Consider the following 107489-nt stretch of genomic DNA (forward strand, 5'->3'; position numbering starts at 1 on the left):
CAATGACATTAACATTTGGTTCCAATTGAACTTAGTTTTAAAGACACTGGAAATATCAGTACCAATAAAATGACGGTCCAACTCCACCCAAAAACTAACATTAGAAACAAACAGAACTGCTGAAATAAAATGATTTAAAAAGGCTCACCTAGATAGGCCATGTTTAACTAGAGCCAACAGTACAGTCCAAGGGTTCCAACAATCCCTCAAACCTTTGGCCTGACATAAATTAAAATGAAATAAGTCATGCCTGTCATAAACCTGATAAATTCAAACTAAGCATACGACACATCTGTGGAGAAGCGGAGGTTACCTTCAAAAAAAATACACGTCAAATTGGTCAGTGGATGTAGAGATCTAGACAGTTGAAGTTACATGCAAACTTTGACCTTTCCTGTAAAATTCTGATCTGGCTTGTCCAACCGCTCTATTTGTCCTTTAATGCAATGAGCAGCATTATGAATAGAGAAACAGCACGAGCTTTGCAAGCTTGGTTTTAACAGGGAAATTCAATATTTGCATTCAGTTGACTATGCCTCTGGATTTACTCCATATTTTGACTCTGCTTCATCATTTGTTCTTCATGTGTTCAGTCTGAATTACGAAGTTACAAGCTTACTTTAAGTAGATGTTTGTTAGATGTCAAATAACAAATGGTTTTTATTAAAGTAAAATGTTATGTTACAGTGCAAGGCACGTTGAAAAGGTCTATCAAATAAATACATTTATATTTACATTTTATTTTTGATGTGTTAGATAAAATATGGTGCTTTAAAACACTGCATATTACATTTAAAAATTAAAGACATTAACTGACGGATGAAAGTACATTAAACAATAAAACATGCTTGCTTCATCTGTAAACAGGTCATTTGTGTGAACTGTGTGCGTCCGTTCTGGAGACATTGGTCTTCGTGGATTATGTTGCAAAATCTCAGGGATCACCTTCAGATGAGACTGTTTTTATGCCTGAACATTTGAAGACACAACGCAGACCTGAGCAATATCATCATATTCATAAGTTCTCTTTAAAAATGTGTCAGTCAGTCTTAATCCAGAAACACTCTGGGGAAATAAACAACAAAAAATTACTTTAAATTTACAGAAACACTACGAAAGACTACTTGCTCGGCTTTGTTTAAATCCACCAGCCTATACTTTTTACTTTCGGTTAATGCTTTTCTTGAAATGCAAGTCATCCATAGGCAGAGGAGGGCAGTGCAGCGTACTTTTAAACACTTTATTAGAAAAGTTATTATACATTTCAAAATTCATCTGCAGTTTCTGTATAGGTTTATAAAAGTGCCACTGATTTTCCTCATAGTCTTGATGTGGAGCCAATGCAGTTTTTTTTTTCACGGTCTGAAGGAGCACCCAGTGCTCACATGTTGAGACACAAATGAAAGTCAGAACACTAGTCCTGTACTGCCACACAGTGTATATGCAGGGGTACAGTAATGAATAGGTCTCAATGGTCAACCTACTCTTTCCTTTCATTTTCTGAGATGCAGCAAGAAAAAGAGAAGTACACAACACAGTACATTCATTTTCTCAAATATCCATGTATGGTGCTTAGATGGCATACTGTCACCTAAGCGCCTGGTCAATATAATTCATTACATAGAGAGACAATAGGGCAGTACTCACCTGTAAGCCCTGCACAGATGACAGAAGCGTCAGAGTGAGGAAGAGCGAGGAACTAGGGTGCAATTTGCCGAGCTGTCTTCCCGATACTCCACACCAGTGAATAGAATTAGTGTTACACATTTCTAGAACTAGATCCATTGTTCTTTCACTGCTAGGGACCAAAGGAGACAAAGCATTACAATTCCAGACAGTACTATACAGAACTAAATGTCTGTCCCTGCACCACAGCACCTTAGAAACGAGATCTAGTGCTTTCAGCAAATACAGAAACCCCAGAAATTTGAAAAAGAAAAACAACCATCAAAAACCAGTGACAATTAATTAAATAGATAGTAGCCAGCATTGACATGTGTTCCCACACTTCAAAACTAAATAATAGTGCTACATTCTAGTTTTTATTTAAAAACCCACCGCAGTCTGCTGACATATTCATTCGGAAATCATTAAACACATTTGTTTAACTGATCTTATATTTAAAAGCAGCCATCTTTGTGTTAAAGGTACAGGGTCACTTGAAAATATGAAAGCCATTACTTGGAAGTGTAAATGTTAGTTTCTTGGCTGTCATGCTGATGCTTTTTACTTCAAGCACACAGAAGATATTCTGACACTCATGCATGTTTTGAATCTGTAACTCTAAAATATGCCAAACAGCCAAGCAACTAGCATATTAAAAATAGATTGTGCAATGACAGCCCAAGTAATACTTTTCTCAAGAAAGAATATAGAAAAAATGTGGCTGATGCAAGACCTCTCAAACCCACACCCAGCGCTAGTGGTCACTATGAAATATTCCGTAAAACAATTTATGTAAATAAATACACAATAAAATAACTAATAGCAGCTACTGTAAAGAAAATTGGCAATATAAAAAATGCAACAGAAACTGTATTCCTCTATACAGGATGAATCGCACTCAGCAGCGCTGTATACGCTCACACGTATCTTATAATAATAATAAAATGTCCATAATTAATGGTGAATCATAAGTAGTCCCTCTGATCACCAGTGGGTCTATTTTAATTGAGTGACATGGAGTCCGTGTCTATGGGTTCAGCAAACGGTGGTACTCCCAATATTAGATGAAATTAATGTGTCCTTCACCACACCTCCAGTGCACCCCTCAAAATGGACACTCACCAGATATAAAATGAATCAGAAGCCCTTGAAACATTTGCTTAATAGCAAGCTCCTCTTGATTCCTCTGGCTCTGTTGCTATGATCACTACAACCTGTGACTTCCTGTTTCCACTCAAGCCTCCCAGTTGCATGTGATCCAAATAGCTTGCCAAAGGATTCCTATTTCATTCCATCCAGTCATGAGATCTACTCAGTCCTGCTAGGCACCACAGCTAGCCTTGTGACCTGATTTATCTCTTCAACATTGAACAGTAGAAATATAAAAAAGAGGAAAGGAAAACCTCAACAGCCACTAAAGCCTGGACACCCAGTCTTGGGTGTCTATTAGCTAATAAATTGACAATATTTTAAAGCTCCTGTGGATAAGGTATTGCCCTTTTTCTCCCTCCCCATCGTCATTAGCTGAAGAGTTTTAGTTCCGAAAGCCTGGGCCACCAACATAAAAAGAAATAAATCACTGCCCCCTAGAGGTGTAAAAACACTAGGCAGAAAAAAAAAAAAAGTCTGGCTACGCCTAGAGGCAATCCCAGGGGGTATACTCCCCTCTCTACTATAGGTACTCAGTTTTGTTATAAGCAGTGTCAGAAGAATTACAACAGGTGATAGCCACCAAAAAGGCCACCTTCTGGGACAGCGTAAGCAGGGGAATCTCCCGAAGATTCTCTGGAGGACTGAGAGCACCAAATTGAGGTCCCAAGGTGGTAACGGAGACTGCACTGGAGGAGCAAAGTGCCAAACTCCCTAAAGAAAAGTATGCACCAGGGAGTGTGTGGCCAAGGGCCATTGAAAGAAGACCGCTAAGGCCGACACCTGGCCCTTGATAGTTATCAAGGCCAGTTTCTGCTCAACCCTCTGTTGAAGGAAGGTCAATAGCTGAGCCACCGAAAAAAAACAAGGATGAACCCCAAGAGACTCGCACCATGCAATCTACCTCTTCCACGTATGATGGTAGATCTTTCTAGAAGTAGATTTCCTAGCTTTAAACAGCATTGTAATCACAGACTCAGACAAACCTCTATCCATCAGCACCTGGCGTTCAACAGCCAAGCCTTCAAAGCCAGCAACTGTAAAAGCAGGATAGAAGATTGGTCCTTGGGACAACAGATCCTCCCTGAAAGGACATTTCCAAGGAATGTTGGCGACCAGCCGCACTAGATTGGCGTACCAAGCGCGGCGAGGCCAGTTCGGGGCCACCAAGATGACGGGAATCACTTCTACCTCGATCCTGCACAGAAGTCTTGGCAAAAGCTTGAGAGGGAAGGCATAAAATCAGACGATACTAACCCCACGGGGCCATCAGCGCGTCTGTGGCATCAGGCAGAGGATCCCGTGAGCGAGCCATAAACCTCTGCACCTTTCTGTTGAGCTGGGAAGCAAACAGATCCACCTCGGCAATGCCCCACACGAGACCCAACTGATGAAACACCCCTGGATGAAGGGACCACTCCCCTTGGTCCAACACCTGCCAACTGAGGTAATCAGCCTGCCAGTTTTTCACCCAGGGAACGTGTAAAGCGGAGGAGGCTGGAACGAACCATTCTGCCCACCTTAGAATGCCAGCTACCTCCGGAGCCGCCAGGACAGTTCTTGTGCCCCCCTGGTGATTGACATAAGCCACGGCCATAGCATTGTGCCATTGAATGCACACTGGACATCGCGGAAAGTTCCAAGACATTGATCGGTAGTCTGGACTCTTCCAGTGTACAGATCCCCTGAGCAGAATTTTTGCAGAGGACACCTCCCCAGATGGACAGGCTGGCACCTGTGGTGACCACTGTCCAATACAAGGGGAGGAAGGATTTGCACAGCCGAAGCGCCGGAGAACGAACCCACCATATCAGGGACTCTTTCCTTCCCCGGCTCAGCCAGATCTGATCGTCCAGAGACTGCAGATTCTTGTCCCATTTGGCCAGAATCTCCCTTTGCGGGGACCTCATATGGAACTGTGCAAACTAAACCACCTCGAACGTAGACACCATCAGGACCAGCACCCGTATGCAAGTCCGGAGGGATTACCATCTGCTGGACAGCAGGAGATGAATTACAGCCTGCAGTTTCTGAAGTTTGTCCAGAGGAAGGAGCACTCTGGCTAAGGCCGAGTCCAGAGTCAGACACAGATAATCCAGCTTTGTGGATGGAGCAACACCCTCAAGCTCGTATGGCGATTTCCAGGTTTTCCACCAGAGCAGTAGGAGACTCCGCTCGCAGAAGGAGGTCATCCAAATAGCATAATACCGCAATCTCCCCATTGGCGTAACAATGCTAGCACAGGAGCCAACACTTTTCGTGAAGACCCGAGGAGCAGAAGCGAGACCAAAGGGCAACGCCACAAACTGATAATGCTCCTTTCCCACGGCAAAGCGGAGGAAGAGCTGGAGACCAACACATGATGTTGATGCAGGGAAGCCACCACCGTGCGAACAGACTCCATTCTGAACTTCTGCACCCGCACAAAGCAACTCAGCGCGTTGAGGTCCAGAATTGGACGCACCTTGCCTTCCTTCCTGGGGACTGTAAAAAGGTTCGAGTTAAAACCCTGAAAACGTTCAGAAGTCAGAACTGGGACCATCACCCTTTAAAGTAAAAGGTCTTGCACCACCCCAAAAAGAGCCTGTAAGCGGACCAGGGACAGTCGCACATTCTTACCCGGAGAGTAAGAACTAAACGTGATCTTGTAGCCGGACCGAATGACCTCTTGGACCTACCTGACTTGTACCAGCGGAGTCCACGGGTCTGGGAACTAATGAAGATGTTCCCCAACCCCAGATACATGCGAGGGCGCACCTAAATGCTGAAGGGGTCCTTGTACGCAGGTCTGGAGAAGCCCGCTCTTGACTTGCCAGACCAAGTTCGCCTGGATTCTCCAGAGGAGGCCACAAAGAGCTTAGATCTCGTCAGTTGACCCTGAGGGATGAAAAAACTTCTTAAGAGCCGAGAAGGAGGGTCCTTGCCCTTAGTAGCCTGCGGAAGAAAGGTACTCTTCCCCCCCCCTGTGAGACCTTTAATGATGTCATCCAGCGTAGCACCAAACAGGCGATCTCCTTGAAAGGGAAGATCAGTCAAGGCCTTTTTAGAAGTCTGGTCCGCAGCCCAGCATTTGAGCCAAAAGACAAGCCAAAGGACCACTGCAAAAACAGAGCCGAGCTACATCCAAAGAGACATCACAGATAAACAGCAGCCCCTGGACCAGCTGGTCCGCCAGCTCAGCAAAGGCAGAGGGGAGTTACTCCCCCTCCAGGTCATGGCGCAAAAGCCTAGCCCATTCGGTCAGAATCTGCAATACCAGGGCAATGGTGAATATCGGCCCCAATGCTGAACCAGCCAGGGTGTACATATTAGGGGCCACAGCTTCTGCCTTCCTGTCAGCTGGGTCCTTAAAGAACAGGGACTCCTAAACAGGAATCATGGTTGCCTTGTTTAATCTGGAAACTAGAGGGTCCACTTCTTAACAAGGGACTCCTCACAGGGGTATCGCCTAGCAAAATTGCTTGGGGACCCCAAGGGAAGCTTTGATTGTCCCCACTAATTAGTGACAAATCTGTCAAAATAGGAGTGGAGAGGGAACACCTTTTTTTGCTCTGGATGGCTTGTGAATGCCAAAGGGAACCTGTGCCTGTGCCGCAGCTTCAGCTGCGTCCCATCTTTAAGGTCTTACACAAAGCTAAAACCAGTGTCCACCAGCGCCTTTTTGTACGCGGTTGCAAAAGTGGAGGAATCCTCCTCACTATCTGAGGATTTAGGGCTCGTGGTCGCAGAGAGGCCCACGTCCACGGCGGCCGAATCAGATTCAGGATCTGATGAGACAGATGAGGCAGAGGATGCTTTTTGCCAGCCGGTCACCCAAAAACCACCTCCACCCGGGATACCAAGGACTCCAGGACCGCCGTCAGTGCATTGATGAATGGATGGGACCTAAAGGGCCCCGCAGCCCCAGAGAGGGGATCAGGTGGGGAGATGTGCTGCAAAGACTCCATGAGTCACCAGGGGGACCCCACAAAAAAGTGTAAAACACTGCTAAGCGACAACACCCACCGCTCTGGCAGCCCACCCGGTTGTCAGCCACTGAGCACCAATCGATCCTCAGAGGGAGAGGACCCCACCAGCCTCACCATCCCACAGAAGCCAGGCACCACAGCTACCAGGAGAATCTGCACTGCACGAATGGTGATCAGGAAATGAAAAGATCCGAGGTCAGCACCAGGGGATGAGGAGGGGCTCCCACCCCTAAAATCGCTATCCAGAGGGCTCCACTGTCATGGCCGTCGCTATTTTCAATGGCAAACCACTGAAAATATGGCCACCGGACTACACAAACATGGCCACAGAGCACAGAGGCTACAAAAAAATGACGGCACCAAGAGGGATCCCTAGGTCTCAGAAAATAGCACAGGGAGGAAGGGGGGGCCCTGGCAGGAGCCCCCACCAGATACAGCCCCCCCTTACAGCCGATCGCCTGGTTGCCGGCGGTGCACCCCGCCTTAAAGCAAGCACAGCACCCTGCCTCCACCCTAGGCGGTGGACCAGGCCACCCCACAGCCCCAGTATAAGTGAAGAGGGGGGGGGGTGGTTGGTGGGGGGGGGGGTGAGATGGCCTACATGGACCACCAGACTGATGAGGGGGGTGCCTAACAGGAAGGAGGGGAACCCAGGGGTCCGACGTCCCATGGAGGGGCCCATGCCCACTCCAAAACCCTGCAGGGGGAGAGGGGGGACAGTTACTCACCATACCAGGAACCAGGCGGGCACCGCTCCAGACAGAACCTCCATCGAAATTGAGGGGCTGTTGGCCAGGAAGAAAGCTGCAACTTGGGCCAAGACACTGGTTGTGTGCGACCTCGCAAGGCTTTTAACTCGCAGGCCCGTCCAGTGGGACTATGTCGTGGCCGACCTAGCAGAGAGCTGAGGTCTGCGCGTGCTCACTGGCGAGACTGGGGTGACCATTGGATCTAGATTATCCAGCCTGTCGCCCAATCCAGCAGTTTATTGTAGATCTCACAGGAAAAAATCCAGGAGAAACAAACTATTTAAAAAGAAAAAATTGCCAGGACCAGAGATCCCAGCAAAGAAGTACCTATAGCAGAGAGAGGGAGTATACCACCCTGAGACTGCCCAAACTTTTTTTTCTGCCTAGTGACCTACTCCTATAGGAGGCAGTATAACCTAATGGTTAGGAAGATCAGGAGCTGTGTCCGTCAGTGAACGAAAGAGAAAAAAACTTTTTTTTTTTTTTTTTCATTTTTCACTATTTAATCCACAGACAACTGATGAAAGGAAAGAAAGTAGAGGAGCTTTAGAACCGCAGCCACACACCAGTTGTCCCCAGAAATGGCAAAGTGTGATATACATAACCAATATGCTGATGTGACACTTGTTCCTTTGCATAAACCATGGGGCACTTCTTTTTATGTAGTAACGCACAAAAGTCCTCATCATGCTTGTTTTTTTACAGTTCTTTGAAAAGCAGCAAATGACATGCTGTTCAGAGAAAACTCTGCATCCAAAAAAAAGGCAATCCCAGATTTCACTAATTAGTGGTGCTAGAAGGGACATGTCCATATGCAGCTTCAGGTAAAAGCCAGGGGGCTGCGGGAGGGAAAGTCCCTCAGTGTTCCCAGTGATCATATATTGACTCGGTCATGGGAAAAGGCTGCCATTGCTGGCCTACTTTTGAAAATGCTATCTGCTTGGGTCTGGCATGGATTGAGCATGCCAAATTGTCAGAATTTCTTACCTCTAGTCTTGTTCCAGGGTCAGAGACTCAAAGTTACATCAAACCCATAGTTCCAATTTTTTAACTAAATGGATGCATACATATTGTTAAAACATATCCTAAATCTCACTAAGAGCCACTTCACACTATGTGCAGATACTAGCGGCGTTTTAACTCATGTAAAAAAGCAGGCAACTGCAACGACACAGAGATTACAATAGTTTTCCTTGTGACATGTTCAGACTAGAATGCATGGTTTCACTGTTTTCCAGAGCTGTGTGATATTATGCAACACATTTGCATATCACACCATTCTGGATTGCCCTACATGTCACCACACTGCAAGTGCAGCCCACTGCGTTGCTGTGCAGTAACACGGCTCTGAGGCTCAAAATGCTGCTGCCCGCACACTGGTTTATTGTGCAGGCAGCAGTGTTTTGAGCTGTGGATTAGTCTGAATGGGCCCCAAAGGTCCATTTAGATCACTGTGCATGTAGCATGCCCTGGTGAGCTGCAGTGCCATTCATTGTGAATGGCAACTCTAACATACCTCCAAAATGCAATGTTAAGCAATGCAGCACAGCTAAATGGCCAGTGTCCTGTGCATTGGGCTGTGATAAAATGCAACCTACTCCCATTTCATTTGCATTGTGTGTTTTAGCCCATTCATTTTGAATGGGCTGCCTAATGCCCTACAACACAACTCAACACATGCCAATATATGTGTTGCAATACAGTGTGTTGCGGTGTGAATAGGTCCTTAACATTTCTATGCATTCCTAACTTTTTTTTGTACCACAGCTATCTTTGCTTCAAGTATTAGAATAGTTATATAGGTTTTTGTATGTTAGAAGAATGTATTCACTACACGGAAAAAGCAGCAAAACACCTAAAAAATACAAACTGTTCATGTCAGCAGATTAAAGACAAGTATCACAGAGGGCTTTTGCAATTTAGAAGCCATTTACTGTGGGTAATATGCTCCAACACCTGAAAATTGTGATGTTCACAGAGTTAGCAGATATTAGTTTGAAGCTCACCATACACATTTACATGCACAAATAAACAAATCTTCTGCACCAGCTATTGTATTCTGACAGCTAGCACCCCCCCCCCCCGCCCCCCCGGATGGCAAAATACCTGAATAATGCCTGTATGTGATGGTTCATTTAACAATTTCCCAATCTGTTCCTGCCATTTGTCAATGAAGAATGTCAGTTAGAGTGCAGCCAAAAGGGCCACCATTGGAGCAAGTTTCAGGAACCGTCCAATATTCGCTCTGTGTATGGCCAGCTTTAACTTCGGTTTAACTAGACCACTGATATGTATTACCCCATACATCAACTTGCTAAACACTAGAATACATATGGTACTTTCCTGCAGACCTATATGAAAAACAAGTTATGAGATTACCTGCAGTTAGTTATTTTACATGTGATATCAAATGGTTCCTCCAGGCTGACCGTATCTGGGATTGTCTCTAAAGAAAGCCTCACATCCCCATATCCTGGAGCCTGAAAAATAATAAAGCATTAGCAGATTTCTAGAAAAAAAAACTAAGTGCTTTTGAAATTATATATTTTACTTTTTGTGCATCAACAGCGTGCATTGCATAGTGGATTGCATTGCATAGTGGGTAAGGTGGTATGTGAAATGTTTAAAGAAGAATTCCAGGAATGGATAACTTATACATAGTTACACTGGTCTAGCTTGGAACAATGTTACTATGTATATACACCACTACAGTGATTTCCAGCTTCAAGAGCCATTGGCCAGGTATGGCATATGCATAGTTACACTGGGCCAAGCTGGACCAATGTAACTATGTATAAGATACCCATACCTAGAATTCTTCTTTAAGTATCACTTTAACTTCTGGGCTTGATCTTTTTCTTCAATCTGCGTTGCTGACCTTAGCTTAATATGGAACCATTCTCATTGCCTGTGAATAATGAAAGATTAAATAAAGACCCACATATACATAGAATAAATACCAGGTAATAGCAGAAATGCAGGCAGTGTATACTGTATATGTACAAGGTAAATGCATCAAACAACATATTTATCCAGGCCATATTATCAGATTTTATTTTCAAAAATACAGTTTTATCAGTATGAATCTCATTTTAACTGTATGGCAATTTGGTTGGTAGGGTGGGAGAATGAAAAGATGATCACACCACCTCTGTTGGCACATAAATGTTAGATAGTGGAAGGAAGCTGAAGCAGAGGCATTAGGGCTCTCTGCCTTGTCTGTACCATTCTCTGTAGCTGGCTGGTCTGTAGTCGGCCCCTTTCTCCCAGGTTGGTTTTCCATACAATGTCCAATTTGCCGATCACTGTGACCCCTTTGATGACACCGGCTTTTTCAGCAAATTCTGGCTTTGGCTTTAAGCAGTACAAGTACTGTCGTGTGTCCAGTGGCTGTAAGTAAGTCTTTGTTCCGAACGTAGACAACCTACAGGACAAAAGCTTTCAGTTAATGTAATTCCCATTACTGCAGACTTTAGAGAATTTTTTTTTTTTAAAGATATATTTATTAAGAGTTTTACAAAAAAATAACAGACAGACAATATTAGGTTGCAACCGCAACCAGGCTGTGCCTCCCAATTTACATAAAGAGTGAACATACCAAGGAAGAAAATACAATTTTACCAATCAAGCCATTCAGTCAGTAGATGAGTGACAATAACATTAACTCACATATACATTTTTAAGAGAAAATGTCTGCTAGTCTCCTGGGCTCGAGGACACTAAAGTAAGAGGGCTGGACACCCATCTGTTCCAAATTTATCAAAAAGGTGGGGTTGTTATCAGAGCTAAAACCTGAGTTTGTACAGAGGTAAGCTATTGTTGATCAATTGGAGCCAAGTGTTTATAGAGGGTTGGGAAGTCCCCTTCCAGTTCAGGAGAACAGTCTTTCTGGCGTAAAAGTACTGTATGCGTAATAAACTTTTAATACGTGTAGGGACTAACAGCTCATCAAAAATACCCAACAAACAGTTTTTAGGGTGTAAGATGCTAGGGATACCCAAGACAGTGGATAGGAATGAATCAATTTCTGACCAACATGAATAAAAATTGGGCAGGACCAAAAACATTGTATGAAAACGGCTATAATCCCACAACTTCCAAAACATTCAGGTGTATTGCTTAATTCCATCCTACACATTCGGGAAGGGGTAGGTGACTCGGATTAAATATTTTTATTTGTATAATTTTATCCCTCGATCCTATAAACAGAACTTTTATAAGCATCTATGAATTCAGTCCAGTCCCCCATCAGTAAGTTGAATATTTAATTCAGACCAGCGGGCCTGTGCAGCAACAAATCTAGGGTTAGAATCGACCATTAGGGTAAGGTAGTACTCCGAGATTAATTTGGTATTTTCTGGGTTTCCAAGTAGTTTTTCCAATGAGGCTATCCATAATGGGAGTGAGAGTGAGCCGAATAGTGTTCTCAGAGCACGCACAAGCTGAAGATAAAAAAAACAAAAAAACAAGGAAGAGGGAGGAAGAGCAAAATCCTCCCTCAGTTGGATAAAGGACTTGAAGCCTTGTTCAGTATATAAGTGACAAAAGAGATTTAACGGCTCTAGAAATCACATATTGTGGATTAGGGATTGTGTGAAATTCATTCAGCATAGGTTTGCACCAAAGTAGATTGTTAAGAGAGGTGGTCCAGGGATCCCTAGAGAAATGGGACACTATGGTGATAAAAGAGAGATAGTGTAGTATGTAGCATTGCCGTTTAGGAGCAGTTTGGTATCTGTCTTTGGTATATCATATTATGTAAAGTTTCTAAAGAGGAGCCTATAGCGGCTTCAGTAGTACTAAAGGCATTATGTGGAGAGGGGTGTAGCCAGTCATGTACCACAACCAGCTGAGAGGCTAAGTTATATAAGTAAAAATATGGAAATGCCAGTCCAGCCATATTAGATGGTTGTTTAAGAATTTCTAGGGCTATTTTGGGAGCATGACGATTCCAGAGGAAACCCGTGCATAGAGAAAAAATTTGTTTGAAAAAAAGAGATTTGGGGATCCTGCAAGGAGCATTAGCCAAAACATATAGAAGTTTTGGAAGGAAGATCATTTTTAATAGGTGAACTCTACCCATAAGGTCTAATGGAAGGTTTATCCACTGGCCTATGCGCTGTTGAAGCTGGGCAATAACTGGGCACACATTATTCACTATATACGAGGTCAAAAGGCAACTGTACCATCACTCCCAAATAACGAAAGGAATGAACTACTTGGAGTTGGGAACTCGGATGTATCACCTGTTCTGCCTCTGAATCTAATGGAAAGATGCTGGACTTAAACCAATTGATCCGGAAACCTGACAATCTACCAAAATCCTCCATCTCTTGCAATAGGGAACGGGAACACACAGATATAGAAGGGTCAGCCAAATATATGAGGGTGTCATCGGCATATGATGAAAGTCGCTCCTCTATGGTGCCAATAGTAAGACCTTGAATGGAAGAAGGAAGAGCGTATGCAGATAGCTAATGGTTCAATGGCCAATGCGACGAGGAGTGGAGACAAAAAGGACAGCCCTGTCGTGTTCCTCTCGAGATGGAGAAAGTTGGAGAGACAATATTATTAACTCGAATCCTAGCGACAGGATCAGTGTATAGGAGTCGTACAAGGGCCAAGTCCGTAGCGCTGTAATACTTTGAACAAGTAAGGACATTACACACTGTCAAATGCCTTACATGTGTATAGTGACACAATAACACGGGTAGAGGAATGGTTATGAGGGTATTACAGATTTTGGAAGAGCCTACATATGTGCATTCTTGTAGAGCGACCAGGGATGAAACCCCCCCTGATCATTCTGCACCAAAGAAGGAACTATTTTATTTAGACTATTAGCTATTAAATTCACCAGTAGTTTTATGTCACGTTTAGTAATTAAATAGGTCGGTAAGAGTTACAATCCAGTTGGTCCTTGCGTGGCTTAAGGATAAGGACAATCAAAGCCTCCTGCATGGAGGGAGGAAGTACTCCTAAGAGAAAATTTCCATTACTGCTTTCTTACAATAGCGAATTTGAGTTTTAACATTTATGACTATGAGCACCTTTTAGTCAGTCTTTTTCTCAGCCAGAAGAGGGGAGGAATTAAAAAGACAAAACCCTGTTGCCACTGATCTACGTCTCAAAGAAAAAAAAATAAAAAACCTCACAGGCCAAGATTATTGGGGACAGAGCTGCTCTCTATTTGCTACTAATGCTCATTATATCTTTGAATGGCAGCAAGTGACCCCTGAGTCCCAAGGTGAAGAATTAAATACAAAGTAAAAAGAGCTAGTTAGGAGAAACTTTGGTCCAGTCACAGTAAAGCTCCAGTTCATATACAGTATGTCCAGGGAATGTCTTGTGTGAATGACCTGCTTCAGATCATCACACCACAGCATTTCAATGAAGCTGGGATCAGGCCTCAATCGTTCGAACATAAAAAGTTTCTGTCAATAGCAAGCTATCCAGGAATTAAAAAATAATTCCAGCCTAACTAGTTAGTCTTCATGTCTTAAAGATGCTCCCTCCACCCTCCTAACACCTATACTAACTTGTGTAAAAAAAAAAAAAAAAAAAAAAAAAAAAAAAAAAAGGATGTATATACATTTCTCTATTTTCAGCCAACTTAGGTCAGGTCACATGATGCACCTCCTGTGTCAGCCAGTGGTGGCTGCAGAGAATAGGGACTACCAAAAATGGCTGCACCATAGAAACCTTTAGGTGACTTCATCGTTGCTAGCTGTCGTTGGACGCTCTCACCTCTCCCCTGCAGCAGTCACTGGCTGACATAGGGGATCACCTGACAGGACTGGAATGGGCTGAAATTAGGTAAGTATATACACATTTTTTACACAGGTTAGTTAGTAAGCATAAATATTAGAAGGGAAGAGCATTGTTAAGACTAGTTAGGCTTTAGCTGAAATTCTGCTTTGAGGTATTTGTCCAAAAAAAATATGACTTCAAATGCTGCATATCTGTTAATTAAATACAAACAGTCTTTATTCATTATGTCTTCAATAAAGATGAACATTTTAGGAACTATTCATGCAGATATCAGGTTAAAAATATTGCAAATTTATACAAGTTTTCTCATAACTGTACGATAAAGTAGATCTAAAATAATATTATAAATGAAAAACACAGCAGTTTTTCAAGGCAAAAAAAAATCACTTGGTGTAACCTCCAAGATAAAAGATGCAGGCTTTTCTTTTGTGCTAGATTTAGGCTGATCACCTAAATGTGAGGGACATGCAGCTTAGGGGACTTAAAATGTATGTAGGAGCAAAGTTAACATTATCTGCAATACATGCACATTTCCCTATGTTTTAATAACTTAAAGATGCTGTAAGTACAGATAAATAGCGATTGATCTGCCAGAAATGCACTCAACTCCTAAATCCTGTTGTGGGCTGACAACACAGCATTTTTGTTGACCGATTGGTGTCGGCCCTGCTCGGTGTCCGCCCTGCTCGGTTACCTCTTTCCAAACTACTCAGACCCACCCACTCTTATGCCCACACGTGCAGATTGTCTGCAGACTTACCAAAACCATATAATATGAGGTCAAATCTAAACACTTTCAATTTGTATGCAATCCGGCAGGCCCTTGCACTACATAGAAAAGGTAAGTCTGCAGACAAAAGTCTGCAGATAATCTGCACGTGTGTACGGGGCATTACATCTGCATTCTGTAGTCCAACGAAAAGGACTGGGGGGGCCAAATACTCTCCTTGAGATAACACAGGAAGTGTGCACTGGATACAGGACAGCTCTGAATTTCTGACACAATCAATGGTGTTTTTTTCACTTATTGAACAGATCTAATGATGCCTCCTTTTATCTGTATATTTAACAGACAAAATTGGAGTAAATAAGAGAAGTTAATTCTTAGAGTTTACATACATTCTGAAGAGCTTAGTGTCCTTACCCCTCACCATTGCTGATCACACTGTTCAGCTCTGTCACATTGTACATTATGGATGGTTCTAGTGACACCTTCTCCATGAACATGGGTGAAGTGGTGATATTTTGGATCTGGGCTTCAAGAAACACTTCGTCTGTCTGAAAATCCACACAGAGGATTAGGAGAACAAAGCTCTGACTACAACAGAGGAGGACAAAATGCATCTTACAGCATTATTACTACTGATGATTAGTGTCATGCCTGGAAATCAAAGTTACCACAATTAATGGATGTTCCAACCGGCATCCCAAACTTAAGAATCAGAAGCAAAGTTAGTCAAATGGCATACTGGAGCAAGCAATGGACATGGGATAGGTTCCAATTAATACAATATATCTGCAAGATGATCAGGCACCATTTAAAAAAGGGACAGTTCCTGAATTAACAAGCACCAAGGTCAATAGCTGCTGATGAAAAAGACTCCTGGGAAGGAGTAATACCAAAATTAGCAACAATAGTTTCTCAAAGCGCTTAGGGCCTGGCTAAGTGACCAGGTGGATGATTATAGCCATACAGTCTGGTGATACACAAGTCTCCACAGAGTTCAAGATAAAAATATACATTTATTGAACATATGAACCGTAAGTTGACCATATAGGAACAAAAACTAAAATGCTGTGCAATCCAGTTCTTCCAATTAGATGTAAAAATTACTGGCGGCTGAGTAACAGCCTACTTGCCAACAGATGGAGATGTCCGTGATGTATCCTCAGCTAGGGCAAACTCCAGTATTGCTGGATACACCAGGCAATCACTGAAGGCTTGTATGAAAGTGGGAGCTGGAGCTGTGGACCTTGGAGTATGGCACTGGATGGGTGTACAACCCAAGGAGCCTGTGGTGAATATTCCAGGAGGAACCCACATTTGGATAGTGGCGACTAGCGATGACATCAATCACCGCGCCGGATGGGCAGAGCTGAAGCCACTGGGGGGAAGATGTCGTGGCGATCAAGCATTCAATCGTGGTACTGTCACTATGACAACATAGTGGACGTTTGCTCTCCACGACATCTTCCTCCCAGCAGCTTCAACTCTGCCCATTCGGTGATTGACGTCATCACTAGTCGCCACCATACAGACGTGGGTTTCTCCTGGATTATTAACCGTAGGCTCCCTGGGTTGTACACCCATCCAGTGCTCCACGGTCCACAATTTCAGCTCCCACTTCAATATCAGCCTTCAGGGATAGCCTGTGTATCTACCAACACTGGAGTATGCCCTTTGAGAAGATAAATCAGGGACATCTCCATGTGTTGGAGATGTCACCAGTAATTTGTACATCTAATTGGAAGAACTGGATCGCAAAGCATTTTAATTTTTGTTCCTATATGATCAATTTACGGTTCATATGTTCAATAAATGTATATTTTTATCTTGAACTCTGTGGAGGCTTGTGTATCACCAGACTGTATGGCTATAATCATCCACCTGGTCACTTAGCCAGGTCCCAAGCGCTTTTAGAAAATATTGTCGCTAATTTCCAATTTATACATCAAGCTCAGGTACTTTTTTCTTGCTTCAATTCATTTTTTTTTTTTAAAGACACAAAGATAAACATACAAAGTTATATTAACCGACAAAAGGGCAGCTGGGCTTCAATTCTCTCCAAGGACACTGTGCAATAAGATTATACGTTGGTAGGTTAGTGAAGAGCGCCATAATCACAGGGTTATCTACAGTAGGTTCCGGAACTGTTTTAGCCACTTCTTCCTTTTCCCTATGCTTTTACACTACCAACATGTTACAAAGTTTAGGCATTAGGAGTTGGAGGGCAAAAATCAGATGAAAGATTTTGTTTAAGAGTTATGTTGTGATAAAAATAAGACCTGGTGCAATTATAACTAGGTGTTCAAGAATGGCAAGGTTTCTCCACATGTTCTGAGACTAATGACAAACTTCTATGACTACCAGTCTGCACAGGTAGCACAAAGAAAATTCACAAAGTATTTTAAATTAAATACAGTTTTATCAAAACGTTGATCTTTAGTTTTATTTGAAGCCAATCAACTACTTAGGAAATAAATTAAGAGCACATTTGTGAGGAAACAAATTAAGAGCACATTTGTGATATGATGCCCCTATCCCATTAGTCCATTGCTCTTTTTTACTGTACAATACATTTCTGCTTACTGGTAAATATCAATGAGGCAATTGTCAGCGGAAAGTGAAAGGCTTAGTGGAGCTTGAGAAGGTTATAAAATAAGCAACAAAATAGAAAAGCAAGTTCATCAACAAAATATTTAGGTGTGACCGGTTCTCGGTTGTCTGCCATGAGATAACTAGCCATTACATAGCTATTCTGGCTTATTCAGTAAAGCATACAGTTTTCAAACAGTCAGGTCTTCTGAATGGTTCAAATTGGATACTGCAGTTTGCTGTACTAACATAGCTCAGGCTGATTCAGGCCAGTGACCTCACAGCTGTATGCTCAGGGTCATTTTTAGACTAAACGAGGCCCTGGGCAGTTACAAAGTGGTTGCCCATATGAGCAGCATTCCAGTTACCACACCTAATGTCATTCTGCCAGCTGGGGCACTGGAGATTTCCATGCAATAAAAAGGGGCAGTGTTATGGCACATCTAATATTTCACACTCCATTCAATATTTTTAGAAGGCATGGCAAATGACACCACAAAAGTATCTTGTGCCACTTTAAAACAGAACTTTAATCTCCAAATTAACATGAACTATTTTTAATCATTATGCTACCAGCATTCGGAAATAGGCATGTTATATTTACTTGTTTTAAACTTCTTACATTTCTTCAGTTGTCTCCTGGTTTCTGCCCTAGGCCAAAATGATGTCATACACCCTAGGGAGTGTTCATGGGTATTTTTTTGGGGAGGAGAGGTTCAGCCAAGCACACTCTCCTGTCTGCATGCCAGATCTTGCAAAAGTGTACTGACAGCCTGTGTATATTGTACTGCAGGTGCACGAGATTTTGTAGGGCGCCATCACAGTAAGGGCAGATGGATTCCAGGAAGTAAAGGTTACATGAATCATGTGCCCTTACTCAAGATGACTGTGGTTAGAAATGCTGGGGGTGTATATCAAAAAGGGATATTTAATCAAAATAAAGCATGGAGACGTGGGATAGATGGGTGAGTTTGCTCTGAATATTAAAAATAAATTAAGTAGCGTTTTTGGTTTGTAGTGCTCAGATACAGGTAAATTCTGCTTTAAAGGTCACCCTTTACTAGTGGACTAAATAATAGGTCAGAGCATACAATGACCTTTGTGTGTATAGAAGGTACACTTTAATTGAAATTTCCCATTATCAAGTGTATGAATACTATGGTACCTTAATATCCTACATCAGTTGTTTTAGATACACTCCCCTATACCTCAATACTTGCAGCCTAAGCAGACAAGTAGTGTTACTGAAATTTCAAATTCTTGTCAAAAGTCAACATCTCCGTCATCCTCTGCATCTCCAACCACTCACTTCAGAAAGCAACGGCATTTTTACAGGAACGGCCAAAGGTGTTTTTGACATGAAGGATTTAAATGACAAACTGATAAGAGTAAGATGGCATTCATTGCCCAACAGATGAACGAGAGGGTCTAAGGGGATAGACCCAAATAGTGGCACAATTAGTTAGAAAAGGTTGGGACCTTCAAGCATGAATGTGTTGTATTTGGTAGGTAAGACCTTTGAACAAGCTGATGGCTAACTTGATCCCCAAACCCCCGTACCCTTTTCCTTTTCTCCTTCTACCTCCTGAGTTTATTCTGTATGTGGCAACAACATACTAACCTAGCTAAAGCTGAAGGTTAAGGCATACAAGAGGACACAGTGACAGTCCCCAGAGCATTGTACTCTAGTTTCCCCATTCTCTGCTGTAACATATGATTGGCAGTGACACTATATAGATCTTTCATGCCCCCCCAAAAAATTTATTTGGTAATGTTTTTCAATATAAATATTACATAGAAATAAGTCCAAACTTGTCAAATGCAAACACTCTCATAATGCATTATAGTTTCCTGAACTCTGACAAAAATATACATACAGAACCTACAGAACCCAAACACTGGGTTGTGATCATGCTTTTCTATTATGCTTTGATTTCGTAATGAAATTAACTGATTAACGGGCACAAATGCCAAAATTGAACAGTGCTTTAGAATTAAATAAAATGATGAAAAAATTACCACAGAACTGAGGTCACTCTAACGGGAAAAAAATAAAACAAAAAATTAGAGAAAGAAATGAGGGTTAAATGTTAAATAGGAACGCTAAAACAAAATACATGTATTAAATTGCTGTCTAATTTAGCATTAGTAAAAGCTACACACTCATGACATTTATACAATTAAATCCAAAAACGAATTGGCATTAAAGGAGTGTCCAGCCACAGCAAGTAACAGGCACATTATATGGCTTCATAGAGGATTCATTAGAGAATCTGTCCTAATGCAGAGGTTTCAGTTGGGAGTCGACACTAGGGGTTTGAGATATACCTGAGTTTTATACCTCAAAAAGGTTTGCACCTGTGAAATCTCCATAATCCACCATATAAACCAAGACAGACATTGGTTCTGTCAACCTTGGTTTTGTCAATTCTTTCTACACCGTAAAATAAAAAAAAATAAAAAGAATTCAATGGTTAGAGCGGGATCCTCTCTGCCACTAGAAAAATGTTAAAACAAGATTTCTCCAAGATTTCAAAGTGAAATGACAAGCCACCCAACAATAAAGGTGGTCAGGAGTCATTTAGTGCTATCAATGCTTGATTTCTTAAACATAGTTACTGGGAAGATATATACTTTTACATTTCTTGTGGAGCGGTGCTTCTCAAACGCTGGGCAGCAGCCTCCCTCCTGCTGACTTACCAGGTGCTTACACAGCCAGGGGTTATGGTTTAGGTGTGCGCCCACCTGCCTTGTATGTATGGTTGGGAGTGCTTTGCTGCCTGCCAGGCCACAGCCTAATAGCTACTGCTTTCACAATCATAATGGCTTGTTAATGACTTCGTTCTCCAGCTTTCTCAGGACTGAGCAGCCCTGAGCAGAACTGATCAAGCGCTACCTCTCCCACTGCTCCTCAGTTCTTCCCAGCACCTTATGCACAGCTCGTGGCTTCAGGTCAGTTTATGCTGGTGCAAACAGACAAGGAGGAGCCACTAAGAGGAGTGAAAGCTACAGTTGATAGGTGTAGGGAAGAGAGACTCCAGGAATTCACAATTAGCTGTCCTTTCCCTAAGGCCCCTTTTACACTTGTACAACCTGAAAGTCACCCAACTTGCTGCGACTTGAAGCAATGCCTGTGTAATCTTGAGGTCTATGGACCTCAAGTCCCATCAAAGTTGGACCATAGTAGTGCAGGGACTACGTTGAAGTCGCACAGATATGAATGGTACTCATTGGAAATCATGGGGTACAACTTGTTTTGCAACTTTGCATTCCCAAGTCGCAGGACAAGTGTGAAAGGGGCCTTAGTTGCCAGAACAAAGAGCCGTTAGCAGCTGCAGGTACTGACTGTCAGAGTTACTTTCTCGAGAGAGAACACTAAGCACTGCTCTCCTGGCTTTGAGAAATTACAAAGCTGGAGGTTCGATTATACAAGATTGCAGCCGGCACCCAGCTATAACAATGAATGCAGGTCAGGCTTTTAGGCACCCTTGACATCGGTTTCTAGCAGAGGCATAATGGTGCACTGACTAGAAGGAAGAGGAGGAAATCAGTAGGGGTGGTATTTCTTGCAGTTATCACTGTGTTAAGCTGCCGAACATTATAGAATTCCAAAGCCACTGCTGCTATAAGGTCTTTGCTCACTCCCTGGAAGGGCGTTGAACCTGGATTGGCAACATGTCTTGTGTCTGGCTTGGCTCTGTGCTACTTCTGCTCTTCACTTTCCCAGCCTGTCAGGACCTTCCTTGCTTTCTGTCCTGCATGCTACTCTGCATTGAGCTGGAGGGGATCGTAAAACCAAGAAAGTATTAGGAGGGGGGCAATATTAGCACAGCACTTTGTCTACCCATGAACCTGGGAGGTTATTTAGCATTTATTTAGAATAATGTATAAAAGGTGAAAAGATATGCGTTTCACAGATCATGGTATAGCAATAAGCTCATATCAGTTTATATTTAATGAAGTGCAGGTAGTCTTGGCATTAATGTGTAGTAGGAATATATATTTTTTTTACTGTTCTAGCACAGAGTGTTTTGGGGGACATTACACTGCCCTGGGCTCCCTAAGGTTGAGAACCACTGTTGTAGATATACACAGCTGCAGAGGATTTTTGTTGTGACTGGTGGACACCCACTTTAATTCAGAACAGTAATAAAGGAACAAAACCACAACTCGAAATGGATGACAGCTTTGACATATTAGTATTTCCCCAACCACCACACATAAAAACAAAGTGCATGTTACAAAAAGTGATTTAGTATTTTACATACCCCAGCTGCAAAAGAAGATGTGGCTACTCTATTAGTAAAAAGACAAGCATGCATTTGGCTTACTGTAGTATATGCAATATGTAGTGCACTATAGCATTCCAACAATCCACTTGTGCCCTGACAGCTAATATACTTTCACTACTTACCCATGTTAGCCGACATGGGAATAATGCATACATAGGACACCTAAGTATTTCCTAAAAAACTTGTTTGTATAACATTTATCTGCATATTTTTTAATTTATTTTAAAGCAAATCTCTGCTTTGCCCATTTAGGAAATAGCAATGTGTTTTCTTTAATTCCTGCTCCTTAGCAGCATCTACTTACCAGTCGCTCCTTTCATACCTGGTATTCATGGTTATGGGAAACATGTCACAGTATTGAGCTGATGAGTTAATTAGGAAGAAAATTTCTTTGCTGTGACAGATGGAGGCTATCCCTATAATAATGATAAAGAACAGGAATACATGGCATACGTGTCTAAATGTTAGGAAAGGGGCCCGATTCTTAAAGCTTTGATAGCACTAAAAGACACCTGTGCTGAAATAAATACACGTATAAAAATTTCCATTGCTGAGCTTTATGCATTAAAAAAATAAATAAAATAAAAAAAATTGATCCTGTTCCATTAAAGCATGAATAAAGCACAGTGCTTGTGCTGTGTAATTTGGCCTTCTCTATCATCTAAAATACCTGGCTGATCCTGCCTGGTGCTACCCTCCCTTTTGTAAACTGACCACATTTATCATGGCTACTAAGCCCATGATACCGTGGTCAGTTTACGTGCTTCCTTCATCCACTGTCTCTCCTCTTCTCCCTCCCCTTCCTGCCTGCCAGCTAGTGTCAGTACCTGCCCGCCCCTCCCCTTTGTGTGAAATTCAAAATAAATGGCACAGCAGCAGATGTAATGTGCGCTGAAATGCGTTACTGCAACACTGAACTGGGAACTTAAGGTGTGCTAAAGTGGACTCCCCAGCAATATTATGATATGGATAAAGGGGGGCCAACTGCATGCCTTAAAGCAAATCTGTAATCAGAGAAACATTGAGGACACCATGGCTGACATCCCTAGGAAACTGCTAATTGCCTGGCTCTTATTTTGAATCACTGGTTTTGATACTTTGGGGTCAATTTACTAAAACTGGAGTGTGCAAATTCTGTTGCAGCTGTGCATAGAAACCAATCAGCTTCCAGTTTTTTTTTGTTAAAGCCTAATTGAACAAGCTGAAGTTAAAAGCGGATAGGCTACGATGCACAGCTGCACCAGATTGTGCACTCTCCAGTTTTAGTAAATCAACCCCCTTGAGTCAGAGATCCAAAATATGTATGCAGCTTGGTAAAGGCAGAGAGAAGGCTTTTGCGTGCTCGCTCTGAATCAGTGACAAAGTACTGAAGCCAGTGGGTGAATATAACAGTCAGGCAAATAGCAAATTTAGGAGCAGAGGACAGCAATGGCAGGCTCTATGTTTTTTTTTCTGAGTGGTACTAAACCCAGGACCCTGCATTCAATATATCTGGCCTCCCCCAGCACACAGAACATGGAAATGCAATAGTTTTAGTAAATATAAACTGATAAATACCTTTTCTCATCAGCAGTTCGAGCAGTCTTGTGACTTCTATCAGTGTCTGGCTAAAGCTTGGAGGCGTTCTCATTCTCCCCTGATTGCAGGACCCCTGATCCGTACAGATGCACTCTCCCAAGAAAAAACCTCTCTAGCAATATATGCCAAACTGAGCATGTGCAGTTTGTCCCCTAGCCTCTGCACTATCCTCAAATGGTTTGGGGACAGGATCAAACAGCCTTTTTACACAATGCGGAGGATAACCCCCTTCGGTTCCTCAGTGAGTATAACCAGCATGCTTTACTGCATATACAGACTGATTTTACGGCAGTGGGTTTAGTAACACTTCAAATGCTATTAAAATTGTATGAATTAGGCCTAGAGTGCAGCTATGAATAGTCAATATTTTACACGTCTGGCCCCAAGTTCTTGTAGATGTAGTTCTTAATTTTTGGGAAAAGAAATAATAAAAGAAACCCTAGACTGCAGTTTTACCAGCAGATCTCCCGGTACACTACCTTAAGCCTGCGCAAATCCTGTTAATTTTGGTAAACTCTGTCACGAAGAACTAGTACTGAGGAAACTCAACTTATATCCATAGTAAGACAACAAAGCACGCTCCCCATAGGTATATTTCTACAAAAACTCTTCACTACTGCACATGTAAGGAACAATGACTCACCTCTGCATTATAAAATTTGGTCTTCACATCGAGAGGTTTGAGGACCTGCATTAAGACAGAAGGCATATTAAACAGGGAGCGGTTTGCCCGTTTTTCCATGTCAAGAAAGGACAGGGGTGTTGGTGTCAGAGGCGCAGTACCACACAAAAGCTCAGTCTATCCTGTTTTTATTCAGCTGCTGAGCACAGAGGCAACACTTAATGCATGTTTTCTTAGGACATTCCACAAGAGTGAGTGGAACACTGAACTCTGTTGCTATGTCTGTCCATCAGTGATTTCACAAACAAGATCATTCTGAACTCTAAATACTACTATGTTCCTACCCCAAAATATAAAAGATATATTCATATGCATTTTTTACGCCTTAAAAAAAAAAAAAAAAAAAGCAGGTGCCAGTTACTGCTGCAGGGATTGGCCCTGCTTGTCCCCATACCGATATCTTCCGTCAGTACTGAAAGGGCAGTGAGCATCTCACCAGCCCCACCAAGTTCCTGGTCCTCCATATCTACAGGATGGATATAAAAACAATGCTAGGCAGGAGTTTTACATTAAAGTCAATGCTCATTTGTGGGAACAAATGGGAAACACTTAATATGTACCAGCAACTTTGTAAAGGCTTGTAGTACGCATGTTAGTCTTTTTAAAAGTTGAATGCCAGCCAAATATAAAACCATATATGAAAAGAGGCCTATAACTCTACCTGTTTGCTGGAAAAAATAAATATGAAATATTAATATGCAACATTACAGTGTAAAAATTAAAACATTTTACATATTTTTTACATATTTTATATTTCTAAACCAAACACATTAGGAAAATATATACAAAACGTTATACATTGCTTTTAAGCAGAGATAAGCCAGCAGCAATCTACACTGCTAAAGAGGAGTAGCAAAGAGCTACTGCATAATGCTGATCAAGTGACAAGGCATCACTTTAGGGTTAAAACATTTAAAAATAGTCAGCTTACCGTAAGCATGGCCACTTCGGAACCAAATAAAATGCTGTCACAAATCTAAAACTGCTTACAGACAAAAGTGCCTTCACAAACCTTTCAGAAGTGTCCAATCCAAAATGACAAGCAGCTAATCAAACATTAAAATTTACTTTGTCCGTGATAAATATAAAATTATTTCAAACCTAAAAGAAAACACCTCTGGCTATGCATGCATGCATGGCTCTCTTGTGTATGGCTCACTTCTCAAACATTTCTGAAAGGAAATCCAAACTTAACCAAGGATGCCATTGTGAACTTTCTTTCTCAAAATAATAAATACCTGGATATTGTGCTGACCCAGTGGTTTTTGTACTTCACTGTCTCAGGGTAGATTCGCAGTTCATTCACTTTCTTGATCTGTATGGTTGTTAGGTAACTATCTATTGTATTGAAGTCTGGTGAGCCTGCATACTTACCATACCAGATCCTTAGCATCCCCTTGCTGAGGCCTACACTATTCTCCACACCCTGCCAGATCCAGAGACGGGATCCAGTCCTCTATCCCTGCCTGTGAAGCCCCCTGGAGAGGGCAGGCCTGCTGTACTGCATCAGGAGGCAGTTGGTTCAACCCACGTGACTGTATTCATTTCGACCTCCTAGGGAGTGCTCGAGGGGCCATCCATTCATCCACCTGTGGCTGCTCTCTCATTACAGAAGACTCCTTCCTTCCTTACAGAAGACTCCTTCCTTCCTTTCTAACTCAATCGCAAAAGGGCAAGTATTTCCTGGCAGACGTACGATTGCCGCTTTTGTCTGCTGGGGATAGGGAGGTACTTAACAAATCCCTATCACTCTTGGAGAATGAGGCTGCGATCCAATCTTTCCCCAAACCTAAATCCCCAGGGCCAGATAGTCTGCTGGGAGAGTGGTACAAAGCCCATATGGCTCTAGGTTACAAAAACTTTTTGCTCAGTGTTTGGAGGTTGGACAATTACCAAATGGTATGTATCAGGCACATATTGTGCCATTTGCCCAATTTGGGCAAAGATTTGATGCAATGGTCTTCCTATAGACCTATAGAACTTCTGAATTACGACCTAAAGATTCTCACTAAAGCCCTCGCCAACATGATAATGCACCTGTTACCATCAATTATCAGCATTGACCAAACTGGTTTTATGCCTGGCAAATCCACTGATGTTAATATCAGCAGGGTTTTTTTTTTTTTTTTTTACACATCTCCAACTTCAGCCTGAAGAGATTGCATCGAGAGTCTTTTTAGCCTTTGATATTGAAAAGGCTTTTGACAGAGTCTGATGGGGTTACTGGATGCAGGTGTTAGAGCTCTTTGGTTTTGGCCCGGTCTTTCAGAAGTGGATTGAGATATTATACAAAGTCCCTGTAGCTAGCATTAAGCTGAATGGCAAGTTGTCGTCTCCCTTTCCGATTCAGAAGGGGGTGAGGCAGGGGTGCCCTCTTTCCACTGCCTTGTTTGCGCTGGCCATGGAACCATTGGAGGAGGCATTGAGGACATCCGATAAGGTAGCTGGGATTCGTATGGGTTCCATTGTAGACAAGGTAGCGCTCTATGCAGATGATTTAATTCTCCTTCTAGGAGACCCTGGCCCTTCACTTTCAGAAGCACTATGGATCCTGGGCCGCTTTGCGGCCCTTTCGAGTCTACATACTAATTGGGGTAAATCCCTTGCATTACCGATTGATCAAGAGGCTAAAAGCTTTGTTGACCCCAATTCTCCTTTGCAATGGGCAACAACGTAAATATTTAGGGATCAAAATTTCGCCAAACCTTAAGGATTTTAGACATCTTAAATTTGTCCCCAGCTCTTCAGTGGTGTAAACAGAGATTGAAAGTCTGGTCACATCTCTCTTTATCCCTTATCAGGAGAATTGAATTAAAATTAAAATCCTTCGTTTTTTTTATACAGCCTTAAGCACGCCCCAGAGTGGCTGCCAAAATTATTTTTTAAACAATTAGATTCACTTATAGGCTCCTGCTTACGGCAATCCCAACCAGCTAGATTTAGCAGGAAAGTTTTATGCAAACCTTGGAGGCAAGGGGGCTTGGCTCGCCCTGGACTTTCATACCTACTATTAGGTGGCCATGCTTACCCCCGCTCATAACTGGCTTATCCTTGATGACACAAATGTCTCAGTAGTATTAAAAGCTGTGCATTCAGGATCCTATGAGACCCTCCGTAATCTCCTCTACAGGGTCTGAGAGTCTCTCACCTGCCCCTTACAGCAGTTATAAGGGCTGTTATTAAGGCCTGGCATGGTTTGGTTCAATCCCATGTTACCAGAATTCCATTCCTTACCAGACCCCAGTCTTTGGGCTGCTAAAGGAATCAGTTATCTTTCAGATATTTGTGATGGGAGTGCACTATTTATATTTGATAGGTTGAAAGATGTTTACACTGCCTAATGCACTCTTCTTAGTTAGTAGGGTGATGCGTACTCTCTTGTGTGTCTTATTATTTTATGCCAGGAAGGCAATAGTGCTCAAGTGGAAATCAGACCCAGCCCCTATTCTGCCCTTCTGGCAGCGTTTAATCAATAAGGTTGTACCCCTATACAAAGCTCCCCATTTGTCCTGGGGTTGCCCTAGGAAATTTGAGAGGGTGTGGCACTTGTGGGACAGATTCGGAGTGTCCAACGGATGATCAGGAGTCCACAGACTGAATTCATCCCCCCCCCCCCCCCCCCCGATAAGGTTTAGTTTCAGATATTAACAAAATGGATTCTTCTATAGGGACTCACATTACATTTGTTCAGGTAAGATTCTAAAAACACGAGTTACTAGTCTTCCGATACATTATTTTTATGGGTGAGACATTATTTTTATGGGTGAGAGGGAACAGGAATCTCCTTATAATTCATCAACCCTTGAAGTGATTTAAGAGCATTTCAGAGCGAGGTGTATTGAAGGTGTCTCTTTCCCCCTTTTTTTGGGGGATCTATAATAGGAGGTGTTAATAATAGTTCAACATTTTATGTATTAGCTGGGGAATCCCCAAGGGCTATGTTTTGTACCTATACATCTCAATTTTTCAATAAAAATACATTTTCAAAGAAATAAAAGTATATTTGTTCTATTAGGATTTAATTGTGTCTGCACATGGAGGCTGTCATATTTGTCCATTACATGTGAAGCTGGCTCGGCTTCTTGCCTAGTAGTACTGCACAGTGGTTGTGCTCTACTGTTCCTCTTCCCCAATGCAAATCTATAAGTTGGTGAACTGACAGAAAACAATGCACTCTCTCTGTGTGGCTAAAGCTGGGTACACAATATTTATTTTTATTTTTTTGTGTTTAACCCAGTGAGTTCAGTAATCTTCCCCGCTGAGCTTTTGTGTTCTGAGACATTCGGCCTGTGTGTACGGGGGGGCTTAAGGCTTATCTCAGCAGTTAAGTGAATTGATAGATAGCCAGTAGAGAGCAAATCTGCCAGTCGTCATACAATACATAATCGTACATGAAGACAGTTAGATAAAAATTATTAATACTAATATGTTTTAATGCAAGATCCCTTAAAATGTTCAACATATTGTAATTTGTAAACCTCACCTGGAATTTGAAGAACTTTCTGAAGTACATCTTCTCGCCTGTCTGAGTGGTGTAACTTACAGCACACACCAATCTGGAACGAAGAAATGTGTATTTTTATTAGCAGTGTTCTCAATACAAGAAAGGTACTCCTATTCCACTGTCTCTGTACTGGCCCAATCCACTAAATCTGAAAACACACTGCAAAACACACAAAAGGGAAATTTACCAAGACTGCAGTAGTCAGAATCTAGAGCAGCTGTGCATGGCAACCAACCTTACAATTTTAAAGCTTAAAGGAGAAGTACAGCCAAAGCTCGTTTGGCTGTACTTCTCCTGTGTATCACAGGAGTGCAGTGCATTCTGAACTCCTGGGACCCAATTTCAGCAGACAGCAGACTGAAGCCCGCTGTCGGCTGACATCACTGAGCTGGTCCAGGCTGGGGAAAGATTGCGGCCATATGGTCGGGATCCAACCAGATGCCTGGACCAAGCCACTGAGTCTCTGAGCCAACCACTCCTGCCCCTCCACAGCCAAGCGCTTCAGTAAGCGTGGGGGGCAGAGCAGAAAGCCGGTGACTGACAGTAACCAGCCCTCTGCTCACGGAGCACTGAGAACCGAGTGATCAACGGTGTTTGATCGCTCGATTTCCAGTCTTAGAGCCGGCGGGAGAAATCCACCTAGGCAAGTACGATTAAAAAAAAAAAAGACAGACCCTCAAATTCTCTTTTAAGGGCCCTTTCACACGGGCATGCATTCTGGATCTGTCTGTTTTTGATGGATTCAAAACGGAACCACAATGTATCTCTAAGGGCAGGCAGATGTAAACAGACTTACGTCTGTTTATATTCGCTCACATTCAAATAAGTTTATGCCCGCAGAAAAAAAATGTCAGCACGCCTTTCTGTTTTTGAGGACACCAATAAACGTAAACTGAATGAAGACATAATTTGCATAATGATGTAAACTGAACTAAAGATGGATGTGCAAACAAATGTAAAACTGAACACAACCACTTTGCACCACAGAGTGACACAGGAAATCATTTTTTTTTTCTGTGGCCATCAAATTATTCTCTGAGTGCTGGATGCAAGGATTTCATTTGGTTTATGTGACAGATAGAATATGAACCAAAAATACAGAAAAAACACATGATACAAATGTTATAAATTGAATTACAGTTTAGGGAGTAAAATAGGTATTTGATCCCGAAGCAAAACATGACTTAGTACTTAGTTAAGAAACCCTTTCTGGCAAGCACAGAGAGAAGATGTTTTTTTTTGTAGTTGGTTACTAGGTGTGCACACATCTCAGGAGGGATTTTGGTCCACTCTTCTTTACAGATCCTCTCTAAATCCTTAAGGTTTCTTGGCTGTTGCTTGGCAACTCAAAGTTTTGGCTCCCTCCATAAATGTTCTATACGATTAAGGTCTGGAGACTGACTAGGCAGCTCCATGACCATAATGTGCTTCTGCTTGAGCTACTCTTTTGTTGCCTTGGCAGTAGGTTTTGGGTCATTGTCATGGTGGAAGACCCATCCACGACCCATCTTTAAAGTTCTGGCTGAAGGTAAGAAGGTTCTCATCCAAGATTTTACAATACATGGCCCCATCCATTGACCCCTCAATGTGGCAAAGTCAGCCTGTACCTTTAACAGAGAAACAGCCCCAAAGAATAATGTTTCCACCCCCATGCTTGACTGTAGTAATGGTGTCCTTAGGGTCATAGTCAGCATTTTTCATCCTCCAAACATGGAGAGTGGAGTTAATGCTAAAAAGCGCGATTTTAGTCTCATCTGACCACAGCACTTGGTATTAATTGCAGTTATTGGTAATTTTATTGTTGTGTCTTATTGTGATTTTTGTGTTGTCTTTGCTGAATGTAATTGTATCATTGTAGTTTCCCTTTTGGATTCATAAAATATTCTGAATCTGAACAGAAGACAGACATACAAATTGATGTAAACAGCTGTAAGCTGAATAAGTATTCATAATTTCCTGGGGCATGTAATCTAGATCAGTCTGTCAGTTTCAGAATAAACCATAATGTACTGTAAGTCTGTTTACATTCGCCTACTCCAGGAGCTGCATGGAGCATGTGATCAGGTATTCCTGAAAAAAACTGACAGATGAACATGATCGGAAAACCCATGTGAAAAGGTCACAGAGAAGTCCAGGACAGACAAAATGTGTACCTTTTGAAATGGCTTATTCTGAAGTGTTTACAGCTAGCATGGTGAGGTTGGATAAAAAAAAAAAAAAAATCCTGGCATTTGAACCATAGTGAATCAGGAGTTTTACCAATTTGATCATTTTTGATTCACCTGAATATCCTGAATGTTTCTTTGCATATATTTTTTCCAGGAGTATCAAAAAGTTTAGCACTGAAATTACCTAGCTGAAACTATCTGAAATTGTATGTAAAGTCTGTCCGCCGGCCATACTCCTGGGTTTGTCTATCCTAAACGTCCCAACGCGTATCCTCACGGTCACGGGGAAGTCACGTGACTGACGATAGGCGTTGGGACGTTCAGGATAGGTGAACCCGGAAGTGCGGCCGACAGACTTTATATACAATTTTAAGCTTGTTTTACTTCACTGAAATGCGAGTTGTAGATTTTTATTTCAATAAATGAGCCGTTACCTACTACACTATATGGAGCCCTTGTTCTTCCATGTTACCCTGTCCGATCTTGGGATGATCTTGCATCTGTCAAAGAAGATTGATTATACAGAGGATTTCTCCATCGCTGCCAACCAGGGAATATTCCATAATCGCCAGTGGATTTGCTTTATGCTGTTGCCTTACAGCAGTCAGGTAAGGGTGTAGCGCACCCGGAGAAAGCCTCCTCTCCCTGCATCCCTTTTTTTCTTGCCTGGTGGTGGGATTAATTTACTTCACCCCCTTAAAGATCATCGGGTGTTCCATTGTTTATATCTCAGGATCTATTGGATCTGATTCACCTTCTGGATTGACAACCTATACATGCTATTGGATCTGATTCACCTTCTGGATTGACAACCTATACATGCTATTTGGAGACTTTATGATTTTACAGTTTGTTTCACATTTATTGGTTATGAGATTTTTCACATAATATTTAAGGGTCACTTATTGTCTTTCCTTCACCTGTTTGTCCATTTACCCTTTTAAGTCGTTCTTAAGGATACTCCTTTAATATCCTTTTTTAATTTTTATGTATCATTTCACCTAGTGCCAATCTATTTGTTTATACAAGTCACTTGTCATCATCACTCTTCGTTTGAAGTCCTCACACATCTACCTGATTAATATTGATTTCCACGTTTGGGTTATTCATTGGGGTACATCACTTACCAGATCCTATTATTTATTTAGTGCAGCACCTATCTTTTCTTTTTCATCTCATTTTTCTCAGACTAGGATAGGCCGACTGGTGGTTGCAGCTCTAACATTCCTTTCATCATTTGTTTACCTTTTTCAAGATAGCGCAGGGGTTATTCTCCTATATTTTAGTTGAAACAATATTTTTATTATTATTGCTTACATGTGTGTGCCGATCTCTTTAACTTCGTGATGAATGACATCATCTATACAGCTGTCCGGTCTCAATTCAGCCACCACAGCACTGGATGCAGACAGGTTGAGCCGCTGGGAACTTGTCTGCAGGTCTGCCTGTAGAAAGCATGCAATACATTCATGAGTACCATACACCGGTATTTGCACATTGAAATTTACCTCCCTCACACACTGGACAACATTAAAGGATGACCATTTTAATGCCATAGCACATAAAACATTATGTTACGTTATGAGTAGAAATGGCCTACCTTGACCTGTATGTCTTTGACTGTTTGATTGCTGTCATTGTGAACACTGATGTAGCTAGAGAACGTTTCACCTAGGAAGATGTTTCTTCATTACCATGTAAAATGAATGTAAAAGAAAGAAAAAAAAGTTATGCTTGCATTATAAGACTTACTCTTGGTTCTAAGAAAACAGACCATTTTAGGCCTACAAGGATAAATCACATAGGCCAATTTAAAGTGGCTGATCGTTTAAAACTGGGATTGTTGGAAACCTTTAAAGATTACCATGGAAATAAAGGCTGGGGGCTGGGCGGGTCTCCCTCTACTTCGGGACACAGTTTGTTCCTAGTGGGGTGACGGAAGGGGGTGGGGGTGGTATGACCTGGTCTAACCAGTACGGCTACTATCTTGAATGGTCCTACCAAACGAAAGACAAAAATGTTTAAATGTTTTGACAGTATGTACTATGCTAGATGTTCTAAAAGACATTTACTTTAACAGCCATTGAATGTTTTGTACATTTGTCTACCTTTTTGAAACCAATAAAAAAAAAATTGAAATATAAAGTGGCTGATCGGAATTGAGTGTACATTTTTCTTGCACAAGTAGTAAACCAACACTGATAGGAAAGCATCCCTAAGGGCAGGAGTGTGACCAATCCCAATTTTTAGTGTAATGTAACATTGCTAAATAGTCACTGCAACTGTAAAGAGAAGGGTCATACCCAAAATTCTGTGGTAATGTTAACATTTCTCCCAGCATTAATATTTCTGCTCCTTTCACCGTAGAAGGGTCATCTTTCATGAGGCTATTAAACAGGTCACCTATACACACAGAACAAAATAACTATTAAGGGACATTTTCTAAGTACAAAAACTGCATAATTTACATCATCAAACTGCTTCTCCACATACAAGGGGTCAAGTGCTGAAATTACATTAAGCACAATGCTTTCTGCTGTCTACAATGGTAAATTTCATTCAACAGGAAACAGCCCAGGCTGCTTGTCAATCAATAGGCATAGAGGCTTTATAGGTATCCTTTCCTAAGAAAATCACAGAGACCCTTGGTGCGGACCTCCTCTTGAACTTTTTTCTGGATGGTATGCTAAACCTCTTGCTTCAACACTTTGGAGTTAATTTACTAAAACTGAAGAGTGGAAAAATCTGGTGCAGCTGTGCTTGTCAGCTTCTAATTTCAGCTTGTTCAATTAACCACTTGACCTCCGGAAGATTTACCCTTCAAGACCAGGCCATTTTCTGTGATACGCCACTGCGTTAATTTAACTGACAAATGTGCGGTTGTGCAATTCTGTACCCAAGTAAAACGTAGATCCTTTTTTCCCCCACAAATACAGCTTTCTTTTGGTGGTACTTGGATCACCTCTCCATTTTTTATTTTTTGCAGTATAAATAAAAAGCAAAACCCAGCAAAGTCGGCGTCTCAGCGATTTGGACAGTTCCATTGTAAAAAAAACTGGTGCTACTTGTCATACGATTAGGACCTGTCTCATTTTTATGTGGACCTCCGCTAAAAATGCTAGGTTTAAAAAAAAAAAAAAAATTGAAATGCACCTTTTTGGATGTAAAAAAAAATGTGTATGGATTTTTTCCCCCTAGGAGCCTCCTAGCATTGCACCCGCAATCAGTGTATCGCGGAGCAATGTCAATTTCCTGCACAGTCTCCTCCAGCTTTTTGCCTGCACCTCTGTATGGACTTTCAGTTCCAAAGCTGGATAAAGACTGTATAAACTACAAGAGAGCTCATCAGTGCCCTTGCAATCCACTGAGCACTACGAGCTGTCTGCCTGGTGGCAGACAGGACTTGTAGCTTCTTCATTCACAGAGTCCTGTGAACGAAAGACGCAGCTGTGAGGGGATTGGTTTTTAAATGGTACAGTGGATGCAGGGAGAATAATCCCCACCCACTGTTCTAGGGAAGGGTGGGGTGGGGAAGCTGAACATGTTGCATCCTAAATAGGGGTGTAATATGTTATTAAAGGCAAACTTATCCTTTAAACTGCAAGTCTGGGCAAAATCAAAACCTATGCCTGAGTTCTCTGTTTCTGGATTATGTCAGAACATCCTTCTTTTTTATAACTAAGCACTTGTTCCCCCCCCCCGCGCTGCCTTTTGTTTCTCCCACTCGCCTGCTATTTTAGTGCAGCAGAGGCAGCATTGTTGGCTCAGTACAGGATGTTAGTAGCTCTCTGAATATCTGTCATGGTCACCAAGCATTTTGCTTTAGGTTAGGAATTTTTAAAAAGAGAAAACATAGCTAAAACGTGCATGTATTGCTGAGTTGTACTGAGTATGTTTTTCAGATTTTGCCCACTTTATAGCCCTGTGTTGGTGGTCTTTGGGCTTGTGTCAAAGGCATCAGTTTGAGATGTTTCAGAGATCATTTAGAATAAAATTTTCAGGTACATTTAACATCCTAACTTGCTTTAGGTACGTTCACACCAAACTCCAGTTTGAAATCGTGCAACTTCACCTGAACTCACACGATTTCAAACCCGCATTTCAGCGCGAGTTTGGGGGCGATTTGAAAGACATCTATGCAGGTTCATGCACAGATGTCTATTGAAATTCCCCCGAAGTCGCCAAAAGTACTGCAGGAAAGACTTTTGGAAATCGGTGTGGCGCTGCAAAGTCGGCGTCACACCGATTGGAAGAGTGTCATTGCCGGCAATAGGCTGCGATCTGGCATGCGATTCAACATGTCAAATCGCGCCGATGTGAATGGAGGTTCGAGCAGGTTTTGTACTCCTATAGACATGGAAATGTAAAACAATTGAAGTGAATAAAGGTCAGTTGACACAGGCTCTAAGGCGCATAAAACACTTGATATCTTGAACTCTCTCATTGATGTTTGTTCATTTTCAATTTAATGCAGAAAACATTTTACCTGGAAGGTCTCGTTCTTCACATGTTACTGGGATATTGGTAAATAAAGTTGGTTTTGTGAGGCGCATCACTGGAATGAGAAAAAGGGAAAAAAAACCTCAGTACTTTGCCATTGGAGAATTGCTTTTTCAGTCATTGTTTTTTCTTCTACTTACAAAGCGTAGCATTTCAAACAGCTCTTTACAGAATACACTGTACCATATATTCTTGTCAGTCCTCCCAAAGAAGAAGCCTATAATCTAAAGCGGTTTCCACACTCATACAATCAGAATGGGCACTGAACAGATATAGAAATAACCTACCTTGATGCATTAGATCAAAAGGCTCCACATTTTTCAAAGGGCCAGTTTACTGCCCATCAAACTTTACGAGGGCCGAACTGTGGCTAGTGGGAGTAAAAAAATAAAATGTAATCTCTGGTGCCAGTGGGAGGAACCGCGCCCCATCGCTGGTGCCAGTGGGAGGAACCGCGCCCCATCGCTGGTGCCAGTGGGAGGAACCGCGCCCCATCGCTGGTGCCAGTGGGAGGAACCGCGCCCCATCGCTGGTGCCAGAGGGAGGAACAGGCCAAAGACAGCAGCATTGGAAGTCAAGAGCCCTGTTGTAATACATGTTCCCAGCAGTGGTTTAAACCTTGCAGAATGCTTTAGTCCAAACGGACTGTCTTCCCCTCACATTTCATTTAGGCTAGCAAGTTTAGTCCACCTGTGATGAGCAAAGCCCTTAAAGAGGAATTAAATCTCAAATACATTGCTGCCAGATAGGCATCTTATGACACAAGAGACTATTATCCAATTATGTGTGAGCAAAAATGCTGTTTATTTTCCTTGCACGTAAATGGGTATTCTATAGGGTTGCATTGATATCGGCACCGATACTGAGTATTTTTACGAGCACTCATACTCATGAAAATGCTCCCATACCCCAAATCGATACCTTTGCGGTGCGATTTGAGCCCATACAAAATGATTGGGCTCAAATCGCACTGCAAAGAATGCCATGCGATTTGAACAGGAATGCGGTGCAATTCCTGTCCAAATCACATGCGGTTTCCATGTCCAGACTTGTCATAGGGACTTCAGCCTGGGTTTACACAGGAGCTGTACTCGTACTTGCCATAAATATCTGGTATTGATCCAACCCAAATTCTTGGAAAAGTGAAGATTCACCTAATTTACGAAGTTCTGGAGCAACTGCACTTGCAAAGTGTACATTCTATTTGCATTTATTACACCAACCCCTATTTGTCTCTTCTGGGATAAACCCTTCTCCCTGCCTGTCAGCGTTTCTGTACACTGAGTCTTGCATGTGCAGCTCCGAGTACATTTATGGCACGCTCTGTGCTGTGACAGCGTGTCTTCCATAAGCATGCTTGGGAGTGTGGTCATTGCGACCTGGCCAACCAAGTGGATCAGAAGAAAATGGCAGTTTTCGTGACTGACTGGACTGATCACAAGCCAGCAAGTCTGCCATAATGTGTCAATATGCTGTGCATACTAGCACATCAATGGCTAAAAGCTTCTAGGGCCCAAGTTAAAATGGTGCGCAGAAGCTAAAAATTGGCCTGGGCAAGAAGAGGGTGAAAGTGTCCAGTAGTAAAGTGGTTAAGCCACTGTCCTAGAACAAATATGCAGCCAGTGTTGCCATGTACTAAAGCCATTGATTGAATCAACAGGAAAGCCAGTCAAATAGAATTTCCTGCAATGGACAATGGGTTTCCTATATATGTATCCTAAATAGAAAAAATATATTTAAATAGATTTTTACTCCAAAAAGCATTTTACTAAAATAAATTTGATGAAAATCACTAAAAATCAGATAAAATTTTTTTTTTTAACTTTTTTTAAAACATCGATTTTTATCCACACTGGTGACAACATACAAAGAATTTAAAAAGGGATGTATTTTTCCTTTAGCTTTTCTTACGCTTTTTTTTTTTAGCGCAAAACAGCTTCAAAAACTGCTCAGTGTGCAAAAAAAAAAAAAAAAAATTTGAATTTCCTATTCTGCTACATATTTTTGTTAAAAAAAATCCTATTAAGTGTATATGGATTGGTTTTGCAAAAGTTAATTAGCCTAAAAACGATGGGATATGTACTGGAATTTTTTTTACACTAGTAATGGTGGCGATTAGCGACTTATAGCTCAAGTTGCATAATGTCGGGGATATCAGCTCAGGGGTGGCATTGCTGGAGCAGGCGCCCTCCCCTAGCTGCCAGGGGAGTGATTGCTCCAGTAAGGAGGGGGGAAACTCAATTATTAGGACAGAGAAGGCAATCTGTCACAAAGACCGTGGTCACCAAATGGTATGATGTTTACCGGGCACTCGGGCTTGGCATATTGCAGATCGGATGGACAGATTTTTGGGTGGGGCTGGGGAGGTCCCAGCTGTCATGGTATACGTTGGCACCAACGACAAAAGGGAGAGGAAGGTGGAGAGTCCTAAAAAAAATGGTTTCAGGGACTTTGGTAATAAATTGAAGAGAAGGACCTCCAAGGTGGTTTTCTCATAAATACTACCTGTACCTTGATTCACACCAGAGAGGCAGAAGGAGCCAAGGGAGCTGAACAAGTGGCTGAGGAACTGGTGTAGGAAGGAGGGATTCAGGTTTTCCGGAGGACTGTGCTAACTTCTTAGTTGGTTACCAGCTCTTTAGAAGGAACGGGCTGCACCTTAATGGGGAGGGTGCAGCTCTATTGGGAAGAAAGATGGCCACAAAGTTGGAGGGGCTTTTAAACTAGGTGTTGGGGAGGTTTCAGAGGAAGCGATAGCTGGCAGTGAGCAAAGGACAGAGGGTAATAATGGAGTCAGTAGTGATAAAACAACCATAACATCTAATCCTGGGGGTGAATGAGTTGCCAAATCAAAAAAGAAGCCTGAGAGCACACAAGAAAATATTATGCACCCGTACAATACTGAGAGCTAAGCAAAAAAGTGTTCCTTAAGAGCCGGTTCACATTAGAGCGATCCGACTTGCCAGGGCGACCTCACAAGTCGCGGTGCGCTGCTCGCACCACGACCTCGGAGCGGCCAGCACAGACTTCATAACATTGAAGTCTAGGCAGGTCGCCCCAAAGAAGCTCCGGACCCTTTTTCTAAGTCGGAGCGACTTGTGTCGCTACTATTAGAATGGGTCCGCAGCTTCTATATGGAAGGCGACCTACGGCGACCTGTCAGGTGACCAGGTCGCCTGACATGTCGCCCCAGTGTGAACCGGCTCTCACAGTCTCTGTGTTTAAGATTTCATACACAGAAACTAAAGTGGTCTTCATTTAAAAAAATGTAGTTAAATGTTCTAATTTACAGATCACATGCAAATCTATGTGCAGTAATGTAACTTTACAATATAAAATATACAAAAGGCAAACAATGAGAGTCATCCTTTTTATTAAAAGATAAATCAATCAATGTTCTAAATCATTAAAAAAATAATAATAATTATATGCGATATAATGTGGCATTACAAAAAGACAATATAAAATACTGTTTGGTTAAAGCCAGTCTTCACACCCCCACCAATACTTGGTGTCTGCCCCTTCAGATCCTGCCAATGACTGGTAGCTGCATGTATTCCAATAGCAATTGGTGCTCTTTGGTCTCTTTTGCTTACTAAAAATGCAAAATGGCAAAAAATGAATCCGTTCTAATGGCTACAAATAATAGGGGAAGTACAGAGGCTAAATATTTACATCCATTTGTGTAAACTTGGGCAAAAACAGTAAAATAAATTTTAAAATACTAAAAGAATATAAAAATTCATATACATTTTTTACAACAAAAAATTCATATTGCAAACAGGTGGTATTAGGCCCCGTTCACACTGGGGCGATCCGACTTCCCGGGGCGACCTCGGAGCGGCCGGTACGGACTTCATGACATTGAAGTCTATGACGGTCGCTCCGGATCGCCCCAAAGAAGCTCCAGACCCTTTTTCTAAGTCGGAGCGACTTGTGTCGCTCCTATTAGAACGGGTCCGCAGCTTCCCTATGGAAGGCGACCTACGGCGCCCCAGTGTGAACGGGGACTTAAACTACTCTCACACATAATAAACATATCTAATAAAAAACCAGAAAACAATCAGATTCAGGAGGAAAAAAAAAAAAAAGTCACAGTGTAAAACTATTCACGGCTTCAAAATTACTTCCAAGCTCTATTCCAGTGAATACCAATAAAATAATTACTCAAAAACTTTTTTTCAGAATGTGGTTTACCAAATTTTAGCCAATATGATACATTTAAAATAAAATAATAAAAAAGATTAAAACCATGTAAAAATATTGTATGCAATTTTAAAAAATACATCAATTTATATTATGGGGTTAATTTACCAAAACTGGAGAGTGCAAAATCTGATGCAGCTCTGCATAGAAACCAATCACCTTCCAGGTTTTATTGTCAAAGCATAATTGAACAAGCTGCGGTTAGAAGCTGATTGGCTACCATGCACAGCTACACCAGATTTTGCACTCTCCAGTTTTAGTAAATCAACCCCTATGCCAATGGCTCCTGCTGCTGCCAAAAGCCAATCAGGAGTGTGAGTCACCATAGAGGCTCTCGTGGACATTGCTGGATAGAGAGTGGGCTTAGGTAAGTCATAAGGGGGTCTGGGGCTCCTGTACACAGATGTTTTTTAACTAAATGCATAGAATGCATGGAGGTAAAAAAAAAAAAAAAAAAAAAAAAAAAACCTTGTACCTTTACAACCACTTTAAGACTACACAAATTATAATGTTTTACATTGCAAATAATAATCCTTAAACTGACCACACCCCCAATTACACATGTAATCCCTAGGATTTGCTTAGATTTATCTTATAACCAAGCAGACAGGCCCTTGCACTACATAGCTGTCAGCAAATCTCAAGTAATCCACATTCACAAAAAAGTAAGTTCACATTCACAAAAAAATAAAAATGCACATTTTTTGCATGTAAAAAAAATCTAAATTATTTTTTTTTTTAAATAAAATAGACCTGTAAAGCATAATACCTGTAAAGTAAAATACATGGGTGATATAAAATAGATTTGGCTAAAAAAGATCACTTAAGAGGAAGAAATCACTACAGAGGAATAAATAATTGAATAGATACACAATTGTACTTCACCAAAAACATACGGAAACAGGCGACATAAGGACCATGGTCAGTGTATATGTGCGTGAGGGAAGATAAAGTAAAAATGCAAAAAAAAAAAAAAAAAATGTAAATAAAAATAATAATATAGATGAAAGTAAATTTAAATAAAACTAAAAATAATATAAAAATTAAAATTAAACTAAAAAATGAATGATGAAAATAAAAATGGATATGAAAGTAAAATAAAACATAAAAAGTGAAAATAAAAAATAATAAAAAATAAAATAAAAATATTTATTCCTCTGTAGTGATTTCTTCCTCTTAAGTGAGCTTTTTTATCCAAATATATTTTATATCACCCATGTATTTAACTTTATATTATCCAATGCACATTCATTTTAGATGCCTTTAATCTGCTGTTATTGCTAGATATATAGGTACTTTTGCCTGATCCACATCATCTAAGGACTTTGTTACCGATCAGCTGTGTGTTTTTTCCTCTTTGCCAATCTGCATATCAATGACAGTCTGCTTCTACTTAAACCCCCTGAATACTACGGCTCACCAGCACCTGATGAAAAAGCGCGCATGTCCGATCGGGACCCTGCGAATGCTCAGAAACGCGTCGTGCATGCCATACATACTAAGCATTTCAGCTCCCTGGTGACGTGGCCGCATTTTTCTCTCCATCTCCACATCGTAGTTGCCTCCCCGGACACAGCCGGCACTCTTCCTCTATATGACGGACGGTTCCCAGTGCATACTACCTGAGTGTGGATAGATGGCACCACCTAGAGGAGCTTTTACTTTATGACCTGATGATTTTAAGCCTGAATACCGTGGCATCTTGTGAGTTGCTACAGCTGTGAAACACCAAGACTGAGATAATAGTGACCGTATCACCAAAATATCGCAATCACCCTGCGCTTTATGGAAAGAAATTAATAAAATATGTCAAAACTACAAATGGTGGCTTGACATATAGCTGCTGCTTTAAAATATTACAATAACCAAAAAACATGTGTATAATCCTCTATAAAGTCAATGCATAAGAAAATTCAACACATAAGCAGCGCTTGAGAACCCTGTACAAAAGTCCACATCAGTGAATGAGACAAAGTCCATAGGAGAGTGAATCCACGGATGAAGATATAGGAAAAAAAACTTCCACCACACCACGTGTCCCCCTCAGGTATTGCTCACTCACCAGATAATAGAGTAATACGAGCCATTAGATATCCTCCTGAATCACCAGATGCTTGTCACTCCACGATATTTTTGGCACAGAATCTCCCCAATCCGTATACCATATATCTAGCGATCCAACTCCAGTATATGTATCAGGCAGTGAATACACAAACAAGAAAGGGGCTCATAGGGCAGTATATCAATGCAGAATTTATTGTTAAAAACCCCCCTAATCCCTCAATCAGTGCACTCACAGAAAGCAAAAGTAAAACTCTCATATCACATTTGTCATTGGGCTGATCGAGACCTCACCGCTCAGTGTCACTCCCGCTGCTCTGTGCCTCTGTATCACAGACTTCAGCTCACAGCCGGCAGGGTGTGAAGATAAGTCTCATGCAGCCGATGGAAGATGATGTCGGGGTGTCCAGGTGCTCACGCCCTGACATGTTTCGCCAACAGACTGGCTTCTACCGAGGGATTAGGGGGGTTTTTAACAATAAATTCTGCATTCTCCTCTATGCTTCCCCATAGAGGAGAATGGGTGGCCCGATCGAGTCCTCCTGAAAAACAGACAGGGGGACATAATCAGTCCGATCGCGTGAAAGGGGCATACAAGGTCTAACCATTTACACCTATCATCCAGTGGGGGAGCCCTCCACGAATTCATAAAACACAAGTACTCCAACAACCAGGTTGATATGGGCTCAACCCCTACTATCATACTCAATTACCTATACTTATAAACCACTCTATTGAGAACCCTCTAGGGCAGGGGTGTCAAACTCAATTTAATCGCGGGCCACATCAGCATTATGGTTGGCCTCAAAGGGCCGGTTATATCTGTAGGATAAGATGTCCAGAGCACCCCACACCCCCTTACATGAGATGTCAAGAACCTCCACCCCCCCCCCACCATCAGAAGTCAAGAGTCACCCACCCTTCCTTACATCACAATGCACTCCCTTACCTTGTGCTGCTGCCCGGAAAAAGATGCGGGTGGATCTGGGAAGAAGTGCAGGGTCTGGAGAACCAGAGGAGGGCTGGAGTAGGCTTCCAGAGTCTGCTGAGACCAGGGAAAACAAAGGCAAGTTGGTGTTGCGGCTGCACAGAGAGGTGCAGGATCTGTAGGAGGAGTTCTTCCCTCCTCTCTGCTGAAAATTGCTGAGAAATGGGGGGAGGGAGGGCCTTTTTGCAGCTGCACAGAAGAGTGCAGGATCCGGCAAAGGAGTTCCGTCCTCTCTGCTGCCGGCTACAGAGACAAGGTGGCGACAGAGACAAGGGGGGTGTCGCAGCTTCAGGAGAGGTGCGAGGGCCACATGAAATGGCCTGGTGGGCCGTATTCGGCCCGTGGGCCTTGTGTTTGACACCTGTGCTCTAGGGTTAACAATTCTATTATCCCAGTGAGAGGAAGAGGTGGGGGGCTGTGGACAAAAATGTGCAACTATTCTATTCACATACAACACTTGATCTTTATTGTAAACAATAGAAAAACAATTATTCACATGAACAACATGTACCACAAGACACATTTAAAGACATCTCTTATCCAACCTTCTCCTGCTCTATACTTCACTTATTTCTTTATAAAACTCCAAATTTATGCAGAACTATATTTTAGTAATCTCATGACCCCTTAGGGGCATTTAGCTGCAGAAATAAGAGATATCAAAGCATAATTTCCACAGGGTCACTGCTTTGATAGGTCTCTTGTATTCATTGAACGGATGCCCCTGAGAGGGAGGGTGAAATATTTTGATGTGAGAGTAGATTACTTCCATATCTGACCTCCTCTAGACCGGGAGCATCATTAATATTAAAATATATGACCGGGACTGCACAACACCTGGTTTGCGTGAAACCCAGAACTGTGTCTTTATTGGGCTCGTGCACAAACACCACAGAGGGCACAACATATGCTAAATGCTGCACCACAGAGGGCACAACATATGCTAAATGCTGCACCACAGAGGGCACAACATATGCTAAATGCTGCACCACAGAAGGCACAACTAACGCTAAATGCTGCACCATTGCAAGGTCCGTGCATTGTGTCAAGAGCAACACAAATTTGAAACCTGTATTGCACAACATACATGTCTATGTGAGGGAGATGATGTACTATCTACCCCTATGGGGATGACTCATATCTTCAGGTCACCACTTACCTCCTCTGGACCACAGTTGATGGAATCGTTTTCAGCTTTTCCTTTCAAGAAGCTGTTTGAGCTCAAACCAACAGACCAATTCAATAATGAGTCAGATTTCAAATGTCATGTGTTTATAGATATTAAATTGATGCATTTCCTCGTGGTATAAAAACCAGCTAGGTGGCCACCCGTTACTTTTTACATACAAATGATATATACCTGAGGGGTCATAAGATTACTAAAATTTAGCTCTGCATAAATTTGGAGTTTGATAAAAGTATAAGTGAAGTATAGAGCAAGAGTAGGTTAGCTAGAAGGGGTTTTAAATAAGTCTTGTGGTACATGTTGTTCATGTGATGATCTTCATTGTAAACTATAATAAAGGTACAGTGTTGTATGTGAAGGAAAAAGTTGCATTTATGTCCACAGCGCTCTCTCCTCCTCCCCCCCCCCCTGATAATAGAATGTGTACTCAATAGAGTGGTTTATAAGTATAGGTAATTAAGTGTGATAGTAGGGGATGAGCTCATATCCAACCGGTTGTTGGAGTATTTGCATTTATTTCATTGGCCAGAATTTTAATTTATTCTGGCTATTGAAATAAACGCTGAAGTACTAAATGTGGCTAGAATTTATGCCCGTTTTTGAGCATTTATGGGCATTTTTCAGCGTTCAGTGGTTTTTCTGCTCAGAAGAACTGCTCTTGAACGCCATTCTGCTGATAAACTACTATAAAAGTCCATGTGTGCATGGACACATAGGATAACAGAGGGGAGTTTAAGGGCTGTTAAATAAAACGTTAAAACTCACAAAAATTTGAGTTTAACAGCAGCAGTGTGCATGAGGCCTTAGGAGGGAATAGTAACAGGTTTTCTGTGAAGGATAAATAAAACGTAACAGAAGGACTGAAGTGTATCTATTCTTTAGAAAATACTGCTTCAGGCTCCATGAATGGTAGGTTATATTGGCTTTTCCACTGCAAGTACCAGCTCGGCTCTACTCGGCCCTGCTTGGCCCGGTTTGCTTTTCCACTGCTGGTACCGCATGGTACAGTGTTGGAACGGTTCAGTACGGTACGGTATGGTTTGCTTTTCCACTAAAAGTAGTACTAAAGTTAAGTGGGTGGGATAACAATGGGGTGGGTGGGATTCTCAGACCAATCAGTGGCTAGTAGTGACTGCATACAAAGGATTGTGGGATATGGTACCTCTTGGAACCACAATCGAGGTGGTACTGCTTTTGAGAGCTGTACCGTTCGGTTCCATGCAGTGGAAAAGCGCCGCCGTACCTTACCGAACCGTTCCTACACTATACCATGCGGTACCAGCAGTGGAAAAGCACAAAAGCGAGCCGAACCATTCAGTTCCATGCAGTGGAAAAAGCGCCATAAGTGTGAAAGTCCCTTGGTCATATTTTACTGCTGCAGGGAAAGATCAGAGCTCCGACTGACTGATCCATTTTTCCAGCAGTAATCACGCAGCCTAGTGGCTTAGACACGTGGCTTTTACCTTTGCAGAAAGTGAACAATTTCTACTTGTACTTTTTTAAATCAATTCCAAAGTTTTGGGCATTACAAACTAAAAATTGTTCCATGTTTTCGTACAAACAAATCAATTTTACCAGAGAGCTTCAGTTCGGACCTAACCAAGGTGCCAATATGCTCACAGTAACGCAAGTCACAGAATATCCATATCTGGTTTATATCTCTTTGAATTGTGGCATTACTGCTGGGAAGAACCCTATCTCTTAGCAATCTGCTCAGTTTCCTCCAAACCTCTTCCAGCGTTCGAGTTCCACAGACCGATGGTAAAATTGTCCATCTTCCTCTGTGGAAAATATTCAGATTAAGTTTATCCAAGATGGCTTTTAGTTCTGCAGATGGTTGGATAATAGTGTCTCCTCTTCTGGCTCTCTGAGTACATATACTCCAAGTCCTGAACTGTGCACTCCCACCAGAAACATTTTCATCTACAGCCCGAGGACAGCAGGTGATGTCAATGTCTTCAGATGAAACAATTTGCTGGTTATTTTCTGCATAAACATTTGTTCTGAACTCTAACAAGCCAGGTGTGGGATCACAGTACAAAAAGGTCTTCACGTGGAGAGGATCGAAGGGACTATGGTTTATCTTTGAACAGAAATCACTTGGCACAGGAGGACATCTTTGTGGCTTTATAATAAAGCTTGTCATGTAATGTGGAAACCAAGGTGCAAACTTTGACAGGTGTCGGGCAGGAAATTCTTCCAATGAGCCAGCACATAATTTATGTAATTCCTCTGGTGTAGTTTCTGATGGGCGATAGTGCAATACAACTTCCATTTCATAGACCGCAAAAAACTCCACCATCCCACGACTCTTCCACCAGGCAGTCAATGCTTATCATGTAGGTTGTCTGCCACTGGGAGCACAGGTACTGCTGAAGTCATGTCTTGAGCTGCTCAGTCTGATCCACATTATGTCAATTTGTAGCGGATTCTTTGAAAACAAAATACAGCTTCAGTATTACTCTCCGCAGCCATTAACATAGTTGAAGCAACATATCTGATCTTCATGTCACAGGTTGCAGTAATTTCCAGAAGATTTTACTTCAAACAATTGTTACAGTGGAGTGGCCATCTCAGAGAAACGTAGAAGAATCGCTTTCAGTCTCCAACATTCTGAATTCCACATCACCCCATGTTATGTTGACCTAAAGTAGAAGTATTGTACATAACTGTTGGGATGATGAATATCTTAGTTATATATTACTAAGGTCACAAACCCACTGCCAGAACTCAACACACAATTAGTCCAGGTTCACATCTGTGCAGGTGGTGCACAAGCAGAGCAGCCCATTCACTTAAAACGGGCTGCTGTACCTGCTTTTCCCGAGAAGAAAAAGGTCCTGTCCTTTCCATGAAAACTTGAGCTTTGGTACCATGGGGTTTCACTCACTGCATTTTCTGATGCATGAGAATGCCATTAAAAATTAAATGGCATCCCGGGCATCTGCTAAAGAGTAGCGTGTTTTGGGCGTGGGAACGCATGCAATTTACACGCATTCCCGGACCCGCAATAGTGTGAACCTTCAGCCATCTTTCTATTTTTTTTTGTGTAAATACAATTCATGTGTTGCATAAGTATTCCTAATAACAAAAAAAAAAAAATGTATTTTTAATTTCTGAGAAAGTAAAAAGGTAGAAAGTAGCGTCAAGTCATCTATGGTGCGAGAGCAACTTTGAAAGGTTGAAAAAAAAAAAAAAAAATCCCCAATAATCCTCAATCCCCCCCCCAATTCCTCATCTTCTTTTGATAGACCAACCCCCCCCCCCCCATCACCTTCCACTTCTCTATCCCTTACCCCCCTCCTAGCTGGATGTACCACCTCCCTACCAGCTTTTCAAACATTACTATCCCCTTTATTGCCCCCCCCCCCCCTCCCAATAGGATACCATGCTTTCCTGAACAGCTTAACCTTAAGATGCAGAGCATCCTTTGCTGGGTTCACTTCCAGCCCATGAAGTGGTGCGATACAGTAAACCCCCCTACATTGCGGGGGGTTACGTTCCGGACCCAGCCGCGAAAAGTGAAAATCCGCGAAATAGAAAAACCCTATTAAAATGCATTGCAGGCATGTTTATTTACTGTCACTGTACGTGTAAAAGCATTTTAAAGGTCTTTAAACACACTTTTAAAACAATAGAAACTCATTTAAACACATAAAAGATACTGAGAGACATAGCAAGAGCTATGGAAAACACAAAAATATTTCATTTTTAATGATTTATATAGAAAAATAACATTGCAAAAAAAACGCAATATACCGGGACCGCAAAAACTGAACCGCGATGGAGCGGGGGTTTACTGTATACCAAATAAGAAAATGACTGTAAGCCATCCTCTACACAATAGAATGGAAGAAAGCTGCGTACAAAGAAAGATAACTGATAAGAAAGGCTGCCAGTACAATAGTGTATCAAACCATAAGCATATACAGTAAAACCTTGGTTTGAGAGTAACTTGGTTTAAGAGCGCTTTGCAAGACAAGCAAAATTTTCAAATAAATTTTGACTTGATATACAAGCGATGTCTTGATATACAAGTAGCGTCATGTCACAACTGGGTATAAAAGAAGAAGAGAGGCGCCTCCAAGTGTAGCAATATGGTTACATTTAATGAAGGTACAACATTTAGCAACTCACATGGTTGATGATTGGAACAGGCACATCTAAGGATTCAGGCATCAGGGGTAAAGTTGTCCACATAGACCATCCTCCGCACCGCCATCTACGTCATCCCTTCCATGCTGCCCCTCGCTTTCAGATCGCTTTACTGCAGGGTGGTCTTCCCGGTCAGGATTACAGACTGGCAGCCGGCGGTGCAGAAGATGGTCTATGTGGACAGCTTTACCCCGGATGCCTGCATACTTAGATGTGCCTGTTTTATTCATCAACCATGTGAGTTGCTAAATGTTGTACCTTCATTAAATGGAACCATATTGCTACACTTAGAGGCGCCTCTCTTCTCTTTGATACCCTGTAGCTCCTGCTGGATTTTGCTTCTAATCCCCTTGTGGAAGCGGCTATTTGTGGATGGACATTTTATGGTTACACAACCAATCACATTGCTATAATCTTTTTATATGGACTATAAACTGAAGGACTTATGAATAAATGGTTTTGGAACGGATCATCTGAGTTTCCATTATTTCTTATGGGGAAATTCGCTTTGATATAAGAGTGCTTTGGATTACAAGCATGATTCCGGAACGAATTATGCACGCAATCCAAGGTTTTACTGTAAATAAAGGTACAGCGCCACTAGATAAACTAACTAAACTTGCAGAGGAATATTAGAGTCCATAAAGTCCACATGGGAGGATTGGTTCAGATGCAGAAAATGTAGCCATAAATTCCAACATCAATCTTGCAAAGGGAGCTTCTGGCAATCATCACATAAAGGTAATAAAGGATGTACCCTTACCGGAAAGTTAGACCCCCTGTTAAGGAAGGTCGACCAAGCGTGCGATAAACCGATCACCAGGAACAAGCGATGCATCCAATTCTCCTCCAGTCACCCACAGGATATCCGGACAGGACCATGGATTCAGTAGACCTCATAAACCCCAGAAGTACACCAAGGATGTTCCTCCAAGAATACAAATGGGGACGCACATAGTGAAGTATGTACAAAATGTATTAAAGGAATAAAGGTAAAGCACTCACATGTTACTGCTTGATACAGGCATGTAAAAAACCAATTGGATGGCCGCGGCTCGAACAGCGTGTCTGCATGGGGGCTAGCTGTTAGGGCCCTAGCTAGCCCCCATGCAGACACGCTGTTCGAGCCGCGGCCATCCAATTGGTTTTTTACATGCCTGTATCAAGCAGTAACATGTGAGTGCTTTACCTTTATTCCTTTAATACATTTTGTACATACTTCACTATGTGCGTCCCCATTTGTATTCTTGGAAGAACATCCTTGGTGTACTTCTGGGGTTTATGAGGTCTACTGAATCCATGGTCCTGTCCGGATATCCTGTGGGTGACTGGAGGAGAATTGGATGCATCGCTTGTTCCTGGTGATCGGTTTATCGCACGCTTGGTCGACCTTCCTTAACAGGGGGTCTAACTTTCCGGTAAGGGTACATCCTTTATTACCTTTATGTGATGATTGCCAGAAGCTCCCTTTGCAAGATTGATGTTGGAATTTATGGCTACATTTTCTGCATCTGAACCAATCCTCCCATGTGGACTTTATGGACTCTAATATTCCTCTGCAAGTTTAGTTAGTTTATCTAGTGGCGCTGTACCTTTATTTACATCCTCTACACAAACCACGCCCATCTGTTTCATGGTATTATATTATTTGTGTGGGTTATACGGTTTCACTTTTCCATATTGTTTTGTTCAAGGTGAAACTGACTTGGAGATGCATATTTTAACTTTCCATTTACACTGTAGATTACAAACATTTGAATAAAAACAATAAAAAAAAAAAGAATAAGATTACTCTGAGGCTGGGAAGGGATAGGACAGGTTGAAGGACAGACATAGGCCTTACCACCTATATTGTTGGAAAGACTTCTTTCCTTTTGGAAAATCCCCCACGTGGAGATTAACTAGAAATGGCATAAACACAGATCTAAGAAATATTGGCAAGAGCATTTCCAAAAGAAGAAACCCAGCTCAGCACGTAACATAAGGGATCCAAACTTCTGCAGTTGCAGAGACATATTCTGGTACAATACAGGATACTAAGACACTAAAAGAACAAAAATCACAACACAGGAAGGGTTTACTTTTTTCTTAAAAGCCATGTTTACCTTTCTGAACAGATTACATCCATATTGAGGGTGTAACATGTAATATGTGCAGCATCCTTCCCCTCTCCCCCCGTCTGTGACAGTGGGCAGGGGATCCTATCTCTACACCCATTGTCACAATTTGAAAACAGCATGCCCGTGCATGGCTCCAGAGTTCTGTAAATGAATGAATGAGCTACAACTTCCAACTTGTAGTTTTCAATGAACTGCAAGGGCACTGATGATTACTCTCGTAGTTCATTGATTTTCCTGCATGCTGTATGGGCAGACAGCTGACTAGTGAGTCTTTATGATCCTGGCATTGCTCCACCAATCTGCTGATTGTGGGTGCAATGCCCAGTAGGCTCATCATTAGGAAATAACACATGGATGTTTATTTTTTATTTTTTTAAAAGTGAACTTATCCTTTAACCCCTTGGTGCCAGCTCCAGCCGGCCCTTTAATGGGTTTGGATTGGCAGAAGGCAGGGTGGGGATCATGGCCATGTGACCGCCATGATTAGCCATCACGGCGGTCACATGATCAGAAAACTCCCAATCGCAAGCAACAATCAGGAGCTCTCCGTCAGAAATGTATATAAAAATGTCTTGTACTGAATCGTATCCTCCACATATTGATTAAAAAAAAAAAATTCCCTTTTTTTACTTTTTACACTGTTAGGGCCCTTTCACACGGGCGTTCTGTATGTCCGTATTTCATCCTATTTTTTTGCGGATGATATACGGACATAATGTATGTCAATGGCATTGCGGATGTCAGCGGATGACCATCCGCTGACATCCGATTTTCATCCTTTCAGTTCTGTTCCGTTTTTTGGAACGGAACAGAACCCTATTTTTGTTCCGTTTAAAAAACGGAAAGGAAGGAAAATCGGATGTCAGCGGTGTCATCCGCTGACATCCGCAATGCCCATAGACTTACATTATGTCCGTATATCATCCGCAAACGGATGGGATGATATGCAGACATACGGAGCGGATGACACAAAAAAGAAAAAAAAAAGTGCCGGAGCGGATCGCAATACGGTCCGCTCCGTGTGAAAGAGCCATTCCTTTAAAAAAAAAAAAAACATTTCTGATCACTTTTATTGCTGTCACAAGGAATGTAAACATCCCGTGTGACAGTAATAGGCAGTGACAGGTACTCTTTATAAAGGGATCTGGGGTCCAAAAGACCCTAAACCCCTCCCCTGCACTTGAAAGTATTTAAAACGCTAAGATCAGCATTTTTTTAGTACTTTGGATTTTTTCAAACGGACACCGTTGGCTGCCAAGTAAACTGGAAGGGACTTTGTGGGGTTACTGAGACCCAATCAAAGCCGATCCAGGATTTGTTTGGGTCTCCGGCCAGTCAGCGGACGTGCCTGCTGGTAGCTTGTGTCTCCCAGTGGGACGGGAGACCCCGGGCGAGCCACAGAATGGGGCAGGGGGAGACTCCGCTCCTGCTGCTTGTATTTACAGCATAGCGGATGTTTAGTCGAATCGGTTCTTATTACAAGAATAACAAACATTGGCTCTAAAAAAATGGTACTGGGGCATCACCCCATTATAACCACTTGAGCAAAATGATGTGCAGGTACGTGATTTTGCAGCAAGTTGTTAAAGGCATGGTTCACCTTTACCAAAAAAACTGCGTGTACAGTCTAGTGGTTCTCGTGGATAAAACACTGTTCAGCTTTGACTAAATTTGAAGAATGCACTTGTACAGGTGTAGATCATTTACATAACTCTGGAGGCCTGACTGAAAAACTCCCAGCGATGGCCTCATCCCGTCCTGCCTTGTTGCTAGGACATTGCTAAGAGACTCCTATCTCCTGTCTGTTCTTCTCCACCATCACAGGAGGCGCTCTCAAACACTGAGCTCAGAGAGAGCAACCCCACAAGGGGGTTTGAATCAGAGAAAGAGCTTAGTTAATGAAGGCAGCCATACACTCAGACAACAAAGCCATCTTTCTCTTCTGAAGTATTCCAGTTCCATGGAAAGCTCAAAGCTTAAAAAAAAAAAAAAAAAAAAAAAAAAACCTTTTTCAGGTAAAGTGGTTTTAAAGTCAATAGATTTTGTTTTACCTTAAAGTGGTTGTAGGGCTCTGCTCACATATTGGCGTCCCGGATTGCGGGCAAGAAAGTACAAGAACGTCTTTTGGGTGACAGGTGTCCCACGATTCCGTTTGCGCAATTTTACCGCGATTCGTCAGGTGACAATCGCAGCAAAATCGCATTTGGGGTTCCATTGGAAGTGATGGGAATCGCATGGGCATCCTGCGATTTGCGGTGACTCGGATACACGGGCAGAATCACGTAGATTCTGCCTGCGATTCGGGACGCCAATATGTGAATGGAGCCTAAAGCTTAATTATTTTTTAAATAAAAACAACAACAATGCCTATACTTGCCTATAATGGTTTTGCACAGGGCAGCCCTGATTCTCCTCTTCTGGGGTCCCCCGCCGGCATTCCAGGCCCCTCTCCATTGGGTGCCCCCATGGACAGCTGCTTTCCCTGGGGGCACACATGCATGCTCTCTCCTGAGTCCCATTGACACAGCGGGACTCAGCCCAGCCCCCGTGTCACTGAATTTGACTGACAACAGCGGGAGCCAATCGCTCCTGCTGCTATAAATCTGTCCAATGAAGAGAGAGGCAGCAGCGGGAGTCACTGCGCTCGTGCACATAGCTGGCATAGCTGGATTGGATGGGCTCAGGTAAGGAAAGGGGGGGGGGGGCAGCTGCAGCACAGAAGGTTTTTCTCCTTAATGCATAAAATGCATTAAGGCAGGGATTCCCAAACTATGGCCCTGCAGCTGTTGCAGAACTACACATCGCATTGTAAAACTCTGACATTCACAGACATGACTAGGCATGATGGGAATTGTAGTCCCTGAACAACTGGAGGGCCGTAGTTTGGGAACCCCTGCATTAAGGCAAAAAACCTTAAGGCTTTAGAACAAGGATCTCCAAACGACAGTCCTCCAGCTGTTGCAGAACTACATGTCCCATGAGGCATTGTAACACACACAGACATGACTAGGCAAGATGGGAATTGTAGTTCCTGAACAACTGGAGGGCCATAGTTCGAGGACCCCTGCTTTAGAATCACTTTAATTCTAGTGACTAACATCTCCTAGAATAGAATTCTTTTATTTTCCCAGGCACAAAAATGTCACATACTAGCACAATGATTTATTAGGTGCAAATTTTCAGTAATAAAAAAAAAACAAAAAAACACTAAAGTTAATTTTAGGTCACACAAGCATATTACATTTTTTTTTGGGCAAAATACAAAAGGGACAGTTGCACCGAGTGGATAGATACTAAACATGTCAAGACTTAAAACTGCCCATGAAATGAAGATGAAAAACACCCCACTACCCTTTATTGTCCTAGCCTCCCCTGCCCTTAAAGAGGAAGTAAACCCTCCTCTGCAAGTTGTACCTATAGGTAAGCCTATGATAAGACTTACCTATAGGTACTGTAAATATCTCCTAAACATGCACCGTTTAGGAGATATTTACCTTACATGCAGCCAGTGACATCACTGGCGCATGCGCTCTGAAGGAACGGCCGCTGGTGCCGTTCCTTCAGAGCCCCAGGCCGTGACCGTCGGCTCCCGTGCGCAGGAGTGACGTCACCGCGGCTCCGGTCAATCAGATGGCCGGATGCCGTGATCCTGGAAGATGGGCGACTGAAAATGGTCGCCTGTCAGAGGTAAGCGGGAGGCACGGCGGGGGCTCGTTCTAAGGTAAGTATTTCATAATGAGCTAGTATGCGATGCATACTAGCTCATTATGTGTTTCTCTTTCAGGGTGAAAAAAAAAATCAGGTTTACAACCTCTTTAAAGGAAACGTTCACCTTTCTAAAAAAGATAAAATAATTTTGTGCAGGGGAAAAAATAAAAAAAAGTGGATTAATCATTCATTATTTTTTTTAGGAGCCTGTAAAGCATTGCACCCATGATCAGCAGATCGCTAGTGCAATCCCAGGCTCCTGCAGACTGCCTGTGTGAGCCATCTGCTCATATCTCCGATATGGGCAGCCAGTTACTGAATGTCAGGAAGGATTAATGAACTACTAGAGTGCTCAACAACACCCTAGTAGCTCATTAAAGCGGAGTTCCACTCAAAAGTGGAACTTCTGCTTAGCTGTCTCCTCCCCCCCTCCGGTTCCACATTTGGCACTTTTCAGGGGCGAGCAGGTACCTGTTTTTGACAGGTACCCTGTCCCCACTCCTGTCGGACCTCGCCGAAGCGAGGTACATAAGAAGTTCGCCCCCCTCCCTCCTCCACTTTTAGGCCAGTAAGAGAGCACAGCACACTTCGCAAATGGCTTCACTGCCGGGTTCCCTTACCGACAATAGCGCGGAAACATTGGCTGCGGTGCCGACATTGCTGGACTCCAGGACAGGTAAGTGTCCTAATAATAAAAGTCAGCAGCTACAGTATGTGTAACTGCTGACTTTTAATTTTTGGAGGGGGACAGAACTACGCTTTAAGAACTACAAGCCGCCAGCCGCAAAGGCTGTTGGTACTTGTAGTTCATGCATTCACAGAACTCTGTATACCCACCCCGCCATGCTCTTTTCAAATTGTGACAGCGGGTGCAGGGAGACGATCCCTGGCAGCTGTCAGGTCTAAAAAGGGGGATCTGGGAAAGGCTGCAGGGAACATATTACACATTCCATCCTAAAACTGGGTGGTCCATGTAACATATTCACAAAGGTGAACTTATCCTTTAAACACTTACCTGACTCCTGTCACCACTCCCCTCACTTCCTGGTCTCACAGGGAGCAGCGGAAGCCATAGGCTCCTACTGCTGCTGTCAGTCAAACTCCTGGGAAGAGGGAACAAGGGGCATGGGTTACCAATGCTGTGTGTGTCTATGGATGCGCACAGTGCATTGGGAGCAGAATAAGGCTTACCTATAGGTACTGTAAATGTCTCCTAAACCTGCACCGTTCAGATTTTTGCAGTATACTGTGCCGGTAACGTCATCAGCGTATGCGCTCTGAAGGAACGGCTGCCCGTGCCGTTTCCTCAGATCCCTGTGCCGTGACATGCGGCTCCGGTGCGCATGCGCGAGAATGACAACATGCAGCTTCAGCCAGTAGCACAGCCGGAGTTCACAGACCCGGAAGGAAGACGAGCAAAGAGGGATGCGGCCTCCAGCAGGGACGACGAGGGCTTTGTTTGGAGGTAAGTGTCACATAATGTGCTACCATGTGATGCATACTAGCACATTATGTCTTTACCTTCCAGGAAAGAAAGAAAAAAAATACAGACTTTACTTCCTCTTTAATAAGCCCCAATCTCCCCACCAGAAGTAGATAATCAGGCCTGGTACTGTGCAGACCTCTGGAGCAGAACTCCTATCACCCCAATCCTCCCCCTCAGCTCCTGCACAGGGGTCTGCTGTATTCCAGACAAGGGGGGGAGAGGTACAGGCTGCTGGTGCCTAGCTGAGGTGTCAGGGGCCAGGCTGTGAGCCATATCAGTGCTGGGTACAGGGGACACAGGCCTGCAACTACTAGAAGAACAGAGGAAGTGACTAAACCCCCCATTCTTCGGTACCTTTGAGGGCCAGTAGGTGTTCCTGCTTGGGCTGATTCACATCCATGGCGCCTGAACTGTCACAACCCGCACAGCAACCTCCCCGCACGGCTCCTACAGCAGGCAGAAGGGACCAAATCTCATCGTGTGTCAGCGCGTGCGCAGAATACACCGGAGGATCACGTGACAAACCAGCTACAGCTCACTGGGCGAATGAGGGGCGAATGAGGGGCGGGGGGTGGCGTGTGCTTATTGTGAGGAACACCGGGGGAGCAGGATATGTCTGTGGAACTACAACTCCCAGTGTGCACTGCCTCATAAACTAGTATATATCTGTGGAACCACAAGTCTCAGTGTTCGCTGCCTACTAAAGCATTACTATATGTCTCTAGAACTACAACTCCCAGTGTGCACTGCCAAATAAAGCATTACTATATGTCTCTAGAACTACAACTCCCAGTGTGCACTGCCAAATAAAGCATTACTATATGTCTCTGGAACTACAACTCCCAGTGTGCACTGCCAAATAAAGCATTACTATATGTCTCTGGAACTACAACTCCCAGTGTGCACTGCCTAATAAACTAGTATTATATATATGGAACTACAACTCCCAGTGTTTACTGCCTAATAAAGCATTACTATATGTCTCTAGAACTACAACTCCCAGCGTGCACTGTCTATATATCTGTGGAACTGCAACTCTCAGTGTGCACTTTCTAATAAAGCATTACTTTATGTCTCTAGAACTACAACTCCCAGTGTGCACTGCCAAATAAAGCATTACTATATGTCTCTGGAACTACAACTCCCAGTGTGCACTGCCTAATAAACTAGTATTATATATATGGAACTACAACTCCCAGTGTTTACTGCCTAATAAAGCATTACTATATGTCTCTAGAACTACAACTCCCAGCGTGCACTGTCTATATATCTGTGGAACTGCAACTCTCAGTGTGCACTTTCTAATAAAGCATTACTTTATGTCTCTAGAACTACAACTCCCAGTGTGCACTGCCTAATAAAGCATTACTATATGTCTCTGGAACTACAACTCCCAGTGTGCACTGTCTAAAAAACTAGTATATATCTGTGGAACTACAACTCTCAGTGTGCACTGTCAAATAAGCTAGTATATATCTGTGGAACTACAAGTCAAGGCTTCACACAGTGGCGGCCGGTGTGTTGGGGGCGCAGGGGCGCCGCCCCCCCCTATCCATGCATCTAGCCCCCTAATCTGCATGCGGGGCGCCGGACGCATGGAGTTCATTGGGGCTTTTTTTTTTTTAGTCACCTGATTAGAGCCAGAGGCTCTAATAGGCTTCAGAAAAGGGAGGACCCGGGGCGCAGAGCAGTGCACCGCGAGCCCACCCATTGTGTGACAATAGTGAATGAAAATTCGCTATTGTCACTCGGATCCTCCTCCTGACCAATCAGGAAGCTGGTCCGACACCCACTTCCTGATTGGCCGAAAGGCAAAAACCATGCCATTGGCTGAGGAGGAGGCAGGAGGACTCGAGGAGATGCCGGGGGACTGAGGAGAAGCCGCCGCTGCATCAGGTAAGTGCTGGTCTTGGGGGGGCATGCTACGCTGGTCACTCTACATTGAAGGGGGCACACTGATCTCTCTGCATTGAAAGGGGCACACTGATCTCTCTGCATTGAAGGGGGCACACTGATCTCCCTGCATTGAATGGGGGCACACTGATCTCTCTGCATTAAATGGGGGAACACTGATCTCTCTGCATTGAAAGGGGGCACGCTGGTCATTCTGCATTGAAAGGGGGCACACTAGTCACTCTGCATTGAAAGGGGGCACTCTGCATTGAAAGGGGGCACGCTGGTCATTCTGCATTGAAAGGGGGCACGCTGGTCACTCTGCATTGAAAGGGGGCACGTTGGACATTCTGCATTGAAAGGGGGCACGCTGGTCATTCTGCATTGAAAGGGGGCACGCTGGTCATTTTGCATTGAAAGGGGGCACGCTGGTCATTCTGCAATGAAAGGGGGCACGCTGGTCACTCTGCATTGAAAGGGGACACGCTGGTCTCTACGCATTGAAAGGGGGCACGCTGGTCACTCTGCATAGAAAGGGGGCACGCTGGTCACTCTGCATTGAAAGGGGACACGCTGGTCTCTCTGCATTGAAAGGGGGCACGCTGGTCATTCTGCATTGAAAGGGGGCACGCTGGTCATTCTGCATTAAAAGGGGGCATGCTGGTCTCTCTGCATTGAAAGGGGGCACGCTGGTCATTCTGCATTGAATGGGGGCACGCTGTTCATTCTGCATTGAATGGGGGCACGCTGGTCATTCTGCATTGAATGGGGGCACGCTGGTCACTCTGCATTGAAAGGGGGCACGCTGGTCTCTCTGCATTGAAAGGGGGCACGCTGGTCACTCTGCATTGAAAGGGGGCACGCTGGTCACTCTGCATTGAAGGGGGCACACTATACCTTGATTACTGAAGGCACCTTTCACACTTTTTTTACCTCAAAGTCACGCAATTTTTTACAGAGTTTTTTGCCGCAAAGCAATGCCTATTAAATTTTTCTGTTTGCGCCCCCCCCCCCCCTCCCAAAAAAAAAATTTGGCCACTGGCTTCACCGGTTGCCACTGGTGTCCTCTTCCACTCCTCCATGGCGACATCACAGAGCTGGTGGATGTTAGGGACCTTGCGCTCCCCCACCTTCTGTTTGAGGATGCCCCACAGATGCTCAATAGGGTTTAGGTCTGGAGACATGCTTGGCCAGTCCATCACCTTTACCCTCAGCTTCTTTAGCAAAGCAGTGGTTGCCTTGGAGGTGTGTTTGGGGTCATTATCATAGTGGAATACTGCCCTGCAGCCCAGTCTCCGAAGGTAAATAAATATTATGCTCGGGCGATGGTGTCTTGATGGAAAATTGCCAACATCCCTAATATGAACATGGAAAGAGAGAGGGTTCCTCAGGGGGTGGGACTTTTTAGGCAATTGACCATCAAAGAAATAAAAATAAGTAAAAGTATATGCACAAATGTAAAATCATATACATTTATTAAAAACGTACAAGTAAGAAATCACATACAAGGATAAAAAACATTGAACATGATATGCGGTGAAAATACATCTCTGAGAAAACTACAAGGGGAGAATATAGGAGTCTCCCAGAACTAGTCTGATGTGTTTCGGGCAAAACCCTTTATCAGAAGGTCAATTGGGATACATTTCACTCACCGAGTTTCCGGATGATTGCAACCGCATACAAAAAAGTGCTGCAGTCCAAAAAGTCTGCGGCGCTGAATAAAAGCGCACCAGTCAGGGGGAGGCGAGAAGACCAAGGGGAAAGAGGGAGTAGGAGAGCCAACAATGAATGGATCAAATAAAAATAGTATTGTAGCTTATTTGTTGGTTTTATTATGTTTGGGTCCTCCGTGGCCTATCCCACGAGGATCTCAGAGAGCAATTAGCGAGGCACAAAAGAGTATCTACAGTATATGTAGACGTATATGTGAACAGGAGGCCACGGGAAGTAGTGAGGCTGTCGTCTGCGGTGGTGGACAACTCTTCCCCCGGGGATCATGCTCTGCTTCAGTATGTCACAGAATATATTGGCTTTCATGGTTCCCTCAATGAACTGTAGCTCCCCAGTGCTGGCAGCACTCATGCAGCCCCAGACCATCACACTCCCACCACCATGCTTGACTGTAGGCAAGACACACTTGTCTTTGCACGCCTCACCTGGTTGCCGTCACACACGCTTGACACCATCTGAACAAAACTAGGTTATCTTTGTCTCATCAGACCACAGGACATGGTCCCAGTAATCCATGCCCTTAGTCTGCTTGTCTTCAGCAAACTGTTTGCGGGCTCTCTTTTGCATCATCTTTAGAAGAGGCTTCCTTCTGGGATGACAGCCATGCAGACCAATTTGATGCAGTGTGCGGTGTATGGTCTGAGCACTGACAGGCTGACCGCCCACCCCTTCAACCTCTGCTGTAATGCTGGCAGCACTCATATGTCTATTTCCCAAAGACAACCTCTGGATATGACGTCGAGCATGTGCACTCACCTTCGACCGTGGCGAGGCCTGCGGAACCTGTCCTGTTAAACAGCTGTATGGTCTTGGCCACCGTGCTTCAGCTTAGTTTCAGGGTCTTGGCAATCTTCTTATAGCCAAGACCAGTGATGGCAAATCTTTTCGAGCCCGAGTGCCCAAACTGCAACACAAAACCCACTTATTTATTTTAAAGTGCCAACATTGCATTAAACCTGAATACTGAGGTTTTAGTTTAGAAAAAACTACTGATACAGTTGTCAAAACTAAGTAACATCTTTTGTCTTAAAAGTCTCTAATCCCACACCATACAAGGCTCAGTGTCCAACTCCAAATTAAACAAAAATGTAGTGCATGGTCACAGTCCCAGAAAACCTATAATGACTCTTTTTATACTAGGCAACATGTAAACCTTCTTCAACCAAAAAAATGAAAATCCCAGGAAAATTAAAAACAAAAAGGGGGGCACAAATTTCATCCAACAAAGTTTATGGCAACCAAGTGAATTGTATTGGCGAAGAGAAAATCTGCAAAGACTCTTTCTGAAGAGATTCCCAGGAAATGACCTTTTTTTGAGGAGGTTAATCTAGATCCTTAGACACAAGGCCAGGATGAAAGAGCCCACACAGGAGGTGAAGCCAGAGGGGAAGGAGTTGAAGGGTAAAGTGCCAACTAACAGGCAGTACAGGAATTGCATGGCTCTGGTCAGCAGGATGTACAGTAAATAGAGACGTCCAGCAGCTTGAGCCTCTGCAGGGTGGAACTGGCATATTCCTAAAAAGTAGGACACCACAACGGACAACGAATATTTTCACAACATGTTTACATTAAAAATATCACTTGGTTCCAGTGTGGGTGTGACTTCCAACTGGGCAGTTCATTCCTGCTCACAAGTCACCTCTGGCCCCAGAGCCATGTTGGAGCCACTTCCTCTCGTCCCCCCCGGACACATCACCCCTGACCCCAGAGCCGTATGGGAGCGGCTTCCTCTTGTCCATGCCCACCCCAGACACATCGCCTCTGACCCCAGAGTCTTGTGGGAGATGTAGTTCAATGGGGAGAGTGCGGTGTGGATGAGATACAGCTTGAATAGATGGCCAATCACTGTGAGCGGTGTGTGCTTTCCTTCCTGGCGTGCCCACGGAGAGGGCTCTGCATGCCACAGGTTCGCCATCACTGACCTAGGCCATCTTTATGTAGAGCAACATCTATTTTTTTCAGATTCTTCAGAGAGTTCTTTGCCATGTGGTGCCATGTTGAACTTCCAGTGACCAGTATGAGAGAGTGAGAGTGATAACACCAAATTTAACACACCTGCTCCCCATTCACACCTGAGACCTTTTAACACTAACAAGTCACATGACAACGGGGAGGGAAAATGGCTAATTGGGCCCAATTTGGATTATGCAGTCCTGTGCCCAGCGCTCTGTGTATTATGCAGTTCTGTGTCCAGTGCTCTGTGTACTATGTAGTCCTGTACCCAGCGCTCTGTGTATTATGTAGTCCTATACCCAGCGCTCTGTGTAATATGTAGTCCTGTGCCCAGCGCTCTGTGTATTATGCAGTCCTGTGCCCAGCACTCTGTGTATTATGCAGTTCTGTGTCCAGTGCTCTGTGTAATATGCAGTTCTGTGTCCAGTGCTCTGTGTATTATGCAGTCCTGTGCCCAGCGCTCTGTGTATTATGCAGTTCTGTGTCCAGTGCTCTGTGTAATATGCAGTTCTGTGTCCAGTGCTCTGTGTATTATTGTCAAAACCCACCTGGGGTCTTGCAGTGGAGAGGGAACCCAGTTGCAGTGGAACAGCACTCCCTTACAATCACGACCCTTAGGAGTCCCTGGAAGTGGGAACAGAGCCCCGTAGGGACTGTGGTGGCACGGGGGCCTTTAATGAAGAGGAAGAGGTAAGGTCGACAACTCTGGAGTCAGGTCTGGCAGGCAATCAAGGAGTATCCACCTGAGGGAGAAAGGATCAGGAACACAGACAATGCAATTAGCAGACACACAGGAGCAAGGAAAATAACCAAGCACTGACTGGAAGGTGTGCTTGGTTTATATAGGGAGCCAGGATCACATGACCCGCCACCTCCCACCATTAGGTGGGGCTGCCAGGGGCTATAAAGGGAGGTCACAGACCCAGCGCCATCTTGGTTTGCTTCATAGAACCTGATCTTACCAGATCTTCAACTCTCCTCTCTCCCTCTGTGTAAAACACTAACCGCATAGCGGCCGCCATCTTGCCATGACAGTGTGCTGCTGCAGTCCTCAGAGGTGAGGGGAGGAGAAGGAGCCACCGCAGACCCGGAGGGGGTGTCTCTGTGACCAGCAAGCACCGAGACTCTGTTGCGAGAACGCCGCAGGCACCCAGACGCAGGTGAGTACGCGGCAGTGCCGTGACAATTATGCAGTCGCGTTTGGTTGGATCGCAAGCCGGAACCGGAAGTCGGAAGCTGCTCTGAGAGGACGTGCAGCCCGCACCGTACCGCTGACCACCAATGCAAACGACTGGAAAACTTTTTAAAGCTGATAACCCTATTCAGGGTAAATAAACGTAACCTTATACTGCACTATCTGGAGCATTCTTCTCTTTTCTATACATACAAATCGGATCGTTAACACGGAAGCCTGAGGGACTGTTGCCATCCCAGGGGATATCTTGAGGAGATCCGTTGAGCCCAGGGGGCTAATTGAGCCTGATTGGTTCTGGTGCCGTAAGGCATTCAGTACCCACGTCGTTTGGTAAGTGACCCAACCTTATTATCTATTTGTAACAAGGAACATCTGAGTCTTATATATCAAGTCTGAACAGAAGCACTTTATATGAACTGTGGACAATTTTTGAAAGGATACTATCATTGGTTTTATTATTAATTATTGCTTATATGATGAATTGCTATTTATAAGATTTATGCACGTTTTTATTCACTACTATTGAATTTATATATTTTTTCACTTGTGTTAACTTAATTTACACTATTGCACTTTACTTACTATTGGAGTATTGTATTATACTCAATTCAAGCAAGCGCTGTATTTTGGTTGTTAGACCAAGTATTCACAAACACTATTTCACTTTTTATACAGCAGCTGCTACTTCCACTAATTTATTTATCTATATATTTATTTATTTATTAATATTGGTTTGCACTATATCACTTAGTCAACCCTTTTCCAGAGGCGCGTGGAAATACACCCGTATTTTTTTGCACTAGTACCAGCCTGAGCCAGCAGTACCAGCCTGAGCCAGCAGTACCAACCAGCAGTACCAGCCAGCAGTACTCGCCAGCAGTGCCAGCCCGCTGTACCCACCAGCAGTACCAGCCAGCAGTATCCACCAGCAGTTCTTTTCAAAACTTACCATAGCAAAGAGTCAACTGTGCTCCAGACTGACAGACGCAAACCTGGAAAACCAGTTACAAGTAGCAACATCATCAATACCAGCTAAAATCATTCACCTCCAGCCATCACATTAGGGGTGAGTTAATTCAATGATGTTATAAATATCCAAATGGCCCTTGGCAGAAAAAAGGTTCCCCACCCCTGCAGTAGATCAATAGAGCATATAACTGGAAGCAGGGCCAAGACAAGGGGGAGAAGAAGGGTCACATGACCCGGGCACTATACTCAGGGGCAGGGCACAGGTGACAGCTGCAGGCCCCTGCTCCTATCACCTCCCCCACAACACTACAGTAGAGGAATTACATCATACTCCTCCACCCCTCCTCCAACTATTCTGCTCCACCCACTCCTCAGTCTGAATTCTCCTATCTTCTTTCATATGCCGAGAGATTAGAGGAGTTTCCTCCCACATAAACTCCCATGATCCACCTCCTGCACAGGCTCATAGGTTCATAAAGCCTTCACTAACATGGTGGACCACCACAGGTCCTGGTCCTGTGAGCAGCAGTCATTGGTTGCTAGGGATGCCAGCATCCCTAGCAACCAATGACTTCACATGCATGCTGTGTGCACGTTTCTCCTGCTAGTTCCTACCTCCTTCCTGTCAGGCTATAGGGATTTCTCCTACAGTTACACTAAGCACTGTGATGGGGCAACTGATCTATGGGGGTACTTGGATGGGGGCAACTAATTCATCGGGACACAGTGATGGGTGGGCAACTCCTCTATGGGGGTACTCTGATGGGCGGCAACTGTTCTACAGGGACACTATGATGAGGCAGCTAATCAATGGGGACACTGTGATGGGGGGCAACTAATCTATGGGGGAAACTTTGATGGGGCATTATGATAGGGCAACTGATCTATGGGGACATTGTGATGAGGGCAACTACTCTATGGGGGCAATGTGATTGGGGCAAGTAATCTATGGGGAGACTGTGATGGGGCAACTAATGTATATATGTACTCTGATGGGGAAACAAATTGATGGGGGTACTGTGATGGGGCAACTGATTTGTCAGTACAACCTATCTTATTGGGGCACTGTGATGAGGGCAACTAATCTATATATACTATATTTTCAAACGTTTTGGGACACATGACTTTACACACATATGAATTTTAATTTCATCCCAGTCTTTGGATGACTGAGTTTGGGGTGGAGGAACTTGACTGGTCTGCACAGAGTCCTGACCTCAACCCGATAGAACACCTTTTGGATGAATTGAAGCGGAAACTGGGAGCCAGGCCTTTTCATTCAACATCAGTGCCTGACCTCACAAATGCTCTTGTGGAAGAATGGTCAAACATTCCCATAGACACACTCCTAAACCCTGTGGACAGCCTTCCCAGAAGAGTTGAAGTTGTAATAGCTGCAAAGGGTGGGCCAACTCGATATTGAACCCTATGGACTAAGACTGGGATGCCATTAAATTTCATGTGCATGTTAAGGCAGGTGTCCCAATACTTTTGACAATATAGTGTATGTACTCTGATGGATAATCTAAGGCTGCAACTAATCTAAGGGGACATTCTGATGGGATAACTGATCTATGGGAGCACTGTGATGGAGCAAGTGATTTGTAAAGGCACTCTGATGAGGGAAACTGATCTATGGGAGTATTTTGATGGGGCAACTGATCTATGGGGGTACTCTGATTGGGGTTCCTGATATAAGGGGGCACTGTGAAGAAGAACACCTGATGTAAGGGGGCACGGTGATGGGGGTAACTGATCTATGGGGATGCTCTGTTTGGGATAAACAATGTATGAAGGTATTCTGATGAGGCTCCTGCTTTACGGGTGTACATAAGATGGGAACACCTTATGTAATGGGGCAGCTAGTCTATGGGGAGGCTGTATTACGGGGGTACCCCTATGGGGTATTGATATATGGGGGGCACATTGAAGGGGGCAATTGATACATGAAGATATTTTCTGATTGGGGTATGGATTTCTAGGGGTACTTTGATGGGGACATCTGATGTAAGAGGGCACTGTTATGGGAACACTTGATGTAAGGGGGCACTGGTATGGGGACACCTGATGTGTGGGGGCACTGGTATGGGGACAACTGATGTAAGGGGGCACCAGATGTAAGATGCCACTGTTATGGGAACACCTAATGTAAGGGGGCACTGTTATGGGAACACCTGTTGTAAGAGGGAACTGTTATGGGGACACCTGATGTAAGAGGGCACTGTTATGGGGACACCTGACTTAAGAGGGCACTGTTATGGGGACACCTGATGTAAGGGGGCACTGTTATGGGGACACCTGATGTAAGGGGGCACTGTTATGGGGACACCTGATGTAAGGGGGCACTGTTATGGGGACACCTGATGTAAGGGGGCACTGTTATGGGGACACCTGATGTAAAGGAAAAGGGGCACTGTTATGGGGACACCTGATGTAAGAGGGCACTGTTATGGGGACACCTGATGTAAGGGGGCACTGTTATGGGGACACCTGATGTAAAAGAAAAGAGGCACTGTTATGGAGACACCTGATGTAAGAGGGCACTGTTATGGGGACACCTCATATAAGGTAGCACTGTTATGGGGACGCTGGATGTAAGGGGACAGTCTTAAGGGGACACCTGTAATAAAGGGGTACCTTGATTGGGGTAACTGATCTAAGGTAATATTCTGATGGGGGCATCTAATATGTGGTGGCAACTGATATGTGAAGGTACTCTGATTGGGGTTCCCGATTTATGGGGAACACAAATGGAGGTACCTGATGTGAAGTGGTTCTATTTTCTTTAACTTGAAAAATGGATATGATTGGCCTACTTTTATGTTATATAACAGAGTTATTTCTTTGTCTTACATCTTGTTTCTGGTAAGGATAGTTGTTTGTGGAAGGCCAGAATAAAAGGGCACAGCCAGTGAAGGTGCAAGTATAGGAATGATCACAGGAAGGAGAAGCGGAGTGCCCAAAAGGCAGAATCCGGGGCTCAGAAAAGACTGGTCACCATGAACAGATCCAAGGCCAAGGCACCACTGGAAGCTCTGAGGATCAATACTAATCAGCTGCACTGGTCGGAGGTAAAGTCATATCTATTAACAATGTCTTTGCTACAAGTCAACCCCAGTTATCTGCTGATACTCCAGACCACCCCTCAATTTCGTCCATTTACACTTCAGTTCATTTTCCAGTATATATGGACAAAATCACAGGTCATCCTCCATTCTACCAATACTCTAGGCCACCCTCTGGCCCAGTCTGCAAATACTACAGATCACCTGTTGTCAGGACCATCAATAGGGGGAACACGCAGTACTTCCCATTTGGTCAGCAGGGGGCGTCAACAGAGGCTGCCTGTGGATACGTGGGGCTGTCTGGTCAGCTCTCCAGTGCCCCATCATTTCTAATGGCAGCCCAGCCTAGCCCTGTCATCTGTAGTCAGCCATTTTCTCCCTTTCACATCATTGGCTCAACACAGACACCAGCCAGCTGTGCAGAGACAGCGACCTGACAACTCTGGTTGTGATAAGGATATGAGAATATCTAAATCTTTCATAGGGTGGTCCATTCCTCCTCCAAGTGGGGGGTCTGCACACCTGGAGGACTGTAGGCAGACTTGTATAAAGTACTCGAAATTTCTACTTGAGTAAAAGTACAAGTGCTCGATCAAAAAGTGACTTGAGTAGAAGTGGAAGTGCTCGCAGAAAAAGTTACTTAAGTAGAAGTACTAAAGTATTCAACATTTTTTTTACTTAAGTATTGCAAGTAGTTTTTTCAAAAAATTTGCTACTTAAGTACTAAAAGTAAAAAGTACCAGTAGTTTTGGAAAAAAATTTCTACTCAAGTACTGAAAGTAGAAGTAGAAGTACTGTGTTATGTAGTTATTAAAAAAAGAAGTCAAAAGTTTGAACATCATATTGTTTTTTATTATTTCAAATGATTTATTCAAATGATTAACCGGTGTTTGTTAGTAGTTTCTTGATGCACTTTAAGCGCTGTAGCACCATTTATTTGTTTGTTTCATATTTTCTTTTTATTGGAAAGATTTGGTATAGCAGCTTTTATTATACACAGCCTTTATTTTCGTATGCGCTGATTTACAAATGACATTATACACATTTTTTTGAGCTTTATGCAACCTGCCATCTACTGTTCTGGCAGTGGTAATTTTTTTTAAAGTAACGAGTAACTATGCAGCACAAAAAAAAAAATATTGGAGTAGAAGTATCGAAATCATCGAAAAAATGTAGTGAAGTAAAAGTAGAAGTAGGAGAAAAAAATTCTACTCTAGGAAAGTACAGATACTGCATTTCGGTACTTAAGTACAGTACTTAAGTAGTTCTACTTCGTTACTATACATCTCTGACTGTAGGTTACACTCATTAGTTCTGATAAGCCTACATTTCTGGAATGTGGACAGGTGGAGATTGTATTGATACAAGGGAAACATCGGACACACTTCTATAGAGATGTAGAGATGAGACCTGAATGTATCCGAACAGCTTTAGCATACCTAGACATTTCAGACACTTTTTTATGCTCCCAACTTTGTGGGAACAGTTTGGGGATGGCCCTTCTTGTTCCAACATGACTGCACACCAGTGCACACAGCAAGGTCCATAAAGACATGGATGAGCCAGTTTAGGGGGAAGGAACTTGACTGGCCTGCACAGAGTCCTGACCTCAACCTGATAGAACACCTTTGAGATGAATTAAAGCACAGACTGCGAGCCAGGCCTTCTCTCCAACATCAGTGCCTGACCTCACAAATGCTCTTGTGGAAGAATGGTGAAACATTCCCATAGGTACACTCCTAAACCTTGTGGACAGCTTTCCCAGAAATGTTGCAGCTGTTATAGCTGCAAAGGGGGGCCAACTCAATATTAAACCCTACGGACTAAGACTGGGATACCATTAAAGTTCATGTGCGTGTAAAGGCAGGCGTCCCAATGCTTTTGGCAGGATAGTGTGTGTGTATAGATATATACACACACACTCTCTATACCTTCCTGTACATCCATATACATCTCTTATATACCATCCTATTCATCCATATACCTCTCTTATATATCATCCTGTATATCCATATACCATGTCATAAGTAATTTTTCTTCTTCTCTGACGTGTGCTGATGAGGCTGCACTGATATGCTGTACTGATGGGCACTGATGAGGCTGTACTGATGGGCACTGATGAGGCTGCACTGAGGGGCACTGATGAGGCTGCACTGAGGGGCACTGATGAGGCTGCACTGAGGGGCGCTGATGAGGCTGCACTGAGGGACGCTGATGAGGCTGCACTGAGGGACGCTGATGGGGCTGCATAGATAATCATGGCACTGACCTTGATTCTCAGTGTAAACAATGTACTTACAGCCTTGCTGGTTATCAGGTCTCCTTTTCTAACACAGACACAGTGCGTGAGCAAAGGAGAGCTGATTACTGGTAAACCTGTTTATGTGTAATCAGCTGTGATTGGACATAACAGATCCCATGGTCCTTTACTCTGATCTGGGATGAGCTGTGTCCAAAGGACACAGCGATCGCAGAGCGTGCCTGATGTATGCCCCAGAGGGCAGGGTTCTGGGATGACACCCATGGACCCCCTCAAAGAACCGGAAATCTGCGCTATAGCCGTGTTTTGGCTGTAGCGCGGTCGGAAAGTGCTTAAACTAGATGATGATATGGTAATCCCGCGCAACTAGGAAAAATGCTAAAAGAAAGATATAATCCTGAAGTTTGCAGCCTCCTAGAATACTTCTCACCCAAGTGAGAAGTATAAAATTGAAATATTGATAGTAAAGGGCATGGGCGCTACTTCTAATATATGTTGGTATATTTAACACTGGTATGTGATGATGTATCTGTTATAGTGTTATTGGTGTGACATATGGTAAACATATAACAACACACTTATACATACACGGCATACAATATGATATAGCTGTAAAGCAGTGCCACAAAATTATGATATGTAAATAAATTATGTGATAATAAATCCTGTGAAAAGGTGAAATCCTTCTGTGGTATAAGAATATAATAAATAAATAAATAAAGTGCTGCAGTGTCAAACCTGTAAAAAGGTGAATACCTACTGTATAGGTACAAAGTATGATAAATAAATATAGTGCTACAGTATTAGCTGTGCAGAGCTTGCTACCCCTTTACAGGGTAAAGCATTGCTGTGAGTGCAATTCTTACAGGGGCACTGCATCACCGCACAGAGCACAGCCAAGTAAGAGATAAGCACAGTACCACCGTCTCACCTATTCTTTTGGCTTCTCATATACTTGGGATATCACAAACACCTAAAAAGGATCACAAACTGTTAATACTTAGATTTATTCTTTGGATTGGTTTGGCACTACAGCACCTTCAAAGAGTAATGTGGCTGACAGCCCATCTCAGCACATAATATTGGGACTTTGGACATATTTGATATGGAGATATTTATATATATATATATTTATTTATATATCTATTTTTTACCTATAATACTGTAGCACTATATTTATTTATCATACTTTGTACCTATACAGTAGGTATTCACCTTTTCACAGGTTTGACACTGCAGCACTTTATTTATTTATTTATTTATATATTTATTATATTCTTATACCACAGAAGGATTTCACCTTTTCACAGGATTTGTTATCACATAATTTATTTACATATCATAATTTTGTGGCACTGAGCACGAGAGCACTTTATAGTTATATCATATTGTATGCCATGTATGTATAAGTGTGTTGTTATATATTTACCATATGTCACACCAATAACACTATAACAGATACATCATCACATACCAGTGTTAAATATACCAACATTTAGTGCCGGTTCACATTTGTGCGGCTTGCGAGATCGCATGCAATGCGGAGAGAACTGCTCCTTCATTACATGCGCTCTCATGTGCGGATGCGAGTTCAGCCATACACTTTGTATGGCTGAATTCGCACTGTATCCACACCAAACACGCACATGAGGCATTTTTTCAGACGCATCAGAATCGGAGCGCAGTGGTTCACACCTGTGCGATCCGATTCTGTGCGAACTGTCAGATCGCACTGCGATATGCGATCAAACTGGGGGTGTCGTTAACATTTAATTGACACCCCCTGCATATTGCATATGGCAGTGGGAACTTAGTAACTACCATTACTAAAGAAATAGAATTGAAAGATCGTGTTGAAAACAAAGTTGCAAATAAACATCCCTCCTATTTATGATGTGTTTATTTGAAAGGTTCCTCAACCGCCAACCATAATCCACCAGCTTTCAAAACACTTTATCTCCCACCAGCAGGGGGGGTGCTCTGCATGCCCCTAAACTGGAGAAGGCAGAATGGTGTATATGTACTTGATTTTGCCTGCACGTGCTGCCCAGCCGCAGCACATGTACTGTGGTTGGTCAGCAAGTGGTTAAAACAGTCAATGTTGATTGAGAGAGTGCAGTTCCACTTTAATGTTTTTCTGTTGCCGGAGTTGCACCCCCTCTGATCAATTTATTACTAGCTACAAGACTGGATTCACAGCTGTTTATTCTGGAGCATTGTGTTCAATTGAACAGACTTCCAACACACCTAAAGAGACAAAAAATCAGAGTCGCCATTATTTCCGAGTGCAACACGCTGCTCTGCAATGCATGTGTGTCAGAGGTGCGTTGGGTTAATGTGTTGGGTTACCATAGACAATGGATGGCACTCCAACATGCTAATGCATGGAACGTGTGTCCACCTACATTGCGGTAATGCACATTACCACAACACTAAAATGTGATGCTTAACCTCTTGTTACTGTGGCAGGGCGGCTCGGCTGCGCGAAATCGCCTAGACCTACGTGATTTTGTGCACGAGGTCTCAGTGGCGCATGCGCGCCGCCGGAGCCGCGCTCCCACTGTGTTTGGACACAGCGGGAGGCGGGCCATAGCAGGAGTGGCGACGATTACTGCCGGTCTCTCGCAATCGTCAGTGAAACTGACAGAAGAGCAGCCTGCTTATGCAAACAAAGCAGGCGAGTCTTCTGTCAGACAGGCAGGGAGAGATCAGGAGTTTCAGCTAAGCTGAAACTCTGATCTTTCTGTGCCTGTCACAGAACCTTCCCCCACACAGTTAGTAATCACATTTAGGCATATATTAACCCCTTTGATCACCCCCGGTGTTAACCCCTTCTTTGCCAGTCTCTTTTATACAGTAACAGTGTCTATTATTTGGCACTGATTACTGTATTAATGTCACTGGTCCCCAAAAAGTGTCAAAAATGTCAGTAAGGGGCCCGATCTGTCTGCTGCAATGTCGCAGTCCTGCTAAAAAACGCTGATCGCCGCCATTACTAAGAAAAACTAAAAAATAAATCAAAATTCCAAAAATCTATCCAGTAGTTTGTAAACGCTATAACTAACAAACCAATTAAAATAGACTTTTTGGGATTTGTTTTTTACCAAAAATATTTAGCAGAATACAAATTGGCCTAAACTGATAAAAAATTTTGATTTTTTAATTTTTTTTTATTGGGAATGTTTTATAGCAGAAAGTAATATGTTGTTTGTTTTCAAAATTGTTGCTTTTTTCTTGTTTATAGCGCAAAATCTTAAAACCGTAGAGGTGATCAAATACCACCAAAAGAAAGCTCTATTTGTGGGGGAAAAAGGACATAATTTGTATTTGGGTACAACGTTGCACAACCGCACAATTTTTCATCAAAGTAACGCAGTGCCGAATCGCAAAATATGGCCTGGTCATTAAGGAGGGTAAAACCTTCCAGGGCTGAAGTGGTTAAAGTAGGGGGCGCATGGGCAGCCAGCCAGCAAAATAAGAAAAAGTCTAAAATGTTTCAGCAATTTGTATTGAATTTATGTTGGATACATTTGCAAATATATGTGAAGCCGCACTGCCACGTCAAGGCCCCTCTGAAAAGTGCGGTCCCTAACTCTACTCTATTGTCATTTCCAAATTGTGACATACAGAGTAAAAAAAACATTCCGAGTCTAAACTAGTTCAATCATTAAATTTAAAACAGAGGTTTTGGTTACATAGATTTGCAATCATATGTAAAATTACCTTCCATTACAGGCTGTACCAAACCTGTCTGAGAAAAATACCAGCCTCCAACCTCCCCTTATAGCTGGTCCAACACACACCTGAAAAAAATACCAGCCTCCAACCTCCCCTCATAGCCGGTCCAACACACACCTGAAAAAATACCAGCCTCCAACCTCCCCTTATAGCTGGTCCAACACACACCTGAAAAAATACCAGCCTCCAACCTCCCCTTATAGCTGGTCCAACACACACCTGAAAAAAAAGTACCGGCCTCCAACCTCCCCTCATAGCCGGTCCAACACACATCTGAAAAAATACCAGCCTCCAACCTCCCCTTCTAGCTGGTCCAACACACACCTGAAAAAATACCAGCCTCCAACCTCCCCTTATAGCTGGTCCAACACACACCTGAAAAAAATACCAGCCTCCAACCTCCCCTTATAGCTGGTCCAACACACACCTGAAAAACAAACGGCTTCCAACCTCGCATCATAGCTGGTCCAACACACGTTTGCAATAATAAATTATACCACACAACACACCACACAACACACCACAAAACACACAGCACACCACTAAACTAACCACACAGCACACAACTATACTAATCACACAGCACACCACTAAACTAACCACACAGCACACCACTAAACTAATCACACAGCACACCACTAAACTTACCACACACACACACACACACACACACACACACATACATTTGCTATAGCAGTCTCCATTTTTTGAGCCAGATTATTCTGACACAATCACAGGTCAGGCTCTGAGACCAGTAGCTATAGCAGTAGTTGGACTCCCACCATACAGCAGGATAGGTATAGAAGCAGGTCACCCTGGCAGATGACATGGGTTCACCTGAGGTACGAAGTCTAAGTACTAACTGGTGTTCACCAGAGCTCCTGATGGTGGAGATGGGGTTTGCTGCGTTTTGGTACCAGGTCGCTGTCCTCAGGATTGCCCCACCAGGAGGTGAGCAAGCCAGGGTCCAGTAGCATATATATAGCATATATAGAAGGTAATGATCAAACAGAGCTGTAGTTGGTAAACAAGCTCAGCGAGAATAGTCATTTTCCAGATACAACAAAGGTCCCAGGTTCAAGTTCAGGCCCTGACACCTAGTTTAAAATTTCTTCCAACGTTTTGGCCATCTTCACTCCCAAAAAAGCTGCACCCTTCCCATTTAAGTGCATTCCATCGATGCCATAGAGATGGTAATTGACTGAAAAGTCAGCCCAGTTCTCCATGAAGCCAAACCCCTCCTCCCTGCACCAGTTCCTCAGCCACTTATTAAGCTCCCTAAGCTCCTGCTGCCTCTCTGGTGTGGTTCGAGGTACAGGCAGTATTTCTGAAAAAACTGCCTTGGAGATCCTTTTCTTCAATATAGCTCCTAAGTCTCTGAAATCACTTGTTAGGGCGTTCCATCTTCCTCTAACTTTGTCATTAGTACCAATATGTACCATGACAGCTGGGTCCTCCCCAGCCCCATCCAACAATCTGTCCATGCAGTCTACAATGTCCCGAACTCGAGAGCCTGGTAAACAACATACTGTTCGGCGAGAACGGTCGTTGTGACAGATTGCCCTCTCAGTTCCTCTAATAATTGAATCCCCTACCACCAAAATCTGCCTATTCTTTCCTGTATCCTTGCCCCCATCTTTACTGGAGGAGTTGTTCCCATGGTTCCTCTGGTATTTTGGTGGAGTCTCAACTTGAAGTTCTTCCAGCTTTTTGGTCATCTTCTCTCCCAATAGAGCAGCACCTTCCTCATTTAAGTGCAGTCCATCCCTGGTATAGAGCCAGTAACGGTATGAAAAGTCAGCCCAGTTTTCCAGAAACCCAAATCCTTCTTTCCTGCACCAGTTCCTCAGCCACTTGTTAAGTGCCCCAAGCTCTTGCTGCCTCTCTGGTGTGGCTCCAGGTACAGGCAGCATTTCTGAAAATACTGCCTTGGAGGTCCTTTTTTTCAATATAGTCCCTAAGTCTCTGAAATCATTTTGTAGGGCGTTCCATCTTCCTCTAACATTGTCGTTAGTACCAATATGTACCATGACAGCTGGGTCCTCCCCAGCCCCATCCAACAATCTGTCCATGCAATCTACAATGTCCCGAACCCTAGCGCCCGGTAAACAACATACTGTTCGGCGATAGCGGTCTTTGTGACAGATTGCCCTTTCTATCCTTCTAATGATTGAGTCCCCTACCACAAGTATCTGCCGATCCTTTATTGTAACTGTGGCCCCAACTTCAATTGAGGAGATGTTCCCCTGGCATTTTGGTGAAGTCTCAACATGAACATCACATTCTGGTGGAGTCGCAATGTGAATGTCGCATGCAGGTGGAGTCACAATGTGAACATCGGATTGTGGTAGAGTCTCATTGAGAAAGTTGCATTCTTTTGGAGTCTCAATGGGAACTTCACATTCTGTCTGCGTCTCAACAGGAACATCACAATTTGTCGTAGTCTCAGTGGAAACGTCACAATCTACCGGATTCACAGTGGGAATGTCACAATCTGATGGAGTCTTAGTGGGAACTTCACATTCTTCCGAAGTCTCAATGGGAACTTCACATTCTGACGGTGTCTGATTAGGAATGTCGCATTCTTCTGGAGTCTCAGCGGGAATGTCGCATTCTACCGGAGTCTCAGCGGTAATGTCACATACTGTTGAGGTCTCAACGGGAATGTCACATTCCGCTGGAGTCTCAACGAGATCCTCACATACTGCTGCAGTCCTAGTGGGAATGTCACAATCTGCTGGAGTGTCAGCAGGAATGTCACATTCTGCCAGAGCCTCCACGGGACCGTTATATTCTGGAAAAGTATCAACGTGAATATCACATTTTGGTGAATTCAACATTTTTTCCAACTTTTTGGCCATTTTCTTTCCTAACAGAGCTGCACCCTGTTCATTTAAGTGAAATCCGTCTCTGCTGTAGAGCAGGTAATAATTAATTGAAAAGTCAGTCCAGTTCTCCATGAAGCCAAAACCCTCCTTCTTGCACCAGTTCTTCAGCCACCTGTTAAGCTCCCTGAGCTCCTGCTGCCTCCTTGTTGTGGCTCGAGGTACAGGCAGTATTTCTGAAAATACTGCCTTGGTGGTCCTTCTCTTCAATATAGCCCCTAAGGCCCTAAAATCATTTTGTAGGACGCTCCATCTTCTAATGTTGTCGTTGGTGCCAATATGTACCATGACCGCTGGGTCCTCCCCAGCCCCATCCAACAATTTGTCCATCTGTTCTGCAATGTCCCGAACCCGTGCACCCGGGAAATAACATACTGTTCGTTGATCACGGTCTTTCTGGCAGATTGCCCTCTCTGTCCCTTTAATAACTGAATCCCCTACCACCAGTATCTGCGTATCCTTTTCTTTAAGCTTGCCCCCATCTTCACTAGGGGAGGTGATCCCATGGCTCCCCTGGTATTTTGGAGGTTTCTCAACATGAACGTCACATTGTGCTACAGCCTCAACGTGAACATCACATTCTGGTGGTGTTTCAAAGTGAATGTCACATTCTGGTGAAGTTTCAATGTGAACATGACATTCTGGTGGATTATTTTCGTGAACATCACATTCTTCCGGAGTGTCAGCGGGAACATCACATTCTTCCGAAGTGTATGCGGGAACATCACATTCTGCCGGGGTCTCAGCGGGAAGGTCACATTCTGCCAAAGTCTCAGCAGGAAGGTCACATTCTGGAGGAGACTCCTTGTGAACATCACATTCTGGAGGAATACCATTGTGAACGTGACATTCTGGAGATGTCTCAGTGTAAATGTCACATTGTTTTGGAGTCTCAATGTGATCATCCCATTCTTCCAGAGTGTCAGCGGGAACATCACATTCTTCCGAAGTGTATGCAGGAACATCACATTTTACCGGAGTCTCAGCGGGAATATCAAATTCTGCCCAAGTCTCAGCGGGAACATCACATTCTGGAGGAGACTCATTGTGATGGTGAAATTCTGGAGAAGTCTCAATCTGAACGTCACATTCTTGAGAAGTCTCATTCTCAACATCACATTCTGGAGGAGTACCATTGTGAATGTCCCATTCTGGAGCTGTCTCAATGTCAATGTCATATTGTGATGAAGTTTCAACATGAACGTCTCTTTCTTCTGGAGTCTCGGGAACGTCACATTCTGTTGAAGTCGCAACAGGTATGTCACATTCTGCCTGAGTCTCAGTGGGAATGCCACATTCTGCTGAAGTCTCAACAGGAACGTCACATTCTTCTGGCGTCTCAATGTGTACATCACATTTTGCTTGGCCGTCAATGTGGATGTCACGGTGTTGCTCACTGGGGCAGGCCTGTTGCATGGGCTCTGTCTGCAATAAATTTCCGCCTTCATCTGCAATAGAAAAGAAAAATCAGATTTAGCACCGTCGTCTACATTTCATATATATTTTCTTCCTACAACATCAAATTATACAGAGAAAAATTCAGTGCCAGGAACAATAAATAAACCCAAAATGACAGGGACACAGGAATGACTATTGTTGGCCTTCATATAAAAATGCTGGTTGCCTGGCAGTTATGCCAACTTACTAAATTTCAGTGACTCGGGAAGCTGGTAACAAGTATTTTTAGTGGTGTGATAATGCACTTTCATGTTTAAATGAGTCGGTGGGTAACAAAAGAAGTTGCAACAGGAGGTATTGGTGTCACTTGCTTGGCTTTGCATTGTGGCAGGGGTTTGTGAATCATAAGACCAGCTAAGCAGAGGCTTTGTTAACTGTCAGTTTTGCCCAGAAAGCTTATCATTTATCAGCCCTGAGATCAGACAGGAGACGAGTCACTCGCTAAGGGGGTCATACACCAGCCTGACATCAGCTGATATGTTTGCATTGGCCGGGAGAGAAAACAAGTGACTAATGTAGTAGGAATATTAATGTATGGTTTTCCTATATTCTTATCATTGTTTTATAGATTTTCATACTGTACCTTCAATTGCTATATGTTTGTTATGCTTAACCCCCCCCCCCCCCTTGACAGAGTCTTTACCCTGGTAGGGGGAAGGCAGGGGGGACCAGCCAATCACAGGACTGATTCTGTCATATGAGGGGCGGTTTATGAAATCAGTGGGCCTGTGTGCAAAATCATAGGTTGGGCCGGCTGCTTAATTAAAAAAAAAAAAAAAAAGTGGTGTCGTTAGTGTGGCACAGTGAAGAGTTTAAGCATGGTGTTCATTGTGCAGGGGTGTTGCTAGGATTGTAAGGGACCAGGGGCACCTTTGGGCACACCAAGTAGAAGAATAATGCGGTTCACGTAGCATGCCATGGTGAACAGTGGGTGTGGCCAATTATGTTAATGGTGGGAGGGACTTAAAGGGTTGGTTAAACAAAACAGAACATGCAGCATGAACATGTGAGTCCCACAGACATACAGTATCTTACAAAGGTGAGTACACCCCTCACATTTTCGTTAATATTTTATTATATCTTTTCATGTGACAACACTGAAGAAATGACACTTTGCTACAATATAAAGTAGTGAGTGTACAGCTTGTTTAACAGTGTAAATTTGCGGTCCCCTGAAAATAACTCAACACACAGCCTCTAATGTCTAAACTGCTGGCAACAAAAGTGAGTATACCTCTAAGTGAACATGTCCAATTGGGCCCAAAGTGTCAATATTTTGTGTGGCCACCATTATTTTCCAGTACTGCCTTAACCCTCTTGGGCATGGAGTTCACCAGAGCTTCACAGGTTGCCACTGGAGTCCCTCCACTCCTCCATGACAACATCGCAGAGCTGGTGGATTTTAGAGACCTTGCGCTCCTCCACCTTCCGCTGGAGAATGCCCCACAGATGCTTAATAGGGTTTAGGTCTGGAGACATGCTTGGCCAGTCCATCACCTTTACCCTCAGCTTCTTTAGAAAGGCAGTGGTCATCTTGGAGGTGTGTTTGAGGTCAATATCATGTTGGAATACTGCCCTGCGGCCCAGTCCCTGAAGGGAGGGGGATCATGCTCTGCTTCAGTATGTCACAGTACATGTTGGCATTCATGGTTCCCTCAATGAACTGTAGCTCCCCAGTGTCAGCAGCACTCATGCAGCCCCAGACCATGACACTCTTACCACCATGCTTGACTGTAGGCACTTATCTTTGTATTCCTTACCTGGTTGCCGCCACACACGCTTTACACCATCTGAACCAAATAAGTTTATCTTGGTCTCATCAAACTACAGGACATGGTTCCAGTAATCCATATCCTTAGTCTGATTGTCCTCAGCAAACCGTTTGCGGGCTTTCTTGTGCATCATCTTTAGTAGAGGCTTCCTTCTGGGATTACAACCATGCAGGCCAATTTGATGCAGTGTACAGCATATGGTCTGAGCACTGACAGGCTGACCCCCCCCCCCCCCCACCCCTTCAACTTTTTTAGCAATGCTGGCAGCACGTATACGTCTATTTCCCAAAGACAACCTCTGGATATGACACTGAGCATGTGCATTCAACTTCTTTGGTCGACCATGGCGAGGCCTGTTCTGAGTGGAACCTGTCCTGTTAAGCTGCTGTATGGTCTTGGCCACTGTGCTGCAGCTCAGTTTCAGGGTCTTGGCAATCTTCTTATAGCCTAGGCCAGCCGTCATTAAATGGTGGCCCGCGGTCCAAGAACGGACCGTGCGAGGCTTCCGCCCGGACCGTCTGGCCACCACTATAAGCAGTCATTGGTTTGCTGGGACAGCGGGTGTCCTAGCAACCAATGAAGTCCCGTGTGTGCGCCCCACCCCCCTGCTTCCTTCTACGGCTTACTTTGTGCCGGGCCATGAGTTGGGGCGTGATGTCACGTGCACGCCCCGCCCCCCTACTCCCAACTGCGGCTCCCGACTCTCACTCTCTACCGGGCCACGAGTTGGGGCGTGACATCACGTGCGCGCCCCACCCCCCTGCTGTTTGCGGCTCCTGCCTCTCGCATTTTCCGCCCCCAAAGGTATGTGGGGCACATTTTTAAGGGGGTTTCTTATTTTATAATGGGCAGACTGATAGGCATATTTTGTTAAGGGTCAAGCTGATGGGCAAATTTTATGATAAGGGACACGCTGATGGGCACATTTTATGTTAAGGGGCACTCTAATGGGCATATTTTATGTTAAGTGCAACGCTGATGGAAACGTTTTGTTTTGCCCATCAACATTACCTTTAACATAAAAATTGCCCATCAGAGTGCCCCCTAACATAAAATGTGCCCATCAGAGTGCCCCCTAACATAAAATGTCTCCATCAGCGTGCTCCTTATTTTATGTTAAGGGTCACGCTGATGGGCAAATTTTATGCTAAGGGTCACGCTGATGGGCATAATTAATGCTAAGGGTCATGCTGATGCGCATATTTTATGCTAAGGGTCACGCTGATGGGCACATTTTACGCTAAGGGTCACTCTGATGGGCATATTTTATGTTAAGGGTCACGCTAATGGGCAAATTTTACGTTAAAGGGCACTCTAATGGGCATATTTTATGTTAGGGGCACTCTAATGGGCATATTTTATGTTAAGGGGCACGCTAATGGGCATATTTTATGTTAAGAGTAACGCTGATGGACACGTTTTGTTTTGCCCATCAGCAGCATTCTCCTTAACATAAAAAGTGTCCATCAGAGTGCCCCTTAACATAAAATGTGCCCATCAGCGTGAACCTTAACATAAAATGTGCCCATCAGAGTGCCCCCTAACATAAAATGTGCCCATCAGCGTGACCCTTAACATAAAATAAGGGGAATGCTGATGGGCATATTTTATGTTAAGGGGCACTCTACTGGGCATATTTTATGTTAATAGCAACGCTGATGGACACGTTTTGTTTTGCCCATCAGCAGTGTGCCCCTTAACATATAATATGCCCATCAGAGTGCCCCCTAACATAAAATGTGCCCATTAGCGTGCCCCTTATTTTATGTTAAGGGTCACGCCGATGGGCATATTCTATGTTAAGGGTCACGCTGATGGGCACATTTTATGTTAAGGGGCACTCTAATGGGAATATTTTATGTTAAGAGCAACGCTGATGGACACATTTTGTTTTGCCCATCTTTCTGAGTCATAGCACAGACTTGAGATTCGGACCTCGGCCCAAAGAAAATTTTAGCGAATGGACCTCCTTATATGAACGGGCATCACTAAATGGCGGCCCACGGTGCGCGTCCGGCCCAAGCTACTGTTCTATCTGGAGCGCTGCGACCGCGTCATTTAACTAATGCTTTTGTTTCCCACCCTCCACCGCTGTCGTTACAGAGCAGAGGGGGACGGTGGGAGGAGGGACAATTCTGAACCGGGGGCGGGACCAGCACTGCCTGGAGAGAGCCAGCTGTCTGAATTAACTTTTCACATTAACCAGGAGATGATTGGCTGCTAGAAGGCGGTCCTAGCAACCAATCACCAGCTTGCTAATATGAAAGGTTAACCCGGCAGCTCCCGCACCCCATCCAGTGCTGTTGGGCCTCTGTCAGGATTGTTCCACCTTTTCCCCTCCTCTGTGTGTAAGGTAGGAGAGTGAAGGGAAGAAATGACATGGCTGTGAACTTGTGAAGGATGGGGAGCAGGGTCATGTAAAGGAGGCAGTGCTGTGTGGGAGGAGGTGGGGTCATTTAAAGGGGGGATGTGAAGGGGGCAGTGCTGTGGGGGGAATGTAAAGGGGGCAGGGGGATGTTAAAGGGGCAGTGCTGTGGGGGGAATGTAAAGGGGGCAGGGGGGATGTGAAGAGGGCAGTGCTGTGGGGGGAATGTAAAGGGGGCAGGGGGGATGTTAAAGGGGCAGTGCTGTGGGGGGGAATGTAAAGGGGGCAGGGGGGATGTGAAGAGGGCAGTGCTGTGGGGGGAATGTAAAGGGGGCAGGGGGATGTTAAAGGGGCATTGCTGTGGGGGGAATGTAAAGGGGGCAGGGGGGATGTTAAAGGGGCAGTGCTGTGGGGGGAATGTAAAGGGGGTGGGGGGGATGTGAAGAGGGCAGTGCTGTCGGGCAAATGTGAAGGGGCAGTGCTGTGTGGGGATATGAAGAGGGTTTTCCTTTGGGGGGGGTGTGTGAAGGGGGCAGTGCTGTGGGGGCGGGGGGTGAAGGGGGCAGTGCTGTGGGGGGATATGAAGAGGGTTTTAACTGAGTATCACTAACGAGTCACATGACACCAGGGAGGGAAAATGGCTAATTGGGCCCAATTTGGACATTTTCACCTAGGGGGTTTACTCACCTTTGTTGCCAGCGGTTTAGACATTAATGGCTGTGTGTTGAGTTATTATAAGGGGACAGCAAATTTACACTATTATACAAGCTGTACACTCACTACTTTACATTGTAGCAAAGTGTAATTTCTTCAGATTTTTTTCATCACATGAAAAGATAGAATGACAGTTTTTACAAAAATGTGAGGGGTGTACTTACTTTTGTGAGATACTGTATAAAACTCATCACAATTATTTAAAGTAAAAATGATAATTATTTAAAAAATAAAAATAAAACTCTTCCATTGTGTCTGATTTTGTGTACATTGAAAATAAATAGAGAGCTAACACGTAATCTGAGCTGACCATAAGTGCCCGTTCACATACGAGCGACGCTACTTCGCACCGCGACCTCCGAGGTCGCGGTGCGAGCAGCGCGCCGCGACCTCGGAGCGGCCGCCACAGACTTCATAACATTGAAGTCTATGGCGGTCGCCTCCTGGTCGCCCCAAAGAAGCTCCGGACCCTTTTTCTAAGTCGGAGCGACTTGTGTCGCTCCTATTAGAACGGGTCCGCAGCTTCCCTATGGGAGGCGACCTACGGCGACTTGTGAGGCGACCAGGTCGCCTCACAGGTCGCCTCAGTGTGAACAGGGACTTAAGGATTCCTTCACCTTTTAGCTAAGAATAATAAATGGCAATTTTTAGCAGTTAAAAAAATGTACATTTACTTTTTTTTTGTTTTAGGAGCCTGTAAAGCATTGCACCTGAGATTAGCAGATCCCTGGTACCATGCAGGTCTCCTTCACACTGACAGTTTAAAAAAAAAAAAATCAGTTGGCAGCTAACAGGTGAAGAGAGTTGGGGGGGGGGGGGGGGAGTGAAAGCTCCAAGATTTACAGTTTGTTTCTCTTGATTAAAAAATTGCTGTTTACAAGACAAAAGCCAGCAATGTTCATGGCAATCCCTATACAGGTGTACATATGGGGGAGGGGGGTGACCTGTCATCAATATCCATGGCAATCCCTATACAGGTGTACATATGGGGAGGGGGGAGGGGGGTGACCTGTCATCAATATCCATGGCAATCCCTATACAGGTGTACATATGGGGGGAGGGGGGGTGACCTGTTATCAAAAGGAAAGAAGGATCCAATAAAAGGGTGTCAGTTATCTTGTATCTATCAATATCCACAATACTTACCAATCCCAGTGTCTGTATTTCGGTGAGGTCTATTGGCTTTACGGCCGGAACCAATAGATCTAACAACGGCTCTGAAGCAGCCGCGCACAAAAGCCCGAGCCTTCTTCATTTTGGAGGGCTTCTTGGTTGGAGGATCTGCAGGCTGGTCACTGATTCCTCCTTCCATAGCTGCTCTTCCTATGGTGGGTTTCTCTTTGGTGTTTTTCAGAGAAACAATCTGTTTACATTTAAATTGGTTCATTATTAAGAATAATGAAACACGCTTTAAACGTACAACAATGAAATCACAATGAAATTGAATTCAAATGAAATCAAATCCAATGAAATCGCAAGAAATATCTCAGCTGAATCAGCAGAGATATAGACAGGTCTTCACTGGTCAGCAAACACTTGTCTACAGAACATTCTCTCCTGCAGCAGCTCCTTATATAGGCTGAGATCTGAGGTCAGGTCATGTGACCTCATGATGACTCAGCAAAAAAATTAACTGACGATTTTTCTTAAAGGAGCCTCGTCCTTGTTTGTGAGCTGTGTGAATTCAGCCTGTAGGCTCAGTATACAGATCTAATAGGGATACGGCTCCTGTAATAACATGTTTTTCTGGAAGTGACAGTTATTTTGATTGAGATTTAACCCTTACAGTCCCATGGCTGAAATAAAGGTCTGTATTCCTATAACACAGTGAATAGAGCCTTATAAATCCTCCCTAGAATCAAAATCAAATATTCTCATTTCTTTCCCGCTTCTCTTTTATTTGATCATTCTTACAAACCAATTATTTTCCATTTTAACCCTTTACATGCCAATCCATTTTTTCCCCTTTCAGCTTTTAACCCTTTCACTACCAAACTATATATTTCATTTATTTTTAAACCTTTAACTGTAAAACCAATGCCTTCCCCCTTTTTTGTTTATTAACCCCTTCACTGCCAAATCTTTTTTTTTTTTTTTTTTCATTTCTTGCCCATATGTTAAAATAGAAATAAAGGAAAATGTTTTTATTTTTAGTTTTGCATGGAGTGGAGAGGGATTAGAACACCTGTTAGGTTTTTATCGCTGTGTGTGCCCCCTTTAGGGATATTCACCCTACTTGTGTTTCATGTTTACCGTTATCACCCAAAGTGAAAGAAAATTCCAATATTTGGGTTGTCACTAGAAGCAGAATTAGCTGGGAAATCTTCCAATGGGGACACTAGTTCTGGTGACACCCTGGGATTATGTCATTTTGGGGGATTTCTCTAACTTCTGTTTTTGGCTATGGAACAGGAAGTGAAGGCAAATCTCCCCAATGGGGACATGGCAAAGTAACCCTGACAGAGGTTATATCCCTCCCTTACACTATTCTAAATGGGAAAAAAAATGTCTTTAGTTCTATTTCAACTTTTAACTTGTATGTGGGGGATGATGGGGAGTCTGAAAGAGGGGGCTTACACATGGGGCTCAGTGGGGGTGTACTGTTTGCAGACACAAGCATCTGCTACTTTCAGAGAGGGGGAGGGGTGAGTGCTCAGATAGTCATTTTAAGGGTCATTTTAACCCCTTCACTGTTTATGTATTTTTATTTTTGCACGTGTGCTAACTGCTCATTTCTGCCTTCAAAGCATTCCATAGTTTGTGAAATGATGAAGGCCCCAGTCACACCTCTGACATACACCTGTATGGGAAACACCCATTTTTTCAAGCTTTTTTTTTTTTTTTTTTAACCCAACAAGCATAGAGCAGTCTACTGATTTCAAAGTGGCTGCCCTATTTGCGACAAACATGGCAAAGTAGCGCATGGCAGGCACGTTCCGGTTCACTTTTTTTTATTGTTCTCGATGTATTGTTCTCAGCGATACCTCACATGTGTGGTTCAAATTCTCTTCTGCGCATGAGTACTGAGGGATCCGGGCACTAAAGGATTTTTTTTCCCTTATCTATTTTATTCTTTATTTTACACTGTCCCTTTCATTTTTGTCACTTTTATTCCTATTACAAGGAATGTAGATATCCCTTGTAATAGAATACAAGGATAAGGATGACAGGTCCTCTTTTTGGGGAGCTCTAGGGTCAAAAAGACCCCAAATCTCTTCTTTACCTTTAACCACTTCCCCCAAATGTACGTACCCGTACGTCCTCGGGTTTATACTGGGATGGTGGGTGCACCTACAGGCATCATCTCTGTATCATTGTTTTCAGCCAGCAAATTCTCTACAAGGTAGAAGTGATCTGAGGGGCCAATTAGCCACTTGAACCTCGATCACTTCTAGGGGTGGCGGAAGGGGGTCCCACTCCTCTCCCCCGCCCCCGTCTCTCCAGTCCCATCGCAGAGGCTGGGAGCGATGCGGCCGGCGGCGATGGCTGTCCTGTACAGAGAGAGAGAAACTGACGTCATTCCCCTCTCTCTGTAACCCTGGAAACCGGGAGCCACGAGTATTCATCACTTCCTGGTTCCGCCCACCTTTGTTTACCTGTCCACCAATGGCCGGAGAAGCAGCTGATCGGACCAATCTCAGTCTGATTGGCTGCATTGGGGGCCAGAGGAGAGATTTGGGGTCTAATAGATCCCAAATCTCTCCATAAAGAGGACCTGTCACAGCCCATGCTGTCACAGGAGATGTTGTTCATCCCTTGTGATATGTATAATGAATAGTGTAGCGCAGTCTGTTCATAGTTAATTGAATTCAATCATTGGGTAAAACACTTTAAACCAATAATAAATATATATTAAAACATGTCTAAAAGGAGATAGTTCATATATGAGGCGATAATAATCGGGTGAGATTAAAAAAGTCCACTTGTGATTTGGTGAAATAACAACAGGTGTGACTCCGGTGCTCAAAATCCCTCCACCAAGCAATATCTGCCTCTCACCTCCAAACCAAGACCCTGCAGGGCCAGAAAGCATGAACAATCTCCATGGTAACCAACACGTGTTGCTCCAATACAAGTAAGACCAAGGCTCCAGCACTTGTCAGCACAAATAGGGATAACGCTGCTGCAGGTACAACTCACACTCGATTCCAAGTATTCCCAGGATATATAATAAAAGAAGGGGAAATCTAGTGCTCTCTGTTTGTAACACTGAAGGCTTTATTCAATCAAGATGTATTGCACTTACATTGTATCCGATCGTAATAGGCATCATATACCCATCAGACGTAACGCGTACGGGGGATTGGTCAATCGGTCCTACGGCTATCAACCAGGAAGTAACCAGGCACCATCCAGCACGCTGCACGCTCTGCAATTATTATGCCTATTGCGATCGGAGACAATGTAAGTGCAATACAAATGCGACTTTCAGGTCACGGCAGTGTAAACCAAGCCTTATATCTGCTATTTAGAGTGGGACTCTGCTCACCTCGACTCCAATTATGTGATGTCCATGAGCACGCTCGTCAGCTGCTGACATTCTTTACCTGTCTTCTTCTGGGTTCAGATCTTCTGCTGTTTTGACTGGTTGAGCGGGGATGACATCAATCCCAGGTGTGCGCTGGTTCAGCATGGGCACCACCTGTGGATCATCCACACTCTGCACCAAAGCCTTTGCAGCCAGTTATGACAACCCACCCATCACCAGGGAACCCGAGACCAAGGATACACTTGTCTCCACCTCTACATCGACCAATGACGTTGGCCAAGTTTATTTTGGTTCCACAACTATGTGCTACACACGGGTCAACTTAACTCACACAAGAATCAAGGAGCCTTCCCACCACTCAACCACTATAGCACAGGAGAGTCCAAGGGCTCAGCAATGTCAGTGATCTTTAATAAAAGGATAGACTACATTCTCAGTGCTGTCAGCAGTCTGAGAATGGATAGGCTGTATTCTCAGTGATGTCACTGGTCTCTAGTGAATGGATAGGCTGTATTCTCAGTGATATCACCGGTCTCTAGTGAATGGATAGGCTGTATTCTCAGTGATATCACCGGTCTCTAGTGAATGGATAGGATATATTCTCAGTGCTGTCAGCAATCTCTAGTGAATGGATAGGATATATTCTCAGTGCTGTCAGCAATCTCTAGTGAATGGATAGGCTGTATTCTCAGTGATGTCACCGGCAGTGGTGTATTTAGGTTTTATGCTGCCCTAGGCCCGACTAAACTTGTGCACCCCCTAATTTAAATATGACCCACCCCTTCCTGTAAAGGTCACACCCCTTCATGATTATGATCCACCCTGTCATCTGTAAACCATAGACCATAACCACAGTCTATCAGTGCCCATCAGTGTAGCCTCATCAGTTCCCATAAGTTCAGCCTCATCAGTGCAGCCTTATCAGTGCCACCTGTTTACTGCCCATCAGTGCAGCATATCAGTGTGGCCTCATCAGTGGTCACCAGTGCAGCCCCATCAGTGGCCACCAGTGCAGTCTTATCAGTGCCCATTAGTACAGCCTTATGTCACGGGATTAGTAAGATTACTCTTTTAAGATATTTGGACTTGTGTTTGCTGCCACTGTTTGTAATTATAGGATTATTTCACTTATTTGTATATTAAATAGGAAGCCCATAGTCATTATACAAATAATTAAATATTTTTTTGCTGCCCCCCTGCAAAGTGCCGCCCTAGGCCTGGGCCTTGTTGGCCTAGGCCAGAATACAGCACTGGTCACCGGTCTCTAGTGAATGGATGAGCTGTATTCTCAGTGCTGTCAGCAGTCTCTAGTGAATGGATAGGCTGTATTCTCAGTGATGTCACTGGTCTCTAGTGAATGGATAGGCTGTATTCTCAGTGATGTCACTGGTCTCTAGTGAATGGATAGACTGTATTCTCAGTGATGTCACTGGTCTCTAGTGAATGGATAGGCTGTATTCTCAGTGCTGTCAGCAGTCTCTAGTGAATGGATAGGCTGTACTCTCAGTGATATCACCAGTCTCTAGTGAATGGATAGGCTGTACTCTCAGTGATATCACCGGTCTCTAGTGAATGGATAGGATATATTCTCAGTGATGTCACCCGTCTCTAGTGAATGGATAGGATATATTCTCAGTGATATCACCGGTCTCTAGTGAATGGATAGGCTGTATTCTCAGTGATATCACCGGTCTCTAGTGAATGGATAGGCTGTATTCTCAGTGATGTCACTGGTCTCTAGTGAATGGATAGGCTGTATTCTCAGTGATGTCACTGGTCTCTAGTGAATGGATAGGCTGTATTCTCAGTGATGTCACTGGTCTCTAGTGAATGGATAGGCTGTATTCTCAGTGATGTCACTGGTCTCTAGTGAATGGATAGGCTGTATTCTCAGTGATATCACCGGTCTCTAGTGAATGGATAGGCTGTATTCTCAGTGATGTCACTGGTCTCTAGTGAATGGATAGACTGTATTCTCAGTGATGTCACTGGTCTCTAGTGAATGGATAGACAGTATTCTCAGTGATGTCACTGGTCTCTAGTTAATGAATAGGCTCTATTCTCAGTGATATCACTGGTCTCTAGTGAAGGAATAGGCTCTATTCTCAGTGCTGTCAGCAGTCTCTAGTGAATGGATAGGCTGTATTCTCAGTGATATCACCGGTCTCTAGTGAATGGATGAGCTGTATTCTCAGTGCTGTCAGCAGTCTCTAGTGAATGGATAGGCTGTATTCTCAGTGATGTCACTGGTCTCTAGTGAATGGATAGGCTCTATTCTCAGTGATATCACCGGTCTCTAGTGAATGGATAGGCTGTATTCTCAGTGATGTCACTGGTCTCTAGTGAATGGATAGGATATATTCTCAGTGATGTCACTGGTCTCTAGTGAATGGATAGGCTGTATTCTCAGTGATGTCACTGGTCTCTAGTGAATGGATAGACAGTATTCTCAGTGATGTCACTGGTTTCTAGTGAATGAATAGGCTCTATTCTCAGTGATGTCACTGGTCTCTAGTGAATGGATAGGCTGTATTCTCAGTGCTGTCAGCAGTCTCTATTGAATGGATAGGCTGTATTCTCAGTGATGTCACTGGTCTCTAGTGAATGGATAGGCTGTATTCTCAGTGATGTCACTGGTCTCTAGTGAATGGATAGGCTGTATTCTCAGTGATATCACCGGTCTCTAGTGAATGGATAGGCTGTATTCTCAGTGATATCACCGGTCTCTAGTGAATGGATGAGCTGTATTCTCAGTGATATCACCGGTCTCTAGTGAATGGATGAGCTGTATTCTCAGTGATATCACCGGTCTCTAGTGAATGGATAGACTGTATTCTCAGTGCTGTCAGCAGTCTCTAGTGAATGGATAGGCTGTATTCTCAGTGATATCACCGGTCTCTAGTGAATGGATGAGCTGTATTCTCAGTGATATCACCGGTCTCTAGTGAATGGATAGGCTGTATTCTCAGTGATGTCACTGGTCTCTAGTGAATGGATAGGATATATTCTCAGTGATGTCACTGGTCTCTAGTGAATGGATAGGCTGTATTCTCAGTGATGCACTGGTCTCTAGTGAATGGATAGGCTGTATTCTCAGTGATATCACTGGTCTCTAGTGAATGGATGAGCTGTATTCTCAGTGATATCACCGGTCTCTAGTGAATGGATAGACTGTATTCTCAGTGCTGTCAGCAGTCTCTAGTGAATGGATAGGCTGTATTCTCAGTGATATCACCGGTCTCTAGTGAATGGATAGGCTGTATTCTCAGTGATGTCACTGGTCTCTAGTGAATGGATAGGCTGTATTCTCAGTGATGTCACTGGTCTCTAGTGAATGGATAGGCAGTATTCTCAGTGATGCACTGGTCTCTAGTGAATGAATAGGCTCTATTCTCAGTGATGTCACTGGTCTTTCTGAAATTCTGATATTTCAGTGCGTTCCGTGCCATTTAGCGCAGCATATTTCTGTGCGTTACATGGCGTTTACCGCAGTATAGTTCTGTGCATTAGTGCACGTTTAACGCAGTATATTATTGTGCGTTACGTGCTGTTTAATGCAGTATATTTCAGTGCATTACGTGCTGTTTGGCGCAGTATATTTCTGTACATTACATGCCGTTTAACGCAGTATATTTCTGTGCGTTACATGCCATTTAAACGCAGTATATTTCAGTGCGTTACGTAACGTTTAAACGCAGTATATTTCAGTGCCTTACGTGCCGCTTAGCGCAGTATGTTCTGTGCGTTACATGCCATTTAACACAGTATATTTCTGTGCGTTACGTGCTGTTTAATGCAGTATATTTCAATGTGTTATCGCATGTTTACAGCAGTATATTTCTGTGCGTAGTGCACGTACTATATCTCTGTGCGTTACATGCTGTGTAATGTAGTATATTTCTGTGCGTTACTGCGCATTTACCGCAGTATATTTCTGTGAGTTACTTCTATCCAACGTCTGCGGGAGAGACACCAGAATTTATCAAAAAAATCTCACAAGCAGTTGCCTGCAAAATAAAGAAAGCTTGCAGGAAAAATGTCATAATTTTTTTGGCTTTATAAATGCAATTATTTCTGCAGCAGCTTCTATAGATATTACAGATGCGCCACTTTACAGGTAGACTAAGAGGACCCCCCAGGCATTATATTTAAAGGAATTTTTCATTTTTGTTGTTATTTCTCATTTTGATGCATTCACTTTAGGCATCAATAAAACACTGCTCATTTAAAAATGACGTTTTTTACAAACTTTTTTTTCATTGATAGATGTCCCCAAGGGCAGTACCCGGACCCCCATAACAATTGTATGCCCAATTACTTGCATATAAACCTTCAAAATGGGCACTTTTGATTTTTCCAGTTCTGGTCCCATAGACTTCACAGGGGTTTGTTACTCGGTCCCAAACTTTTGCGATGTTCGAAAGTTCTATTGCAAACTGAACAGGGGGTTGTTCGGCCCATCCCTACTATAGACCTGTGAGAGAAACCTCAGATAGAAGTTACCATCCTTTGCCCTGAGATGTGACTTCAGAGCCCTCAAACTCAAATAAAACCTAGCAAGGCATGGCAGCTTCTATCGGAGGCTTCTCTCACAGGTCTAAAACTTTGTGGTAGTTTCACTTAATGCCTTGACAGTCATGATGAAGGCCAGCTTGGGCTTGGTCACTTCCTAGCTTCAGTCAGGTTATAGTACTCTGAAAAGACAATAGGTCATTGTAAATGCTACAGCTCACTGATCTGTTTAAAGGAAGATTTCAGGTTATAAAACATTGCTTTAAAATTGTCTCTCTCCAGCTGAAAATCTGAAATGCAGCAGTACTCATGTATTATAGCTGTGCGTGTAATCTGAGCTCCAGCTATTTAGTTACATAAACAGGCTACAATACACATTCAATTTAAAGTGGACCTTTCACAAAAACATCAAGTTTCCCTAATTTAGTGAGGGGCACCTTCCCCTTGCTGAACACTTCACGCAGTGCTGCATACAGTAGGAGGGAGTGCTGCATACAGTAAGGTGCAGTGCTGCATACAGTAGGAGGCAATATTGCATACAGTAGGGGGCAGTGCTGCAAACAGTAAGCCGCAGTGCTGCATACAGTAAGAGGCGATGCAGCATACAGTAAGGTGCAGTAGGGGATATGGTATACCTGCGCTATGGAGTTATACCAACAATTCATCCCCCCTATTTAGTAAGGTGCAGTGCTGCATACAGTTGAGAGCAGTGCTGCATACAGTAAGGCACAGTGCAGCATACAGTAGGGGGCAGTGCTGCATATTGTAGTGGGCAATGCTGCATACTGTAAGGTGCAGTGCTGCATACAGTAGGAGGCAGTGCTGCATTCAGTATGGGGCAGTGCTGCATCCAGTAGGAGGCAATGCTACATACAGTAGGATGCAGTGCTGCATACAGTAAGGTGCAGTGCTGCATACAGTAGGGGGCAGTGCTGCATACAGTAAGGCACAGTGCTGCATACAGTAAGGTGCAGTGCTACATACAGTTGAGAGCAGTGCTGCATACAGTAAGACACAGTGCTGCATACAGTAGGAGACAGTGCTGCATACAGTAAGGTGCAGTGCTGCATACAGTAGGAGGCAATATTGCATACAGTAGGGGGCAGTGCTGCATACAGTAAGAGGCAGTGCTGCATATTGTAGTGGGCAATGCTGCATACTGTAAGGTGCAGTGCTGCATACAGTAGAAGGGCAGTGCTGCATACAGTGTGGTGCAGTGCTGCATACAGAAAGGCGCATTGCTGCATACAGTAGGGGGCATAGAAAAGTGATGACAGAAAAAGACAGAGTAGCCCATTGAGTCTGCTCATTTTTTTTTTTCGTTAACTTTTTTGTCTGAGTATAGATCTATGTTTTTCCCAAGTATGTTTGAAGCCATTTTAGTGTGGACTGTCACGCTACTGCTGGTATTTTATTCCAAGCATCAACTACCATTTGTTCTTGATTTTGGATTCATATTGAACAAACTGCCCTCCTGAACCTTATTCACCCACTTGATGTATTTAAAGGTTTCAATCAAGTCTCCCCTTTCCCCCTTTCCCTTCTTTCCCCCAGACTGTGCCTGATGTCCACTCTCTGCTGACATCATAGAGGTCAGTCCAGGCACTGCCTCATCACAACCACAGAGTTGGGATCTGCCAGGTGCCTGGACCGACACTCAGCTCAGCCCCTCCACAGCCCAGCACTCCAATGAGCAGGGAGGGGGCAGAGAAGAGAGCTGCTGACTGACAGGCAGCAGCTCTCTGCTCAGGGAGCAGTGGCGGCCCGTGCATAGCGGGCGCCAGGGCGCCGCCCCCCTACCCCTAAAAAAAAAGAAAAAAAAAAAAAAAAATGACAGCGAACAAATAAAGTTTTTTTTAAAAAAAAAATTGGGTTCGCCGGCCTTTGTAAGGGAAGTGGTGGCTAGGGGGGGGGGGGGGGGGGTGTGGGGTTACGTCCCAGAAAAGGCGCCGATCGGCAGCCTTCTGGGGGCGTAACCCGATCGCAAGTCCTTGCGATTGGACACCCCCACTTTCGGATATCCTGGCTGTGATTGGTCCAGTCTCCAGCCTGGACCAATCATCATCCAGGACATCCGATCCCTGACGTCACAATGGGGGCAGTGCCGGTGCGTGAGTCAGTCACTCACCGTCACCGCCGCTCGGAGGACGAGGGAGAAGCCGCTGTCCTTCCCGCCGCCGCCGCCGCAGAGAGGACGGACTGGATCGAGGAGGGAAGAACCCGCCGCCGCCGCCAGGTAAGTGCATTAAATTGAAGGGAGCACGCACGCTGCACTCTGCATTGATTGGGGGACAATGCTGTGGGCACTCTGCATTTATTGGGGTACATTGCTGTGGCACTCTGCATTTATTGGGGTACATTGCTGTGGCACTCTGCATTTATTGGGGTACATTGCTGTGGCACTCTGCATTTATTGGGGTACAATGCTGTGGGCACTCTGCATTTATTGGGGGACAATGCTGTGGGCACTCTGCATTTATTGGGGGACAATGCTGTGGGCACTCTGCAATCATTGGGGTACAATGCTGTGGCACTCTGCAATCATTGGGGTACAATGCTGTGGCACTCTGCAATCATTGGGGTACAATTCTGTGGCACTCTGCAATCATTGGGGTACAATGCTGTGGCACTCTGCAATCATTGGGGTACAATTCTGTGGCACTCTGCAATCATTGGGGTACAATGCTGTGGCACTCTGCAATCATTGGGGTACAATGCTGTGGCACTCTGCAATCATTGGGGTACAATGCTGTGGCACTCTGCAATCATTGGGGTACAATACTGTGGCACTCTGCAATCATTGGGGTACAATTGTGTGGCATTCTGTAATCATTGGGGTACAATTCTGTGGCACTCTACAATCATTGGGGTACAATGCTGAGGGCACTCTGCAATCATTGGGGTACAATGCTGTGGGCACTCTGCATTTATTGGGGTACAATGCTGTGGCACTCTGCAATCATTGGGGTACAATTCTGTGGCACTCTGCAATCATTGGGGTACAATGCTGTGGCACTCTGCAATCATTGGGGTACAATTCTGTGGCACTCTGCAATCATTGGGGTACAATGCTGTGGCACTCTGCAATCATTGGGGTACAATTCTGTGGCACTCTGCAATCATTGGGGTACAATGCTGTGGCACTCTGCAATCATTGGGGTACAATTCTGTGGCACTCTGTAATCATTGGGGTACAATTCTGTGGCACTCTGCAATCATTGGGGTACAATGCTGAGGGCACTCTGCAATCATTGGGGTACAATGCTGTGGCACTCTGCAATCATTGGGGTACAATTCTGTGGCACTCTGCAATCATTGGGGTACAATGCTGAGGGCACTCTGCAATCATTGGGGTACAATGCTGTGGCGCTCTGCAGTGATTGGGGACAATGCTGTGGCGCTCTGAATTGAAAGGGGCATGCACGCTGAACTCTGCATTGTGGGGGCACAGCACAGTGTTCATTGCATTGAAGGGGGCACAGCACAGTGTTCATTGCATTGAAGGGGGCACAGCACAGTGTTCATTGCATTGAAGGGGGCACAGCTTCAAAGTCACGCAATTTTTTTACTGCGTTTTTTGGCGCGAAGCAATACCTATTACATTTTTCTTTTTGCGCCCCCCCAAAAATGTTGAGCACCAGCCGCCACTGTCAGGGAGCTGTCAGAACCGAACGATCAGCAGTGTTTGATGGCTCGGTTCTCAGTGCAGAGGCGCCGGGGGACTGATGAAGCATCAGACCGATACTGCATCCACCTAGGTAAGTATAAATGGGGAAAAAAAGGAAACCCCATACTTTTCTTTAAGGTTCGGGGAGTTTCCTGGCCAGGGACCCAAAGTGTCCATGTTTTGTTCCCCATGCTACTTCGTTATCACTTTTTCCTTATGGCAAGATGCTTCATCATGCTGGAAAAGGCATTGTTCCCCATCAAACTGTTCTTGGGCGGTTGGGAGAAGTAGGAAGGATGTTTTTGTACCATTCTTTGTTCATGGCTGTGTTCTTAGGCAAAATTGTGAGTGAGCCCACTCCCTTGGCTGAGAAGAAACCTCACACATGAATGATCTCAGGATGCTTTACTGTTGGCATGACACAGGACTGATGGTAGCGCTCACCTTTTCTTCTCCAGACAAGGTTTTTTCCGGATGTCATAGGGCTCTTTCACACGGGCGGTCCGATCAGATCCGCCTGTCAGTTTTTTAGGCGGATCTGATTGGATGCCCCATTCAGCCCTATGGAGCAGCGGATGTCAGTGGTGACATGTCCGCTGACACCCGCTGCCATGCGCATCCGATCCTGTCCGTGAAATCCGGACGGATGGAAACCCTATTTTCCATCCGTCCTGGGGATCGGATCGGATGAGAGCGGACAGGCGGTCCGCTCTCATCCGATTCCCCATAGAGAGCAGCGGGGGGCTGTGACACCTCCCTCTCCGCACTGCAAGCGGAGACGGAGCTGTCATCCGTCGGCTCAGCGGTGATCGCGGATCGATCCCCACTGAGCAGCACGGATCCGCCTACAGAGGCGGACCGTGTGAAAGAGCCCATAAACAAAGGGAAAGGGAATTCATCAGAGAAAATGACTTTACCCCAGTCCCTATAAGTCCAATCCCTGTACCTTTTACAGAAAATCAGTCTGTCCCTGATAATTTTCCTGGAGAGAAGTGGCATCTTTGCTGCCCTTCTTGACACCAGGCCATCCTCCAAAAGTCTTCCCCTCACTGTGCATGCAGATGCTCTCACACCTGTCTGCTGCCATTCCTGAGTAAGCTCTGCACTGGTGGTGCCCTGATCCCACAACTGAATCAACTGAATCCTGGCGCTTGCTGGACTTTCTTGGGCACCCTAAAGCCTTCTTCACAAATGCAGTGGAAATTTTTTTTTTTATGGGATTAAAGTGGTTGTAAAGGCACAATGCATGAATTTAAAAAACACCTTCTGTGTGTAGCAGCCCATCCTAATACTTACCTGAGCCCCCTCTTGATCCAGCGATGTCCATGAGAGCCTTGCTTCGCTGGGACTCGCACTCCTGATTGGCTATTGGCAGCATTGGCTCCCTCTGTTGTCAATCACAGCCAGTGAGCTGATCAGGAGATAGGGGGCGGGGCTGAAGCTTGGCTCTGTGTGAATGGACACACAGAACAGCGACTCCGCTTGGTGCCCCCATAGAAAGCTGCTTGCTGTAGGGGCACTTGGCAGGAAGGAGGAGCTAGGAGTGCCGGTGAGGGACCCGAGAAGTGGAGGATCTGGGCTGCTCTGTGCAAAACCAACTGCACAGAACAGGTAAGTATAACATGTTTATTATTTTATTGAAAAAAAAATTAAAGCTTTACAATCGCTTTAAGTTCATTTTCATGGCAAAAAGGGACTTTGCAATTATTTGCAATTCCAGAGGCGTAACTAGAACCTTCAGGGCCCTGATGCAAGAAACCATGAAGGGCCCCCCAGACCCCTGGCCGGGGCCCTTACCTTCAAGCCCAGGGCTCTTTCCACTAATCCTGGGGCTCTTTACACTCGTTGCATGGCCTTTTATTACGGTCCCGCAGCAGGATTCTTTCACAAGTTCTGCAGTGGGCCCCCTTTCTGCAATCTTGGGGCCTCCCCACAGTGGTGCAATGCCAGGGTCCGGTCGCAAGTGTGACCTTTGCGATCCTGGAAGTTCACCCACTGGTTTGCTACCGGGCCCCCTGGAGCATGGGGCCCGGTAGCGATTGCAACCCCTGCAACCCCTGTAGTTACGCCCCTGTGCAATTCATCTAATCACTCTTTATAACATTCTGGAGAATATGCAAATTGCCATCATAAAAACTGAGGCAGCAGACTTACTGAAAATGAATATTGTGTCATTCTCAAAACTTTTGGCCACAGCTGTACATTGCAAGGGTTTCAACAAACCTTGCAGCACATTAAGGCCCCTTTCACACAGGCGGACCGTTCAGATCCGCCTGTCCGTTTTTTTGGCGGATCTGAACGGTCCCCCCATGCATCTCTATGGGGGATTGGATGTCAGCGGAGACATGTCCGCTGACATCCGATCCGTCAAATCTGGACGGATGGAAACCCTATTTTCCATCCGTCCAGCGGATCGGATGAGAACGGACAGACGGTCCATTCTCATTCGATTTCCCCCATAGCACACAGCGCGGAGACACAGCTGTCATCCTCCTGCTCAGCGGGTGATCGGCGGCTCGATCCCGCGCTGAGAAAAACGGAATCCGTCCGACGGGCGGATAGTGTGAAAGGAGCCTTAGGCTGGCCATACACTATACAATTTTCTTATTCAATTTCCTTTAGATTTACCTTAAACTATGTAGTGCAAGGGCCTGCCTGATTGCATACAAATTTAAAGTGTTTAGGTTTGACCCTATATTACATGGTTTTGGTAAATCTAAAGGAAAGTTGAACAAGAAAATTGTATAGTGTATGGCCAGCCTAATACTTTTTGTTTCTCTGAAGAAATAACTGTTTGTTTCCCCTTTTCATTTGCAGAGTGATTCTGAATGGGAGGGTCTGGCTCATTATAATCACCTGGTGCACTCTCAGTGTTCGGAGGAGAAACGTTGTAGTGTCTGCATTTTTTTTTTTAGAAACACTTAAAGGTGAAGAGTGAATATAAAAAATAAAATAAACAGACATACCTATCTGCTACTGCATTGACATATGCTATAATATTTTCATCTAAGGTGGAGCTATCCTTTAAACTATTATGAAGTTTTAGAAAACAAGCACTCTGTGGTCCAAGTAAAAAGTAATAAGAATTGTGAGTATAAACAATCCCATAAAACAAAAATGTTACTTCAGCCTCCCTTTATGAAGACAAGTATACACGCAGTCTATGTCAGGGACGTTTTTGTTTTCCCACATTAAACATGGCCGACACGGCACTATGACAGCGACTGTGGCATTCAGGGAATGTGCGAAGGCTGCAGCTACTACTGGCAAAGCATGGACGAAACCACTCAACCACTGAGGGGGGAATACGGTAAAGAATTTGGCTTGTATTTGATATGAGAACACCGTTAAAGTAAGATATTGTAAAATATATACTGATAATTGTTAATATTTATATTTGTAAAATATTCTCCAGGATGGTGGTTACAGTGCAGTTTAATGTCCCGGCATAGGATGTGCTTCCCCCTCCTGACGAGAGTGGAGACCGGCCTGTCAATATGGCTGTCGCTGCAGCTGCCGCTGTAAACAGGCACGGCTCTGCGGGGAGGATGGAGGGGATCAGCAGGCACAGTCGGACGGGTCCTGGGGGAGCAGTGAAGGTGAGAGGAGTGACCCCCCCCGGGGGGCGGTGTGTGATCTCACACGGTGCGATGTGTTGTCAGACATGTACACCGGGGCCTGAGCTCCGCCTACACGTCATCCACTCAACTTTTTATTACTGCAAACCATACAACTCCCTCCTTGTGCATCCATCTACACCGAGCGCAGTGCTGGAGGGGGGCCTCTTAGGGGACAGGCCTGGCTGGGACTTGTAGTCCCTGGATTGCAGAACTGTGGTCTGATCTGCCTGTGATGTCATAGTGGGGAGCTCTGCCATCTCCTCCACTTTGTGATGATTGGAAGGATCTGATTCTACAGTCTGCATTAGATCTAACAAAAAGTATGCAGTGCAACAGTCCTCCTGATTGGGTGATCTAGGTAGATCCTCATGTTGCATGGATTTGCTTGATCTAAAGTGGATTGTACAGAGATTGTATGATGTATGGGGAGCCCTAATGCTGCAATAAACACAAAACCAAAAATGTAATATATTGCAGTTTGACAATTCTTGTTGGTGGCTGCATTAGTTTTCTTTTTTTAGGCTTTTCCCCTCAGTTTTCACCTGATGGTCAGACCAGTAACCCCCCCCCTGGTTTTAGAGTGACTCCACTCTGGAAGAAGGAGCACGGGGGGCACCTCTGGAGAGCAGCATTGTCATTCTAATGCCCCATACACACGTGCAGATTATCTGCAGACAAAAGTCCATATAATATGAGGTCAAACCTAAACACTTTCAATTTGTATGCAATCCGGAAGGCCCTTGCACTACATAGAAAAGGTAAGTCTGCAGACAAAAGTCTGCAGATAATCTGCACGTGTGTATGGGGCATAAGGGGGAAGGGATTGTTAGATGCACTAGCACACATGTGTCAAACAAAAGGCCCACGGGCCAAATTCGGCCCACTAGGCCTTTATGTGGCCCTCGCACCCAGTTTTGCAGACAGCACTCCATCCCGCCGCCTCTGAATCTTGTGCTCCTGCTCCCCGATGTCACTTGTAAATACAGAAGTCTTCTTTATTTACAAGGGACGGCTATGCCCTCAGTGGCGCCCAGAACTAACAGATCCCTACACACACGTATGGTGGGCACAGATCAGATAGAGAGGAAACAGTCTTTCTGTAAGGCAAGGCAAAGCTAGCCCACTGCACAGGGAGGTACTAGAGCCGGGCTAGGTAGGAGAGAGATGCAAGGCAGCTTTGGGGGGGGGGGGGGGGGGGTTTAGCAGGGGGTTGCACACTGTGCATAGCACACCCCTGAACTCTGCACTCTGTACGTAATGCAGTTCTGAACTCTGCACATAGTGCACCCCTGCACTCTGTGCTTTGGACACTGCAGGAACTGCACTCTCTACATAGCGCACCCCTGAACCCTGCACCCTGTGCATAAGACACTGCTGGATTTGCACTCTGTGCATCGTTCAACCCTGAACCCTGCACTCTGTGCATAGGACACTGCTGGAACTGCACTCTGTACATAGCGCACCCCTGAACCCTGCACTATGTGCCTAGGACACTGATGGAACTGCACTCTGTATATTGCGCACCCCTTAACCCTTCACTCTGTGCATAGGACACTGCTGGAACTGCACTCTGTACATCGTTCACCCCTGAACCCTGCACTCTGTGCATAGGACACTACTGGAACTGCACTCTGTACATAGCGCATCCCTGAACTCTGTACATAACACACTGCTGGAACTGCACTCTGTACATAGCGCACCCCTGAACCCTGCACTCTGTGCATAGGCCACTGCTATAATTGCACTCTGTACATAGCGCACCCCTGAACCCTGCACTATGTGCATAGGACACTGATGGAACTGCACTCTGTATATTGCACACCCCTTAACCCTGCACTCTGTGCATAGGACACTACTGGAACTGCACTCTGTACATAGCGCATCCCTGAACTCTGTACATAACACACTGCTGGAACTGCACTCTGTACATAGCGCACCCCTGAACCCTGCACTCTGTGCATAGGACACTGCTGGAACTGCACTCTGTACATAGCGCACCCCTGAACCCTGCACTATGTGCATAGGACAATGCTGGAACTGCACTCTGTATATTGCGCTCCCCTTAACCCTGCACTCTGTGCATAGAACACTGCTGGAACTGCACTCTGTACATCGTTCACCCCTGAAACCCTGAACTCTGTGCAAAGGACACTACTGGAACTGCACTCTGTACATAACACACTGCTGGAACTGCACTCTGTACATAGCGCACCCCTGAACCCTGCACTCTGTGCATAGGACACTGCTGGAACTGCACTCTGTACATAGCCCACCCCTGAACCCTGCACTCTGTGCATAGGACACTGCTGGAACTGCACTCTGTACATCGTTCACCCCTGAACTCTGTGCAAAGGACACTACTGGAACTGCACTCTGTACATAGTGCACCCCTGAACTCTGTACATAACACACTGCTGGAACTGCACTCTGTACATAACGCACCCCTGAACCCTGCACTCTGTGCATAGGACACTGTTGGAACTGCACTCTGTACATAGCGCACCCCTGAACCCTGCACTCTGTACATAACACACTGCTGGATCTGCACTCTGTACATAGCGCACCCCTGAACCCTGCACTCTGTACATAACACACTGCTGGATCTGCACTCTGTACATTGTTCACCCCTGAACTCTGCACAGATCTGTCTTCATCCAGTCAGACCATCCCCCACACAGCTAGAAAGCGCTCTCTAGGGACACAGTTAACTCTTCGATCGCCCCCGATGTTAACCCCTTTTCTGCCAGTGTCCTTAGTACAGTAACCGTGCATATTTTTAGCACTGATCACTGTAATAATGTCACTGGTCCCGAAAAGAGTGTTAGTTAGGTGTCTGATTTGTCCGCCACAATGTCGCAGTCCCGTTGGTCACCACCATTACTAGTAAAAAATAAATAAAAATGCCATAAAAATATCCCATAGTTTTGTAGATGCAATAACTTTTCCGCAAACCAATCAATATACGCTTATTGGGATTTCTTTTCACCAAAATCATGTAGCAGAATATATATTGGCCTAAATTGATCAAGAAATTAAATTTTTTACATTTATTTTTCAGATGTGTTTTATAGCAGAAAGTAAAAAATATTGGTTTTTAATTTTCAAAATTGTCGCTCTTTTTTTTTGTTTATAGCCCAAAAAATAAAAACCGTAGAGGTGATCAAATACCACCAAAAGAAAGCTCTATTAGTGGGGAAAAAAGTACATAATTTTTATTTGAGTACAGCCTTGCATGACCGTGCAATTGTCAGTCAAAAACTGGCCTGGTAGTTAAGGGGGTAAAACCTTGCGGGGTTCAAGTGGTTAAAGCGGAGTTCCAGCCTGTGTACAAATACTGTAGCCGCTGACTTTTAATAGAAGGACACTTACCTGTCCAGGGAGCCCGTGATGTCGGCACCTCAAGCCGATCCGTCCATCAGGCGCAGGGGCCGTCATCTTCACTAATGGAAACAGGAAGTGAAGCCTTGTGGCTTCACAGCCCATTTCGTACTGCGCATGCGTTAGTCGCTCTGTGCTTTCTGAATGGTCCCACCGTCTTTTGGGACCTGTGTGTGTTCCAGGGGGAGGGGGGAGGAGGAGGGGCTGGAAATTTTGTAGACCGCTTCAATCATTGTGCGGCAATCTTACCCAGGAGTGGAAGCGGGTACCCGGTTTTTGACAGATATCCGCTACCCCCTCTCTTCTGAAAGGTGCCAAATGTGGCAGCAGAGAGGGGGAGCACACAAACAATCGGAGCTTCCCCTTTTGGGTGGAGCTCGGAACTTTAAGGACAAGTCAGTAGTGACTGCAGCTAGTCACTCACAGGTGGCAAAAACAGCTGCAGGAATCGGCAGCAATCCTTCACGGTTTGCACAGCCAGCAATTACTTGTGGTGATCACTGCTGGGTGCAGGGTGTGTGGGAAATGGTTTATCCCAAACCTCTAACTGCTACTTTGCCTGGACAGCTTGGTCTGTTAAAGGAAGTTGCAAAATAACAGACTAAAGCCTCGTACACACGTACCGATTGTCGGACGAACAATCGGCCGTCTTTTGTCCGAGGGCTGTCGTGTCTTTTGAAAAGTGCTAAAGACTGCACACGAATTTTGTCGGCCAACAACAGCCGACTGCAGAAGTGATGTCATGTGATGGTTAACTTTCCTTGTCTTTTTTCTGCAAATCTGCTGTCTGTCGGCCGAAATCTGTACTGACTGGCGAACAATCGGCCGTTCTGGTGTTGGCCAACAAAAATTTTAATGCTTGCACGACCGGTTCTGTTCGGCCGAAAATGCGCTGTCGGCTGTCAGAAGCATCATACTAACAAGACTACAATCGGCCGATCGGTCATCGGCCGAATCTTTACGGCCGACAATCGGTACGTGTGTACGGGGCTTTAGTGTCGGTTCACACTATGGCAATCCGACTTCGGGGGCGACCAGTGAAGTCGCCGTGCACCGCAAATTCGGCGCGACTTGCACGGACTTCACATAATGGAAGTCAATGCAAGTCGCCCCGACTTCGGTCAAAAGTAGTGCAGGAACTATTTTCTAAGTCGGAGCGACTTGAGTCACTCCTATTAGAACGGTTCCCATAGCACTGAATGGACCGCGACTTGTCAGGCGGCCAAGTTGCCTGACAAGTCGCGGTAGTGTAAACCGGGACTTACTGGCCAGATCACCAGGTAAAAAAAAAGAAGAAAAACAAATGCAGCCAACACATCTAAAGTGGAACTTTACATCAGCCATTTGATGGTTTGACAGTTTGGTTGATAGGGCAAGCAGATGTGACAGTTAGCAATCTTGGCATGGAAGGAATGCAACTGTTTTTTAAAACTGTTAAGTCGATGGGTTTAGTTCCACTTTAACTCATCAATTTAACTGTTTCTCAAAATAAGTTCCATTCAGGGCATTCCATGAACGATAACTGTCACATTTGCTTGTACTCTAAACTCAACTGTTAAGCCATCAAATGTGCAGCGCCATTCCTTGACTGTAATGGCTGGAATACACGATAAGAAAATCGGCCGAAAATTTCCGTTCAGCGAGCGATCGGCCGATATTCTACTGGTTAATGCCCAGCCATCAATGAGAGATATCGATATTGTGAACGAAAAATACCGCTTGAAAAACCCGAAAAATTCTGTCGTCTCGTTTGCGAATGAACGATATTCTATACGTTGGTGTTGAGGTCGTTCAGTTTAAATCTGTATAACCTCACCACACATGAGGACCGAGGAACACTGTTTCGATGGTCGGCGGGCAATGGTCGGGCGATATTCGGATCGTGTATGTTGGCAACGTTTTCGACCGACAAATACTTTTTCAAAAGTCGGTGGTCGAATGATCGGGCGATATTCTAATCGTGTATTCACACCATAAGAATGTTTAGCTCTGCTTTTAGGCACTCTTTCACACTTGTACAACCTGAAAGTCGCACGGCTTTGACACAACTTCAAGCAATGGTTGTCATTTTGAGGTCTATGGACCTCCAAGTAGCATCAAAGTCGGACTAAAGTTGCACAGTAAAACCATGGCTCATCTGCTTGATTTTACCACCCCTGGCTGTCTTCTATGTGAATGAGCACTAACACTGTTATTTCTATTGTCTTATGAGGATGCCTGTGTACTTTTCTCCTCAGTTATCTTCCATCCCTTTTTAGCTTTTCTTCTCCTCCTCATTCTGCATTAGGAACTACATGGCCTCCCTGTCTCTAATAATCCTTTTATTATCCGGTATATTTAGGTTCTGGAATGTGGCGTCTGTGAAGATGTGTTTACACTACAAGGGGACAAAGTTCCACGCTTGTTGCTGTGCGGCCATACGGTCTGCCATGACTGCCTGACACGCCTGCCACTGCATGGAAGAGCCATACGCTGCCCCTTCGACCGGCAGGTCACTGAACTAGGTAAGGTTTATCTCTGTGTATAAAACATAAATTATCATAGAATTCTAGCCAAAACTGTTTTACTTTTGGATAAGCTGCGAAGGGTTAGAACCTCTGTCAGGCTTTTAACACTACCTTTGTCTTCAGTCATTGGGACAGGAAGTGAATTGAATCCCCACAAAAGGGGTGCAGGCATTGGACAGAGGTTCTTATCCTACCGCAGTCTACTAAAAATTAATTTTTTGCTGTTCTTGGTCCTGTTGGAGAGGTTTCCCCTCACTTCCTGTATTGGTGACCCCGGTTATCAAGATAGGAAGAATGAAAACCCTTATGCACTCAAATTTGGGAAAACAACACTTGGCTTTTTTTTTTTTTTTTATGTATTCTCATTTACACAGAATACCTAAAAAAAAAAAATTATATATATATATATATATATATATATATAATTTTTTTTTTTTTTTTTTTTTTATTTATTAAAGGATAACTCCACTTTCTTGGGGAAGAAAATTTAGCTAATTTTTTTTTTTTCTAAATATAGCATATACAATTGCAACAAGTAATATTGTAACTGAATGTTATTAAAAATTACCTTTCCTTTTCGGTCAGCAGCGTTGTAATGTTCTGTAAAATGTAATGCAATATGGCTACTTGCAGGCATTCTGTTCACTGATGTGTACAGAACGCCCCCCCCCCCCCTGCACTAGCAGTTTTAGCTACACTAACAAATTGAAGCCAAACTCCAGCTCACACTTTATAAGCAGAGCAGCAGTATGGGTCACAGTAGGAGTTTCTTTTACCTTTTGGGGGTAAAGGTTTTAGGCTACATTTTCATGGGTGATTTGTCCTGTTGTGAATGATAGCGGCAGAAATCTGCTAATTCATCCAGCTGTTTTTGCCACCTGTGAGTGACTAGCGGTGGCCGCGGAGTCCCTACACTTAAACCGCTTCTGGACCACCCATCGCACATTTACTGCGGCAGGGCGACCCAGCTGCACAAAGTGACAAAGCTGTACATCGCTTCCTCTTCCTGGTCTGGGGTGCGTGCCGCCAGCGACCTGCTCCCACTGTGATTGGACACAGCGGGAGCCAATCAGCGGGTCTGGCAGATTCGATATCTGACGGGACCCACCGATCGTTCCCGAAGCAGAAAGAATGGCGGTCTACACATGTAAACAAGGCAGGTTGCCCCCCCCCCCCCCCCAGATATGTAATTTCCTGCTTGTGTGTTTGGTTTACTGATTTTCTAAGACGTCTGCACTGAGATACAAATCAGAGCTTGAGCATCCCCAGATTGTGCACATTGCTGGATCAGATTGGTCTTGGGTAAGAATAAGGGGGGGGGGAGGCTGGGGGGGATCCTGCAGCAGAGAAGGTTTTTTATTTTAATGATTTAAGGTAAAATACCCTGAGGGTCCTTTCACACAGGTCGATCCGCTGAGCAGGCAGATGACAGACCTGTCGGAGCCCCGATCTCCTCCATGGGAGATTGGATGAGAATGGTCTGCCTGTTGGTTTTCATCCGATCCGATCCCCCAGACAGATGTCAGTCTGGATTTCACAGACAGGATCGGATCGGAGAGCAGTGGGTGTCAGTGGAGGGCTGCATGGAGCATCCGATCCGGTCCGCCTGAAAAACTGACAGGCTGACCGGATCGGAAAGCCTGTGTGAAGGGGGCCTAAGGCTTTAGAACCACTTTAAATACTTAGGCCTCATTCTCACTGGATGTTTTTACAGCTGCTCATAGGGATGTCAGGCGTTTTTTTTTTTCCCCCTCCTAAAAACACCCCTCCATGTTATTCTATGTGTCCATGCACACACAGGCTTTTAGGAGCTGGAAGTGGAAAAGGTGTTTTTCAAGCTCCAACAAAAAAAACAACCCAGGGCCAGTGTGTTCTGGAGCAGCATGCCTGACGCAGCTAAACACGTGATGACGGTGTATGCTGCGTTTTTAAGCTGTAGTAATTGGATTTGAGAGTGGAAATAGAAGAGGGCAGAGAAACATTGCTTAACGCTAATGTGGCTAAACGCGCATTAATGCCAATACAAAATGCTTCTAAAAGCGTGTCTTTACAGCAACTTTTTTTTTCCTGGCGTTGGTACTGGCTATGCAGCTCATTTTCTAAAACGCCTGTGTGTATGAGGCCTAAAACTTAATATATTGCAGTTTACTAATTCTCAGATATCTTTTTTTTTTTTTTTTTTTTTTTTTTTACTTTTTCACCTGGTAGCCCAAACAGTAAATACACTTCTTGTCTGTCTTAGGGCGTCTCCACTCTGGATGGCAGAGCAATGGAGCCGCCCTTAGAAGCACTGGGGAGAGGGTAGTGTTAGATGCACTAGCACATTTAGATGGACTTAAAGCTTCGTAAGAATAATGTTCTTTAGCAAGGAACATACATTCCACATTTAATAATTATGCCACCAAAATTACTGTTGTGTAAATTGCCTCCAGCATTGCTCCGGTTTCTTCTTGCTGAAGGTATCCATTTTGCTGAAGCCCAGACCCCTGAACAGGAGTAAATCGTAAAGCGGAACTAAACCAGTCAATTTAACGGTTTCAAAAAACAATTATATTCCAGGAATTGCCGGGATTGCTAACAGTCCCATTTGCATGTGTCCTCAACCAAACTGTTAAACCATCAAATTGCTGGTGTCATACCTGATCACATGTGCAGCACCATGACAGTTGCAGATCAAACAGAAGCAGCTTCCATTGCTGTAAAGCAGTGGTCCTCAACTCTGGTCCTCAGGGCCCACTAACAGGTCACCTTGGGGAGATGCAGACTAGAATACTGCAATCACTGAGCAGCAAATGAGATCACCTGGGATGTATTTCAGTTATCTTGCAAACCTGGCCTGTTAGTGGAAAAAAAAAGAAAAGAAAAAATAATTTTTTCTTTTTTCTCCTCCCGCCAGGAGATCTAAGAATACACCACTATTATATCCTCCATATGGGAGCAGCTGGAGTTCCTGTTGCAATCTAAACAATGGAATAGGCATACATACATGCATGGAACGGACTAATAAATAAGATGTATGTAACACATCAAAATTTATATCACTCTATAACAGTATTGTATGTACACATCAATACTAATATTATGTTTACTATTATTGTCATTCATGGAATTGGTGACTAATCCTTGAAAAAGGCCATTTCTGGCCGAAACGCGTAGGGTAACACGACAGACCCCTCTCTGAACACAGTTCCCTGCTTATGGAACAACAGAGAGAATAATGCCCCATACACATGTGCAGATTATCTGCAGACTTTTGTCTGCAGACTTACCAAAACCATATAATATGAGGTCAAACCTAAACACTTTCAATTTGTATGCAATCCGGCAGGCCCTTGCACTACATAGAAAAGGTAAGTCTGCAGACAAAAGTCTGCAGATAATCTGCACGTGTGTATGGGGCATAAAAGTCTGACAAAGTCACTCTTTTCACCTGTCACATACTTTCACATCTTTCACCATGGGCCTTCACCCATGTCACTAAATGCTCACCAATGGGACTACCCATATAACTTGTAAATTGTATTCTATTGTAAATAGTTCAAAATAAAGTGTTAACTTTTTACAAAAAATCGTTTCACCTTGCCCTTAAAGTCCCAATCTCTGGGTTTGAGGCACCCAAAACAAACCTTAGCATTATATTACGGGACGGCGGCAAACGACTATCCGGGCCATACAGAGACAAAAAAACCCCTTTCCTAAAGTTTCACTTTAACTTAACAAATAAAACCGAATTCCAGCTAAAACTGTCACAGTTTATTCTTTGGGGATAAAGGTTTTGCTATAAATAAAGGCTGACCATTGTAAGCCCCTTTGTCAGTGCTAAATGGTTTGTCTCAACTCTCTAATTGTTACTTTTGTTGGACAGCTTCATATGTTATTTATTACAGGTACTTCTATAGCGCCGTCAATTTTCTGTAGTGCTTTACATATTTATTATACATTCACATCAGTTCCTGCCCTCAAGCAGCTTACAATCTAAGGTCCTGAACTCACATTCATACATACTAGGGCCAATTTAGACAGGAGCCAATTAACCTACCAGCATGTGTTTGGAGTGTGGGAG

At 44.0% G+C, this 107489-nt stretch overlaps 3 protein-coding genes across 6 annotated transcripts in view; 1 reads left to right on the forward strand and 2 right to left on the reverse strand.

Moving 5' to 3' along the window:
- Positions 1-663: 663 nt before the first annotated feature.
- On the reverse strand, positions 664-55743 carry TRAPPC13 (trafficking protein particle complex subunit 13). 4 transcript variants are annotated; one of them, XM_082243103.1, is made up of 13 exons: positions 55607-55743; positions 35329-35397; positions 33146-33245; positions 32443-32527; positions 32160-32287; positions 28654-28726; positions 24132-24176; positions 19638-19655; positions 15447-15580; positions 10757-10955; positions 9911-10011; positions 1648-1795; positions 664-1065 (listed from the first exon to the last, which is right to left on the reverse strand). In XM_082243103.1, exons 1-13 carry the CDS (start codon positions 55650-55652, stop codon positions 964-966), a joined length of 1248 nt encoding a protein of 415 aa, XP_082099229.1. In that variant the 5' UTR covers positions 55653-55743; the 3' UTR covers positions 664-963. The 4 variants fall into 4 exon arrangements, with proteins under 4 accessions (XP_082099229.1, XP_082099228.1, XP_082099231.1 ...); XM_082243102.1 differs by having other exon boundaries at positions 1648-1798; XM_082243105.1 differs by lacking the exon at positions 19638-19655.
- Positions 45210-46182, reverse strand: SHLD3 (shieldin complex subunit 3). The gene has a single exon (XM_082243106.1). The coding sequence runs from the start codon at positions 46083-46085 to the stop codon at positions 45309-45311; it is 777 nt and encodes a 258-aa protein (XP_082099232.1). The 5' UTR covers positions 46086-46182; the 3' UTR covers positions 45210-45308.
- Positions 55744-97404: 41661 nt separating the features above from the next.
- Positions 97405-107489, forward strand: part of TRIM23 (tripartite motif containing 23) — a 35640-nt gene continuing 25555 nt past the window's right edge. Inside the window, exons 1-2 of the mRNA XM_082243910.1 lie at positions 97405-97520; positions 103261-103423. Coding sequence (XP_082100036.1) covers positions 97419-97520; positions 103261-103423 — 265 coding nt within the window. The 5' untranslated portion in view covers positions 97405-97418. The remainder of the gene's footprint in view (positions 97521-103260; positions 103424-107489) is intronic.

This window comes from Pelophylax lessonae (genome assembly GCF_965119305.1).
Source record: "Pelophylax lessonae genome assembly, chromosome: 1".
NCBI lineage: Eukaryota > Metazoa > Chordata > Amphibia > Anura > Ranidae > Pelophylax > Pelophylax lessonae.

Bases quoted from the DNA above. Each gene is read 5' to 3' on its own strand.
- TRAPPC13 (XM_082243102.1), bottom strand. From the start codon at position 55,652: ATGGATGTGAATCAGCCCAAGCAGGAACACCTACTGGCCCTCAAAG. The intron at 33,246-35,328 runs GTAAAATGTTTT...CTGTGTGTATAG, and splicing joins TGAAGAACGAGACCTTCCAG to GTGACCTGTTTAATAGCCTC. The intron at 1,066-1,647 runs GTGAGTACTGCC...TTATTTCCCCAG, and splicing joins CATCTGTGCAGGGCTTACAG to AGTGTTTCTGGATTAAGACT.
- SHLD3 (XM_082243106.1), bottom strand. From the start codon at position 46,085: ATGGTGGAGTTTTTTGCGGTCTATGAAATGGAAGTTGTATTGCACTAT.